The following is a 144179-nucleotide window of genomic DNA, read 5'->3' on the forward strand; positions in this document are numbered from 1 at the left end:
GAAATCTGTCTGTTATAACTAAAATAGTTCTGAAAATGTTAGAGTTAGGAAAACCAGTAACAAAATCCACAGTTAGTTGGGTCTATGGCCTAAAAAGAATGGGAAGTGGTTCAAGTAGCAGGGTGTTCTCTGTTTTTTTTATTGTTGTTTTTGTTCGTTTGTGTTTTTGTTTTGTTTTTTGGACTGCACACAGATGGTACAAGACTTGGCAAAGTTTGCAGCTGCTGAGAAACATATGAACCCACTGGGTAATGTCTGATCAGACATACTACGCGTTGTTTAGTAAGAGGGCATGCTGCTGGGGTTGGATACGTTCATGATGGCGTTCAAGCTTCATGATGTTGTGTCATTGGGTGCTGTAAGGACTGATGGGCGTAGAATTGAGACTTGGTGGGTAGGAGCATGTGAAGGGTTATAACTCCTGGAGAGGGCATCTGTTTTGCTATTCTTACTGCCAAGTCGATATGTGACTGTGAACTGAGAACTTGTAAAGAATAATGACCATCATTCTTGCCAGGGGTTCAGATGTTTGGCACTCTATTTATGTGCTTTAAATTGTGATTCATTATGGCCTAGAATGGGTAAGCTGCTCTCTTCAGCCAGTGTCTCCACTCATCTAATGCCACTTTGATGAAGAGAAGCTCCTTGTTGCCCACATCATATTTAATCATAAAGAAAGCATGTGGATGCATTGTGCCTGGTATGCCATGCCTCTACTCTATTCACAGGCAGAAGCATCCATTTCTGTAACGAATGGGATATTAGAGTCAGGGTGTTTGAGAACGGGAGTTATGGTAAACTTGGTTTTGAGCATTTTGAGTGCTGTTTGTGGCAGTTCTGTCTACTGCAACTTAGGTTGTGCTATATTTTCTTCAAAGTTTGTAAAGTTGTTTGTAATTGTCTGATTGTTCTGGGATATGACCATTCTCTTACCACAGATGTCACGGAAGATTTATTTATGACTTGAATACAGCTGGTGCTTTGGCAAAACCATATGGCATATGGTGTGTATCTCTATTTGATTCACATGAGGATGTGCCAGGAAGTATACATTGAACAGGGTTTAAATTAATCCAGACTCTATAACAGGACCTGGTTGATACCACATTATCTTATTGAAAAGCACAAACAGGGAGAATTCGTAGGAAATTGATGGGGCTGCATTTGTAGTGCCAGAAGAACACCATTGCAGTCATCCTCTAGACTAGAGTAGGGCTACATAGACAGGAGAAAAAATGGATGCTGTGGATGTGCTGGTAGTGACAGACCTGCCCTGTGCCCTGTTACTTCCTGACAAATTGCTTCAGCATGTTTTAGTAATGGATCAGGCCAATCTGGATACATTTTTGCCATTGGTCTTGTCTCTGGTCAGGAAATATACAATAAACAGGGATTAAATTAATCCAGACAAAACTTAATTGGAACATAGGGCAGGACTAGGAGAAAAAAAGATGGATTTTAGTCATTGTTTGATTTACAGGAGGCAAAGAGTTTAGAGGAGCACACACCTCAGCAACTGGACCAGCAGGAAATAATAACCGGTAAATATCTTCAGGAACAGACAAGGAGTACCAGGAATTCTCACAGGGATATGGGGAGATCAGGTATGAGAGTCTTTTCTTGTTTAGGGCCAGGTGTGTGCTTAAATAGTGTACTGATGAAGGTGTAATCGCTGATAGGTGCAGGCGGTTAATATTTGGTTGATTGGGAGCACTGGGCAGTGGAAGTGTGAGAGCCTAGCAGATCTGTGACAATATGCTCTTCTGAGGAAGGGACTAATGGCAATGGTCATCATTAAATGGATGAAAGCTGTTATGGCAGTGATGCCAGATATATCTAATACTTTGCTGGTTTATGCTGGTCCTTTTGCTGGTTTATGCTGGTCCTTGACCAGCACATGACCAGCTAAGGACCAGCATAAACCAGCAAAGGACCAGCTTAAACCAGCATCAAAACTACCTAACCAGTATATGCTGTTTTTTTCACCAGGGACAGTACATCTTAACTGATCTCCACATGCTTGACATATGCTTGAATATGCACCAATTATCTTTCAGTTTCAGCAGTTATTACATTCTACTACAGTCACAGCGGTGTGAATTATATTTAAGAGCTGTGGAAGAGGGAAAGATTTTCAGCAAGTTCACATTTGTGTGGAATAATTTTCTGGGGCATTTTTGCAACTTTTGGTTTACTGGAACAGGGTGACCATCTAATCTAAATATTGGCTGGAGCTGGGTGGATATGGTGATCTCAGAATAAGAATGAAACAAATTTTAGCATAGATGCCATTCTTCAAACAATGTAACGTGTACATCGGGGGTTTAGGGAAGTGTTCCCAGTTCCGGTCTACCTAATTATTGCAGCCTAACAATCCTTTAATGGATTTGTATTATATAAATGTGTTAATGTATTAAGTGTAGGCCGGGTTAAAGAGATGGGTCTTTAATCTAGATTTAAACTGACAGTGTCTGCCTCCCAAACAATGTTGGGTAGATTGTTCCAGAGTTTGGCTGACAAATAGAAATAGGATCTGTCGCCCACAGTTGATTTTGATATTCTCTAGGTATTATCAAATGGCCAGAGTTTTGAGATTGTAGTGGACATGAAGGACTTTAATGTGATAAGTACTGACTGAAGTACTGAGGAGCTATAAGTAATTAGCAAGATTTTAAAATCTACATGATGGTTTATAGCGAGTCAGTGCAGTGTTGATAGAACCGGGCTAATATGGTCATACTTCCTGGTTCTAGTAAGAACTCTATAGCTGCTGCAATTTGAACCAGCTGGAGTTTGTTTATTCATTTTTTTTTATTATTATTAATGTTTCTGCATTTGACATTGCGAGCATAGGTGTTACCATCCCAGCCTGTTGTCTTGTGTTTGTGGACTCTTATTTTGTGTTTCGGTTCCTTATTGTTTCATTGCTCCCTGTTTCCCTTGTTACATTTGTTCCCCTGTTTGTTCCCATGGTCACCCCTTGTTTGTTGTCATTGTTCAATAACTCCTCCCCTTGTTAGCCTCCCTATGTAAGCCTGTTTACTCAGTCACTCTTTGAGAATTCTTGTATGTGCTGCCATTTTGAGCGTTTTCCTGTTTTTCTGTCTTCTGTTTCCTGATTTCCCGATGTCCTGGATTTTTCATTCCTGTCTTGGCCCTCCCTGGATCTGTATGTTTGTTTGGACTGATTACCTGTGCTCTGACCTACTTCATGGACTGTGACTTTGGATTGTGCTCTCAGTAAAAGCTGCATTTTAATCCTCAATCTCCATGTTCATGTGCACTTCAGTTTTTACAAATGATTATCAAAGATTGTTATCAAATAGCACACCTAGGTTCCTGACTGATGTCAAAGAATTGTGAAAAGTGTTAGACAAGGTTGTAGGTTATTACTTGCAGAGGTTTTAAGTCCAATAATTAACACCTCTGGTTTTTCTTTAGAATTTGGCAGTAGGAAAATACTAGTCTTACTAGTTTTCTATATAATATATGCATTCTATTAGTTTTGCAAATTGGTATGTTTCATCTGGCCACAAAGAAATATAGAGCTGAGTATCATCAGCATAACAGTGAAAGCTAACACCATGTTTCCTGATGATATCTTCCATTAGTACCATGTAAAGCGTGAAATGCAATGGTTCTAGTACTGAGCCTTGAGGCACTCCTTACTACACGTGTGATCAACACAATACCTCTTAATCTTACTCATTACTTATTTATGAACACATAAGTAACAAGCTAAAGTCATCTGTCATTAAGAATGTTAATTAAAAAAAATACATTTGTTAATAAGCTGAGCATTTATAAAATCATCTGATACAGTATATAAAGGAATGTAAAGTAAAAAAGAGCTGTAAATGTTTCGTTTTTAGTTGTTTAAGATAGTTTTGATTTGATTTGAAACACATTTAAATCCAATAATATCTCTTGTAATTTATTCAATGCACACCAAACTTTAAAATTAACATATTAGCCTTTAAACTAATATATTTAACTTTTACAGTTCTCCCTGCGTGTGTTTCCTGTATCTGTGTGTAGGACTCTTTGTTTGTAATTTAGTGTTTCATTGCTGCCTTGTCCTCCTCCTCCTGCTGCTGCTGCTGTGTTCCCCTTGTTTGTTGTCATGGTTATTCATTGGACCTTCTTGTTCATTTCTGTGGTTACTCATCAGTTCTTTGGTTCTACTCTGCTTTTATAGCCCTCGTGTTTCTCTTGTGTTCCGTCAGTCGTTAGACGTTACGGTGTTCTGTCCCCCGTGCTTCCTGTGTCTGTGTTTGCAGCTTTGTTTTGTTCCACTCTGCATCATTACACCCCTGTCACAATGACAGAAAAAGACCACAGAGAGGTGACATACAACTATGACTTTATTCTCAGGAATGTCAGAAATACAAGCAATGTAAGCAGGCGAGTAAATGAGTAGAATAAGAAGAATGACTTGAGACACTTAGCTGGGTAAATAATTGTCAATGAGATAGAGAAGACTGATGGAAATTGAAAACAGGATGATGACAGTATTTCAGGGTGAGAATCAGGGAAGTAGCTCTGTAGGGAACAACAGACCAGGCTATAGGCTTATATGTGTGTCGATGAGGTGATGATCAACGGCAGGTGTGCTGATGCTGACTGATGCAGGTGGGAGTTAAAACATGCACTAATTAAACAAGGATGAACTTCTGCAATTAAACTACTGTACCAAACTGCTGTTACGATCCGCTGGAGCACATTACACATGTACTGTAACTATTTATGAGTAATTATTCATGATATGAATGATATGGCTTGGCTATTTATTTTCATAAAAAACATTGCAGTGTATAGCATTCAGTGACTGTTCAGCGTGACCAAAACAAGTGGTGTTCATTACATTTGTTTAAAACAGTGTCATCCTATGCAAACATTCAGACCATTCAAATGTCCAAAATAATGCAGGTGTAAAATAAAAACATTTGGTTTGTTTGGCTGGCGTCACCAAAGACATGAGGGTTTTTGTTTTATTTGAATAATATGAGCTGTTGGCAATGTTTGGCTATTGGTTAATACCAAAACAAAAGTGATTTAGTCATTGTTTGAGTCTACCATCATGCTGTAAGGGGGATTTACATTTGGTCTGTTCATGCACAGTTTACAGTCTCTTCAAAACCAACATAATCTAATCTTCAGTTCCTTGTAGTATGTCAGTCCTGGTGGATAAACCCAAGTCAGCACCCACCCAACATTTTAGTTAAAAAACATGTTTCACTGGCATCCTCTCAGTTGGTCAGTATCTGTGAAGCAGTTTGCAACATTGGTGATGGATGTACTTCAACATTGAAAACTCACACATAAGGTACAGTCATCAGAGCACTGGCTCTCTCTGTCAAATACTCCCGCCTCCGCTCCAAGACCAAACAGGGTTTGTCGGTCGCTCTCAACAACACCTGCGCCGAATATGAGAACCAGGGCACTGACTGCTAGTTAAAGTGGCGCTAACGAGGCGAGTTGACGAAATGTTTAGCGGACACCGTCTGCGTGACGATGATGTATTAATTGAAAAAATTGTCTTCTCTGCAGACCCTGCAGAGCTAAAACTGGAAAACATCAGCCACACTTAGCCTTGTTTCCACACAAACTATTCCAGGATGGTTCTCAAGCTTCACAAAGTCTACAGAGAGTTTAACTCTCCAAATTACTCCAAATCCACTAAAAACAAAATATCTTTAGCACACACGAGTGATAAAATCCAATATCAGATTTACTTCCATGTCTTTGACAAATAAAAGTGTCCAGTCAATTTTTGTCCTGTGCAGTACAGAACAGTACGTCCTGAAGCACGTTTAACATAAAAGTAAGAGTACTGTGCAAAATATAAACAGGGAGTTATTTTCTTTAGTAAGACGCAAACAGACAGGACTGTCACAGTGTTTCCACTCATCACCTGCCGACGGCTTCGTTTGACAGGGATTCAGAAAAGTACACTGAGCATCTCAAGGCCACCATTGAAAAACTGACCTTTTCTGTCCGTCTGTAGGTGGAAATAAGCATCGTCACACTGACTGACGTCAGACATATATAAAAATGCTGCCATTGAGAAAACTGTCGATTGTGTGTTTTACGTGTGGAGCTTCTGTGGGAGTGAGTCTGGGTAAGTTGCTAATGATGCCCGAGTGAACAATAGAAACTGAGCTTTGATGGAAAGCTCAATAAACAGGGGATGATAAGAATGTGACTGTGTGACACATGCAATGATATAATTGGGTCAAAGTGAGAATGAGAAAGACATAAAACAGAGCTTTTGATTTTGCTATATGTCACTTTCGTGCATCATTTGTGTAAATGTAAGTATTTGATATTAGCGCAAAATAATGCATGCTTGAAAACCCCTCATGTGCTATGCCTTTCAATCAAGTATTTGTTATTTTGCTCACACAGCTGCAATTTAAGAGGAACATCTAAATGTTGAAAGATGTTTCTGTCCTAAAGCAAAGTGAGATGTAATCAGGAACGTGTGTTCGTGTGCGCCTCGCCGAAGACGCCTGGTAAAGTCAATGCGCAAATCACTTTTAAAAAGGCCGAGCAACAGAGAAATAGCCAGAGATGAGTTCAAGGACATAAAACATTCAGGCTGGTCATTCAAAATATCTAAAAAATCAGATGTTTTCCATCGAAATGATCCGCCCAGCGGGGACCTGTAAAGCACATAGAATTACATCAGAGAGAAGCTGAGGGGGAAGTGAGGAGAGGAGAGAGAGGAAAAATTCTTCAAGTATGAGGAAATTTTACTGCTCTCCTCCCTCTCTTTCTCTCTCTCTCTCTCTCTCTCTCTCTCTCTCTCTTCTGCCCCCTCGATCTCTCTTCCCAGTCAATCAGGAGTGTTCAGAGCAGTGTTCAGAGCAGCCAGTGACCGACTGACTGACGGGAGGAGAGTGAAGCAGCATCCAGCATCAGTGGCTCTGCAGGTAAGACTGACACCTCTCTCTGTGATCAGTTCATGATTGTTTGATATTAACTCTCTGATGAGTGACTTCTTAAATTCAGAAAACTTCAGAATCTTCAGCATCTTTTACTTTTTCAAGAGAATTGCATGTCTGTCCATTGCAAAAAAAAAAAAAAAACATAGTGCATACACAAAATTAGTCTACATTAAACATGTTGAATTTATGCTCTGATGGAAAAAAAATATATTCTAAATACCTGTTCACTGTCACTGTGTTGAGAAGTGTCCTCTTTTAAAATTTGGACTGAAGAAGTTCTGCTTACAATCTCAATAACAGCATGAGTTTTCATCTTGTCAGGGAACATTGGTCACGTGATCTCCGGCTATAACATTTTTATTATCAGAATGTGCAGTATTACACTCGTCTGTCTGTCTGGCCTGTTTATTATGGTAAATTTTAGGGTTTCTAAAAGGACTGACACAGAAGAGTTTCTGTGAGTTTAGACAGGGGTCATTTGTGTGAGGGTAATGTGATGATGATGACATTTGTTAATAAAGAGAAATGATGAGATGGGAAGGAAAAATCATCAGGAGTGGGCTGAGGAATATTCAACAGTCAAGTTTAATGTGTAGTTCATAATGCATATTGTTCCAAAGCAGCTTTACAGTAATTGAACCATAAAAATGTCTAGTAAACAGGCCTAAGGCAACTAATATTTTTAATTTATTTAAAGCTGCAGTCTGTAAGTTTTGCCTCTTTGTCACTATTTCTGTTTGAAACCTGTTATTTGCAGAGTTATCTTCTATATGTGGGTTGTCAGTCACCGCACTGGTGTAGTGTGGATACTGTACTTAGGAATCACTTTTACCAGAGATCATGTCTGCCACTTTTGTTCTGACCAACTGAGGAAAAAAAGCATTAGCATAAATTGCACAACCAATGGTGAATAAATCTAACGATCGGTTGGCTCATATCTCATCTAACCATGCAAATTATAATTATTGTTATACTTTGTTTTCGAGTTGTTAACAACATCAGCATTGCCTAACTATGTGTATATAGCAAATTAATGTTTCTTAGAACTGCTTCTCTTTGAAATACAAATACTGTGTAATCCCACAAATCTGTATGCACATTTAATATTGGAATAGAACCTAATTTCAGTCATTTACATGTATTTCATTAACACTTTTTTTTTTTTCTAGACTACAATCCACCATCAAAATAAGTTTAATCATGCCAGCTGCTGTGAGAAAAGGCCACCTGCAGCATCCTCACATGCAATATAGCATACTAGCTGGTACTCCTCCTTTATGTTTACAGACGTGATGTAATGATGCAAAGACAAACGGCGGCATGCTTGTATTTTCAGCGAGTACCAGTACCACTCAAATTAGAAAACATTATTTCAAGCTTACTGTTGTAAATCAGACTAAAGTAAGGAGATAGTTTTGAACACTGGCTGGTTATGTCCATGTTAAAAAATTAATTTTGGATGATTCTTAAACAAAAAAGTTATGGACTGCAGTTTTAATTGTGGTTAAGCATTGCTAGCTCAAACACTAGAGCATAGCACTAGCAACACCTTTCCCCTTAAATGCTGTTTTACTTTGGATAAAAGCACCTACAAAATACAACACTGTTACACAAATAAAGTAAAGACACATTTTACTGATTTATCAATCGCCTTTATTTATTTATACAGTGCTTTTAACAATACGGGTTGTGTCAAAGCAACTTTACAGTATTAAATAGGACAATAGTGTCAATAGTGCAAAAGTTCCATGTTGCAGCAAAGTCAGATTTGCAAGGGACTCATCTGGTTCCTGTGGTCTTGTGCAAACGGCCGTCTAGGTGAGGAGTTCTAGGTGCTGATCCACCATCTGAGCTGGATACGGACTGGATCTGGTGGCTACAGTGACCTCAGAATAAGAACAAAACAGACTAATATTCGTGTAGATGCATTTCTTCATACGATGCAACGAGTGCATCAGGTGTTATGGGAAGTGTTCCCGGTTCTGATTGACCTAATTAATGCAGCCTAACAATCCTTTAATGGATTTGGATTATAGGAATGTGTTAATGTTTTAAGTGTAAGCCAGGTTAAAGAGATGTGTCTTTAATCTAGATTTAAACTGACAGAGTGTGTCTGCCTCCCGAACAGTGTTTGGTAGATTGTTCCAGAGTTTAGGCGCTAGATAAGAAAATGATCTGCCGCCCACAGTTGATTTTGATATTCTAGGTATTATCAAATGTCCAGAGTTTTGAGAGCGCAGCGGACGTGAGGGACTATAATGCGATAAGAGCTCACTCAAGTACTGAGGAGCTAAACCATTGAGGGCTTTATAAGTAATTAGCAAGATTTTAAAATCTATACGATGTTTTATAGGGAGCCAGTGCAGTGCTGACAGAACCGGGCTAATATGGTCATACTTTCTGGTTCTAGTAAGAACTCTAGCTGCTGCATTTTGGACCAGCTGGAGTTTGTTTATTAAGCGTGCAGAACAACCACCCAATAAAGCATTACAATAATCTATCCTTGAGGTCATGAACGCATGAATTAATGTTTCAAGAGCATAGGTCGTAATTTCAATATATTTTTGAGATGGAAAAATGTGGTTTTGCAAATGCTAGAAATGTGGCTTTCGAAGGAGAGATTGCTATCGAATAGCACACCTAGGTTCCTGACTGATGACGTAGAATTGACAAAGCAGCCATTGAGTATTTCGAGGTTTTAGGTCCAATAATGAACACCTCTGTTTTTCCAGAATTTAGCATTAAGAATTTACTACCAATTTTTTATTTCAACTATGCATTCCGTTAGTTTTTCAAATTGGTATGTTTCGCCGGGCCGTGAAGAAATATAGAGCTGAGTATCATCAGCGTAACAGTGAAAGCTAACACCATGTTTCCTGATGATATCTCCCAAGAGTAACATGTAAAGCGTAAAAAGTAATGGCCCTAGTACTGAGCCTTGAGGTACTCCATACTGCACTTGCGATTGATAGGCTTACTTCCCTTAACTGTCACCCCCATTTTCTAAAATAGGCATGAAAGTGCACTATCCAAACTTAAATTGTTGTAATTTATGAACACTTTAGAATACAGATTGAAGGTAGGTCTCTTTATAAAGAAAACAATCAGCAGATTATTGCAGAAGTGGAATAAAAAAAAATAAATATAAAAAATAAAGTATTAACAAATTACAGAAGTTTAAATTTACTGTAAAGAAAATACACTGTACAATTTTTACTATATTTTATATAAAATACATATTTTACATAACAGGTTTTATGCTAAAGTTGATATCAATTTGAAGCCTTACATCTAAATAAGTTATTCCAAATTTGAAGTTGATATGAAAAAAAAGAGGTTCCTGTGAAAGCTTGTTTAGGGGGTTATAAAATACAAAATAACCATATACAATTCATACACTACATGGTGCAAAGTGCATTAGTGCATAAGTACATAGTGAATAAGTGCAGAGTGTATAGTGCGTCAGTTGGGATGCAGCTCATGTTTGCCAAAGAAGACATCTTTACCCTCACCAGTCAGCCCTACTACAAAGTATTCAAAGCTGTTGTGTAAACACATGAATAAATAATTTACAAATCTTTCTGCATCCCCTAATCTAAAGTGTAAACTACTCATCAGTTGTAAATGTTTTACAAACCTGCCGGTTCCAGGTTGTGTGGGTATCAGGTGGGTATACACACTGGGTGAAAGACCTTTGGATAATGAGTAAAACATTTACAACTGATGAATTGTTTACACTTTAGATTAGGGGATGCAGAAAGATTTGTAAATGATTTATTCATGATGCGATCTTCAGCGAAGGATAAACATTTAAATGATTGATATTTTAATTATTTTTAAGTGACAAACAATATATTAGCTAGTAACGTATTAACCACTTACGAAGAATCTGTTTTTTTTTTATTAACTTATGACAGATTTGAAAATTGTTAGCATATTACTTAATCATTTGTGAACGTATAATCATGTTTTGTAAATTATTAGTTCATCGTTATCTAATCACTTGTAAATGATTTATAACTTAATCTACAAAACATATATAAAAATACTAACATATCACTTATTAATAATTTATGAATGCATAGTCATGTTTTTTTTAAATGATTAGTCCATCATTAACTAATTACTTGTAAATAATTAACAAAACATACACAAATTGTTAGCATATCACTTATTAAACATTTATGAATGTTTTGCGAATTCTTATTTTATCATTAACTAACCACTTATAAATGACTTACAACTGAACGTTATTATAAAGTGTTACCGGGAGATTTGTAAAAAGCTCTACTAGCACATTTGTCTCTCTCTTGATGGAGTTCTCTTGTAAATCAAATCTCATTTAAAGCTGATGTAATGTTAGCTGTAGTATTTGTGCCTGTCCCAGCTTGAACCCTTATCGATCAGCTTGTCTGAGCATCCAGACATGGGGTGTGTTTCCTTCAAGCTCTGCAGCTGTGGTTAGAAGCAGAGGTTTTTGTTAGTAATGTATGACATGTGCACTTAAACAGATCCTGCTCTTGAGCAAAATAGCTTTTAATGACCAAAAATGTCTTTTAACGACATCAGTTGATGTTAAACCAATGTGGTTCAAATGATGAATATGCAACTAAGTTACTATGGTTTCAGGAAACACAGCATAGTTATTTCATGCATCAAATTCTGGCATTTAAGCACTAGAACTATTGTTCTGCTGATTTTTTATGAGAAAGCAGCACTGATTCAACCAATGGCATGAATTCGGGCCGGAGTATCTGGAGAGAGAGTTGTTTTTGTAATAGCTGTACAGATACGTGTTTCTCTGTTTCAAATGCTGAGGACCCTTTCTGTGCTAATTCCTTTATTTTCAATAAGCGCATGCCTCTAGAGAAAAGTACTTCCATAGTATGTTGATGTGCATGTCCAGAACACAGGACATCAAAACTCAGGTAAAGGAACTGAGAGCAGAACTGTTCTCACCTGCCAGTGCTGACTAGAACTAAATGAATTTCATTAAATCTTAGTCTGAAAGGATGTTTGCTCTCTGGTTTGATCTGGCAGACAGACATTGGAGCCTCTGTGTCACAGCTTGTGGACACTACTGACACAGCTATTTAAAGTCAACTTATTTACAATATTAATACACACTCCTGCTCTCCTTATGTGTCGTTTATTCCAAAAAAGTTTCTTTTTAAAATCTTCCATCCAAATTAAATTGGCTCTGAAACTACTTTCAACAGCCCCTCTTATTTTTCACACTGTCGCCTCAAACCTGCCTGTTCCACCTTGAAACGTGGAAGTCAATTGGCTTGCAAAAGTTGTTTTTATGTTGATCTATCCTCTGTATGTTGAATGTCTAGTATGGAATTCTGCAAAACTGACTGGAATTCATATTTGATTGAAACAGGTTGGACAGACGCTTAAAGAGAAGAGGACACTGCACCGATTTACAGCACTCTGAATCTGAGAGCCAATCTGTGAAAAGTGAATTCACATGTTTTGAGTGCAGATCAGAGTGTCATAAAATACGTTCTCGTTTACAAAACAAAACAGCATCCGTTAGTCTGGGGGTGTTCCTCCCTTTAAACATGGCGTTCGTGTTGCCTTTCCTGCTTCTGCTTCTGCCAAGTCCTGCCCTCTCCAGCCAACATCTGCAGACAGGAACTCAACGCGTCTCCAGAGACATCAAATCCCAGCCTATTAAAGTTGTTATTTCGGACACATGTGCTCAAGATGGGGCCAAAGAGAGAGAGCTAGACTTGGATCCGGATTCTCCTCTGGTCTTGACCCATCGGATCCGTCTGGTGCCAGGGTCAGGTTCAGCTTGTGGTCAGTGCGAGCTGGACTTTTCAGCCCTGCGTGATCGCATTGAAAGACTGGAGAAGGAGGTGTCTGATCTGAGGGAGAAGTGTGGAGGTCCAGAAGGATGCTGCAACACCCAACAGAGCAAAGGTACTGTAAAGCCCTTCCTGATGGTCACCAGTTCTCGCAAGATTAACAAAACTACAATGTTGTCTAGGATGTCTAGAATCTCTGTCCTGACAAGTAAGGGTTTCCTTACAAGAAGTCAAATGAGATTCTACTGTTATAGTAGTATTCTACTACTATTTAATTCTCAGGGGATTCATAGAACATCCTTATTTATCCCAATTGAATCCTTTAGCATTTGTTCCAGATCATCAAAATTCCATTAGAAATCTAGTGCGATCAGTTCCTCAAGCACAATCCTGCATATATTCAGGACTTCTACTACTACCACTACTACTAACAACAACAATGAGAATAGAATAGAATAGAATAGAATAGAATAGAATAGAATAGAATAGAATAGAATAGAAAAAAAGATCTATCCAGTAACCCTGGAAAAAAAATGTCATCATACATCATTTGTAGTTTTATGTGAACAGGCAGCTGTTTGTGAATTCTCTAAGGGAAAGCAACATTTGTTAAATCTTATCTAACATTTCACACTTGATTTCTAGTAAAATGTTGTAATGGATAATATCTTATAAGCAGAATAAAAACACACCCTGTGTGAATGGCTGCAGCTGCTCTAGAAAACACAACTATTTCAGATACAGTATAAGCATCGCTTTAATGATTCGTTATAAATTTGAACAAAGCAAAATATAACCAGACAAAATATTTATACATATACATATACATACATATACAAAATGAATGTAGCTTTTTTGCTGAATAAAAATGGAACTGAAGTACCATAAATTATAGTCTAGGGGAGAGTGGGGTAAGATGAGCCACATTTACTTATGTGGTCCTCAAGATAAGGGAAAATGAGGCAGAAGTACAATGAAAATATCTGAAGTAATTTCAGGATGTCTCCTATCATTTTAAAATGTATCTATGACAAAGGGTTTTTAAATATGGCTTCTTATAAAAAAAAGTGTTCCTGTGGCTCAATTGCCCCAGGTTAGGGGTAAGTTGACCCGAGTCAGTGGGTAAGATGAACCATCTGGGTGAAAACTGACCATCTGACTGAGTCCGATTTAAACCCATTTTACAAACAGTCATATTTCTCTTCTTAAAACCAACTTAAACAAAATAAAACCAATCAAATAAAGTTTAATTTTCAGTCTTTAATTGTTTGCATTTCTGAAACCTTCCCAAAAACAGAGTTTGTAGAGTGAAATAAAATACAAACTGAATTAGAATGAAGGAATTAATGTCACTGAAACTAATTAACATTTTAGTCAAAATATTCTTGGCATGGTAGCTTTTCTGCAATGTCAAACCAGCCATTCGGGACTACAGGTGGAAAGATATATTTGATTATAATGTGTTGGAAAGCATCTTCTGGTTCTCAAAGAAGGATCTGGTGCACTTGTACACTGTCTCTATTAAATTAACTACAAATAATATCTCTATATATGATATATATGGAACTTCAGTGCCTTATGGTGGGGTAAGATAAAGTGTTGGCTCAACTTACCCCACAGCATTTGGTTCACTTTGCCCCAAAGCTGGAATTTTGGGGGGGGAAAATAGCTAGGTATTGCTTTGCATGGTTTTATATGTTGCTAAATCACCTATATGCATCATAAATAATTTTAGACTTGGATAAATTTGCTTTCATGTAACAGCCATTACATCTGTTATGCTAAAGTTTTACTTTGACAAGCCAAAAACAGTTTTTAAAGTAAATGTGTGCCTTCCACTCCTCCCATGTACTTTTACCTTTCACAGTCTGGCAGAAATTATGTGTGATTCCAAAATACGTGGTCGCATGACAGTAAGGCTCAATCCCAATTCTACCCCTTACCCCTACACTTAGCCCTACCCCTCCGTTTGGCGCGTTCACGTGAAGGGGTAGGGGTGTCTCATTTCTCTTTTGGTTGGAGGGGTAGGGGTAAGGGGAAGGGCCAGATAGCCCTCCAAACGAAGATTTTTCAGGACCTCACTTCAAACGAAGGGCTAAGAGAAATTTCCAACATGGCTGCTCACTCGAGCAAGCAGACTCGTAAATATAAGTAATTTTTGCCTTTAATAAGGATTTTGATGACAATTTTTCATTATATGTATATTACCTTCAATCTTGTGTTTGTGTTTATGGTGTTGTTTTGTAAATAAACGTTTGCAAAAAAAATCGCTAAAGTTTGCTAGCAGACAGCACTGATTGCACGATATTACAAAATATATATTTTATGTCATATACACTTTGTAACAATCGGCCCTATTGGTCGAATTACATGGGTTTAAAATGGGGTCAGATTATACTGTGAGAGATTAATAAGTGTCATAAAAAGATGAGACAAACAACAAAAGTAGAATAAATAGTGTATTTACACAAGGAACTTAAAACAACACAATAAAACTAGAATAACTTAGGCTGTTAAAAGCAGATTGTCCATTTAAGTCATACCCTAAAACAGTCCTTAAGAATCCTAGTAGGTAGTAGTTCCAAGTTAAAAGTGTCCACCGGTGTATATACAGTCCATGAAAGTGATAATCCAAGAGGTGTGCAACTGGAATGGTAAATCCACGAAACAACTCCACAATCCAGTGTGTTTGGTCAAGGAACTCTATTGTTTGGCATGCTGCCTCCTTTATACTGTTAAGCTTCCTGATTCCTGTCATGTGACTGATCACATGACAGGCAGACCCATACTCATTTAAAGACATACACACATTAAAAATAGTTAAGAGGATTAAAATGGCTAAGACAACATGTAAAACCATTAAAACTCAAATATATAGATATAAGACCATCTTAATATATATTGAGCGGTATAAAACATGTGTCCTTGTGTGACAGTGTCACATAGTCCCCCCCCTTAGCCTAAGTCTCCCAGGGGAAGGAACTAGTCCTTTACGGTCCTGTCAGCCATTGTCCCTGTGGTAGGTGTCCTCTTGAAAGTGTGATTTAAAATGTCTTTGTAATAAATAGGGTAAAACTAGGCCTTGCCACATTGGCACTAGTCTGCCGGAGGAATCTAGGCGAACACTACAGAGAGGTTGAGTCCAAAACCAGCCTGGGTGTCCCTGGGTGGGTGGCGCCGCTCCTCCCAGGATAACATTGCACCCAGCAGCGCTGGGCGGCCAGCCCCCCTGGCATTTCCTCCGTACCGGCTTAGGGGTCTCTTTGATGGATGCTGATGAACGGTGAGGTGGTTGGTGAATGTGCGGTGGTTTCTTGTTAGGGGCGATGACGACACCCTCCTCGGTCTCCACACCACACGACTTGCAGGTCTCGACGAACCTCCTGACGTCTCCACGGATCGAGGGCCACCAGGCAACATCCAGGATTCGTAGGAGGGTCTTTAGCCATCCGTGATGTTTATCCTGGTTCTTTAAATGGAAGTGCTGTATGGTTTGTTGTGCTAGGGACCTTGGGATGATGAGCTGTATCTTGAAGGTGTCCTCGTCCTTCTGGATCCGTCGATACAGCAACCCGTGTTGACCCTGCACGAAGATCCCGTTGGTCGGTGGTGTGGAGGGAGAGATGATAAGTCCTTGCAGAGTGTCATCATCACCCTGTGCACAGGTGAGTTCCTCTCTGGAGAAGGGAAAGATGGAGAACATGGCATTAAAGTCTGGCCCAGCTGGAGTGATGGCGCAGGATTCTCCATCAGTTGCTCTGTTGAGGGTTTGTGAGGTGGTTGAGGCAGTGGAAACGTTGGCCGTAGGAAAACCAGGAGTCAACGTGGAAGGTACTGGGCTGGTCGATGTAGCAGGAGGAGAGATGACAGATTCTGGATTCCTTAACTGTTCCAGTTGTTTTGCCCATTTGTTGTCCCTCCTCTTAAAACATTCAAAGACCTCTCTCTCCAGTGTTGCCACCGCGTCCTTAATGGATTCCTCCTTCTTAGCAAACTTAAAATCCACAGCCTCTCTAAAATACAGTTCACGATTTAGATTACTTTCAACAGAGTCTTTAAAATCCTTCTCCAGTTTTAAAACAAAGTTTTTAAGAACATCCACCTCAGTGCGAAGCTGTGCACATTCACACTGATGTAAAATCCATTCATCATTAAAACCAGCAGATGTATTAAAAGAAGCAGCATTATTTTGTTTGGTCGTCATCTTAAAACACTCTTCTCAACACAGCATTTAAAATCTTTTAACGTTCCCCGTACGGGCCACCATATGTAACGATCGACCGATAAGGCTGATCGTTACATATGGTGGCCCGTACGGGGAACGTTAAAAGATTTCGAAAGCTGTGTTGAGAAAAGTGTTTTAAGATGACGACAAACCACGTTAATGCTGCTTCTTTTAATACATCTGCTGTTTTTAATGATGAACGGATTTTACATCACTGTGAGTGTGTACAGCTTCGCGCTGAGGTGGTTGCTCTTAAAAACATTGTTTTAAAATTGGAGAAGGATTTTAAAGACTCTGTTGAAAGTAATATTAACCGTGAAGTGTGTTTTAGAGACTCTGTGGATTTTAAGTTTGCCAAAATGGAGGAATCTATTAAGGATGCCGTGGCGACACTAGAGAGAGAGGTCTTCGAATGTTTTAAGAGGAGAGACAAGAAATGGGCGAAACAACTGGAGCAACAAAAGGATCCAGAAGTCGCCATCTCTCCTCCCACTGCGACGACCAGCCCAGTGCCTCCCACGTCAACCCCTGGCTTTCCTCCGGCTAACCATCCCAGCACATCTACCACTTCACGGACTATCAACAGAGACATCGATGGAGAATTCTGTGCCACCACTCCAACCAGGTCAGACTTCGACACCATCTTCTCCATCCTCCCCTTCTCCAAAGAGCAACTCTGCAGCGCGCTGGGTGATGACGACACTCTCCAGGGACTTTCCATCTCTCCCTCCACTCCACCGACCAACGGGATTGAAGTGCTCGACCACCAGGGCTTGCTGTATCGGCGGTTCCAGAAGGGGGACGGCATCTACAAGATCCAACTAGTCGTCCCCAAGGCCCTGGTCCAGCAAACGGTACAGCATTTCCACCAGAGGACAGCAGAGAAACATCATCGACGTCTAAAGACCCTACTGCTGATCCTGGAAGTGGCCTGGTGGCCTTCGGTCCGCAGCGATGTCTGGGACTTCGTCGAGAGCTGCAAGTCATGTGGTGTGGAGGCCAAGGACTGTGCCGTCATCAACCCTACCAAAAACCCACCTCATCCACCTCAACCCCGTTCATCAGCACCTTCATCATCCATTAAAGAGACCCGCAAGCCGGACAGGAGGAAACGCCAGGGGGGCTGGCGGACCAGCGTGGCTGGGTGCAACAGTATCCTGGGAGGAGCGGCGCCACCTACCCTAGGACGCCCAGGCTGGTATCAGATTCCACCTCTCTCTAGTGTTTGCTTAGATTCCTCCGGCGGACTAGTGCCTGTGTGGGAGGGCCTAGTTTTATCCAACTTTTTACAAAGACATTTTAAGCCACACATTTTAGAGGATACCCACTACATAGACAATGGCTGACAGGACATATACGGGACTAGCCTCTTCCCCGGGAGCCGTAGGCTAAGGGGGGGGACTATGTGACACTGTCACACAGGACACATGTTTTAACCTGCTCGATATATTATGATTTTATGTATATTTGAGTTTTAATAGGTTTTCATGTTGTCTTAGCCATTTTATTCCTCTTAACCATTTTAATGTGTGTATGTCTTTAAATGAGTCTGGGTCTGCCTGTCATGTGATCAGTCACATGACAGGAATCAGGAACAAAACAGTATAAAGGAGGCAGCATGTCAAACAATCAGGGTCACTGACCAAACACTGGATTGTGGAGTTTCTTTTAAGGACTTACCATTCCAGCATCACTTTTATTGGACAACACTTCTTTGGATTGTATATACACCGTTGGACACCTTTTACTTGGAGCTTTCAACCAACTAGGATTCTTAAGGACTGTTTTAGGGTATGATTTGAATGGACAATCTGCTTTTAACAGCCTAAGTTATTCTGGTTTTACTGTGTTGTTTTAGTTCCTTGTGAATATTGTAAATACATTTATTTATTCACTTTACTTTTGTCGTTGTCTTATCTTTTTAAAACACTTATTTTACCTCACACAGCCTAATCTGACCCCTTTTAAATCTAAGTAACATCTACCAATAAGGCCGATCGTTACAACTTGACTGCATGTTAGAAACATGAAAGACCAGTGGCACGGCAATTTGCAACGGTGGTGTAGTGGAGGGTGTATGCAGGTATACGGTGTATACACACTTCCACTTTTTAAATCCCCTCTGATGCGCATTATTCAGTAGTGTCCTGCATTCGCCAAAATCATGGCAGTCCACCACATCCATTTTTACGATCAGAAATTTCTTAAACCAGTGAACCCCTGTAAACATTTTAGTCCAAGGATCCAGAAAACGAACGTGTTCAAATAGAAAGTTGAAAACGAAATTCACAAATGAAGCATATATACTTCTCCCGGCACCACTACACTGGTTAGCAATTTGCCGCGCATGTGATAACGCATTGTTTGTTTTGCTTACGGCCACATGTGAATGAACGGTGCGTACACCGTACATTTGTACTTTTTGCAACATGACAACATTTTGACATCTTGGAATGAGTGATAAACATCTGCGCATGTCCTCTGACGTAACATTAGGAACTAGCGACAACGTATGATGACGTATAACAGTGTTGTAGTGGTGTCCCATTTCTTAGGGGAAATATTTTAGCCCTTCCCCTTTACACTTTGTTTCAAGGGACAAGGGGAAGGGGCGAGGGGTAGGCGAAGGGGTAGAAAATAGAATTGGGATTGGGCCTAAGAGTGTACAATTGCCAAGATACAGGGGGAGGATCAACTTACCCACTGGCTCAACTTACCCCTACCAACACATACTGAAAGCTCAGAAACCTCGAAAGGGGATATTTCAGAACACTGAATATCCATATTATCTGAACAATGGCAATGAGAAACTTTAATAACCACTGAATGGGAATTCAGTGTTTTTGAAGTGAAGTGGTCCTCCATCTATTTTCCCATTGGATAAAAACTCTCACCTTAGCTTTGTTTTTGTTGAAAAACCTTTGATACACAGTTAACGCATTGGTGTGTGAAGTGACAGTGTAATGTGTTGTTATTGCTCCACAGGTGCGGTCTGTACCACCGTTCGCCCCACGACCGACGAGTGTCCGGATGACTGCAGTGACCAGGGTCGCTGTGTAGATGGGAAATGTGTGTGTTTCCCAGGATTCAGTGGGCCTGACTGCAGCGTGCCCGACTGCCCCGATGACTGCGGCGGCCGGGGCAGATGTGTGGACGGGCGGTGTGTGTGTGACCCGGGCTTTACCGGGCCAGACTGCTCCTCCGGCACGTGTCCCGATAACTGCAAAGACAGAGGCCGCTGCGTGAACGGCAGGTGCGTGTGCGATGCTGGCTTTTCCGGGCCTAACTGCGGGACACAGAGCTGTCCGGCTAACTGCAATAAGAGGGGCCGCTGTGTGAACGGCAGGTGCGTGTGCAATACTGGCTTCAGCGGGTCTGACTGCGGCACGCGGAGCTGTCCGAACGACTGTAACGACCGGGGCCGCTGTGTGAATGGAAAATGCGTGTGCGACTCAGGGTTCGCCGGTCAGGACTGCTCCGAGACGTCCTGCCCGGGGAACTGTAATGACAGGGGGCGTTGTGTGAACGGACAGTGCGTGTGCGATCCCGGCTTCTCTGGGCCGGACTGCTCTGCGAAAACATGTCCAGAGAACTGCAGCAATCGCGGACAGTGTGTAAACGGGAAGTGTGTGTGCGATGCTGGCTTTTCCGGGCCTAACTGCGGGACACAGAGCTGTCCGGCTAACTGCAATAAGAGGGGCCGCTGTGTGAACGGCAGGTGCGTGTGCAATACTGGCTTCAGCGGGTCTGACTGCGGCACGCGGAGCTGTCCGAACGACTGTAACGACCGGGGCCGCTGTGTGAATGGAAAATGCGTGTGCGACTCAGGGTTCGCCGGTCAGGACTGCTCCGAGACGTCCTGCCCGGGGAACTGTAATGACAGGGGGCGTTGTGTGAACGGACAGTGCGTGTGCGATCCCGGCTTCTCTGGGCCGGACTGCTCTGCGAAAACATGTCCAGAGAACTGCAGCAATCGCGGACAGTGTGTAAACGGGAAGTGTGTCTGCGAGAGCGGCTTTACGGGTCCCGACTGCTCTTCCAGACCTTGTCCCGAAAACTGCAGCAACCACGGCAGATGTGTGGACGGCCAGTGTGTGTGTGATAGTGGTTTTACTGGACCGGACTGTTCGTCCAAGACTTGTCCCAACGACTGCAATAACAAAGGCAGGTGTGTGAATGGGAAGTGTCTCTGTGAAGTTGGCTTCTCCGGTCAGGACTGCTCCACCAAAACCTGCCCCAACAACTGCAGTAACAAGGGCCGCTGCGTGAAGGGCCGCTGCGTGTGTCGTCGAGGTTTCACGGGGCCCGACTGCAGCGAATGTCAGTCTGGGTTCACAGGAGAAAACTGCGACACTGGTGAGTGATGACTTTGATGTATGACTGTATTAGTGAGTACTGCAATTTCACTTTTGAATTAATAATTGGGGATCAAGCACCAAACTCTAGTAATTGTATCAGGACCACAGAGCCATCCATAGGAAAGCACACAGACAGAGGACAGTTTGAGCATTAACCACACAAGATTTGGACTCTCGAACTCAAACACTCATGCTGAATCATATTCCTCTGATTCTTTGGCTTATGAAGAGCCAAAAAATAAAAATAAAACACTTTATTTTGATAGTCCATTTTAGACATTCTACTAAGTAAGTAACTTTGAAACTATATGTCTACTAGCAGTCATTGGAGTATTAGTAGACTGTCTGCTTAATATCTTCTAACACTTTATTTTGATGGGTCCTCAACATACTGACTATAAGAAACTTTGCAAGTATATGTCAACTTATTCTACTAACCCTAAACCTAACCTAAGAGTCTACTCTGAGAGTGAATAGACATGTAGGTGCAAATTAAGTAAGGGATAATGTACAGGCAGCCGGTAGTTATCGCAGAAATAAGCCCCGACAGTGTGATCAGGACCCGACGCGAAGCTTCCGCTTATTACACGGCTACTTGCCACATAAGGAAAAAAAAACTGGACATGAATATGAATTTGAAGCCTTTTATTGGCATATTTGTTTTAAATTAACATTTTTATCCTTCCGCGAAACGATATAGTACCACGTGACTAACATTCAAACTATGTACGTTAGTAAGACAATTTAAATAGATTAATGTCGAAATTTTCCATTGTTAATTGTGGTTGTCCAGTGTTTGTCACAAGATGGCGCCAAACGGTAATCTTTGTTGGCACGGAGGGATTTTAAACATACAAGTAGTACCGGCTATGCATTATTACTTTGGAGCGGTGATTATTTGAAAAGAACGAACCTGCAAATGTCTCAACTGACCAATCAGAATCAAGCATTCCAAAGAGCCGTGTAATAATGAGAATTAGTTGACATGTAGCTGCAAAGTTGCTTATAGTTAGTAGAATGTCTGAAGTGGACTATCAAAATAAAGTGTAACTGAAAACAAAAATGAATTAGACCAAGTTCAGACCATTTCAACAAAGATGTATGGACTTCCAGCTGATTAGTCAAGCTGTTCCTAAATAACACATTAGTTAACTCAACAAAGAGCATGTGAGGCTGCTTTAAGAACTTAAGGCTGACTTGCTGTGTGGTCCACTTTATGGACATCATGTGCAGTCATTTGTAACTTGAATGTGCAAGGCTTCTGGTGTCATCCGCAGTTATTTCAGCTGTAAAAAAAAAAAAAAAAGAATTAATTTGGCGTAAATCTGAATTTGGTGTGGCATATTGAGTGAAACTTTAATATCGGGCAATTTGGGTGTCTCTTGTTTTGAATTCTGGTGTAAAATGATACATACTGGCGTTTTAATTGCAGAAACTTAATATGTGGCACAATGACTGCAAAACTAATGAAATTGCAATTGAAAACAAAATGTTAATGTCTTTTGATTAGTTTTGCCTATTGTCATCAGGCAGGTCTTCGTGGATTCCTTGGGCCCTGCAGAGAACAGCAATAACATTTATGCAATTTTTGACTGAATTTGCCTACTTTTTTGCCTACTTTTTAACTTATCTTAGCTGTTTGTCTAATATTCACCAAATTTAATTTGAATCACCTTCAGACTAGCAAAAATATTTGATTTCATAGCGATTGACCGGACCATTATCAAAGAATTTGGTGGCATGTTGCCAAACTTGATGTGTGTCATTGTCACTTTACACTGAACACTCCACATCAATTTGGTCACAGTGCCACCTATTGGTCAAAAGTGTTTAGCAATTAAATCACATTACAATTGGCTGATTGGCTTTACTCATTTTTGCACTTGACACATTGCTGCCTTCAGCTACTGTATGATTACAATTATTTTCATCTTCGTTTATATGAAGCACATACATTATGATAACATCTCAAAAGTATGTTTTAGTCATGACCCTTCAAGCCATATTTTGGAAGCTATTCATGGAAAGTGACAAATCCATATCAGATTTTTACCGCTTCTGACTGTGTCCACTTTTTCCACTGGGTAGGATCAGATGGTGGAACAGCTTTACAGACACAGACACTTTAAACAGCACCTTTGTATTCCATTTGGAGGTGTTTAAATAATCTACACATATGGTAACACTCCAGCAGTATAGTTTGCATGGCCCTGAGTGTTCGCCGTGTCTTTACGAGCGCTCTCAGCGAGTGAATACAGCAGCGGGTCAGCAGTAATCAAACGTACAGCACTGCAGTTACTGTTTCAAGTGGAAACAGGTGGGTTTAAACAGGAGAGTGCACTTCAGTCTGTCTCGTCTTCTGTTCAGCGCTGGCGGGCGTCTCGCGTCTCAGCACCAGGAACGTCACGGAGTCATCCGTCAGTCTGTTCTGGACTCAACCTGCCATGGAGTACGACACCTACCACATCACCTTCACCAGCAGGGCAAGTACAGCTCTCCGCACGCACAACATCACAAATATACATTCATTTTAATACACTGTATGATAAGCCATAGTGAGCACTGATTTCATTGTCAGCTCTTCCAAAGGACAAATGGGTGAATAATACACAGCAAAAAATCCAGTGTGAAATGAACTCTCCTGGGAGTACATGTGAGACCACACTCAAGAGAGTGAAAGTGTTAAATTAACACTGAAGCGGAGTTAAAGTTATTGAGGTAATTAAGTGAATAATTGAGTGATGATTGATCATTATTGAAGACACCTGATGTTAACAAGCAGAATCACCAAAGACGAAAATCACCATATTTATGTCACCATTATAGTGGCCAGCATCTGCTTTAGTTGGGCTCTTGATTCTTACTTCTTTAAAGCTAGATTTTGCTTGGCTAATACACCTGGGTTATAACAAACATACAAGCAAAGAGGGAGAAAACGATTTCTATCGGAAATTCACTTGAAGACTGGTTTCTTGAGTTGGACCTGTATTGTTGATTGATTATGGCAGCCCTGAGAATCTTAAGTATGATGTTTTCAACACAATCAAAGATATTAAGTTGTTTGATTAAAAAAAAAAAAGAGTCAAAATATTGTCAATACATTTAGACACAAACATCAAGAATCAAGCTGTAAATCTCAACAATGGTGACAATGAAAAAAGCATGTTGCAGTGTATTCTGGGTGCCACCAATCAAAATCTGTTTTGTGAATATGCTGTATGTCACCGTTAATGAGATTCCTACACTGATTCTTGATGTATGAGTATGCCACCAAAAGGCAAATTTTTTGTTTAATTATCCCAGCAACTTTTACAAATCTTCTCAGTTAGTGAATGCTTCAGAGTCACAGGGCTGTTATAACAACACACCACAAAAAAAAAAAAAAACTAACTCTTTTAAGTTTAGGCTCTAAATGATTTTAGTGCCTCAGATCAAATGATCATTTTGTAAAAAAAAATAACCCACAGCACATGATCATTTTGCATGTCTGTCTGTTGTAACTTAGTTATAACAGCCAAACAAAATCTAATTTCAAAAATGTAAGGATCAAGAGCCTAACTAAAGCAAATGCTGACCACTAAAACGGTGACGTAAATATGGTGATTTTCGTCTTTGGTGATTCTGCTCATTAACATCAGGTGTCTTCAATAATGATCAATCATCACTTAATTAATTACTTAATTACCTCGATAACTTTAACTCTGCTTCAGTGTTAATTTAACACTCAGATTTTAACACTTTCACTCTCTTGAGTGTGGTCTCACATGTACTCCCAGGAGAGTTCATTTCACACTGGATTTTTTGCTGTGTAGCAGTAGATGTTCAACCCGGGAAAACATGAGGTCACTCCATGCTGCCCTGCCAGGACAATGACTTATCCTCATTTTGAGTAAATCTCATGAAAGCTGTCAGGAACATATTCCACCTCAAACAAAATGGACAAGTATAATTATATTTTGCATAAAAAAAATGAATCATATTTTTGATAATCATTACTGCACATTATCATTGATTTCTGCCTTTATTTGGACAGGGCAGTGTAGAGAAAGCAAAGTGGAGGAGAGAGAGATGAGGGACAGGGACGTGAAACAGACTCTCAGCTCCTGCGATTGCTTTCTTATTAACAGCGGCATGAGCTCAGACCCTTCAAACACTTCAGAGTATTTTACCCCTTTCAATAAATCCCTTTTGCATTTAACTAAGAAAATATACAACGGCAATATGCAATTTAAAATAATGGTGAATGTGAAAATGATAGATTTTTTAATAATTTAATAACTTTAAGGGTTTATACATCATAGTAACATTTGTTGAATAATCTCCAGTTTATGTTGATTTAAATAAAAAACAAAATCAATAAATGAGAATCGCCCACTTTTTTCCCTCTTCTGATATCAGATACAGAAAAGCATTAGACAACTCCGCCAAACTTAAATCTGGCCGAGTGTGTTTTCCAAAGGAAAAACAAATTAATTTTTACACAGACATAAAATGAGCCCAATCTGGCAGTGGAAAAACAAGCTATTTGCCTTGAATAGAAGCCTTGTTTTGATTTACCGCCCTCTGAATGTTCAGTGCCCATCTCTACCTCAGCAATCATCTCAACATTACTGAAACCATACACACCACTGATTATAGACGTGATTATGACACGCGGTACATGTCACCGTGACTGTCAGTAGTCCTGACCGTTACTGGAAAGTTTAATTCTGGACCAGGAAGAGGGAAGCTGAAGCTTAATGAGGTTAATTATTACAGTTTATGCCGTAGCACACGTTTGAGTTATGGGTGCCAGACCGTTAAGGGCATTGGAGAGACATTGTAGTTTTATTTTTTTAGTTTAGCTTTTATTTCATATTTGTATTTGGATAGCTTTTGATTATGTTTAGGCTTGGGTTTAGTGTAGACACTACGTTATTTTCACACATGAATGAGCAAGTTTATCTTTGCAGAAAATGTAATTTGCTGTGAAAATGCTGAGAAACATGCAAGAATGAAGGTATAAATATTGGCGCAGGCACATTTTTCCAATGAGTCTGAGTTGACCATTTTAGTGACCACTCTTACACTACAAACAGCACAGAACTGCCTACAGTTATGGTACTAAAAAAGAAAGTTCAACCTCCATCCATCACAATGCATGCCTAAACTGTTCAAATATACAAAACCGTGTTGGTAATATCGCTTCATATTAAACTATTACCGGTTCTGAATTGCAACAGCCTCTTTCCATTGAAAAGCCTACTTATAATTGTAATGAAATTACCATAGAGGTTTTCTTGATTTTTTGTTTGTTGCGACCAGCTGCTGAACTCCAGTGATGTTTGAGCTCAGTTTGATGTCAGCAATTGTTCATTAAGAAACATGTGCTATCAATCTGCTGTGAGGTGGGTGATGTAAGCTCTATGAATGAGAGACTGCAGCAGGCTCATCAGATGCTTCAGGAATGAAATGTGATGATGCTGTAATCTCTGAAATATCCCAACATGCTGAAACTCTTATTTTCGCATGCAACAGTATCTGAAGCACTTCAGTCTAATCCGCAGATCTCTGACAGCTTCCTACAAAGATTAAAAGTCCAAAAAGAGCACAAGAGGACAAGTCTAGTAATCATTTCTATAGTGGTTCAAAGTTCAGTTTTATAAACGTTCAGCATGATGAATGTCCTTCCCGTTAAAGTCACATTTCAGTCCCAGCTGGACCTGGCATGATGTGTTCATAGCTGACCGTAGGAATCTGTGCTGAGAGGACATATTATTGTCGTGGCCTTCACTTTAAGGACTGTGTTGTGGTCATTCCTGGGTACAGATCCAACATCTGATCATCTGGATACAAGCTGGATTCAGTTGACTACAGTAATGTTGGCATAAGAGTAAGACAGAGAGACTAACATTAGTGTACAGTAGTCAACATTTGAAGTGGATCAAAACTTTTCATCAAAGTTGTCCTAAAAACCAAATCCACATCAGTCTTTTAATAATGAATCCACAAGGAACACAAGAGAATCACTGGAACCAATGTGGCACAACATGTAGACAATCACGATCACTGGCACTGACTGAACAGAGTATAAACTAAAGAGTATAAACTAAACAAAAACAAGCGAGGGACTAATGACTTAATTACTAGAACGCAGGTGAACTGAATAACTAATTAAACGCAGAGGGAAAACTAGGTCAAATGACTAAGATGTAACTAAAGCAAAACAGACATACATGTGACAACATACTTCTATTAAAACATTATTTTAAGGGAATCATTAAGTATCATTGTCCTGTTAATCCGTTCCATAAGTGTAATGGCCACAGATGTGTGTCTTATTCTTTTATAACATACTTTATTCTTCATTTGAAAGCTTTTAAAACAGTTTCTTGTGGTTAAGTGTCATCTGTGAATTTAGTGCAAGAGCTAAGGTCAGAAACCAGAAACCGTCTAGGGTTACTCAAACACACCAGCTCGATTGGCTGAAGGCAGTCACATGACGGAGAATGACCTTGAAGACAATGCCATAGAAGGGTACATATGTCATTGGAATCCACAGATTCTAATGGTATGTTCACACTTGTGGTTCAGTTCATTTGGACCAAAAAGGAAAATGATACATTTGGTTCTGGTCCGTTTAGCGCTCACACTGGCATTTTTGATAGTGACCCTAAAGATACCAGACCTTAAGGCATAGTGATATACGTTCACAACCTGATTGGTCAGGATGAATGACGTATATTTAATGACGGAACTCACTGAACACTCCAAACTAACGGGAAAGGTATTTGATTATATTATTGTATTATATTTATTTGCGTGTATACGATTTTATTTTCAGCACCTGCAAACTCACAAACTTGCACGCAATTAAAGCTTGCCACAGCGCACTGGCAGATATAATAATTATGAATGTGTCAGGGAAAAACAGCTGCATTAACGTTTTAATAATTTATTGATAAACTTTTTTATTTTCATCTTAAGAGATGAAGTCGGTGACACTGACTTATCTTGGCAGTAGTGATGCACCTGCATGTTTCATACGGATTACATAATCTGAGAATATTGTTTTCTATTTGAATTAGTTTAATTAAAGATATACATATCACTCTCTACAGATATATCTGTAAGGCAAGTATACACAGAGTTTCAAAGTTTTGCAATCAAAGTTCACAGACACCGCATCATATTTGCTTTCATTATTTTACAAAAGCGCAAGGTTTAGTTGTTATTGTGAGTGCACACAAATAAATGTAGAGTCTGTTTTTGGTTTGTTTAGACGTATTTGGTCCGTGTTGCATTCGTATTTCATTTGAACAAAACCAGAGTTCGTTTGGAAGCGGACAGAGACCCATCTTTTTAGCTGTCTTGGTCTGCTTGTTAGAGGTTAAGAGGTTTCATTTTGAGGAAAGGGACACCATACTGACCAAATGCCTGCCCATCCATGCTGTGAAACTTAACATAGAGTTAGTGAGTCAAGAGAGACCTAGGTTCTTTCAATTCTTCTCATCAGGGACCATCTTAATCTTCACTGGTATCACTTTCCACCAGCATACAAGAGAATGTGAACTTGAGTGCCTAAACAGCCTGGATGAGAGACCAACATCTTTAATAATAATAATAATAATTAGTTACATTTATATAGCGCTTTTCTAGACACTCAAAGTGCTTTACAGTGTCAGGGGTGTCTCCTCATCCACCACCAGTGTGCAGCATCCACCTGGATGATGCGACGGCAGCCATAGTGCGCCAGAACGCCCACCACACACCAGCTTACTGGTGGAGAGGAGACAGAGTGATGAAGCCAATCAGAATATGGGGATGATTCGGAGGCCATGATGGTCAGAGGCCAATGGGCAAATTTGGCCAGGATGCCGAGGTCACACCTCTACTCTTTTCGAAAGACATCCTGGGATTTTTAATGACCACAGAGAGTCAGGACCTCGGTTTAACGTCTCATCCGAAGGACGGTGCTTTTTGGCAGTATAGTGTCCCCGTCACTATACTGGGGTGCTAGGACCCACACAGACCACAGGGTGAGCACCCCCTGCTGGCCTCACTAGCACCTCTTCCAGCAGCAACCTAGTTTTTCCCAGGAGGTCTCCCATCCAGGTACTGACCAGGCTCAACCCTGCTTAGCTTCAGTGGGTGACCAGTCTTGGGCTACAGGGTGAGGCAGGCTACCACTCATATAGTTTTGAATGGGGAAAAATGCAATGCTTATTATGGCCACAAAGTCTCGCCTTCTTAATGAAAGAGCCAATCGTTGATTAGTAAAGTCAGCGCGTCACTGCAGCTGCCGTTAGAAGTCCCGGTTGCTATAGAAACAATCGGCGCTCTAAGACGTGCGCTCAGTACTGGCTGATCTAGCCTGAAAAATAAGAATTTTTTAACGCCATTGGAGCACAAGGAACAATATTTATAAGGCAGTTCTTTTCATTGGTGATTTCAAATATGAAATTTAATCGTAAGCTTGGTGAACAGTTTTGGAGTTTCCCCATTCAAAGAGATAGGAGCTGCACTTGCAGGCGTTTTAAAGATGGCCGCCGAGTGACATGACTTGCCTTAAAGGGACTTTGTTTGCTTGCAGATCATGCTACAGTACATCGTGACTGCCTTCAGCCTCTAGTCGGCACACCTTTCCAATAGCATCATTGTCATAACGCAGTGAAAAATGATCTGTTTTATTATTTTCAATAATAATGGCAATTTCAGATTTATTTTTATATTTAGTTTTTAAGTTTCTGGTCAGCTGTTGGTCAGTTTTCTTTGGGGGGAACAGAACATTTTTGGGTTTAATCAGTTTAGGTTGCACTGTAAATTATTTCTAGACCAAGCAGAATGTAATTTTTACAATTTGACGAAATGCTAAAATATTTGTATTGTTCCCACTGTACTCTCCATATATACAGCTCAGTGTGTGTGTGTGCACGTATTATTATATTTTTGTTTGTTTGTTTGTTTTTTTACTAAAAGAAAAAAGCGTAGCTACTTTGTTTTGGAGCTTTGATTCCCATAGCAAAACTATGAGAAACTTCCACATCCTTGACCAAACAAAGATCAGTGACCACACCTACAACAATAAAACTGTGTTTGGAGGACTTTGGTCACTGGTCTCATGTTCACGTGTTATAACATACCAGACAGAAAGCAAAGGGAAATGCTGTTAAGAACAGATGTTTCAGCACTATACAGATGTTTGAAAACGAATGGCAGTTACACTGAAAAAGACACAGATGAGCCACTGAGACAATGAAAAGGGCAATTTTTTTCCTGCAAAACATGAATGAGTGGGTGTTGGAAAGATGGAGAGAACAAGATGGAAAGTAGGCAAAAACAACATACAGGAGTGTGACAGATAAATCAAAGAATTACAGAGGAAGACTATGACAATGGGCACAGAAAGTTCAGTCAGATTATTGGAGACAAGGGTGAGGAAATGCAGTGAAAGACAGAAATCCATCAGCAACCACAGAGAAAGGAAGCATTAGAGAGTAAGAGAGACAGATGTGGGATGCTTGTTGCTAGGAAAGGCGTAAACATGGTCAAAAACACACGGCAGCCAGAGAGATGACATCACAGAACAGCTGCTGTGACACACGCTGGAGACGGCAGGAGGACAACACCACTAACACAAGATATGCCATCGCTCCTCTTCGTCGATAAAGAACTAAAACAGGAAGAAAGATGCCAATAGAGAACACAGTTGCGATGTTTTCTTCAGATAAGTTGTAGAAAAACTGGCTCTCAGCTGGGCCCAATTAAATTTATTATAAGAAACAAAAACTCAAGAAGACTGGAGAACACCGCCCAATTGGCATAGTGAATTTAGGGCTAATAAAGTGCTGGAGAGCGGCTTTTCCAACATATGAGATAAATGGCCCTCAAGTTTTCAAATCTGTAATCTGTAAAATATTGCCTGTCTGCTAATGAATGTATTACTGAAACAGAAGTCAGGAATTACCACCAGGAAACTCATTACTCTCTTCAAGCCATGACTTTCCGGTATGGGATTGTGTCAGTTACAGGCAAAACCACTACGGTGAAAGGATTTGTCATTGTTCATAAGAAGTTGCAATTGTGAATGTTGGCAGTACAATTTAGCTGAGAGATATTTTGGATAGTGTTGATAAAGAACAGTAGTAAACTGTTCATTTAACTGATTTTATAGACTTCACCTGCAACCAAACAATCACCTAACCATTCCCTAGCAACCATCCACAACACCATAACAACTGCAAAGCAATGGCCTGGCAACCGCTCATAACAGCCTAAGAGCAAACTAGTTCTGAACTGGTAAAAACCAGACACATTTTATTCAGAAAATTAATTTGCAGTCAGTCTAGCCATGCTTATATGTGTAGATTCAAAAGACAGCATAAGTCAATAAAAGTTCAATATCATTCCTTTCCAAATCATCAGTGTCAATACGGTATAAACTATACACACGTTAACTATCACAATTTATTTTGATAGTCTACTTTAGACATTCTACTGTTTGATTAATATCTGCTAACACTTTACTTTGATGGACACGCATTCTACTAACTATAAATAAGTTTATGCCAACTTATGTCAGGGTTCTGTCACCTCTGTCTAGTTTATTCATGGTTTTGTGACACTCCCGTCATGTCTTTGTTTTAATGCGAGCATGTGGCTTTGAGTGTGTTGTTCCCTGTTTCCTTTTTTTCACGCTGGAGTGTAGTGTTCGGATCCCGGCTCTGATGTCTTGTTGAGTTTTAGTTTCGTGTTGGGGTTTGGACACTGGCGCTCCATGTTCTGTCTGCGTTTGTGGTGGACAATGACTGCACACCGCTTGTGTTGTTCGTTGGCTGCGTGCTATCATGTTGTCATGTCTTGTGTGAACACACAGCTTCTGAGTATTCTCGTCAGCTGCATGTTCGTGTCTTGTTTTGCACATGGCTGGTGATTTTATTTTGCTGGCCATGTGCTCATGTTTTTGTTTTGTGTGAGCGCATGGCTTTTATCTTGTTTCCATGTGCTCCCATGTCCATTGTCTTGACCCTGCTCATCTTGTTACCTGATTATTGGTTTCATTTGTTCCACCTGTCCTCCCTTGTTTGCTCCCTATTTATTCTCCTTGTGTTTGCAGTCCTGTGCCAGTTTCTTAGTCAAATTTACCCTGGTTGTGTTCTGTCGTGCCTTGTCCTTGTCTTGCCAACCCTGTTGAAAAAAACAGCATATACTGATTAGGTATGTTTTGATGCTGCACAGCAAAAAATCTAGTGTGAAATAAACTCTCCTGGGAATACATGTGAGACCACACTCAGTGTTAAAATCAGAGTGTTAAATTAACACTGAAGCAGGGTTAAAGTTAATGAGGTAATTAAGTGATTAATTGAGTGATGATTGGCCATTACTAAAGACACCTGATGTTAATTAACAGAATCACCAAAAATGAAAATCACAATTTTTATGTCACCATTACAGTGGTCAACATTTGCTTTAGTTGGGCTCTTGATCCTTACATTCTTAAAGTTAGATTTTGTTTGGCTGTTATAACTTATTTATAACAGACTGACAGGCAAATGGAGAAAAATGGTCATGTGGTATTTGTTATGTTTTTACAAAATGATCATGTGACCTTATGAGCTTTTTTTAGAGCCTACACCTAAAAGAGTTAGATTTTTTACTCTTGTTGGTAAAAGCCCTGTGATCCTAAAGAATTCACTAAAATTGTTTCTTGAAAGTTGTTTGTATAATAGAACAAAAAAAATGCTTCTTTGAGGCACACACATACATCAAGAATCAGTGTAGGAATCTCAGCAATGGTGAGCATATTCAGAAAACAGATTTTGATTGGTGGCCAGAATGCACTGCAACATGTTTTTTGATTTTCACCGTTGTTGAGATTCACAGGTTGATTCTTGTCTAATTTTTTAGCTTTTTTTTTTTTTAAATCAAACAACTTTTAATAAATTCCTCAGATTGTATTGAAAATGTTATGCTGAAGAATCACAGGGCTGCTATAATCAACAAGATAGACCCAACTCAAGAGATCAGGCTCTAATTGAGTTTCAGTCTTTGAAACGCAAATGAGTCTCTATTTGATTGTCTGTCTGTTATAACTCAGTTATATCAGCCAAGCAAAAACTAACTTTAAAAATGTAGGGGTCAAGAGCCCAACTAAAGTAAACGCTGGCCACTATAATGGTGACATAAAAATGGTGATTCTGCTCATTAACATCAGGTGTCTTCAATAATGATCAATCATCACTCAATTAATCACTTAATTACATCAATAACTTTAACTCTGCTTCAGTGTTAATTTAACACTCTGATTTAACACTTTCACACTCTTGAGTGTGGTCTCACATGTACTCCCAGGAGTTAATTTCACACTGGATTTTTGCTGTGTGGAATGCTGGTTTTAGCTGGTTTATGCTGGTCTTTGACCAGCAACATGACCAGCTAAGGACCATCTTAAACCAGCATACCAGCATCAAAACCTTTTTTTTTTCAACAGGGAAGCCTGGTTGCCTGCCTGTTTTCCCCCTCAGGGTAGATTGGTTGTTGTTGTTTTGTTTATTTTTACCATTAATAAAAGCCCATCATCTGCACTACAGATTCCTTGCGTACTCTTCACGTACTAACCCTAAACCTAACCCAACAGTCTACTAATGCTCTAATGAGGTTAATCAGGTTGAAATAGAATATAAATGAAGTGCCTCTAATGGCTACTCACAGCAGTAAATAAACAGAAACCAAATGAAAATGAATGTCTACATTTAGTATGTCCAAATAAAACCATTTGGGTGCACTGATTTTTACCGTATTCTCTCCACAGAAAGAAACAGATCAGAAAATAAGCTCCAAAATCAATGGCAGACTGAGCACTTACACTCAGATCGGACTGGCCGCCGGACAGGAGTATACGGTCAGCGTCACCGGAGAGAAAGATGGCATGATGGGAACAGAGAGCTCAGCCGAATTCACCACACGTGAGTCCATTCCAACAGGACCAGCAGTTTTGTAGATTCCTAGCATGCTTTTAACAAGTGATTCATTCCTGGATTCATTTTTGGACAGTGATCTCTGGCCCAAAAGACTTGCAAGTTGTGAAGACGACCACTACATCAGTCATTGTCCAGTGGGAGAAGGCACAGGGGGAGATTGACAGGTACGTCCTCTCCGTTGCACCCAATCAGACAGATGGATCAAGCAGACTTCCGGAGATGAACCTGCCGCCGGAGAGAGATTCAGCCCAGATCGACGGCTTGGAGCCGGGCCGCTTGTATGACATCTCATTAGTGGCGGAGAAAGACATCGTCCGGAGCCTGCCAGCAACAGTACAGGCAACTCCTGGTGAGTTCTCCTGAAGATGAATTACAGCATGCAACCAAACAGAAATTCTTATTAACAGCTCACAAATGATGTGGAACGTGGCTTTAAGTTTGTTACAGTTAAAAGCAAAATGTGTTCTGCTGTCACTGGAACAAGCACGAGTAGGCCTGTTTGCCTCTGACAAGACCATTGTTGCTAGGGGCAATACTATTTTCCTTTTCACAGCCTTGATATTTTAAAGAAAAGCAATCTTGAAATCCCTTGAGGAGGTCGTTTAATAGAAATGCAAGCAAATAACGTAATTTCTCTGAGTTTCTGCTAAGTACTTTTGGTGTCAGGGAATAATAAAATTTACCAGACAAAATGGAAAATATCCGGTCATCTCCTTTCACTGTTTAGTTTGCACAGTAACCAGTGTTATGAATAATTGGCAGATCAACATGGGAATTAAAAGGTTTTGCAACCGATACTGATCATACAAATTGAGCTTTCCTGTAGTCTACAACAGCGTTACTAAACGGTGATGGACCCGGCCTATAGGAGAGTGTGTTATTCCTGCATTCAGAGTGACATTTTGGATGGAGTTCTCTTGTACTGCCCTCTGGCTTATTACCGTGTGTCATTCAGGCTGACATAGCAAACACTCACATTAGTCATACAATGGATTTGCACGCGTCAGTTATCGTCCGTTCTCTTTTTTGGAGTGCAACTGATAATTGGTGATGTAAGCGCGTTGTGAAGCTCACGAGAGAAGAGGCGGTCCTCTGTGCTTCTCTGTGTACAAGCTTCACGTGTTTACATCACTCTTCACGGCGTGCTGACCACGGTTGTTTTCTTCTGGAGGCTAAAAATCTTCATCTGCATCCATCTGAAGAAAGAAAGCCATAAACATCTGGGAGCCAGAAAAGATGAGAGAATTACATGCAGAAGATGATATACATTGATAACAAAAAGCAAGTTGTGAACCGTTATGAACATACTCTGTCTACTGTACGCCTGCTATATGTTAATATTTTCACCAGACAGTATCTGGCAATTTATCTATTTATTTTTCATTTTATCAAACACTGCAATTTGTTCACAATCAAAAACTAGTATTATTAGGTAGGATTTAAATTTAGGCCCCTTTGAATGCTAAGCATAAGTGCGTACAGCAAGACTGACACATCTGGATGCATTAGGTAATGAGAGTAAGGAATAGTCATCATCATAGTAAGTCAATTAACATATTTATAGCCACCAGATGATGGGAATTTAGGTGAGGCTCATGCTGATTGTGAATAGCCCAGTCAATCTGTCATATTTACAATCCAGTGACCTCACTGTTGAAATGGACAGGCTACTGTGATTGAGTTTTATATCTGGTGAGGGAGCGAGTTTTGTTAAAAAGGGAAGAGTCTCATTTAAATGTGCATGATTGGATAATTTTTGCTTCTGTTTTTTTCTTGTGAAAAATAAAACACACACACAGTATGATAACTCTAACCAACAATGTCACATTTTCCATTTCTTCAGGAATATTTTACCTTTCTTTTTTCTTTCAGATAATGTAAACCTCTCCAGTTTTCTATAGGACTAAAAGGGGACCAAAACCTACTGATGCCATGAGGATAGTGGCCACCTCAATGCCAGAATTGTTTGGATAACTGACTTAACCTGTTGCATTAACACAACATTTTTATTAACAGGATTTCCTCCTCCAGCTTAACTGTCATAGAGAAGTTCATTTTAAATCCAATTTTTAAACTTCATTCGTGCCTTTAGGGAATGTCTCAGTGCCTGAGACCAGGACGACCATGGAGATAGATGAGGCTGGCGACAACAAAGAAAAGACACCAAAGTTTACAAATACAACACTCTTTCTGAGAAAGCAAGGACTGAGCAAAGGGGGCCAAGTGGCAAAAGGAAATGTTGAAAATTCTGAAAGAATAGGGAATATGGGCCCACCCAAACCTGGTATACTTGTTAGACCTGGAATAAAAAGACCACATGGGATGCTTCCCAAACCTGGAACACAACCCATAAGAAGACCTAACAGTCCTGAAATAAAACATTTCAATTCTTCCCAGATAGGAGCAAATAGGGTTGTGCCTTCTTCAAATAAATCAAGAACACGGTATCCTATGAGACCAAGAAACCCTCAAATGGACACTGTCTCTGGTGGTAAACCACTGGCACTGACAATAAAAGAGGCAAGATCTCAGGGGGGAAACACTAAAAATAACTTTAGAAGAGAATCCGTCGAGACACCCGGACACACCAGCCCAAGCTCCGCTTTTCAGAGACACATAGCCGTCCCATCTGCCACCCCACTGCCTTTTATGAGCGTCACCGAGTCGACCGAAGAGCCAACAATTACAACAGAAAAAAACATAACAGCCTACATAAATGGGACAAAATGTGTTCGAAAGGTTTTGGTTGGGTATAGAAAGATACATGGAAACATATCAGATGGCAATGAGCTGACAAAAAACCTAACAGTTATAGTTGGCCATTTAAATGGAAACGATCTCTTACACAAACTTCTAACAGACAAATCAGTCAATGAAATGAGGGATACAGCGCTGGATGAGGCTCAGTCTGAAGCTGAGACTTCTGAAGCCAGAAGGAGTGTGAAAGAGCAAGAAAGAGATGAGGAAACTGCTGAAGACACAATGGGAAAGAATGCAAATGTAATGAATGGCGCTCCCTCTTCAACGAGACAACCTGAGACAACACTTTACCAGCCCCTCACCACCACATCTCCTCCGTACCTGAACAATCCTCACCTCCCTACGCCACGATCTATTGCACAACCTGGGAGAGCGGATCAACGTACTGTAAGAAATCAGTCAACAGCAGAAAGACCATCTAGGAAAAGCAGTCTCCAGGCATCTTCATTAACCATTCCCAGACAGCCAACTAGACCAAAACCCCCAAGTTTAGCTTCTCCACCAGTAGTAGGTAGACCACGTTTTAAATCAAATTTCTCTTCCTCATCTTCAGAGACACAAAAAGACAAGCGTCCATCTTGGCCTAGTCCTGTCTCCTCTCGTTTAGCAAAAGAACCGCTTGTTGAGAAGGAAGGGCTAAATTCAATTCCAACCACAGGACAATTCCAAGATTCAACTCCTGAACTTGCTAGCAAGTCCAGCACTGAGACAACTCCATTGCCAGCCAAACTCCCGCTGAAAAAAGACACTCTAATAAAAAACAAAGGCGTTGAAGCACCTGATTTGATTCCGTATCGGCAGACGCCGTTTAGGGGTTCCTATCCTCGACGGCCCAATGTCAGTCCTTTTCAGAACCGTACGAGGCCAATTCTAGAGTCACCCGTAAGACGACCTCTCATCAGAAACAACAGGACTTCCAACCAAGGCGCTCCTATCCAACCAGTAAAAGCTCCTTTAACCCCTGCAAAAGAAAATGGCACTAGTATTAAGATTAGACCGAACGTAATTCCCAACAGGACCAACGGATCAGCCAATAGACAGGCAGCCAGTAGACATTCCCAAACAAAACACGGCGGTACCACTCGAGAGGGCCCAAACATCATTCAGTATGGAAAAGGAAACTCTGACAGTTCTTTTTCCACAGACCATCCCATGGAAAATGATAATAGCGCCCAGGAATATGTTTTGAGCGAAACAGACGGCTCCATTGAGCATGTGGGGGTCAACAATGTGACATCAACTGGGTTTGTACTAATATGGGGTGCACCGAAAGGAAAGTTCAAACACTTCATAATCACTCAAACCGAGCTGGGACCAGAAAACAAAGTCAAGGATGAGGAGAATGAGGAAAAAGATGAAGACCCAGATGAAAGAAAACATGAGAAAGAAGTTGATGATGAGAAGGGACTTAAGGCGACAGCACCAAAGAAAAGTAGTATAAAGGGCAAAAGTGTAGTCTATGAACTCGTACCTAATGTACAGGGTACAAAGATGAACAAGAGTGGAGAAAACATGACAAGCTTTACCACAGTTCTCCCCGGAACAGCCCGCTCACATCAAATGGCGAATCTCACGCCTCAGACCAGGTACTCTGTGTCCGTCTTTGGCAAAGGACCAACGTTTCGCTCCAAAACTCACAACCTCATCGTACATACAGGTACCCAAAACCAAAAGTCAGTGTTGCTAATCCTATATCTGTCGATACACTTCTGTAAAGTAGGAAATGTCTTTGAATGTCTTGAGTTTTACTGCTTAGTCTGTCAGCACTGTTGCTTTCCATTCTGTTCAGTGTACAGTGAACCCTTGACCTAGCAAGGGCTTTTTAATCAAAGCAAAGTCAACTTCTTTGATTAAAATCCATGTGTAAATGTCAATAAATGTGTGAGCATAACATCTTTGTTCTCTAACCTTGTGCATTTGGTCATTTGTGGACAATGTGTGGCCTACATACTGAGCAGTAAATTAAGAAACCAGCAGCAACCAGGTTGTCACTGGATATGACAATGGTTGCATCCGGTGTAGACATGGGGCCTCATTTATAAAATGTTGTGCAGAAACCATCTTTGATTGATCTTACAATCTTACAATTTGATCTTACAATCATCAAATCTGCGTACGTGTAATTCATAGGCATGTATGCCTCTCTTTCAGATGTAAAATCTATGAATGATCTCGCAAATGATCTTGAACTTGCGCACAACTGAAACCATTCTCAGAATACTGAGTTTAATCCAAAATTTTGTGTTCATTTCTGATATATTAGAATAAATTGCTAATGGAGTCAATTTGAATGCAAAGACTCACACCCCTACCTGTCATAAATGACACATCTGTGGAAGAACAGTATGTAATTTGTGTCTTTTAGTCTTCCTTCCTTTGCCTGTCAGTATGTCCACACTGTCCCATCATGCAAATGTGTCTTGAATATCAACGGGGGGGGAAACAGTTTGATTAATAGTTTCACCTTAACATCGTATCCATTCATATAGTAATAACTAACTGTTCATAACTAATATTAACATCGGATTATACAAATACATTTTTACTATAATGGCCACTACTCAATACATGTGTAGTGTATTTGTTGATCAATTTAGCTGAATTAATTTAACATTTTTATTATTATTATTATTATTATTATTATTATTATTTTGATATGAGAGTTACCACTGATTAATGCAACAATTTATTTTGTCAATTTATTCTTGGTTAAAAGCAGCATCTGTGGCATGCTATTGATTAACACAGAAAATAATTTCAGCTTGTCCTTCTGTGTGTAAAAATGAAGAAAAGTCTAATGAAATGAATTGCATTTTGTAATAGTTACGTAAAATCAATATAAACAGCCTGATGCCATGATGATTCTGTCTTGAGTTTGAGCTAATGGTATTTGATTCTGATTGTTTTACTGTTTACTCAGATCATTGAGTACTGGAATCACGCTAACTCACCTTTTATTGTAAATTAATACAAGCTCCACGTTTCTGCTTTTAACCCATGGGAAATGCTTCCATTGTCAGTGCATTACTGCAAATATGTTTTTGTTCTTCTATACAAACTGAGGGATCAGTCAGAATGATTTTCTGTGGAAATCGACAACATGCTACAGATGCTGAACGTTTGATGGGGTTTTACGTGACCAATTCTGAGAATATTGACCTGCGGTATTCCTTTTGATGACTAATCAGGAGATATTAATGAAGAGCAAAATAGATTTCTGGTACAAACAGTGAGACAGTTTCATGCTCATCACCATTTATCGCTGCTCTGATCTTCTCTCATCCAGGGTAAGATTACAGTCAGCCACCTTCATGTCTCCCCTCATCACTCACCCTCAGTCCAGGGTAAGACCACGGTCGGCCCCTCCATTTCAAACGAACAGCAGTGGTTGAGTCTCGTGTAAAATAACTTGTTTCATGTTGGCCAACAAAACACACGTTGTGCTGTTTTTAATGAAACAACTTCACGGCCGCTCACAACGTTTTCTCCTCAGTGTCTTCACTTCCTCACTCATCTCTTCTTTGCATTTTTCTTCTCCTCTCCAGGTTCAAAAGAGCAGCATCAGCATCATAATACCATGCTTGTATTTTCTTGCTCCTGTGCAGGACTTCATGTCAGTCATTAACAGTGACGTTTCTGTGGGGCTCTGTATAGGCGGTGGCCTATATACTGTATATATGTTTCGACTGCACATATATACACTTGTGTTTTCACTCAAATAACCAATAGCCAGCCTTATTTCTCAAACACGAACGTCAGGGTCATCACAGAGACCAGAGAATTGTGAATGCTAGTAAACAAGTACTGCTTAACAATGTTTTATTCTGTTTTTGTATTCACCCTTACCTCTTCTTTATGTCAAATTTCTTCTGATTCTGACTTATTGTTTATCTTTCGGCTTACTTCTTCTTCTGCCTTTCTCTTTCTGGTCTTGACCTGTGTTTAATGTTCTGTACCCAGGCCCTGAGCCTCCATCCAATCTTGCCTTCAGCGATGTGACCGACAGCTCTGTCATGGTGTCCTGGACCAAACCCAAGAGCAAGGTGTCTGGATTCAAGATCGTGTACACTCATGTGCAAGAAGGTAACAGTAAACCTCAGAAAAAAAAAAAAACATTCAGAAACAGTAAAACCTTCATGAAACTAGCTCAAAGTAATAAGTCCTTTCTATAAAGAGTCTACTCTTTTAACCCTCTTATTGTTGCATGAACAATCTGATGGTTAATGCATTCGTTACATTATTGAGAGAGAATGAATGATGGTTAAATTGACATTCTTTGCTTTGTTAGCGCATATTGCTAGTCTTCTTGGTAATCTTTCATCAAAATCTCAAAAATTTGCTCTGGAATGCCATTCCTTCTCTAATAACACCAGATTGATGGCTTGGGCAGAATATCTTTAACCAATCCTTAGAGGAGCAGCAACAAGATAAAACCCGGCCTCTATTCAGTATTTATTTCGTTGGAAAGATATCACAGTAAGGAAGTAAAGTAGGAAGCAACTTCTAGCTCATGCAGACTTCAGGGGTTTGAAATGGGAAGTGAAGCTGACACTTGAATGTTTTTAGCTTTCGGCAACGCAGACAGCGCGCTGGTGAATCGATTGTTCAATATGTCGCTGACTTAAGAGGGCTGGCACAACCGTGCCGTTTTGGTACTTTATCAGATGAGATGATACGATATCAGTTAATTGAGAAAACAAACAATGCACTCGTTCAGGAATCACTTTAGAGAAAGCTGTAGTTGTGGCCTCTCAAATCAAGTCTGAATTAAGCACAGCACGTGAATCAAGTGTAAGCAGTAGGGACAAGAATGCACTCAAGTTCATTGGGGAAGGGGCAGATATGTCTTTGAGTGTGACATACATTATGTTCAGCACCGATGTGAAAATTGTAGCTCCACTAGACACTCTTCTTGTGCCCTTGACTGTCCAGCATGGGGACAAACATGTCGACATTGTCAAAAGCTGAACCACTTTGCAGAATTGTGGCATCTGTGAATGAAATCCACATGCTAACATTACAACCCTCGCTGTACTCCAGTTCAGTAAGTTTTCCTACATGCACTGTTAATATAGTGGACACTTGTATTCCTCTGCTATTGGAAACAGGGGCTAAAGTCTCAATACTTAATATGACGACCTATGAACATTTCCTGCCATATTTGCCCCTCAGCTGCCCCCTCTAAATATGTTTGGATATGGAAGTTGTGCAGTCTAAGTTATTGATCTTATACACGCACCTGTCCAGGATGGAAACGAGTCTCTGTTCAACTTGCGATTTCACATTACACACATGGCAGCAATATCAGTCGTTGTACCTCTGGATAATTTGTTTACTCGTTTTTTGTTTTTTTTTCTTCAAAATGGAAAAACAAAGAAACTGTTTATTTATCACATATTCTATCCTTCTCAGGAGTGTAAAAAAAACTCTTATGTCATTTTGCATATTTTAATTTTTGTTTTCATCACACTCTGTTCTAATGCACCAAATGGATATACAGTAAAACCAAAGTGGATCAACAACTGAAAATTTCACTCTTATGTAGGCAGAAAGGAAAAATCCCTTTCTGCTTATTAGTCAGCCAAACATCAAACCATGCCGTCATCAGTTTTTCCTCTGTTCCGTGCAGCAAAATTACAGTCATCCACTGCATAGTTGTATGTAATCTTATAGCGTTTATTGCAACTACATTTAATCTCTTTCTCTTTAAACAACCCGATTAATGAATGTATATGCGTTTACAAAGCAATTACAATTATGAAATCAATGCTTTTAACATAATATTTTGAATAGAGAAATAGGAAATCAATGAAATGATACTTAGATTGCAAGTCATTGTGTAAATGAATGAGTCATTTATTTAACCGATTTGTTAAAAAAAATCAATTAATTTAGGTGTGAAATTGTCTATATTAATGGTGCATTGAATCACTCACTCTACCGATTTGTTCATAGACTCATTCAGATTCATTCAGAAATAAAACATAACACTGTGCACCAATGCTGGGAATCAGCCACACAATGACTAGGGCTCTAGGCACAGTATGATTTGTGTCAAGCCATTCATTAGTCTGGTTGTTTGATGAGAAAGAGATTAAATGCAGTTGCAAAAAAATAAGAATCCATACTATGCAGCGAATTATTCTGCTGCACGGAACTGATGAAGAACTGATGTTTGATGTTTGGCTGACCAATCAGCAGAAAGGTACGTTTATTCTCACTCACAAGCTGTTTATCCACTTTGGTTTTATTGTATATTCATTTGGTGCATTAGAACAAAGTGTGACAAAAACGAAAATAAAAATAAGAAAAATGACATGAGTTTTTTCATGTTCATGAAGGATTGAATATGCAATAAACAAACAGTTTCATAGTTTTTCCGTTTTGAAGACAAAAAAGAGTAAACAAATTATCCGAAGGCACACAGACCGATGTTCTCGGTCTGAACCCGTTTATGAGGTTATTTTTCCGCTAGACAACAAAGGGGCTCAAACTCTGACTGTCAGTTGTCCCTGCCACAAGAATGGCCAGCACTGTTTGATGGCCTTGGGTGCTTAGTTGCATTCAGACACCAGCCTCTCTTGGATCCCACAGTAAAAAACAATAAGTCACTTTTCAGCATTTCACTAGCATTGCATGAGGAAGTCACAGAACAGGGCAAACTGCAAACAGAGGGCATATCATTAAACCCGCCAACAAGAAAAAACCTGGGTGAAAGTTTGTGTGGACAATCATCTAAGCAGTAATCCCAACTTCCTACCCTCTGGCAACAATCGAAGAGCTCACTGCACACTTTTAACAATTTTTATACAGCAAGGTTATCTCCAGGTTCCCCTCTATCCAGACAGAAGAAATATTACTGCATTCATTGATGTATTCCATTACACGAGAATGCCTTTTGGACACAGTTCAGCCCCTAGCTATTTCCAAAACATTATGTCCACCATCCTGGCTTTGCTGTCTACCTTGATGTTATTGTCATTCCTCTACATGTGTGGACATACAGTGTGTGTTTTGCAGGACCACAGTGCTACATAAATAAACAAATATAACCATACAACACTAGAAATAAGAATAATTCAAAAAAACTTTACATAACTAACTTACTAAAAAGCGTTAATCTAAATATATATAACTATAAATAGTTGACTATACATACACATAGCCTAAGACAGACTATACAAGTACTTTACATGATAACTGTGCATGATATTGTGCAAAGGATGTATTTAAGGTTAAGAAGCATATAGTGCAATATGATTCGTGGTGCATTCACAAGTAAAAACATTTGTTAAGTTCTTATTAAATTCTTGTGACATGGAGTGTTCATGAGAAAGTGTCTGGTGCATTTAGAGAGAGAATAGTGTGTTTTCACAAGTGGTTTGTCCAGCCCACTCACTTGTGTAAAGCACACTCATACTTGCACAATGGTTTTCCTTTTGTCACGGAGTGTTTATAAGAAAGTGTCCAGTGCATATAGAGAGAAAAGAGTTTTATTTTTACAGATGGTTTGTCCAGCCCACTCACCTGTGTGTAGCACACTCAGAATTGCACAATGTTTTTGAGGTTTTCAATGTTTCACATGTGGTGCATGTGATGTGGTGGGTGGGGGGGTCCTGGTTTCAGTAGGAAGGGTTGTGGATGAAGGTTCAGAGGGGGATGAGGTGGTTGAAACCGTCTTCCTGATGGCAAGAGCTGGAAAACACTGTGGGAGGCATGGGTGGGATCCTTCACGATACTGGTGGCTTTACTAGAGCATTGTGCAAGAAAAATGTCCAGAATGGAGGGGAGAGGGGCAGCGATAATCTTTGCAGCAGTCAGTGGCTCTGCAGTTCCCGTACCAGACTGTGATGCAGCTGGTCAGCACACTCTCAATGATGCCCCTGTAGAACGTGGTGAGGATGTGTGGAGGGAGACTTGCCCCTTTAAGTCGGCGTAGGAAGTGGAGCTACTGTTGCACCTTCTTTGAGAGTGTACTGTTGGTGGTTATTTAGTGCTGCGGACTCTCTTCACAGATGTCGATGTCGATGGTCAGCAGGGGGTGGTCAACAGAGGTTCTCCCAATGTCAGTCACAACCTCCTTGTTCTTACTCACATTGAGGGACAGGTTGTTTGCACCACACCATTCAACCAGTTGGGCCACTTCCTCTCTGTAGGGTGTTTCATCATCGTTGCTGATGAGACCTACCACCGTTGTGTCATCAGCTAACTTGATGATGTGGTTGGAGCTGAACTTGGCAGTGCAGTCGTGGGTCAGCAGCGTGAAGAGCAGCGACCATACAGCCTTGTGGGGCACCTCTGCTCAGTGTGGTAGTGCTGGAGGTTTTGCGGCCGACACGGACTGACTGAGGTCTTCTAGTTAGAAAGTCCAAGATCCAATTACAAAAGGAGGTGTTAAGGCCCAGCAGGTTTAGTTTAGTAATGTCTTACAAACAGTGCTTAAGGGCCACTTTTGCTGCACTCAGTCAACAAAATCTGACACTTAATGTGAAGAAATGCTTATTTGTGGCACAAGATATTGACTGTTGGCTTTCAGCCGAGGGCTTTTTTCCATTCACCATTTTACTCCAATGTAGAGACCAGTGCCAGGTGCCAGAGCCTTCATCTGCTGTTCAAGTTACATCATTTCTGAGGATGACAGCATACTATATGTGTTACCTAACCTCAGCATTTCACTAGTGTGTGGCCTGTGGACACTGTGCCATTATCCCTGCTAAACTCAGAGGACAAAGGGGTTGGACAAAGACATTGAGCAGCTTGTTTAGGACAGTACTCCATGTCTTGTAAGTGGAAAAACTGGGCCACCACCACTGGGGTCTTCGACCTGGCCAACTAAACCTTGGGACCACATTCAGCTATATATCCGCAGTGAACTCCATGACATGCCCCATCATTTGCGTTTCCTTGTGGTAGTTTATGATCTACACTCAAAATGGCCAGAGCGTACACCTGTGGCTCTGTCACATCCAGGTCCATTATTGATTTTCTGGAGTTGCTCTTTGCCTGCTGGGGCCTGCCAAGGACCCTGGTGACAGACAGTGGCCCTTAACTAGAGCCTGTTGAGTTTGCCAGTTACATCCAAAGCAAAGGGATTCCACATATACAAACAGCTTACTATCATCCACAGTCCAATGGAGATGCAGAGAGATTTAATCAGTGGCTAAGAAGTAATCTGAGAGGTTACTTGGCTGAAGGATGCTCTTTCATAGAGGCCATGTCTCAAACTTCTCTACACTACAGAGCAGCTCAGCATGACACTGCTGAGGTGTCACCAGCAAAATTGCTGTAGTTACCCTTACACAGACTTCACCCTCCTATTTTTTTTATAGTGGAAACCCTGTGGTGAAAGTCAGGGTGCATGGATAACAGCTCAAACCACAAGGCAGATACAATGCAAAGTGGCTTAGGAAAGTACTGTGTTTATTCCGGTGTGCGTCAGACTTGGGCAGGAGCTTGTTGTTACGCACTGTAAGAATTAGGTGATTCTTAAATTTCTTCAAACTTATGACTCACACTGCTCAAAAACATTCTTTATCTAAGAAAACATCAAAACAAAACAACAAACGAACATATTAATTTTACTTGCATAAACCTTTTACATTCAGATGAAAAAAAAAAAGATCAACAGCCTGAATCTGCAATGTGTCATCAACAGGTATCACCCATTTGGACTGTAGATTGTTAGACCCACAGACTTGCATTATTTGGAGCTGAATAAATTGTACATATCATTAAAAAGCACCTCCTTTTATTGACCCTGCTGAAAAGAACATTTGTAAACATTTGAGACCCCAATTTGTTCGCTGTTGACTGAAAGAGTCAAATATGTGTGTTCTGTTTGTTGTGTGGTATATATGTTTCTTGTTCATGTAATGGCAGGTGAGCCGATCTCTGTTAGCGCGGACTCGGAAACGGTCCGTCTGGCACTCTCGCCCCTGACTCCTGGCTCCACCTATGAGGTCCGTGTGATATCTGTACTGGGACAAGATGAAAGTGACTCCATCCAGGATACTGTAACCACTTGTAAGTTACCCATCATTCTAGAAGGAGTAATATAGGGAACCAGTGATTAAAGATCAAGGCTGATAACTAAAACTTTGCAGGGTTGATTGATCTCCATTAGGCATTAAACCTCATGATACTCCAAGAGGACTAAACATGTCACAGGATTTGTCCACTACTAGGAAAGGAAAGGAAAGGAAAGGAAGTGAGGTGAGGCCAAGTATGGTGACCCATACTAGGAATTTGTGCTCTGCATTTAACCCATCCAAGTGCACACACACAGTAGTGAACACACACACACCGTGAACACACACCCGGAGCAGTGGGCAGCCATTGCTGCGGCGCCCGGGGAGCAGTTGGGGGATCGGTGCCTTGCTCAAGGGACTCACCTCAGCCGTGGTATTGAGGGTGGAGAGAGTGCTGTACATTCACTCCCCCCACCTACAATCCCTGCCGGACCTGAGAATCGAACCTGCAACCTTTGGATTACAAGTCCAACTCTCTAACCATTAGGCCACGGCTGCCCAACTACTACTAGTTTTATGAAGTTTAGCTTGAGATTTTCATCATCAGTGAGTTTGAATTTGATCTTACATAAAGGCGTCATAAAATGGGGAATCAGAATGTTCTTGATATTTACACATATGAGAGGTTACTCTACTATAAAAACATACTGTTTAGAAGTTTAGAAACTCAAAACTAACTGAAATTGGAAGAATTGTGACATCACAATTTCCCTTCAACACGCTGCCAGTTTTTGTAAAAAAATTTTTTAAAGATACAGCAAAGCTAAGCAGAGTTTGTAACAAACATTAAACCAGTGTTTCACTCTAAACACAAAGTGTATCATTGTCTGAGTGTTGATAATAAAATCAGTACATATCCACACATATTTTACAATACTACAAGTGATAATAGTAGTTATATAACAATATAGTTAAAATTAAGCAAGCAGGACCAGTCCTCCTGCTGAAAGAGACTGTTGCACTTGCTGTGGTTGCATTGTTACAGTTTCTTCTGCATTGAGCGCAAACATATACAGCTCTAACACAGCGCTTGCCATCTCGAGTATCCAAACACAGATGACATGCTGTAAAGTCGGCTGTGGCTATGGTATGATAGAGTTAGCCAATATCAGTAGACATTTACTGCCATTTCTGTAAGAGGAAATGCCCCTTTAAAATTGAGTGTTTTTTACAGAAAGTGAAAATGAGAAAAAAAAAAAAAAACTTTTCAGACTAACACAAACTAACATTTAGAAACATAATTTTAGGACCCCTTTAACATTTAAGTTACAGTACATTAAAGTTGTACCTGTAGAAGCAGTTAGTTTATTTGAAATGCGTGACTTAACAACACTGGAAATATAGGATGGCCTGTTGTACCTGTTTGCCAGTATCAGACAAACAATGAGGGTTTAAAAAGAATGTGTGATTTGCTATTAAAGGCAGTAGCTGTGCGGTAATTTTAATCGATTGTGTATCTCTCAGTGCCTGACCCACCCACAGACCTGAGGGCCATAAACATCACAGACAGTAAAGCGCTGCTGTTGTGGAGACCGGCCTTGGCAGCCGTCGACCATTATGTCATTGTGTATAGTTCTGATTCAGGTAAGCCAAGTCTGCAACTATTGCCACGTAATAGAGTTTAAATGGTCCATCTTAAATAGGCTACTCTCAGTATTGTTGTATAGACAATTTAAGATGGGACATTTCTTCAGTGATACTACTACTTATCCTTTGTCGGAAAGGAAAAGACTTGACACACTTCTCAATAATTCTGAAAAATGACACTCATGTGTTTTTCCTCGCATAAGCACCTGGGTCTGGAATAACCATCAAAGTGTCTGGCAACACAGCAGAAGGGCAGCTGCAGTCTCTGCAATCCTCCACACAGTACAGCGTGAGCGTTCACAGCCAGCTGGGAGACCTGAGCAGCTCCAGAGCAACCACAACATTCACAACATCCAGCGGTGAGCATCACTGTCTCCTGTTTGATTAGCAATTATCAGCTCAGCTGCCTTCAGTATGAGTCAGAGGTTATACACTTTTCAGAGACATTTTTACTCAATGAGTGGTAATTAACTTTAGCGATTTTTAGCGGATGCATGAAGTCATTTCTCAAGTTCCCATAGGTATAGTTCATCACAGTGACTATGACCATAGTTTTTTGAAAACCTCACAGACTTCTTTTGTAAAATGTTGCTTAAGAAGCATGCTTGTGCCGTTGTCTTTTGTTTCTTTATTCTAATAGCACCCGTTTAAGGCGGACGTTTTTCTTTTATGTTGCAGGTAAAAAAGTGGATGGTCCTCGTGATCTCAATGCCAGTCAGGTTACGCCTCGTACCGCAGTGCTGTCTTGGAAGCCACCCGCATCGGCCGTCAGCGGTTACAAGCTGAGCTACTACACGGACGGCCAGGACATTAAGGTCAGGCTTTCACATCAGTTGAACAAAGCTGAGCGTACATCTACAGTATATCAGAAGTACAGAGTTATGACAGCAATGCCAGATTGTCCATAAAAAGCTTCTTGACTGAGCAGTAAGCATATCAACTGACTGTCTAGAGTAAATATTAGTTTCTTTCACACAGGAAGTGATTCTTGACCCCACAGTCAGTGAGTTCAAGCTGACCAGACTGTACCCGACGTCAACATACACAGCTCAACTGCAGGCCGAGCGGGACGGTCTGTACATGAGCCCCATCTCTACAGACTTCACCACCGGTACTGACCGACAATTCAATACTCCTCCTAGTGTATTCATCAGATTGAACTCAAAAGGCCTGTCAAAAACATGTCAAGCTCACATTTCACCATACAATCTAAAGAAAAATCAAAGAGAACTATATATAGCAAATAAAACAAGGCCTTACACTGCAAAAAATGCTTTTCTTACTTAGATTTATTGTCTTGTTTCCAGCCAAAATATCTAAAAATTCTTGAATCAGGAAGGATTTTCTAGACAAGTAAAAATTATTGTCTTGTTTTTAGTAAAACGAGTCAAAATTAAGTAATTTTTGCTTAAAACAAGCAAAATAATCTGCCAATGGGGTAAGAAAAAAAATCTTATTTCAAGCAGACAACTAGATTATTTTTCTTACCCCATTGGCAGATTATTTAGCTTGTTTTAGTAATTTTGACTTGTTTTTACTAAAGTGTTTTACTAGTAGTGCTGTCAGTTTAGCACATTAACTAAGTGTGCTTAATTATTTGTGGAAAAATAAGATCCATGTGATTAGTCATAATGAACAAATGTTTTTGTTGTTTGACATAAAGATGAAAGTGTGAAAAGTGAAAGTGCCTGAATTCATCTGACATTATTTCTAATTCATACATCATAATGAGTGGCATATTTGTAGCACTGGCTTTTGATTTTTGCTGATTTAAATTTAAATTTATTGAGAATGTATTGTTAAATTTGTCAGGATGCACTGGATTAATTTTCTTTATATATAAAAAAATCTAATTTAAAAAATAATATTTTCACTTCACTTGTGATCCTGAGGTGGAATGTGACCTGGACCTTTAACGAGGTTTATCCTGCTCTTTCTCAGGGAATCTCCATTTCCCGTTTCCCACTGACTGTTCGCAGGAGAAGCAGAACGGAGTGCTGGAGTCTGGCGTCGTGGAGGTGTTTCCACAGGGCCGCGAGGGAAAGCCGCTGATGGTTTACTGTGACATGGAGACTGACGGAGGAGGCTGGATGGTATGGATCAATGAGTCACATCACATATTTACTAGGGGTAATTCATTCACCAGGTCAGGACGAGTTGAAAAAGGTGGAAGCCTTCACTGATGTCCAAAATAACCACAATTGTCGACAGCGTGGGGCGAGTTGCTTGATAGCAGTTTGTTCAGATCTCTAAACATCCGTATGAGCAACAGTAATAGTCATGTTTGCTCAAAAGTAACAACTAATAATATTTCACAATACTCCGTGAAGAGATCTCAGTCAGCCGTTCCCGGTCGGAGTGGCATCATCTGTGTGTTTCTGTGTGCAGGTCTTTCAGCGAAGAAAGGATGGGAAGACAAACTTCTTTAGGAACTGGCGTGAATACAGCAATGGATTTGGAGCGCTGGATGGGGAATTCTGGCTCGGTGAGAAATGCTGTTCTCGCACTGAATTAGTTTCCTCTGTGAAGTCCCATGTCATCGTGCGGGACCACACTCCGTCCTGCTGACACGAAGAGAGTGCGTCATTTCTCTGAAACAGCACAAATACGGGAAAAGGAATGGACACTCTATTATTACAATCTGGTCGTTTTCCACCGCTTTAGAAACATTTGTGTAACAGGCACCTGCTACACAGTCAAGTGTGAAACAACAGTCAGGAAGGTTTGTGGTGCCCTCTAGAGGATGACATGCTGTCTTCTCCCCGCTTTAGGAAACGAGCAGCTTCATAACCTCACCAAGATGAGTCCGATGACCCTGAGAGTCGACCTCAGAAATGGAGACGAGTCGGTTTACGCACGCTATTCCTCGTTCTCTGTAGACGACGTGAAGAAACACTACACCATCAGAGTGTCTGGGTATTCTGGCACAGCCGGTGAGTCCATCATGAACTGCACAGATTCTACATGTTTGTGTAGGTAGGACGAGGCTGTCAAACTCTGCACGTATTTATGTCCAGGTGACTCGCTGTCGTACCACAACGGGCGGCCGTTCTCCACGCGGGACAGGGACCCTCAGCCGTTCATCACGCGCTGCGCCATGTCCTATAGAGGCGGTTGGTGGTATAAGAACTGCCACGAGGCCAATCTCAACGGCCTCTATAACACAAACACCAGCCACCAGGTACTGACTTCACCCAATACATATACTGTATATATAGATCTTCATGTTTCAAATCCATTCGCGTGCACCAGTTGTAAGGTCTGTGTTTGGTTTCTCTCAGGGAGTGATCTGGACCGAGTGGAAGGGCAAAGATTTCTCCATCCCCTTCACTGAGATGAAATTCCGGCCAGCCTCATTCAGGCCCTGAACACGAGGATAAACGCATTCGCACAGGAGAGAGCCCTGCTGTTATGGACATAAACCTAAACACACCGTCATTCAAAAGCAAGTAATCATTATTGCACGTATAACCGCACAAACAAACTACATAACTACATCTACACACATACTCCAAGTGAAATATGTCAAGGCCAAAAGGCTGTTTATCTGTAGTCTATATGTAGTAGTGTACAGTGTTTGGATTCTCTGTGGTCTGTGCATTGTGACGCCCCGCAGCAGCTGGAGGAAATATTATGCACTGCCTTCTTCTCTACGATGAAACTGTGGACTAGGCGTCACGTATATCAGCTTGAACTATCAAGAGTCTGATGTTTGTATTCATATTGCTTTGTATGTACCATATTTCAGTGTCTTTCAGAGAGATTTCATAAAATAAAGAAGCTGTAAGTTGGTATATATTAGTGTTTTTAACAATCTGTGGTTCTATAAAAAATATATATATATATTTGATATAAAAAAAACGTGCTAACATGATCGTTTTGTGTACGTTTTTTCTCACATTTCAAACTATCTAGATTTGTAAGCAATAAAAGAAATTACTCTTTCAAGTGTTCATACACACAATCAGTGTAATTGTGTGCTCCATTGTTGCATACTAACGGGGGCAGATACAAACAAATGCCATTTGCGTGCTTTACATCAACGTGACTCTATCACACCTGCTGCGATCACTTAGATAAATAAGGCTGCCTTTATAGCCCAGGGGCCTCATTTATAAAATGTTGTGCAGAAACCATCCTAAATTTGATCTTACAATCATTTCTCAAATATACACAGCTGTGATTCAAAGAATGAGCATACGTACAGAAAACGCACACATGCGTCTCTTTCAGATGTCAAATCTATGACTCACAAATGATCTTGAACTTGCATGCAACTGTATGGTTTTAGCTCTCTGCCTTGTAAACGACTCCCAATTAATGTCATTACCATATAAAAGATAGCCAGCATCGTCTAAATCCTTTATTTAGAACAGCAAGCTGCAAGAAGACAAAAACCGACAGTACTGCGACAAGAGATCTCGGACCCTGACGTGACGGCAAGCACCTTTCCATGTCAAAGCCAGTTTTAATGAGCATAAAAACAAGTATCAAAGATCTAAGATCAAATCTGAGCGCACACATGCTTTATAAATGAGGCCCCAGGAGTACCAAATACAGTGCACAAGTTCATCAATAACACTACATTTTCCCAATACACCACATTACCTCCTCCCTTTAGCTTAAACACCATATTCTATAAATATTAAAACAAATCACCAATAAGTGTCCTTAAGTAATATTTTAAGTCTGTAAAACATGGTGGTAATTATTAAATGGTCTGTTTTGTGCCCACTGGACTTGTAGCACGGGTCTCTAGGCTCATGTGATCAGCTAGCATCTGATCTTGATCCCTAGTCTCAGCAGCAGAATGGTCCCTTTTTCACACCGCTGCTGTCAAATATCGGAAAAGGCAGGTCTATAACTTCCTTGGTCACCTGGAGCAACAGAAGAGGAGAACTGTGCTCTTAAAGGGGTATGAGAAATCAAAACTGCCTTGATCTTTTGGCATATAAGAGGTCTTTATACTATTAAACACAAGCTCCAGAAACGGCTCGTTTGTATCCGAGGGGACAGCGTGATGTCAGGAGCCCCAGTCATTTGCATAAACTCTGCCTCCAAGAGCAAGACACCAACATAGGCCCCGCTCACTGCGGTTTAGTCACTAACGGCTGACTTGATCACCCTGAATGAGAGTGTTGCGTTGCACATCAAAAGCAAATAGAAATTAAAAAATACTGCAGCTATCTTGTCTACACTGGATACGGTAAACAGATGCACGTTTACTTTCTGACACAGTCCACGCACTTGAGTCTGTCGTTAGAACAAATGGAGCGAAAAAACGTTTGCTTTGACGTGTTTGGTTTAAACAGCTCGTTTGCGTCTTTGCACAGATATCAGAAGGATCCCAGCGTATGGAACAAGAGCATAGTGTTTTTTTTAATGTCTTAGATTTGTCTAATAAAGTCTTGTCTTGAAAGAAAACTGCCGATCTTGTTACTGTGCTAATGAATAGTGGTTTTAATGTCCTTCAGAGTGTATAGCTCATCCTTCATAAAAAAAAAAAAAATTGCTGTACTTTTGAAGTACGTTATGAAGAGACCTAGGCTGATTAATCTGGTGGATCAGTTTTCAATTCAAATTGATATTCTGTTGCTGGTTTCCACCACAAACCTTAATCTTCATACACTACCATAGCTACAAACTACCCCAACACTGGAATATCTCCCCCCAGAATAAATCTTTAATTTCACTCGTGCCCCCTCTAATGGCAGATGAGAGAATGACTATACAATTAGCTATAACGCTTACAGCAGCTCCTGTGTCAATTTCCATGGTTATATCTTGCTGGTTCACTTTAAAATCCACTTTAAATGCCTGTTTGCCAGTGTCACTACACACAAGTTCAGTTCAGTTCAGTTCAGTTGTTTAGCAACATCAGTATTTAACGGTGACTGTCCTCTAACTCTGCATGCAATGAGTTTTTAAAATTGCAGTCTTGACCCTGCTGAAAAAAACAGCATATGCTGCTTAGGTATGTTTTGGTGCTGGGATGCTGGTTTTAGCTGGTTTATGCTGGTCCTTTGCTGGTTTATGCTGGACCTTTGCTGGTTTATTCTGGTCCTTTGCTGGTTTATGCTGGTCCTTTGCTGGTCCTTGACCAGCAACATGACCATCATAAACCAGCAAAGGACCAGCTTAAACCAGCTAAAACCAGCATCCCAGCACCAAAACATACCTAACCAGCACATGCTGTTTTTTTCAGCAGGGGAGCAATGTGATTCTTGTCTTTATGATGGTAACATAATGGCTTCTCTTGATGAAAAGTTCTCTTTTTTACCCGATGCACAATCGCTGCTGAATCATCTGCCTTGCTCAGCTGTTGGGTGTCGTGATCAGCTGTTTCTATACTGAGAGTAATTTGAAATGCTTGTGCAAATGTAAGTCTGTCATCCGAAAGCAATCTTCACTGACAAGCTTCACTCTGAATTGCGCAGTTCAGTAAGAGTAACAGAACGCTTAACCGCATTTAGGCATAAAGGCCAGATAAGGCCTGAGAAAAAACTTATGTTCACCGAGAGAGAACACTAATAACTGACCCGTTTGGCTAAAGCCAAGGCCAAGAGCTACGCTGTCTCAAAAGACAGAAGCCCTAGAGTTATTTCCTAAAGGCTCAAAAGGCTGGTGAGACAACGCCTCCAGCACCATGGAGAGGTCCCTTTCTCATTCTGGAACTGCTCCTCTAGTGACTGGAAGAGAGCGGTCTTCGTAAATCTATGAGTAACGGGGTGTTTTCCACCATAGTGCCACCAAACCCAACATGACATGCAGAAATAGAGTAGACCTTAATAGTAGATCAGTTGTCTACATATGTCAGGATCTTGAGACCTGCTATTCTTGAGAGAGTTAAGCCTGTCTCCGCACACAGACAAAACAGTGAGAGCCTGAAAGGAAGAACTGAGAATTCATAAAACACACGCCTTGGTAGGCAAAACGAAGGAATTTTATGTGCAAAGGATAAATGCTTATGTGGGAATAAAGCATATTTCAGATCAGTCGATTATTCCTTTTTACAGAACGTAGAAGAGAGTCGTGTGTTAACATTCTAAAATGTTATTTCCTCAGATGTTTGTTCAACACTCTCAGATCCTGGATAGGATGAAGAGACATGTCCTTCTTTAGAACGAGAAAATAATGAGAATCAAACCCCTGACTGTTTAAATGCAGGGGTATCACTCTAACTGCACTCTTCTCATGAGGACAGGCGATTTCACATTGACCCCGCCAACAGATTCTGGAGTGGAGGAATATGAAGGGCAGAACTGGTGTCGGGAGGGACGGCCATCCGAGAACATGGACCTCTTACATTTATGGTCAGAGGGATAAGGGTTACCAGCAGATGTCAGCTGGGGAAGGGTAAGGGTCATTGGGTACACGCTCCTGTCTGTCAAACTAGACTTGGTGCACTTGGATGCTTCTGCAGAGGTCTAGTGCAGAATCCCATCGGTGGATCTCAAACACAAGATGATGATAGAGAACACACTTTGTGTAGCACATTGTTTAAGCTCCGCCACATTGTGAGATGCTGTCTCATGGGGCTTTTGAACACAGTGTTGAAAACAGTCTGCAATTACCTCTCCAACCCTCAGAATATTCACATTCTGTTCAAACTTTTTATCTTTAGACTTGGCAAATTCTCCATCAATCCATATGCTGCTGCTTCTATCACACTAAGCAAAGTTTTAACTTGCTTTGTATCATCCACTTCATTGGCCATGATGTACAATTCCACACTGACCACGATTCATTTTCAGTTTTATACTCAACCAATCTTCCAGTCTGCACCATGCTTTGTCATGTAGCTTAAATGTTTTCCTCGTTGCCAATCTTTGTCATATTATAATGAGGCAGACAAGTGCCATTTGCACAGTTATATATCAAAAAAAAAAAAAAAAACTGGGAGTTCATACATCTTTAACACCAGATTTTACCACTGTTTGTATTTTATCTCGATATATTAATCGCTAGTGTAATAAATTGACATAATACAGTAATCGGGGTTGAGAGGTTCACTGAGAATTAACTGCCAAGAGATAGTGCCTGATAATTTGTAGTTACATGGTTATTTTCTATGCAACATTTTATAAAACAAACTTTTCTGTAAATGGTGCCATGACTAAACCGATAGCAAAGATCTCAGTTTAGAGACTTTTCATGGATAACCTCAAACATGGATCAACCTTCTGAGCCATCACTGAAAACGATCAAATGATCTTCCAGTTGATTTGTGATGACATTAAAAGGATCCTGACAAGAGAATTCAGATTTCAGCTTTTGACTCCAGAAAAACTCATCTTCACTGCAAAAACAGCATGCATGGACACCAAGCTGCCAAAATGGCTTGTTTTCTGTTTACTGCACATTGTGAGGTTACACTTTATTTTGATGGTCTTCTTTAGTCCCTTCCACTAGCTAGAAGTATCTTTTCAACTACCTCTCCTTAAAGTATTAGTTTTAGGGTTAGGGTTACTAGAATTAGTTAACACACTTGCAAAGTTGCCATATTATTGTAATGTATTATCTTAATTATGAGCACACTGGTTTGTAGTGCAAACAGTGTGACCATTTACTGCATGTTGTTATTCGTCTAATGACCCATAGGCTTCCTTCCATGTTCAAGTATAAGGTGGCTAGTCAGTAGAATGTCTGCTGGGGCTCCATCAAAAAAAAGAATATTAGACGACTGTCTGCTTATCTTCTAATAGTTAGTATAATGTCTAAAATGAACTCAAAGTGTTACCAATTGCACTGTCACACTGCAGAGGACATTTCAAATACACAAATATACAGCGACGGAAACTATTATTTGATCCCCTGCCGATTTTGTACATTTGCCCACTGACAAAGAAATGATCAGTCTATAATCTTAATGGTAGGTTTATTTGAACAATGAGAGACAGAATAACAACCAAGAAAATACAAAAAAAAACACATTTAAAAAAAGTTATAAATTGATTTGCATTTTATTGAGGGAAATAGGTATTTCATCCCCTATCAATCAAGATTTCAAAATTGTAACAGATGTACAGTTATTCTCACAGTTATGTGGCAAAGGTTTATTGAACTGAAATCAGAGGAACTGACGAGGTACTACATGAGTTTAGTCGGAGAGCCCATGAGCTGTTCGCTGTGTGGTTCTTCATCTCTAGAAGTCAGTATAATGAAGAAGCCTAGAGACAAACAAGAACAACATGCTTAGAAAACCTCTGGATGACAGTAGCATATCAAGAACATCCGTATAATAGAGGTGGAACAATTCACTTGTCTTCTAGACATATTCATGTAAAGTCCTGATGAGTAAACGCATCACTCATGAAACTGAACAGTGTGTGGTATCGACAGAGCAGCGGCCAATGACCAACGTGAACTATTAGTGAACTCATTAGTGAACTCATTAGTGAACTCATTAGATCATCAACTCGTTTAGGGCTGCAAGACAATTAGTTGCTATTAAATCAATTCAAAATAAAAGTCTGTTTACATACTATTTGTGTGGACTGTGTATATTTATTATGTGTATGTATGTATACAGAGGTCAACATTCGAAGTGGATCAAAAAAGTTAATCAAAGTTGTCCTAAGATAAGAACAAGTATTCCTTTTGGTTTTAGGACAAATTTGATGAAAGGTTTTGATCCACTTCGAATGTTGACTACTGTGTACACACACACACACACACACACACACACACTTCAAAATATAAATTTGTATGTATTGTATGTAAACACTTGTATATAATTTGTATTGTATAAAAATATAAACATTTTACCTATAAATCTAACTTTTTCTTAACATATACATGTGTGTGTGTATTTATATATACACGAGTCAAAGACTAAAAAGTGTTTAAAATGTCATTCAGTATAACAATCTTGTCAGGCATATTTGCGACAAAAATCAATTTATGACATTGAAAGATGAATTAGTTTCATCCCAAATACTAATTAGTTGTAATTCTCCATTTTTCAAATTTGCCACTATCCTAGGTTTTGTCCATTTGGCGGCAAGAAGCGTTCACTCATTTAAAACGCAATAAAATGTAATATGCTCCCTTATTCTTGTACATATTTTAATATTGTTAAAAATATGTTTTTTACATAAATATTGTATTACACTGAATGACAATGTAACATTTCGACATCTTATTCTTCAAAAACGTATTTGAAACCTTAAAAGTAGACACCTTACTGACATTTAATGTGTTTCTATGGGCAATTCACTTCTGTAAATGTGGACATCTTTCACGTCTTTGACCCACATTAAAAATATACACAATACACACACACACAGTATATAAACAAACTTTTATTCTGAATCGATTAATCGTGACTAATTGTTTCGCAGCCTTAAACTTCCCAATCTCTGCTCACCTGAGGAAACCAAACGCAGTTTGTTCTGTGCCTGTATGTTCATGCTTGTGCTTTCCAGTTACATTTAGTGAATTAGTCAATCTAAAGTAGTTTGTCCTTTTCTTTCCTAAAATTTATGGATCCAAAATTTGCATTTAAAGAAACCTGGAAAAACAGTGTCGTATATGCTGAACCTGTGAATCATAAATGAAATGTAGCAAAAACAAAAGACACAGCACCAACATGTGATGTTATTTTTGTGCTCACCTGAAGAGCAGAGCTTTGCCTTTATTATTGGCCACCGAGTAGAATCCACTCCGTGGGGAGAAATCCAGGCAACGGGTTTTATATATAGTTTTCTTTTGGAATTGTGGGAAATTGGAGAACACTGTCAAACTTGGAAGATGGACCTTAGAAAGGGGGAAAAATATCAAATTATTTTGCGACTAAAATTCCCAACGACCCCATTATTGTGCATAATGTTTGTCTGTGTGTCAGGGTTTCTGCAGATATGAACAAGTGAAATTTAAGACTTTAAGACCTTTTTAATACCACCTTATATGAAATTTAAGACCGAAACCTGTAATGGAAATAGATATTATATTACATGCATATATGTAATATTTAATGTGTTTAATGTAAAAAGTAAACACAATTTCATGGCTGTCATAAATTAAATTTATTACTACGATATACAGTGAACTTTTCATATCAGCAGATACTATTCCACACAAAATATCCCCATAAAAGTACCACTAGAAATATCTGATGTAAAAAAAAAAAAATTAGCTTTTACATCGTAAATCTGCATATTTGATTTACCTTTATAAATGCCTTTTTTTTTTTTACTTTTGAAATGTATGCATTACCTTTGAAATTTATTTTATGAGTTTATCAATAAATTCTAAATGGCTGTTAGCAGTCAGATTACATAATTTACACTGCAAAATTAAAAGTGAGATTAATGTTTTAAATACATTTATTGATTTATAAATATATACATTAGAAATGTTGGGTGTGGAGGCATACTTTTAAACACTAAACTACCAGCAGGTGGCGGTAAGTCACTTCATGAGCGAGTTATTTCAACTGATTCCAGCAAAACGCTGAATCATAGCAGAACGTTGCTAGGAGAATGCTTCTGCTAATGTTGCATATTGTCTAATATGTAAGTAACTACTTGACTAACTACTTTTTTATTGAGCTAAAACTAATGTAACATTTGTAATTGTGAGAATTTTTAGCAAAAAGCTCACTTGGTATATTACTGAACTATATCATGTTATAAATAAACTATACATTTTAAATTTTTACCTCAGTGTGTTTCTTTAGAGTGCTGTTACATTCATTTGTTTAAAGTATGTCACAAATAGACCAGAAATACACTATCCATTATCAATTTCTGTTTACGTTTAATGTATTAAAATATGAATCTTTATTGCCTTTGGATGCTTCACTAGTTGTTTTTGTCACTTCAGTTTTAATCAGGCGGTTTGTTCGGTCGGGCAAGTAAAAAAAAACATTTTAAAAGTATCTCAAATGCTGGCGGTCAGCTAGCTCGACCTATATTCCTTATTATTATTGATAACATTATATACAGAAAAAGGTAGTTTGACCTGTATTCTGCTGCTGAGATTCTGAAGACGCAGTAACTTCCACAGAGGGAGAAAAAAAATCTAATTGTTAGCAACTGGCCTTAGCCAAGCCCTATATTCAGTTTTTTCAAGCTAAGTATTGCTAAACTTGCACTTCCCCAAAGCTAAAAAGTTAAATCCATTTGACTTCTGCGGTACAATCCGAGAGAGACTCGCGCCAATAACAGAAAGCTGATTGGCTATTGCATGCTGGTCTCATTTGTAGTTTAAATACAGCAAATTATATTTGGAATAGTGAAATAAAGAACTACAACACCACGGAAACAACAAAAAGAGAATTTAAATGAGCATTAGAGGTAGCGTTACATGGACATCGGAAAAATAAGACCTGTGTAAAATTATTTAAGACCTAGAACAGCGAATTTAAGACTTTTTAAGGCCTAAAATTTTGATTTTTAAATTTTAGACTTTTTAAGACCCCGCGGAAACCCTGGTGTGTACACACATTGCTGAGGATATTTATTTTACTATTAAATCACTATTAGAATTCCAAGAGCTGTGTCTCACCAGTCGGTTGGCCTCATTCTCTGCTTTCGAGCCAATGGCCAGAATCTCGGAGGTGCTGTTGAAGCACAGAGACGTGGCCGCCGTCACCAGGTTCATGATGGCCTTCAGAGGTCTGGGTTCCTGCTTGTGCAGGCAGTCGTTCTGTGAGTAGATGTTCACCACACCGCTCTGAGATCTGCAAACCAAACAGACATTTCATCATCCTGCTCCTCAATCAGATCCAGAGTAAGTCTTGACTACTCCACTAGGAGTACAGCTGTGTCCAATGAAGACTAACACGGTTTCCTCTACTTCCGTAACTGCTAGTATCTGAGTAGGCCACAGTTTCCACTGAATACAGGCTGAGCTGTCAGTAAATGCTGAATCCTGGCACTGACTGATGTTTGATGACGGGACACTGCTATCAGCACAGGTTTTGCTTTCAGTACGTGACAAACCAATGTGACTCACCCACAGGCCACATACTGGCCATCTCTGGACAGAGCGAGAGACGTTCCGTGAACACAGCCGTCATCCGCAAACTTCTTCAGACATTTACTGCTCTGCACGTCCCAGATAAACACCTCACCGTCCTCTGTGACACACACACACACACACAGATGGAAATCAATGTTCATTACACACACAGCGCCGACAGCAGGACATTTCACATTTTCTAAGCACATTGGACAGGAAGCAGAATCTCAAGACGCCGCTGCTGATGCATCTTAAGAGCAGTAGGGGGCGCTCCAGCCCTGTCCTCACAGACACATCAACTAACATTGAAAGCACAGCTTAAACAAGTCCAACTAGAAAAACTGAACTGAACTGTCACACAATGCGTTTTTGCCACAACAGATGAAGATCAAACAGTTGTAAGGCAAATATACTTTCATGCCACTCTTGACGCATTTCAGTTTTGTAGTAACTGACTGATCATGTTTTACAGTTTCTCCAGTGCAGGGACACTGACTGAGCTATGATTACAACATTTTGACCTGACTAAAGTATCTTGAGACTACTACTGAACCCATACTACAATAAAAACAGTATGACAGCTAAAGTAATTAAACAACAGATGATCCAAACTGAGCCTACCGTTATTTCATCCATCTAAAATCCCTCTTTAAAAAATTATAAAATAATAAAAAAATCACATACCAGTGTCGCTACACAGGACCATAGTCATTGTTAAGAGCTAAAAGGATAAAGCCAAATCTTTTTTCATTTCACAGTAACCATTTATATCATGATATAGTCAATTTCTGTTATTTTATCTTTGTTAATGACAAGAACATAGACGCAAGTAACTGAAGGACATATACAAAAAAAGAAAGACACAAATGAAATAAATAGGGCCCTATGAAACTTGTTTTATTTTGTTTTTTCCAAACTCATTTGAATTTTTCTAGACTCTATTTTAATGGTTACATTCAAAAATATTAATCAAAAAAGCACGTCCAATTAACTGACATCATGAAACATACACGATCTAACAGCAATTTCTTAAAAGTTTAATAAAAATTACATTAAGATGCTAGAAAATGGGTTTTGTTTTTCTCAAGTTCTGTTTTATTTTGATCAAATTCTGTAAATCAGTTTTCTATTCATAATGGTTTCGTTAAACTTTAAGAATCAACGCATGTCTAATTAATTCATAAAGATGAATTAGATATTATAAAGAATTAATTTCTTTTTTTCAGAAATACTGTCTTGTGTATTTACAATTTTCTGGTATACAAATTCTGGTAAATAATTTTACTGGTAAATATTGTTTTAATAATATTTTTATTAGTAGTAGTATCATTACATTAAGTAATATTTCTGTCAAGTTAAACCAGACTTTTATTTTGACAGGTCGCTGCCTTTATGTTTCTGTTTGTATGTGATATGAGAATGTTTTTTCTCTAAAGTAAGGGTGAAATGCTGATGATCTGACTGTGAGAGATGATGTTTGTGTGTTCGTGTTCTCATATATTGAGGCTGAAACCATGGCGAGTGTTGCGTGTGCTTCAGTGTGTGTGTGTGTGTGGTAAACTGAGTGTCCATTCATTCATACAGCGGTGCACAGAATGTGCAGGATTCATTTTTAATTTGGCTACAACTGGATCCTGTGATTCCATCCACATTTTCAACTGCGCTTCAATCATAAGACCCTAAATAAACACTGTTAATACAGCTCTTATCAAAATGCTTTCTTAAAGTTTTTTTAAAGCAGGGTCTCGCTGTACCCATTTATTAGCGGCATATCGTGCAACACTCCCACTGACTGACGCTCCTTTGACAAGATCTCAACTGAACCTTTAAAATGCATCAGTTCCCAATGTAATAACTGACCAATTACGATGACTAGAACAGCAGCCACTGCTTTAACAGGCCATCTGTGATTATACACACACTCCGAATAACACTGCGATAAACGCTTCCCAGGGTCAAAGTTACAGTAAACTTGCACAACATTCGTGAATTAATCATTCATTAGATGCATGATAGAGTTTTATTGTAGGGACATCGACTTCACATCTGCATGCCCCTTAAAGGAGTAGTTCACTTTCAGAACAACAATTTACAGATACATTACTTGGATACCCCCTTGTGATCCAAGATGTTTGTCTTTTTTTCTTCAGTCGTCAAGAAATTATGTTTTTTGAGATAAACATTTCTGGAAATCTCTCCACATAATGGACTTAAACGGTGCTCCTTTAATGTGACGCTGAACAAAACTGTGACTGGCTGCTTTACGTGTCAGTCAGACGGCAGCCCTGTTATAAAGTCCAGCCCTTCAGACTGACCAGACTGTGACTGGGTAAGGGTTTATTTCATAATAATGACTAGCTGAACCAGCCTAACACTGCAATAATGCAGTAATATTATTATCAATGTCATACAGGTTTGAAACGACAACTATACGCTCTGGACAAACTGTTTTAATGTGACATTTGAGCATGAGAAACAGTGTCGGTTGTGACTTACCCGAGTTGGCGAAGATCTTGCTGCTGTCTGTGGTGAAAGCTGTGGAGCACACATTCCCATTCATCTTCATGCTCCGGATCACTTCTCTAGTCTGGAAAACACACAAGCCACATTTCAGACAGCATTAACCTGCAAAGTTTCCTTTCTGAACTACATCATTGTAGGGCATTATACAGTTTTTCCGTGTAGCATTATCCATCTATATTTTAAGATATTGTATTGAAATCAGAATCTAAATGTAATGCAGACTGCAGATATGACGAGCAGATGTAACGTGATGCTGTACTGCACCTTTGTGGTCATGAGATGGAGGTATCCTGAGTAACCAGAGAGGAGAAGATACTTTCCGTCTGGAGAAACCTGAAAGTCTGACACCTTCTGCTCATTCAGCCCTAACACAAAACACATCACATTCTACTGAGTGCTTCATCACTTGCGCTAAAAACGATAAAGGCCATTGCAGATAGACGCAAGAGCAGAGATGAAACTCTCCTGCGACTGCAGATCTACAGACGGCTCCAGATCTCACCTCGGACACTACAGACAGGGACAACTTTGCCTTCCATCATATCGTAGATGTAGAAGAGCTTGTTCCTCAATCCAGTGGCCACTATCTGTTCCCCGTCGGCGCTAAACGAAGCCTTATTCACTGGGAAATTCTCCAGATGGATGGTCTGGATCTTTGGGTTGCTCTTGCCATCAACCTGTTCAGAAGAATCAAGGTCAAGGTTATTTGGTGCAGTGAAGGTCATTTACAGTGGATTTTGACCTTACGTCAAGTGTCAGGTGTGCAAACTCGTCAGGGGTAAAAAACGTGACAAGCTAAACTACTTTTACTACTAAACTTTTTTTAAATGCTTAAGCAGCATCTCATTTTCTCTTTGCATTTCACATAGTGGCCACAAGGAGGAGCTCTGGTTACATATGGTTCTCTCCTGATGTGCAAAATGAAAGTAAAAGTACCACACCTGACTATTCGATTTTTAAAAATCCTCGATTACATTTTGCCCGCATCGACTAACCGGCAAAATTCACGAAACGTTATTAGACTGTTTTCCAGGGCTGCATTATATATTCAACCCACTTAAAATCATATGTGCGTTAAGTACATGCGTGCAGGTCACATCGGTGCGTCTCACAGCAGCTCCGGTCATCATTTACAGGTGGAGCGTCTCAAACTGTATCTCTGCATGTTGCTGTGAGTTTGGGTTTATTATAATGTTTATCTAGGAAGGCAACATGTGCAATTTCATCAGATTTGTAAGGTAAATCACTTGTAAACCTATGCAAACTCAGGAGAATACATCAACATCTTTCTCATTATGCTAAGTGTTCATCACGATTTCAAGATAACAGTTAAAACCCTTCACTCTGAGTTCACATGCTTTTGATGTCCACATATTCTTTCAATTACTGTGGCTATAGCATTTATATGGCCAAATATTAACGATTAAGTGGACATTTGACGTAAATGTTGTTAGTCAATATCGAGCAGTGACGTGTAAAAACAATCAGCAGGCCTTGTTGTAACGCGTAATTAGCTCTATTGTTTATGTATTTGATGTTTAGTGCAATAAAACCATATGATTTCCTGCTTTTGATTCTTTATTTGAACTCGTTAATATAGTCTCATTGCTATTATTTTATTACTACAAAAAGCCTAATTATAATTAGAAGGCCCTATGAAATCTGCTTTGCTTGCAAATTCAGTTTTTCCCATTTTAATTTTTCTATACTTTTCTATTTCGTTTAAATGATTCAATTAAATTTCTTTCATCAAAAAGCCTGTGTAAACCAGTTTTATTTTTTAACAAATTATTTTCCATTACTTCTCTGGATACCGTTTTATTGGTTCCATTAAGATGTAATAAATCAAAAACATCTCTAATTAATTTATTTTATTAAAAATAAAATGTTCTTAGTTAAAACGGTCATTTTTTTTGTGGAAAATTAGTCGTTTAGATTAATCGATTAATTATTCGATACATGAATCAATATAAAAACAGTAATTAGTGGCAGCTCTATAGGTTTCATTTAAAAATACCTTAATTTGTTTCTCAACAAAGAACCAAAATCTTATGGAGGACATGAAGCCAAATAAAAAAAATTAAGTCAACTATCTGTTCAAGACTCCACTGATGAAATTATAACTCTGATATCAATCGTGGTAAATGATATTGTGCACATAAGTAAAGTACACACAGAACAGACTGATGTGAGGAGTACGAGTCTCTCATATGTGACCCTGGAGCACAAAACCAGTCTTAAGTCGCTGGGGTATATTTGTAGCAATAGCCAAAAATACATTGCATGGGTCAAAATTATTGATTTTTCTTTTATGCCAAAAATCATTAGGAAAATAAGTAAAGATCATGTTCCATGAAGATTTTTTGTAAAATTCCTACTGTAAACATATCAAAATGTAATTTTTGATTAGTAATATGCATTGTTAAGAACCTAATTTGGACAACTTTAAAGGTGATTTTCTCAGTCTTTTAGATTTTTTTACATCCTCAGATTTCTGATTTCAAATAGATGTATCTCAGCCAAATATTGTCCTATCCTAACAAACCATACATCAATAGAAAGCTTATTTATTGAGCTTTCATATGATGTATAAATCTCAGTTTTGTCAAATTTAACCTTATGACTGGTTTTGTGGTCCAGGGTCACATATAATGCACTATATAGGGACTAGTGAAGGATTGGAGACACAGCCACTAACTGACCATCTCCACTGTGAGGATATGAACATGAAACTTCACCTGAAAGAGTGATAGGGAGTGATCCAGACCTGCGGTCATCACGATCTGAGCAGACGGGTGGAACTGCACTGAGGTCAGCTGATCGCCGCCCGGACTCTCATTATTGGCATTCAAGCACTTCTTTATCTGACGACCAAACACAAACAGCCGTTTACATACTTACCACACATTATTGTTTCACCTGTTACCCTTACACTGCAAAACAACAGAGCAATAGTAATAGCCATTAAACTCTTGCTGTCACTTACACGCAACAACGAAAGCCTGTTTTTCATCACCTACCTTAATAGTTCCCTTGGGCAGGCTCTCAGATGAGCCGACGAAGTTACCGGTCCTTCGCAGCAAATCTTGACTTTCGTCCTCATCCTCACTCTCATGTTCTCCTTTAGGAAACACATAAACATTTAGGATGATCACAACAGGGAAGCAACATCTCAGAGGTCTCCGTAAGGCAAGACAACATTCAACTTAATTAACAGACCGCGTAAAACATTGTTACTGCAGCTTAAATGGACAGAGACACTCGTGCCACTGCTGATCAAGAACACACCGTTCTTCTGTCTCTTCCTGGTGGTCACTTCTGCCCAGCTGGGTGTGCCGCCCATGGCTTTCTCAAACCTGTCAAACAAATCGGACGCATTTTACTTCCAAGTTGTTTCTGTTTTGGTTTTAGACAAACTGATTTATTTCGCTGTGACTTACTGCTCCTTTAAGCGTCGCTGTAGCCCCCGTTTTGTCATTTTATTTTCTGCGTCACTTTTTTTCAAGTCTCTGCGGAACCGATGCGTCATGTCAATCCTGAAAACGACAAATAAATAAAATAAGTTGTGAAATGGAACGCATAGACACAATGGAAGCATATAGGCAGGAGGTCTGAAGTGTTGTTAGCGTGTGGTGCACATGTCAACTACTCAATGAATCCCGCATTAAGAGAGTGAATATGCCTCACTCTTCACACTGCTCATCGTCCTCATCCTCCCAGACGGCGCTCCTGGCCACGGGCCGCGCCTGACTCTCTGAGACGCCGTCCTCCGAGCAAACGCTGCTGTCGTCATCATCATCATCCTCCAGTAACCGGCCGCTGTCCTGCTCCAAACACAGCCTTTACTTCAGCAGGACTCTACAGTGCATTTGCAGCTGAGAACCACTATGCTATGAACAAATATCCAGGAGCAGCAGTGCGACTGACCCCATCAGCATCCCTGTGTTTGAGCTTACGTGTTTTTGCAACATTGAGTAATGTATCACAGACATACCTCACCAATAGTTTCATAAACAAAGTGTAAATAAGAGACTGACTGTGCAGTGTAAAGAGCTTTCTTGATTATAATGGAACTTTGTGAGACCGCCTTGAACTAAGATGAGTGACAGCTTTTAGTGATATTTAAAGGAGTTTGTAAACGTAGTCATTGATTTAATACAATAAAAGTTAAATAAACAAGAAGTTAATATTAGGTGACTTACAGCGTCTGACTATAACACCGTTGCCTGATTTTGCTCTATTTCATTGTCAAAACTAGCCTGAAACAAGTCACAGCTGAGCCGCTGTACGTCTCCATTCAAACACAGCGGCGTTTCGTATATAAATGAATGTTTGTTTTTAATTGAATCTAGTGAGTCAATGATTTAATTTCCCATTCATAAAGACAGTCACTTGCTTTGTTCCTGAATGAATCAGCCGTTCGAACAAATCAAATGAATGAATGATTCAGTAATTAAATCAGTGACTGCTGCCACCTGCTGGCAGATTTAGTTTCATTTTTAAAGTTCCGGTTATTTAAATCATTTAATATTTCTGGATTCAAAATTGTATATTTAAAACATTAATCTCAACATGAATTTTTATTGCACGCACGCCACCTGAGCCTCATTAAACTAGAAAATACACCTACGAACCATTGTTGTGTTCTTCTGTGCCACCTCTGTAGTACAAATTAATTTTGTTAATACTGATTTCATTTGATTGGTAACACACATATACATATATATATATATATATGTGACCCTGGAGCACAAAACCAGTCTTAAGTCGCTGGGGTATATTTGTAGCAATAGCCAAAAATACATTGCATGGGTCAAAATTTTTGATTTTTCTTTTGTGTCAAAAATCATTAGGAAATTAAGTAAAGATCATGTTCCATGAAGATTTTTTGTAAAATTCCTACTGTAAATATATCAAAATGTAATTTTTGATTAGTAATATGCATTGTTAAGAACTTAATTTGGACAACTTTATGGTGGTTTTCTCAGTATTTTGATTTTTTTGCACCCTCACATTCCAGATTTTCAAATAGATGTGTCTCAGCCAAATATTGTCCTATCATAACAAACCATACATCAATAGAAAGCTTATTTATTGAGCTTTCATATGATGAATATATCTCAGTTTTGTAAAATGTAACCTTATGACTGGTTTTGTGGTCCAGGGTCACATATTTATATATATATTAAAAACTGACATAAAAGATGACATAGTTTTAATAAAGAAAAAACAACAATAACAAAATTCCCCTGTAAATCACTTTAAGGAGTCAAATATCAGCTTGTAATGGGAAGGCTAATTTTTGCCCTGTTCAGGTGCTGTCACTGGTCTTGAAGTCATAGTTTAGGTGTTATCGTCGAGTTTCTGGAACACTTTAGTTTAAAGGGAGCAATTGTCACTATTACAGTGAGACATTTCAGTCACATCTGCCACAGAAAATATAATGTTGATGCAGTGCGACTGACCTGATCAGACCCCAAACTAATGACCGCATGTAGGCCAAAGATCTCATTTGATCGAAAGCTTATTCTTTCTGATTGTGTCTTATTATTCTGACTGAATATATTGTTTTAAATATTTTTGAAAAGTTTATAAATGTATGAATCTGACATATGATGACATACATTTAATGAGGTTAGATGAGGAAAAAAAAGCACTTATGTCCCTGCAAATCACTTTAAGGAGTCAAATTTCTGCCATTGATTAGAAGGTGCTCCTAAAAATAAATGCAAGCATAGTGCCCAGTAACTAGTTGCTTATCAGCATGCATATTACTAGCATTTGGCTGTTTATTAGTATTTATAAAGCATAAATTACTGTCTTATTCTGCATGGCGACATTTTAGAACTCTTTATCCAATCCTTACCATAACTAAACTTAACAACTACCTTACTAGCTATTAATAATCAGCAAATTAGGAGTTTATTGAGGCAAAAGTCGTAGTTAACATGTAAGTGACAACTGGTCCCCAAGCGTGTGAATGTTTGAAAGCATGCTTTGATGTAGTAACTAACGTTATATATCTTGTGGTTATTCATAAGGATAAGAGCTATCAGAGCTGGGTCGCTGTCTGAGGACATGTGTACCTGCTCCAGTCTCTCTCTGAGCTGCTCCTCAGCGCCGAACACCAGATCCTCCAGCAGCCGGACAGACTCGTCCTCCGCGCCCAGAGTCACGCACTGCACCGCGTTAGTCGTCTTCATAAAGCGCTCCTCCAATGAGCTCGACAGGCCCAGATCCTCACTCAGCGGCCTTTTCTTAGCCATTCTTGGTTTCGTACCGGAGGAATCCATTATGACAATACGTACAACTAATACCACTGGTTTACCCGTTAGATTTTGCTCTAAACCACACCATGAGTTAGTCCCAAACACGAGCCTAAACTCCCCACATGCGAGCACAGATCTGTCTTCTTCTTCTTCTTCTTCTTCTTCTATGACGTGCGCGCTCACGCTGCGTTTGCGCCACCTACTGACGTGGAGCGAGAAGCAATGACGCACTGCAAAACCTGCTTTTCTTACTTAGATTTTTTGTCTTGTTTCCAGCCAAAATATCTAAAAATTCTTAAATCAAGAAGGATTTTCTAGACGAGTAAAAAGGAAAAAAAAAGTTAAAATTGAGTGAGTTTTAATCTGCTAACGGGGTAAGAAAAATAATCTTGTTTTCTGTTTCCTGAGTTTGCATAGGTTTTTTTTTTTTTTTTGCTTACCCCATTGGCTTAGCCTTACCCTATTAATTTAGCTTGTTAAGCAAAAACTCACTTCATTTTGATTTGTTTTTTTCTGAAAACAGGAAAATAATTTTTACTTGTCTAGAAAAACCTTCTTGATTTAAGAATATTTAAATATTTTGGCTGGAAACAAGACAAAACATCCAAGTAAGAAAAGCATTTTTTGCAGTACAGGGGCCCTATTAATAAGTTAAAGGGGCTATTTGTTATTTTCTGAAATTGAAACTCACGACTGACACCTGTGGCCAAAAAACGGAACTGCTCTTCCTTTCTGCTCGCTCTGGCAGCGCGCGCTCGTACGTGCACACTTCACTAGTCATCCGCTGCAAAGAAGTCAACATTATGTTTACAGAGGTAAGAACAATCAAATACATATATTGTTTGAGAAACTAAGTTTGTTTGCAATATATATGACTAGCGGTGGTGGCAGAGTGATCTGAAACGTTTAACATGAACGCGTTTGACGTCACATCCGCAGACAGCGCGCGAAAAATCCGACCCGACAGAAAATAGGAAAAATAGGATACAGGCTTATAGGTGCGCCCACTGTGAACTGACAAGGTGTCAGTATGCTCATCAGGAGACGTTTGAGTCATAAATGGTCAAATAAAAAGTCTATTGTTACGTTTATTTTGGGGAAAAAGTTACATAGCCCCTTTAATAGAGCTTTGTATACCTCTTTTATTACCTTGAATTATTTAGCATAATCCTAACAGTATTCAATTCAATTCAAGTTTATTTGTATAGTGCTTTTCACGATACAAATCGTTGCAAAGCAGCTGTACAGCAATTTTAGGTTACAACGATAACCTAATAGTACATCTTTACTGGCGGATGTCAAACCAGCTCAAAATGAATGCATTGTTTTTTCATGTTTTTTTTTTCTTTCTTTTTAGTGAATCACATAATGTTAAACTGGCCATGATCTGGGGCTGTTTCATAAAACAAGTTTTATGCCAGGTTATAAAAAGCTTGGTTTTGTCAACTCTATGGCTGATGATACACGGGGCAACTTTTTGAGCAATTTTATCGGGCACCTTTTTTTTTGCAATATTGTTAGGGCACTTTCCCATTGAAAATGGGTAACAGATTTCTATCTGGATAATTTAGATCAATCGTGGGCCCTGTATCTCACCTGGTTGCCCATTGACCGCAACATTTGCCAAAGTTGCCCAGCAACATTGCTCAAAAAGTTGCCCAGTGTATCATCAGCCTAAACCTACTCTGAAACTCTAAATTAGTTGAGTTAGCTTCATGAAACAGACACAGGAGGCACATCAAACCCAGGAAGACAGCTTGAGTCAAGCCCATTTCTGAAAGAGAGATTGCTTACTATGCTAACCATAACTTGGTCAGGAATCTCCTCAGTGTTTAAATACCTCATTGTGCACATTTCACAAGATTCTTTACTGTTTCTTTTCTAGTTTCATCATCCTCATTATCCTGTGAAGATGTGCATTTGATTCAGTACACCCCACAATATACTGGTCATCATTTCTGGTGTATTGAGTAGGCTGTTCACCACTGCCTGGGGTTCTGTTGTGACAGGAGGCTCCACAAGACAGACATTACCACCAGAATCTTATAGGACCAACCCAAAGTAAAAATACATGCTAATATAAAAAAATAGCCTAGGTAAAAAAAGAAAGGAAAGTAGGGTAGGCCTCGTTCATGTTCTGAAGGCACTGGTCTCGTGGGCTGTGGCTGGCTCTGATGAACTCTTCTTCAGGGTTCAGCCTCATCTCCGTCTCCTCTGCTTCTGTCAGGTGCCTCTGATCTCTTTCTGTTGGCTGAGCAGACATCACATGTTCATTTAAGAAATGTAATAGGTTAGATGAGAGAACATTTCATTGTGTAAAACATTATATTTATGTGGAAAAAGCTGCTGCACACTGAAATAGGCATTGAATGAAATTTATTTCACGTCACGTTTGTAAAGTCCAGTAGCCTGAAACCATGTTAAACCTTACCTGATTGGATTAAGTTTTTAGATTTAATTTTTAGCTGCTGCCATGTTCGTGGGATTGTCATATTATAACAGTGATTAGGAATTGAACTTATGAACTGACTCCAGGAGCAATTGTTATCCCACACCATCTGTCTGTCCCTTGCTGCTGCTGTGTTGCTTTTTCCTACAAATGTTCCTAGTCGCTACACGCTCTTAGTAGAAAAGGTTCGCTGGGAAAAGAATGCTGACCTCTTTTCCCGGGTGCGGTCATCATGGTGAATCGATGCTCCATTGATCATGGCTGTTTATAGTCTCAGTGTGTCAGAATGCTAACTCAAACTAACTCAAAGCAGCTGTTCTCAAACTGAGAACTCAGAGTTTCCCATCCCAGGGTAAATCAACAGAGAGAACACATTTGAAGTCAGAGTTAGTTGAACCTTCTTATTGAAACGGGCCCCAGAGTCCAAGACCACAATCTTCATCTTATTACTTTGGGCTGGCTCTCTCCTGAAGCATTTGTGTTTTCTGTCTGTTTTCCTCAGTTTCAGTCCAGTGTCGGTTTCTCTCTGGTGAAAGTGTGTTAGTAGTGCTGGGCTGGAGATGAGAAATGTCCTGTGCTCTGCTTCTCTCGTTGTCAGCTCTGTGATGAACACATAGGCTGGAAAGGAGCAGCTAGAAGTGTTCCAGGAGGCCGCACCCCTGCAGAGTTTAGTTCCAACCCTGCTCCAACACACATGTCATGCTGTTTTCAAATAAGCCTGAAGGACGTGATTAGCTGAATCAGGTGTGTTTAATTAGGGTTGAATCTAAACGGTGCAGAGCTAAGGTCCTGCGGGAGCTGAGTTGGACAGCCCTGTGCTAGATCATAACAGCAGGGAAATGAATCCTCCACTAATGTGGCCATCACACACATGCATATTCTAGAGTCTTGTCCTGAAATGAGCTGACGAAGCACCACTTACAGATGCATGAGTGAGCTTTAGTGAGGAACAATAGACTAAGGTTGCTGGGATGTTGAGTGTTTATTGTTTTCATAATAACCAAGACAGCGTAATAAACTCTTACTCTGGTGGCAGGAAAATATATCTAGATATCAGTGATTTCATTTGATTTATAACAACATCAAAAACATTTTCAAATAAATTGTCTCTCTCTTGTTTCATAACAAGTGTTTTATGCATTGAATGCATAATATTTTCATGTTTTGTACAATTTGACAGAATTACAACTTGGCTAAACATGAAACAATAGAAATGTACCTTGATTGTCTTCAAACATCATCCATGCTCCAAACCGTTTGTCCTGTAGGCTCCCGTAGTCATTGGTTTTGATTGTTTTGAAGCAGGGGTGTTAAACTCTGCAGAGTTCAGGGGTCTGTTCTTCGTACCTCGCTTACTACATCCAAGATCAAATCATCGCGCTAACTATGAGCTTGCTATTCCGGTTCTCCGAACGCACCTGTTGTTGATGATTAGTGTAGCTGGATGAAGTCATTTGAGATCACTGGGTGGTTGAAAAGGGGCTACGTATCGATAGTAGAAACATTGATCGGCAACTCTTTGATTGGTCGGCGAACATGACGAAGGAGCGCGCTCAGTATTTTTCTGCAGCAGAGCAAGAACTCTTGATTGAGGGATTTCAGGAGTTTCAGAGTTTGATTAAAATGCAAGGGAACAATGCAAAGGCTGGAAAAGCAAGGAGAGAGGGCTGGCAAAAAGTTGTGAACACATTAAATGCGTCAGTGCTGCCCATGTTACATGTTTTTTCCTTGATATGTTATTTTATTTATATTTTTATTTTTTTATACACTACCGTTCAAAAGTTTGGGGTCAGTAAGACTGGTAATAGTCTTTAAAGAAGTCTCTTATACTCATCAAGGCTGCATTTATTTGATTAAAAATACAGAAAAAAACAGTAATATTGCAAAATGTTTTTACAATATAAAATAATGTTTTTTTTATTTGAACATACTTTAAAATAGAATTTATTCCTGTGATGAAACACTGGATTTTTATCAGCTGTTACTCTAGTCTTCAGTGTCACATGATCCTTCAGAAATCATTCTAATATGCTGATTTATTATTAGAATGATCAATGTTGGATGATATCAACAGTTGTGCTGACAAATATTTTTTGGAACCTGTGATTTTTTTCCCCAGGATTCTTTCATGAATAACAAGTTTAAAAAGTACAGTGTTTATTCCAAATATGTATTTTTTATAACAATGTAAATTATTTATTATTAACTTTTAATACATTTTTAATTATTAACTTAATACATCCTTGGTGAATAAAAGTATTAATTTCTTAAAAAAAAAAACAATAAAAATGTACTGACCCCAAAATTTTGAACGGTAGTGTATAGATAGATAGATAGATAGATAGATAGATAGATAGATAGATAGATAGATAGATAGATAATGTGTGTCTGTAGCTGTGGTCATCATTTGTGTGTGAATCGTCGTAATTATTTTCTACACTTTCTTGCAAGATACTTTTCCCACGTGAGTCAGTCCGCGTCAGTCGTGATCTTTAACCAATCAGATGTGACTTCGCCATTTCAACCAATCATAACCCGCCAGGAGCGCAGCCTAAATCCTGTTTACATGAAATAAACCTGCTCCAGAGCTGGTTTAAGTTTACGGACCTGTTGCTATGACACCAAGTCCGAGATGCGCATCGCAGAACGAAACAATCCAAGATCAGGACAAATCCACAACAATCCAATCCAGCTCACTGAGTTAGCGACGTACGAAGAACGAGCCCCAGTTCACCACAGATATCATGTTGTTGTCAAATAAGCCTGAAGGACTTGATCAGCTGGTTCAGGTGTGTTTAACTGCGGTTGAAGATACACTCTACAGGGCTGTGCCTCCAGGAACTCAGTTTGATAATAATTCAATAAACTTTGCTCTCATTTGTGAAATTGCACCCTGTCACCACGTCACATCAGTCACTCATTTGACTGTCTCCTTGTCTCCTGCTTCTGCTTCTTGGTTGTTTATATCAAAATATAAGAACTGTTGTTCATTCAGATGCAGTCTGTCCATATTCAATTAAACTATTTTTGCAAAATTCACTATTTTCCCTGTCTTCGTATTAAAGAAATCCTCTGCTTACACCTATATCTTGATTGTCATTACAACAAAATTTGGCAAATATAGTTCATTTTTTATTAAATATTAGTTCACGTTATGTTATGTTATGTTATGTTATGTTATGTTATGTTATGTTATGTTATGTTATGTTATGTTATGTTATGGTATATATAAGAATTAATGTGTTTTGCAGTGAAGTTTCCTTGAGTTAATATTTTGTAGTTTTCTTGTCTTTCATAGTTTGCTTCATTTAAGAGTGTGATATTAGGTTCTGTATGGGAATGTTTTGTCTGTCTGTTTCAGGGTTATCTGTCGGCAGGAAACCAGTTGAGTGCGGCTGCACTATCTTCCTCTCTTCCTTATAGTTACCCTGGATCATCTGTAATTTTCCTTCCCATATGTAGAAGTATTTGCTTAAATGATATGTGAACCCCCGCCTACATGAAGGCTTGTAAGGGTGCTGTATAAAAGATGGGACTGCCCCATCTTCTTTGGTAGATAACAATAAACCAACTTGTATTAGACTTTGGTGTGTTGTTGTCTATCCCAAGCGCTTGTTGCTGATCCACTCGACAGACCTGAGAAACTGCAGTGACCCAGAAACGAGGTTCTAACAATTTGGTGACCCCTTCGTGATGTCTCTGATCAGGTAAGATGAAGTATAGTTTGTCTACCTGATTAGTTACATTATTGTTCGTTATGAATGGACACGATGAAGTAGTTTGTCTGTCTAAATAGATACGATGAAGTAGTTTGTCTATCTAGATATTGCGCACAAATGAATAGACACGATGAAGTAGTTTGTCTGTCTAAGTAGATACGATGAAGTAGTTTGTCTATCTAGATATTGCGCAGACCAGATACGATGAAGTATAGTTTGTCTATCTGAAGGCTGCCGCAAATACATTGTGAGGACCAGATACGATGAAGTATTGTTTGTCTATCTGAAGGCCGCCGCAATATTCTCAGCAAAACTGAGAGAGCGCGCTCAAATAAATTAAAAGCAAAAGTGTGGGTCACGAGTTTGGGTCTGTCCCGTGGTGAGGTGAATATCTGTATATATTATCTGTATATATTATCTGTATATCTATCATGGGAGCCACCTATCCTAAACCAAATCCTGGCGAAACACCAAATGATTGGATGAATAGATGTAGTTGGGGTTTTTACACAAATTTATGGGTGAATAATTTAGCGGGTTGGACCGAAGCCAATGGGATGTATCCTACATATCTGCGAATGGGTTCTTTTGACCCAAATCATATGGCACAAGCTTTTCGATTGACATATAAAGGCGAAGGTGACCCTGAATGGGACCAAAAATATATGAAAGACGGGTATGATGTTTGGTTAAAAATGCAAACTGTATGGAATGATAAACAGGGTATTTCACTGCCAAAATCTGTCAGGAATGTGGTACCGAAAAAGCCGACAGGAAAAAAAAGAGAAACAATTATTAGCTGAGGCTGAGTCGAAGTTACAGAAAACCAAATTAGAGAAAGCAGCTAAACTCTATCCAGAAGTACCGTCTACTTCTTCACTCCCGCCGTGCACGCCGCCACACTATCCGGCGCCCGCGCCTAATGTGCACGCGCCTAACATACCTGCGCGCAGCGCGCCCCCACTAGCGCCCGTCGAGAAAATAAATGAAGCTCATTTATGGATAACAAAATGACAGGGCCACATAGAGATAACTCCGCCGTCCGTCTCGACTTTGAAAGACATTTTGAGCATGTTATCAGAAGTGGACAAACCATTACACTTCGTGGAAATATTGATAAAATTGTCGTGGCACAGCCATTTCACTGGCGCAGATTATAAGTTCATAATAATGTCAAAAATGTGTAATAAGTCTGATGAGACGCGTCTGTTCCCTGCCTAAAACCAGAAAATGATCGACCTAAATGTGTGTGTGTCCAACACACTGATAAAGAGTCTTGCCTGGCTAAGACAACCTTGAAGATAGATAAAGCCTCTATGTGTGTGTGTGTGTGTGTCAGTCTCTATCTGCACTCAGTCGCTGTCTGCACTCCATCGAGAGTGTTGAAGCTGACTTCTGATGAAACTGCAAACTATTTTCTTCAGTAAACAACAGCATCTTGTTGAAACACACTGAGGCCTCTTGTCTACCTTGCTCGTTAGCTATAGTAAAAACAAAGGGTCACTCGAATTTATACACAGATGAGGCTAAGGGTAACTCATTGGCTGACCTAAATGCAAAAACGGCTGCTCAAGAGGGGCCTCCAAGCCCATGTTAATGTAGCTCTAGTGTCAACCTCAAAAATGACGTAATCACTAATTCCAGATGTTGACCTTGTCGCTGTCCAGAAAGCAGCAAGTGAATCTGACCGTCAATTCTGGTCAGTTTTTTCTGCATCTCAGGGACCTGATGACCTCTGGCGTGACAAAGAGGGTCGACTGTGTTTACCTACGTCTGTTTTACCGTTTCTCGTCCGCGAATTTCATGGTATCACTCATCGCGGCCGAAGAGGGGTACTAGATACAATGCGAGGTCTATTTTGCGTCGACCAATTACCGCAAACGGTTAATGACATTCTTGACAGATGTTTAATTTGCGCTAAAAATAATATAAGCTAACCTCCAGCAAAACATCAATACCTGCCGAGGCCTAACCAACCATTTACTGAATGGCAGGTTGATTTTACACACATGCCCAAGAGGGGACCTTTTAAATACCTCTTGGTGCTTCTGGACAAATTTTCTAAGTGGGTAGAGGCCTTTCCATGTGCCAAAGAAAACGCCAATATGGTCGTGCAGTTTTTAACCAAAGAAATCATACCCAGATATGGTATCCCGGTATCAATAGATTCCGATAAGGGCACACCTTTCACATCAAAAGTATCTTTACAAAAGATAAGAAAAGCAATGATTAGTATGAATACATCCGATTGGACAAGGGTACTTCCAATTGTCTTAGCAGACCTAAGAATGATGCCTCAGCCAAATTTAGACAACTTATCACCCTTTGACATGGTGATGGGCCGACCTTTCCCCATCCCTTGGCGCCACGGAATGGTAGGGATAGGTGTGGTGTTAACTGATCATATGTCTGAGTACTCTGTGGGCCTAATAGAAAAATTAACTGAGTTCTGGGAAAGGGTTAAAATGAAACACCCTGAGATCCCTAAAGCTAACTCACACCCCTTTGAAGTGGGCAATCAAGTATTGATAAAGAAACTAAAAACCGGGGGCCTTAATGACTCTCTGTATGATGGGCCTACAGAGATACTAGCTGTGACCAGAACTGCTATTTTAACTGATCTTTTTCCACAGTGGATTCATGCAACCAGAGTGAAACCCTTGAAATGAAAAACAATGTATTACATGTACTAACTGTTTTTGTTTTCCAGAGCAATAATGTGTATTGTCCTAGCTGGACTCATGGTACCCAACGCTTCAAAGGAAGAGGCCAAAAGAAACCTCTTCTGGCAGTATGCCAACTGGACAGCGCGTCAACTGACCAATGAATCATGTGTGGTGTGTCAAGAATTATTCCGCACCATAATAACTGTATCCTTGAAACCATTTGTCTATAACTGTGAACCCCCCAATTTTACTGTGTTCTGTACATATTATACAGGGAAAATGTATGTATGGTCTCCTAGGTGTGTAAAGAGGGTAACAACACCCTATACTGATGAAACTAAACGGTATAATTACTGTTGTATGAATGAAACGTGCAAGAAAGAAGGTAGTGCATCAAGTAAAAATGAAACTGAAACTGTTGATGTAAAAGTTAGCCTTGTGTTACCAGAAGGTTTTATGTTTCCTTATTGTTTTAATGGGACATCAGGTGAAAGCGTGACAGGTATAAGTGCTACAAATTGTAAACAAATAATAAACCAAGGGCAGGGTATAGACATGTGGCTGCAAAGCCACTGTCCAAGGTTCGAGAGGGGCTCATGTGAGAAGAACACCGCAGCATGTGCTAAGGGAAATAATACAACTGTTTGTTACACCTCCACGAACACTGCCTGTGTATCACTACTAATGTACTGTGAGTCCCCCTGGCCAGCCAAAGGTGCAGTGCTGGCTGATGACTGGTACTGGTACTGTGGTGAGGACACTGTAAACAACACATACAGGATGAACTGGACAGGCCTCTGTGCACCAGTGCAGCTGCAACATCGTGTGACTGTTATGCATACACAACGTGATTTGTCTTTCAGGAGCAAACGATCAGTGGACAACGAGGACGTCCCTGATGAACATCAGATGAGGTCACACTGGACTCGGTTCTGGAAGTCTATGGTACCTCAGTTTGGTGTCTCTGACCTACTGAGACAACAGAACATCATGCATTATCGACTGGCATCATTTGTTAACAGCACCACAGCTGCACTGGTAGGGGTACAAAGCGAGCTGCGTGCACTGAGACAGGTGGTCATGCAGAACAGGTTGGCACTGGACATGCTTCTTGCCCAGCAGGGAGGGGTTTGTTCTGTTGTAGGTGACAAATGCTGCACATATATACCTGCAAATGATGAGCCCGAGGGATCAATTGGCACTGCTGTAGCTACTATGAAGCAGATCTCATCCCAGATATATGAGGATGAGCTAAAGTCTAGAACTAATAATTGGAATTGGGGTATTCTCTCTAGCCTATTTGGCACGTTTGCACCTTATGTCTCAATGTTAATACCGGTATTACTTATTTTGTTTTTATTGTGTATTTTTGGTCCATGCATTGTGAAATGTTTTACACAACGTATGTATACTATGGTGTCTGCTATCTCTGCAGGATATCGCCCACTGCCACAGAAGGATACTGGAGAATCCAGACTCTAGAGAGAGTCTGGAAGAGGGGATTATAAGAATTAATGTGTTTTGCAGTGAAGTTTCCTTGAGTTAATATTTTGTAGTTTTCTTGTCTTTCATAGTTTGCCTCATTTAAGAGTGTGATATTAGGTTCTGTATGGGAATGTTTTGTCTGTCTGTTTCAGGGTTATCTGTCGGCAGGAAACCAGTTGAGTGCGGCTGCACTATCTTCCTCTCTTCCTTATAGTTGCCCTGGATCATCTGTAATTTTCCTTCCCATATGTAGAAGTATTTGCTTAAATGATATGTGAACCCCCGCCTACATGAAGGCTTGTAAGGGTGCTGTATAAAAGATGGGACTGCCCCATCTTCTTTGGTAGATAACAATAAACCAACTTGTATTAGACTTTGGTGTGTTGTTGTCTATCCCAAGCGCTTGTTGCTGATCCACTCGACAGACCTGAGAAACTGCAGTGACCCAGAAACGAGGTTCTAAAGGTGTCGTCAACTGCCTTTTTATTATTTTGTACAGTTCTCTGAGGTGCACTTATAATGTTATCAAGATCCAAAACGATCATCATTTAGAGGTAACAGCTGTGTATGTTTGACAGCCTACATTCCTCACAGATGAATGCTGATGTGGTTAAAAATGCATTCATACTCATATCAAATGATTTATAATAACAGACAAAACAATAGTGACCACATAATGGAAACAGTTACTCACTCTTACAATATAGTCAACACAGCATCATCTTTTAGTTTCAATCTTTCTGAAAATCCTGTCAAACTGTGCCTTGTTTTGTAAACTTGTTTGTTCTCAATGAGGTGGATCTGGATCTTTTGGAGTGATCTTTATTGTTGTGTTTCTGCTTTATTTAGGCTATTCATGTGAATCAGTGGACTAAACAGGCAGCGCTGTAGAAGCAGGTGTTGATGATCTTCTGTGGAGGCGGTGTTTAGTCACACTTTAGCATCAGAGTGGCACATTCATCAGCCTGTCGTTTTGGCAGACTGGCTTCAATATAAGCTGTTTTTAGACTAACGAGCAAGTTTTGAGTTCTGAAGTTTGAGTTTGTGCCGCTAAAATAAACATTGCATCTAATTCTCTTCCTTAGAAATAAACAAGCAGGGTGTTTTATAGCCTATTTTACACGGAGCTCCTGCAGATTTACACTGCACTTACAGTGTATAAATAATATTATGAGATTAATAATAATTATAAAACAGAAATTAGAACAGAAACATGAAATTACAGAAAAAAAAATACAATGACACTTTTGAATGTGAGACTAAATTGGCAATAGATGACAGCATGCTCCTGTTTTAATGAGTGAGTCGTGAGTCATTTATTCAATGGAGGTATTAAACACGGCTGATTCAATCTGGAAGGAAGAACTGTTTTTATGAATGGGTCAGTGAATCACAAATAGAACCGGTTTGTAGTCCAAATCGCCTCAACCTGGTGCTATATGTGCTGTGTAACGACTTAACTTATTTATTCCCTTCATGAGGAAAGTATAAAATCCGTGGAGGAGACGTGACCCCAAGCAAACCTTTCTCCATACATCTGGTATACGTACCTGTCACGCTGTTTTTTACTATTTGCTGTTCTCCCCTCTTTAACTATAAAGTTTAGTAGATATGTGCTTCATATTGTCAGATAATGCATTTCTTAATGTTTGCTTTTTTTAATAATCTCCAATGCACTGTGATCTTACATCTTACCTGCAATGTACTGTACTGCAGCTTCTGTGGCTGTACTAATACTGTAAAAGGACTGATGCTGGATTTTGTCCAATAAAAATGGGGGACAAAAATATAATTGTGTATTGTCTTAAGTATTCTGAATACTTTTAACAGTCAGTAGACATTTAAAGTGTTTCTGGCCCCTTAAAAACATTTATTTACCTTAGCACTGCATAGTGGGAAAACAAAACATGAAAAAAACGTCTGGCTGAGGAACAAGGTAAGCATGTGCTCTTAGATTTTTTTTTTTTTTTTAATTTCATTTAAAATTAAACATACTTAAAAGCATGTGTGCGGCACAATACTGTTTACAGGACACTTTAAATACAATACATGTCAAGAAAGTCAAAATACATTTTTATTAATTTTGCAAATCAAGAAAATGTGCATGTCCTAATTATCCTCCACTGGTCACATTAATAATGGTATAACATTTTAGGCCATGACATAAAAACAGCTTATATGCGCAGCAATGCACATTTTATGGCAATAAAAGCATGTAATCGATCCTGCTTTTCATGAATTAAAATAGGTTTTGGCCTAACTCATTTGGCATTACATGAAAAATAATCCCTGTTTTAATCAGATGCCAAGAAAACCGGCCTGTGAAAATGATGACATTATCAAAGTCATCAGTGCTGCAAAGGAACAGATTATTACAGGAAAGAATATAGCAGTCCCCTCAGAAAAGGTGTGGGCAGATTTAAGACAACAACTGAACAACAAAGTTTCAGCAAAGAATCTTTATACTTTTGTCAAGACAAACGGGCACAATGTCTGGCAAATCCTTGAACTAAGCACAATTGACACAAATGTCCAAGATCAAGATCCAAACACTGAGAGCTCACAAGAAAGCTCAGCTGATTTTCAATCACCAGGGTCAAAGGCAGACACACATCAGCAAAGGCAGTGTTATGATATTGAGTTTGAGGTCTGTCTCCCTCAACAGAGATGGACAGAAATCTGGCCTGAAAAAGTCACTTACAATGACAAATCACTCAACACATGTAAAAGGGAATACACCATCCTGAAACATGGAGCATGGGCACATGTATTGTACGACGAGATATGGAAAAATATCAAAACCTCGTGCACTCTTAGATTCAGGAGAGCAAAGATTTTTCCAAATGTTCCATCCCACTACATTGACATAATTGGGCACTGCACAGAATTATGACAGCTAAGTTGCCAGCAGCTAACGAACCAGTTGTGCTTAAAGTGCCCCTATTATGCCATGTTAAAGGTAGTTAATATTGTTGTAATAGTCTCTTAAAACAGGTTTACATGTATGCAAGTTCAAAAAACACTTCAGTTTTCTCAAAAATTAGATTTAATTTTACCCCGTTTCTAAATGATTCGTAAACGACTCGTGTGAAGCAGTTCGAAGAATCAGTCTCTCTAAACCCCTCCTTTCAGTGAGCCCTCACCGCTGTGATTGGTCAGATGGTGCAGTCCTTTTGGATTGGTCTACCGCTTCAGCGCAAAACGAAACGCCCATTGGCATAACTGAACGACAGCTGTGGAGACCTGTTAATGCATAGAAAAGATAGCCTCGATTTTACCCTATCAATTCGAGCCGGAGTCTGACGATGAAACGGTTGAAGTGGCACATCGACAAGAAACTGTTTTGCAAGCACGACTGGAGCAGGACGTTTCTCAGTGGGTGTCATATTATAACTGTGGAAAGTGCTTGCAATTTGCTTTTGTAAGCGAACCAGGCACACCTCTACGTTGTGAACTTCAACACTGTAACGTACAACCCATAACACTGCGTTAAGCCATCGTTTATCATTATCATTACTTAAACTAATAAGGCAGACAGACAGTCAAGCTGCATCAATCACAATTTTTAGACTACATTGCACTCACAGCTGAACAACAGAACTACAGAAACGCAAGTTAGCCGCTTACCAAGACATGTGCGGGGTTGTTACACACCATAACTTACACAAAGACGTATTTTGAACGATCGCTAGAAAATACAATCATCAATTATTAATCATACTTACAGGTAGAAGTTCAGAGGAGCAAGCCGGTCCAAATAAACTGGGCACTGATCCATTTTTTAAAACCAAGTGTTTGGTGAATCTCGCGTTGTAACGTTACTCCCCAAGATTGGAAAAACAGTCATCAGTAAAATGACGCGAACACAACACAAGATTGGCATTGGACTGCTGAGGTGTTGAAAAAATTAATGTTAACCACTCATTCTTGGTAGTTTCATCTTTCGGAAGGGCATATAAAACAAATTCACTCTCACAGCGCAGGGCGTCTTCTTGACATGATGTAACGTTAATCCACGTGAAAATGGTAGGCCTACTGTTTGTGGGCGGGCAAGTTGTTTGCGAAATTGAACGTGGGCGGACATTACGCAAATGTGTAGCTCGTGACGTGTGGCCGTTACAGAAAAAAGATTCGAATTGCTGACGACTCGTTTAGGCGAATGTGAGCCGACTCTTTTTTTTGTTAGACAAAAACTTCATTTATAGTGCACTGTCGGCGTCACAACTTTGCAGATAGTTTATGTTCACATACAGCTACATGACACACTACATGAAATATCATATTTGAAAAGGCATAATAGGGGCACTTTAAATGTAAAATCCACAATGTTGCCGAAAGCCTCCATTCTTGCAAAGCAAAACGCAAGTTATCAGGAGATCTGAGAACACGTGTATCTAAAGAACTCTGGGAAGGTCGAAAACAAGCACACGTATGGCGAGCAGCTAAGGCTTACAAAATGATGGATGTTGGTGATCCAGAGCCTAGCCACCTGCCAAATCTGGCAACATTAAGAAAAGCCAAACAAGAGATGGGTGACAAAGAGCTTGGAGACAAAGACCCAATCATGTCATTGCATCTACTAAACTACAGCGTACCCCACAATGGAAGCATTCATGACATTGGCCTTGATAGGTTTTTTTGCCATTACTGGGCCCCATCCCAGATGCAAGTTTATCAAATGAAATCCAAGTACCCTGGTTCCATTGTGAGTTTTGATGCAACAGGTTCAATTGTTAAAAGATTGGGAAGACCCTGTGGCAATTCTGAGCATGTCTTCCTATATCAAGGAGTTCTGTGTTCACAGGGAGATCATATGCCAGTAGTGCAAATGCTAACGGAGAATCACACCATCAATTCTATTGCCAACTGGCTCAATGAATGGCAACGTGCAGGTGCTGCTGCGCCCAAAGAAGCAGTCTGTGATTTCTCCTTGGCCTTGCTTGGAGGAATGGTAAAGGCCTTCACTCCTTACCCAGACCTGAAAACCTACATCAATCAGTGCTTTGGAGTGCTGGCGAGGAAGCCTGAAGACATACAGCTACCACCTTGCTTCATCAGGGTAGATGTGGCACACTGCATCAAGCTCATCAGCCGGTGGGAATGCTTAAAACGAAGAGGAAACAGAGTTAGAGAATTCTATCTACGAGCTATGGCACAACTTTTACAATCTGATTCACTGGAAGAAGCAAGGGAGCTCATCCATTCAATTTCGGTTGTTGCCCTCAGCGAATCAGAAGGAAATGATGACAAAGGTTTACCTGTTGTCTCAGAAACTCGCAAAGCTCAACTAAAGAGACGATTTGCAGAGGGAGAAACAAGTGCAGATACAAACCATCCACTGTCTGAAATCCCTGTGAGCATGGAGATGGACAACCGTTTGTTCACTCTGAGAGGGGTCGTCGCATTCACTCCAGGACCTACAAGGGAATCTCTTGGACATTACGTGGCTTACTGCAGAAGAACCTCTCTTGGCTGGGAGAAATATGATGACCTCTGTGACCGTGTCACAACAGTCTCTGCAAAAACCAAAACACAACCCCATGTCATACTGTTCACTAAGGAGGACTAAAATCTTTGGATAATGAATATCTTGGACTGGTCTCCAAAGAAATTAGTTCATATTTCGAGAATAGTCCATAGCAAAACATTTCTTTACAACTTATGCCTATTTTAGCAGTTCCATGATTTATTAAACACAAGTTCTTTTAGATTAGTAATTGTTATTTGTACATAGTACTTTTTTTTTTTTACATGAACACAACAGTTTTTTCTCAGTCTAGTTGATCTGTTCTTTAATTGACATACTGTATCAGTTTAAACACTAACATTATTCTTTGAAATCAATATATTTTGATGTGTAATTCATTTGTACATTTTCGTTAGTAATTGTTTTGTTATTGATGTTATACATTTTTCATCTTTGCACTTAAAAGGAAACAAACTTTGGAGAGATGTGTTCTGTTCTTTTTCCAAGCTATATTCTGCTTGATACCTCCAATACTGTTAATGTGTTGGAATTTACAAATGCATAACATATTTTGACACTGATCATTTTTCAGATTGTTTAACCCCATGACTATCTTAAACAACAAACCAGCACAAACGTTCATTTTTGCGGCACAAATCAGCACAAACGAATGGCATAGTTTTGGTCATTATTTCTTTTTATGGGGTGACAACTTCACGGAGGTAGGATGTTCTCATAGCATTAATATTTAACTTGTTTAATTTTATATATAACTTATAAAGTATTTAAATAATTTATAGTCTGTTTGTGTCTGAGCTTATTTATTTATTTATTTTGATGACTTTCTGCACTTTTCTGCGCTATACTATATATTTAGGTGCATGTAAAAGTACTACAATTTATTATACTAGTAATTTTATAATAAATCGAAAAGCAAGACGTCTTGTAAAAACTAGGGAGTTGAAATGGCAGCCAATGATTGATCCTTTGCTGCCATCTTCTGGTTATATGGGTCATTTCATCTCATTTTCATCTTAAAAACATATTTTCTGTAAAAAAAAACTTTTTCCATGTCTTCTTTGTGAATGAAAAGTAAATCTTTGAAGTGAATTTATTGCACAGCTGTAGCGTTGAAAAATAAAGAAAGGCTTTAAAATATTACAAGATTTTAAAAATGTGTTCATGACTATGAAGGCAAGTTACTGATGATCAAGAATACGATTAAAGAGAAGCATCGTTAGCTAGCTAACGTTAGCCTAAACGTGTTATGATGCTGTTTAGCTGTTAGCATTTAAATGTACAACTATGCAGGTTCTCTCCTGGGATTTAAATGATATGTTGTTAAATAATATGAACTTGAATGTTCATTATTTACTATGTTGCACTTGTTGTCAGTTTCTGATGAGAAGGAGGCAGTAGAGGAGTCTCAAGAGTGTCCACCTATATATAGCACATATAAAATCAGCTTCAGCCGAAGTTTAGCAGCTGGCTTATCATTATGCGGAACACTCAATTTTAGTTTCTCAGTTCCTCTTTAAAATAGTGACTTTCAATCTGTAGTCCAGATGGGTTTTTTATGCATAAATGTCTTAAATCTGTGCATTCAGAAACCATACTAAAGCTGAGCTGTGATTGTGAGATATAAATATAATGTTGGAGCCACTCCCCCAATGGAGAGCCTTTATATGTGAGCTGCAGAGGGAGCTCTGTCTTCTCTCTTCCGTTCGTCTGTCCTCAGGATCCGGCTCCACAGCACCGTCTCATCTGTAAGGTGTGTGTCTGACACTGTCTCATCCATTCATACATATATATATATATATGGATATATAGAGGTGCGTGTCTGATTTATACATATAGAAAGGTGTGTGTTTAGGTGCCAGTATTGCGCCGTTTTGTTCATCGCAAGTTCCGTGTTTGCCGTCAGTATGCAGACTAGCACTTTCTCATTTGAAGCAGTCATGAAGCATTGCTAGTGTGCATATATGTGCGTGTGACAGTCTTTGTTTTAAGTAGTGAACACTTGTTTTGTTGTTTGAGCGCTATCGCTTTATTCAGCAGATGTGAGAACAGCACACACACAGAGACAGCCATCTCCGGCTTAGATCGCGACAGAATCCCGTTAAACCGTCGAAATGCAGTGGCTGCATGAGTGCGGCGGCGGCGTGGAGCGCGTTCATGAGCAGCATGTGGGGAATATGGCTGCCGCGGGGCTCTTCCTGGCTCTCAGCTGCTCGCGTCTCTCATTGTGTTTCACTCGCTTCGATCTGAACTTGAACTTGAACTTGTGAAGTGTGGCTGATTGCGAGCTGTGCGTGTATTATGTGCTGAATATGGGCACGGCTATGGGCGTGTTCGCACCAAATGCGACTGCTCTGCGCAAAGCCAAGTTTTGAGCAGAAACTGGGCTTTCTACTATAACTGGGCGAGAACATTTACATACCGACGATTTCAATGGCATCTAGCGGGATCGCGCATGCACGCCATCTGCAGGTTGGCATCTTTGACCGTGCAACTTTTTTCCGGAATAGGGGCCACGTGACCCACTTGACACGTCAGGAGAGTGACGTCGTCTTTGAGCACATACCCATGCATTGAATGCAGCCGTGCAGTTTGACACTAGAGGTGTGTGTGTGTGTGTGTGTGTGTGTGTGTGTGTGTGTGTGTGTGTGTGTGTGTGAGTGTGTGAGTGTGTGAGTGTGTGTGTGAGTGTGTGTGAGATGAGGAATGCTACTAAAGGCTGCACACGACAGCAACTTAATAAATTTACATGTTAAAAAATGTTTATTTTAGAATTGTTACATAAAAGAAGTTATTGGCATATTAATAAATTGACAGTTATTCATCACAAGTTCCTTATTTTGCATAACATTTTATTTATTCCTCCAGGCTATTTTTGCCATTTTGGTTACACAATAAACCGTATGTAGCATTTGAATGACAGAGAAACTGAGAATGTTATTTAACACATTCTGCTTGTGGTTTTTATTAGTATTGGCTCAGTCTTTTTATTGCCTTTAAATCTTATATCAGCAAACTTCAGTATTGATGGGCCTCTGCTTTGTGTATTGATATAAGAACATGATCAATGTCGAAATTAGTTTAACGCATGTGTTGAGTGCGTTACCCTGTTCTGCAACTGAATGTGCTGTGGTGTGTTCGTGAAGTAAAGTTCAGATTCCTGGTTTATTTGGAGATTGCATGTGTTTGTTCCATAAGGGCACGCTGTAGTTTTGTTTGTGCAGGTCTTCAAATCCTAATTGTTCTCTTAAACCTGTGCATTAATGTTGCTCTGGTGTTTGCATGCGGCAATGTCAGTGTTCTGAAGATTAATAGCTATTTTGAAAACCTCCTTTTACTTCAGTGCAGAAGACATCTTTTAAACGGTTGATGGAAACCTAATTTGTATAATCAGTATAATGACAGAAGTGTTTTCTTGTGTCTGTCAGAACCATGGCTGCCAAAACAGAGCGCACCTTCATCGCCGTGAAACCCGACGGAGTCCAGAGAGGCCTGATCGGAGAAGTCATGAAGCGCTTCGAACAGAAGGGTTTCAAACTGGTGGGAATGAAGTTTCTTCAGGTTAGTTGACATCTGAATGAACTTCACATGTTCTCCTCATATTCCACTTGATGTTTTTCTGCGATCAGCTGTGCTGTGTTTGGTGCGTTTCATCAGAAACCTGCCAGACTTTATGTAGTGTAATCTGTAATGCTAGATCGCTATACACATTAATTTAAACTATTTACTTTTGATTTAAACATGGTAAATAACATGCATAACCGTTTCTGCAGTTACATGTAGTACACAACATATCTACAGGCTAGATCTTAAGAAATGCTCCTTAAAGTCAAATCATTCAGAGTTCTCCAGTGAGAGTTGAACACGGTGGTTTTTTTATCAATAACACGGAGGTAACGGCTGGAGTCACCAGCGTTTGCAAAGGTTATGGAATTAAATGTGTATTAGATATTCAAAGACTCGATGTGAAGGCTTTTGTGACACTTTTTAGTTAGTTTCTTTGTGAATCATTTGTAAATGGTACATTGTAGAGCAGGTGGTCCTGACTGAACTGTAGATGTCAATCCTCATTTAGTGATATTCCACTCCGCTAAAGCAGGATCTGATGCAGGGTTTCCAGTGTAATTGGAAAACTGAGAGTTGAGTATGGTGATGGGGATATTGTGTCAGCTGCTGTTTTACAGCTGGGTTGCGTTACTTACGGTATGTTTTATAACATGAATATTTTTCTGGTTTGTGGCGTTTGCACATCTAACTGGTTCTTATGTTCCGTAAAATGCATTTGGAGAGATTTTTGGACTCTAAGTCTTCCATGATTCCTAATGCTATAACATCTGGTTGCACCAAAAATAGTTGAAAGTGGAGCTGGTAGATTGTGAGCCAGGCCAGAGTGTTCAAGTCTTTTCTTTTTAAAATATTCCAGAATTGATGAATAAAGAGCCTTTTCAAGTTGTAGTCTAAGAGGTTAAATTCTGCTGAGATAATGCAGACATCTAACAGTTTCTCTCCGGTTGTGATGTGACAGGCGTCTGAGGACTTGTTGAAGCAGCATTACATTGACCTGAAGGACAGGCCTTTCTATCCCGGACTGGTCAAGTACATGGGCTCTGGGCCGGTTGCTGCCATGGTGAGTGCTCTTCATCAGCTGAACTAAAGGTAAACCGTGAAGCACGCAGGTGGAATTGAGTTTTAAAGTCAGAAATACTCTTTCTCGTTAGGTATGGGAGGGTCTGAATGTCGTGAAGACCGGAAGAGTGATGCTCGGAGAGACCAATCCTGCCGACTCCAAACCCGGCACCATCAGAGGAGACTTCTGCATTGAAGTGGGCAGGTGAGTCTGTGCTGTGTTTCTGTAAACCCAGTTCAGTTTGCACCGACCCTGACATCATCCCGCTCAGGCCCTGTGTCTCGTACTGCCGTATTTCCATCCTCAGCCAGATGTACACTGTCCACCGTGTTCTCCACCTTTGGGCCACTGTAGTGACAATGTCTGTAAGCAATGCAGGCATTTTGTAGTTGGATGTAAAAGTATAATATGAACTACTTATTGCTACTAGCATCTGTTTTTCTTTGCTGGTCTGGAAAGCATGTTGTTTAGACTTCAGTTACTGCCCAAAATGACACCATTTATTTTTTCCTCTTTTTCCAGGAACATCATCCACGGCAGTGACTCAGTGGACAGTGCAAATAAAGAGATCAACTTGTGGTTCAAGCCTGAGGAGCTGGTGAACTACAAGAGCTGTGCACAAGACTGGATCTACGAGTAAACCGCAGACAAACCACCAAAACCCTGAACCGATGCCTTCTTTCCTGGACCAGTTATCAGTAATGGACTTGAGTTTGTTTGTTTGTTTGTTCCATCTTGTAGTTTCTGAAGCACTTGTTCAAATAAATCAAAGTCTCGTATTTGTTTTGGAGTCGTTTTAATATTCACTTTATTCTTAAAAATAACCAAGCTAGCATGGACATTCACTCTTATGTACTACTACTTCAGCCTTGCATGCTAACAGGGTTCATTTGGTTTCAAACATTGACAATATTCTATACCAAGTGAACTGGGGGGTGTTCCATAAAACAAGTTTACCAAATAAGCCAGGCTTATTTCAGTTAGTCTGACTTATTTTGAGCCAAATCAAGTGACAAAATGTCAGACTAACTGAATTAAGCCTGACTTATTTGGTAAACTTGTTTTATGGAACACCCCCCTGGTTACATGAAGAGAAATTTCCTAATGTGAGCTTGCTAAAACTCCCTGTTGCTTTTTTTTTTTTTTTTTTTTTTTTTTTTTTTTTTTTTTTTTTGTCAGTCCCATCCCTAAATTACAAAATGTGTCAAATCTGTGTCTTTATGGAATCATTTTATAAATATATAATTATATATCTTGACTTATATATGTATAATATTTTTTTTTTTTTTTGCAATTTTCAAAATGTTTCATAATTCTGAGCTTTTTTTTCCTCACAGTGCTAAGTTTACGTTGTAACACAATTGTAATGCGTAAGTTAATGCAAGTAATGGCGCTAAACCACTGACAGCTGTGTTTAAAAACCATTTTAAAACTGATATGAAATCTGGCAACCAATGAAGTGGAGGGGGGAAAAAGGCTGATATGCTTGTTTCTCAGTTCTAGTAATCACTCCAGCTGCTGTGTTTTTGAACACATCTCGTGTTTTTGAACACATCTCGTGTCTTTAGCAACATTTCAAAAGTGGAAAAAGGCTGTTCCGCAAACACTGGTTTATGATTAACACAGCACAAAAATAACACTCTCAAATGTAGAAAACCACGTAACGATAATGTATCTAAAGACTGTGATAATCATCTTACATTTATGCACTGGGCCTGCAAAAACGACTGCAAAGATAATTGTGTATTTTCTGCTGTTTTTCCTTCCATTGAAATTGAAATCAAGTCCCAGGGAATGGGTAGACGGTTTTAACCCATGATTTAAAAAACAACCCACAGCAACAGTGTAAAAGTAGCCCAACATTTGGCAGCACTGCCTGGAAAAGCGTCACCCCTGAATGGACATCATGTGTCTCATTGATGGGAATATCTAATCTGAATGCATGCAAGAACATAAGACTGAGTTCTGTGGCACTCCGTACTCGATTTGTGAACTGATACCTCATCCTTACTACAAACATAGTAGCAACTGGGTTATAGGCCATGCTAATGTCTGTCTATGAATGTCAACATAATTCTCGAGCCTATTCCAGAGAATGTCGTGGTCTGTATTAGTGTCAATTTAATAGTCCTAGAAGAGAGAAACAGTCATGGTCAGATTATGCAAGTCATTTGTAACTCTGAATCAGACAGGATGCTCAACAGGACACAGTCAACCAAAACACCAGCCCACACCCTGGAATCTTAAACTGTTAGCAGGTACAGGATTGAGAATACATGTAGTTGGTTTTGATGCTTTAAAGGGACAGTTCACCCATAAATTAAAATTCTGTCATTAATTACTCACCCTCATGTTGTCTCAAACTCATAAGACCTTTGTTTAATTTAATTACGGACAGAATTTTCATTTTTGGGTGAACTGTCCCTTTAAAGCAGTAGTTCCCAGCCATGTTCCTGACAGCCCCCCAACACTGCATGTTTTCCATGACTGTATCCGAAATCGCCCCCTATACCCTCAAATAGTGCCCTATTTGAGGGTACAGACATTTTTAGTGGTGTTCAAAACCACTGTGGTCATTCAATCCCACAATGCACCGCAAAAACGAGTGTACAACCGATATACACTCAACAGCTGGAGATAACCCATAGTTAGAGTCGCGACTGAATGAATTCCCGGGTCTCGCCAGAAGATGGCGCCTGCAGCTGAATCATCCATCCATTCATTTTACAACACACTCGTCCACGGCGTAATACAGCACACAACACGGGTACAAATTCATTGTAAATTGATTATTAAATCGTTTAACTAGGGTTTATACGTACTTTCCGTGACAGAGTTCCAGATAAATCATTTAATCTTACTACTGGAACTGCCAGTTTTAAATGATTATTAGGGGTGAGCGGGGCACAACCTAACGCAGGGTTAATTGTAACACGCCTGTTTTAAATATTTCCACACATGCTAGCATAACCAAATTTACGGCGTTTACTAGTTGCCATAGCAACACTATGCAGAGAAAAAAAGAGCGCCAGAATTCAAAAGCCTTTTGAAGATATCGCTGAATATTTATTTTACCATAGTAAAAGTACATTTCTGGCTGAAGTAAACTTTTCATTTCTGTTTTTAGTATTCATTTAAAGTTAGACAAAACTGATATTATTTTAATCTCCAATTTGTCATTTATCATTTTAGATAGTTTATTAATGCTTCGCAAACCAGCAGAAGACACTAACCTGTTTTAAACTCCAATCGCGCAGCTGGGGAAAGATGTAACACTGAGTTACAATATTCCCCGCTGTTATTAAACTATGCTATACTGTGACATTAGCGGTGCAGTTTACACGATTTACTTCTAAGGATTTTGATAAAAATACCTCAAGAAACAGGTGAATAAAGGCTGACAATCAGTGTTTATTGTTCAGATGTTATTATTTCAAGTAATGTAAAGCATTTTGGCTGGTTTATGTGTGTCGTGTTCTATGAGAGCTGTGTGTGGAGGAGTGGAGTGTTCTTCTGAATGTCTAAATGTGTTTCATCTATCTGTCCACATTGTTTTGAACTACTGTACAGCTGTGTGTTGCGATCAGGGCTGTTCAAAGCATTGTTGCGATGTGTTCATTTTCAAACTCCGAAATTCGATTATTTTTTTTATTTTTTTTAAACGTCATTACTTCATTTGAAAAAGTTAACACATGTATTTTACTGACAAAATATTTTAGTTTGTTGTGTATATTTATTTCATTCGATCAGATAACAATTTAAGCTGTCATATGGTCGTGTTACAACGTGCCCCTCAGATGTTACAATGTACCCCACCTACGGGGCATGTTGTCACGTTTCACTTCCTTTCTATTGAGGCAAATAACGAAAAACGTATACACTGTAAATATGAAACAAAGCGATATATTTGTACTAGACAAGTGTGAAAATAACGTGGATAAAAAAGTTTACTCTGAACCCCACGTGGATTTACATAAACCGCGAAATTCAAAAAGTGTTAGGTTGTGCCCCGCTCTCCCCTACACAGCAAGCAAACTATGCAAAAGCGTCCGTCCTTCCGGTGCACTTAGTGTCCGAATTCACTCACTCGTTTTCATTCACTGCTTTAAGTAAGTAAACCGTATGAGTGGACTAATGTAGGGAATAGTGAATGAGGGTATAGGGGGCCATTTCGGATACAGCCTATGTCTCCTTAATCAAACACACCTGATTCAGATGATCAACCCATTAGAAGTGACTCCAAGACAGTCGCTGCGTTCGAAACCGCATACTTCCATACTATATAGTAGGCAAAAAGCAGTAGGCGAGTGAATAAGTATGTTTGAATCTTCAGTATTCATAAAAGAGTAGGCGAGAATCAGTAGGCGAGTGCACTAATTCTCGCGAGATTCGGACGAACGTCTACTTAAAGTGCGTCCGAATATGCCTACTTACCTACTATATAGTATGAAAAAAGAGTACGTGAAGAAAGAAGTACGTCCGAAACCTCAGTATTCATAAAAGAGTAGGCGAGAAATCCCCGGATGTCCTACTGCTTCAGCCCAGATCCTGAAGTGTTCATCTGATGCACACTTTTCAATCACAGGAGGCCAAAACATCATCATCGAACGTGATTGAGAACCACAACGAGAGTGTTTAGAAATGTGAGTATTACAAACCAAAACACGGTTCCCTTTCTTAAAATTGTATTTGTTGAGCTACTGTATCGTAAACTGCTGATTTGCATTAGGTGTCAAGACATTAGACAGTAAGTATGTAGAATTCTCTGTTGTCAACACTGCTTTAGATGAATGTAATGTAAATAAACATATAGTTAGTAAACAAGTAAACATGAGTTATCTATTTCATTTGTCTAATAGTACTGTTGATAAATTCAGGCGCATTTGTATTGGATAAAAAGCCAATTAACACAACAGCTACCTCATAAATGTAGTATTGAGCACACGAATCAGAGGGAGCTGAATCTTGTTGGATGTTACAGGGACAGATGAGACAAGTATGCTTGTCTGGTGAAGAGTGATTGATGAAGCAGTGCTGCCATCAAAGGCTTTGAGTGAGTACACTACAGACATCAAGAAAACATTTTAAACCTTAAGTTGCAGTTTATTAATAATATTTAATAATAATAAAAAATAACTTTAAGCAGAGCCATTATAGCACTTTTCTGATTCTTGATTTCTGTGCCTTTGTTGCAGATATTTTGTGGTAGAGCAGGACCTGAAAGGAAAGGGGACAGCAGCATTTGTGGGGGGAAAAAAAAGTAAAATCTGAAACTTAATATAAAGTTAGGTAATTTTGTCACTATTTTGTTTTGTTACTAATAGTCAAGTCAAGTCAAGATTATTTATACAGCGCTTTTTACAAGACAAGTTGTGTCAAAGCAACCTTACAGTATTAAAATAATAAAGTAAAATGTCAATAATAATGCAAGAGTTCCATATTGCAGCAAAGTCAAATTGGGGAGGACTCATCTGGTTCCCATGGCCTTGTGCCGGTGGCCGTTTAGGGTAGGAGTTCTTTCTTGATGATCTGTCTCTGGGGCTCATCTAGTTGACACGGTATCCGCTGACATTCGGCTGTAGGTGTTGATCCACCATCTGCTCTTGCTGCTAATACAGAGATCTAATGACATTGTGCTGTTAAAAGGACAGCTTTTGTATTGCATTTGTGCATCTTTGTATGATCTGAAATATCTGCTGCAGACTGGTGTGTGCAGTGAGAAAAGAGAAATCCACAGCAGCATCCTGGAAATGGTCAAGTGCCATGGATGAGATCCTCCATCACTCCACCTGCTCTTGGTCTCATCTGGACCAGATGTTGCTGTGGTCTCTTCATCCTCAGAGACCAAAGAGCCAGCGAGAGCATCTAGAGAAAGACTAAAATACCAATATGTCTGAATAAAGCTTTGATTCATGTGTCTTTATTTATGTTCATGGTTACTTTAATTTATTAATTTACTCATTTATCCATGTTGTTGTCTGTAAATAAAATATAAGATTCATTAACATATGCATTAATTAATTACTTGATTGTAAAAAAAAAAAAAAAAAAAAACATGCTTGCTTTACTAAAAATATAATTAATTATAGGTCAGCCATTGTCTTCTTAACAACTGTCTTCTCCAAATACAAGATCTTCGAGCAGCTGATCCACGTCTCCTTTGTGCAGATATTGCAAACATAGAGGAAGATGTACTAGGGTCATTGTGTTACTGATGCTATGAGGTGTTTGAGCACCTGTTGTGCTTATTTTCTTTTTATTATTAATACTACCTAACTTACAATTACAAGCTCAGGGAAAGGCGGTATTGATCTTTAACAATGAACAATCATGATAAAAACTAAAAACATAACCATTAGGCTCGCTTACATCATAGTATGCAATTATATACACGGGGAAATATGATTAAATATCTCTGAATAATCAAAATATTCACATCATCGTTTATCAAAAATTGGATTTGTTTTTGTTACAGATAAGCCTCAGGGATGAAAAAGGATTAAATTCAACAAGAATTTAAGATAGCTTTGCGTGTGGATAAACAATTTTGAATATAAAACAAAAAAAATAACTTATTCAAAAAATAAAGAATTTGGGTTTTCGTAACAAAAATTATTTCTTTGAGAATTAAAAAAATACAAAAATCTTAGTGAGCCCAAAACGTATCTGTTATACTACAATCACAATAAAAGAACAGCTGTTTCTTCAACATGACCACAAAATGAACAAATTTTTATCAATATCAAAATATTTATAGAAAGATGAATTAAACCTGTCGCTATATGCTATATTAAGTTGTTGCACTTGTTATAACGTCGTTGGTCACATGATAACGTCAACATGGCGGAAGACGTGCAGATCACATCCATACTCAACGAGATTTGGCTGTAGAGTACGTACTCTTTTAGCGCTCGTTAAGTAAGTACTTATTGAAATTAAGTACCTACTCATTGAGTATGCGGTTTCGAACGCAGCCAGTGTTTCTCAACCCTGGTCCTGGGTGCCCCCCAACACTGCACATTTTGTATGTCTTCCTTATCTGACACACCCATTTCAGGCCTTGGAGATGTTTCCTAATGAGCTGATGAGTGCAATCAGGTGTGTTTGATTAGGGGGCGCCCAGGACCAGGGTTGAGAAACACTGCTCCAAGACCTGAAATGGGTGTGTCAGACAAAGGAGAGATGCACTCTGGTCACAGACAAGGGAACAGAAGTTAACAGTATCTCAAAATAAAAGAGCAGTTTGGGGAGAGGTGGAATCAGTCCTGTCAACTAGCTTTCAACATGATCATTGAACAACTCACCTCTGCTCCTGTTTTGGGATTTGCAGATCCAAAGCTTCCTTACATTCTGCGTGCATGGTGCGTTTGAGATCTCTCTTTTCTTCGTGAGCTTGAGATGTGAGCAGATGCCTGTCGCTGCTCAGAGAGATTCAGTGCTCCAGAACTGGATGTAAAACGTAAGAGCCATAGGCACCAATCCCGTGCACCTATGGAAATGATCAAGCACCCACAGGAAAACACGAGATATTCTTGGCCTTGTTTCCCCAAGGACAGTTTTTTTCTTGAAGTTCTGTTGATGTTCAGCTGTTGAATGTGGTCTGCTCTTGAGTGAAGTGTGAACCATTCCTGGATTGTGGACTGTCTGAACTCTCTTCTGTGTGGGTAACTCTGTAATTGGACTGGCGAGCTGCCCACTAAGTGGATCTTTTGAACTTCCAGTTTCGAGAGGACACAGAAACGGAACTTATTCATCTTTAAATTTCATATCACTCTTCCTATTTTGCCATAGACTTTAGAGCAGGGGTGCTCAAACCCAGTGCCTGGAGGGCCGGTGTCCTGCAGAGTTTAACAATTAAACAATTAAACATGTTGCTATAGACTGCATACACTGAGAGAACCCAAAGTAAATTGAACTGTATAGTATATATAATGCAGTGCCTTATATGTCCAGTAGGTGGCAGGTCAAAAACACACATAGACATGCAACAGCACAAAATGCATTATTTGAGAAATGAATGGCCTACTGGTGTTGTGGAATGGTGTCTCCTCATCCTTACCATGTCAAGAATATATGATATTATTTCCCCAATTTACAGTCTCTACACTGGCTACCTATTAGTTCCGTATCAGTTACAAAATATTGCTACTTTCTTAGAAGGCCCTAAATGATTTAGCTTCTGTGTGTCTTCTATCAGACTGGGTTCAGACCAGCTCTCTCTGTTTAAATCTTGTTTAAAGATCTCTTTAACCATGTATTTACATAATGTAACTAATAACTTTGTACTCTAGTTATATCTGAATGAATGAATGATGCATTTGTATAGCGCTTTCATGTGTATTTCCGTACACCCAAAGCGCTTTACAATCATATGGGGGATCTCTCCTCAACCACCACCAGTGTGCAGCATCCACTTGGATGATGCGTCGGCAGCCACAGTACAACGGCGCCAGTGCGCTCACCACACACCAGCTACAGGTGGAGAGGAGAGAGTGATATAGCCAATTTAATGGAAGGGGATTATTAGGAGGCCATGATTGACTAGGGCCAGTGGAGGGAATTTGGCCAGGACACCGGGGTTACACCCCTACTCTTTACGAGAAGTGCCATGGGATTTTTTGTGACCACAGAGAGTCAGGACCTCGGTTTAACGTCTCATCCGAAGGACGGTGCTTTTTTACAGTATAGTGTCCCCATCACATATACTGGGGCATTAGGACCCACATAGACCACAGGGTGAGCACCCCCTGCTGGCCTCACTAACACCTCTTCCAACAGCAACCTAGTTTTCCCAGGAGGTCTCCCATCCAGGTACTGACCAGGCTCAGCCCTGCTTAGCTTCAGTGAGCAACCGATCTTGGGCTGCAGGGTGATATGGCTGTGGCTCAGCCATATCTGATCAAATGCACATTATCATTCTTTGCTTGAAATGTTTTGAACAGCAGCTATGCTGTTATTATTCTCTGTATGCTTTTCTGTTTCTGCCACAGGATGGGCATCCCATGCTAACTAGAAATTACACAAACTTCATTCTGGGTCCGGCCTCTAAGGATGACCCAACACCTGAGAAGAGATGATGCCTACCCCTCCGAGGACCTCAGGTGACACCAACCCTGAACCAACATACAAAACTAAACTAAATTACCCTTACATTGCTGTAAGTTTGATCACAGCATATAGTCTGTTTGAATACATGTCATTAACTAACTGCATGAGTGGACTCTGTTGTGAAAGAGCTTTGTGTGAAATCACATTGGCATTAGGAACCACACCACATTAACACATAATCTGATTACTGAAGGTTTTCAAATATACAACAAATATTATTGCAAGTCAAACAACAGTGCCATTTAAGGAAGAAAAAAAAACAGATCTATCCAGATACTGCAGTGGTGATGCAATGGCACGTGGCAGAAAGACGTATTATCAGGCCAAAGTCAGCATGACTCAGATGCTATACACACAATACACAAGCATTATTAAATTAAGCTTAAACATAAAACTGCATTATAGACCTAAATTGAACGGTTTCAAATCGATTTTCTCACCCAAGATGTATGCGTCTTGCTTTCTTTAGCAGAACAGGAATTTCTTAAAACTAAGTTTCTAAACTGGGAAGGTCATTTTAATGGAAATCCTCAAGCACTCCCTGCAACTGGTGGTGATACGTGCTAGTTGTCACATTGTAAGATTGTCCCATATCTTGTAATATCATGTTTAGTTCTTTTCTGTGTTGTCTTTTACTTGTTCTCTTTTATCTTGTTTATAAAAACTCTTTGATAAACTTCTTCCTTGTGTGCTTAATTTGGATTGTTCTACTCCAAACCATTACAACATCTGCCTGAACAATTTTAACATATTTTTCAGAGATTTTCAGCACAGGCTAAAACAGTAGAATAACACGGAGCTATGTTTCAATCACACACATGATAAAGAAAAACTTTACCTTCTGCCAGATTGTTTTCAAGGATAAAATCCAGCCCATCCACAGGGAGTTTGATGATAACCTCTACCTTCACTAAATCCAAAACTAGGTCTGAGTTTAGTTTATGGAAAGAACTATAGCTCTACTGCATCTGATCATGTGTGAGCTTCAGCTGAGAGGCAGTAGTTCCTGCAGTAGTTCCTGCTTTTATCCCACAAAATCAATATTTTTCAAATATTTTTCTTTTGAAGTATAATAAGATTTTTTTGGGTTGGCATTAAGTATGCAATTCTGAAACTGATCTTTAGTTGTCAGAGAGCTTCTGTAAAGCTTACCTGTTAGTGGCTGCCTGAATCAAACAAAGATTATTAGATTATTGAATGTAATTATCAACGTGATGGTTGCGCTTCACTGGCAATTATTGCTTAAAGTTTGAATTTATGTACACAAAAGGTGTAGATCCTGCCAATTCTGTGGTGGCTTTATTGCAGTATTTGCACAGTGTAACATTTTTATCTTGTTTGTATACTATAGCCAGGGAAAAGCTTCTAGTTGTCGATTTCAATACTTGTACTGCAGGACTCTTCAACCCCTGGAGGGCCAGTACTAAATGAGCTTCATTAACTCACTGCCTGTGATTTGTAGGTAATTCCCTTCTGAACTGCCCATGAGTTTTTCAGTCCTGCAGAAAGACGTTGCCACCATCATCCTTCACAGTGGGAATGGTATTCTTAAAGGGGTCATCGGATGCCCATTTTCCACAATTTCATATGATTCTTTAGGGTCTTAATGAAAAGTCTATAATATACTATGGTTAAAATTTCTCAATAGTAGTGTAAAAAAAAAGTCCTTTTACCTTGTCAAAATCAGCTCTGCAAAATATCAGCTCATTTTATCGCATGGGCCCTTTAAATGCAAATGAGATCTGCTCGCCCCGCCCCTCTCTGCTGAAGGATTACGAGCTGTAATGTTTACTTTATCTGCATTTAGCCGCGTTTATTGGCGAAACTTGCCAACAAGCACATTATTAAGAAAGGCCATTTGCAAAGATGCATAAAAAACCCTTATACTCACTTCCGCTGTGGGTGAAGCTGCATCAGGAATGATCCACACGAACATAGACGCATATGTAGATCAGGATCGGTGCTTTCCATTTAAAAACGAAAGTAACGTTAATCCTCTGCGTCTTCAGCGGCTCAGATGTCGGGAGTAAATGACGACTGCTATGTTCATGATTATATCCAACAACAGAACACCTCAATCGCTCAAATAGAGTCTTCCTCTGCACCTGAGTCACACAATGAGGATCGTATTCGGACTGTTTCAGCTCGGTGAGGGCGGGGCTAAGGTAAGGCGCTCATGTCAATCAACTGTGTGTCGTCACAACGACAAGAAGCTGAGAATGAGCTGATTTTAAAATGATTAAAACAATACCACTGGGTGGATTTTTATCATTGTAGGGTGGTTGTGTACACAAACGACCAACACACATCAATGTTCAAACAACATGGAAAAGTTAGTTTTGCATCCGATGACCCCATTAAGCCGATAGGAAGTGTTCACCAAACATCGCATAGCGTTTCCCATGATTTTCAGAAATTTTCAGTTTTAATCTCATCTGACCTACTACTGAAACTACTTCATATAGTTTTTCTATATATATTTGTTGCTTCTTCTCTGCACATAGGATCTACAATTAACCAGTCATGTATAATATCAGTGTCACTTATGCCTCCAAAAGTAATTACCACAATTTCATTATTCTATATTATACAAGTACAAGTTGAGGAGCCAAGATCAAAGTTTAATTTTTTATTAGTTTCATTATGTAGCCTACATTAGGTAGTCATTGTGAGTGTGCTGCATCTGGTTAGGACATGTAAAGACACTGTTCCAGACACGAGAAGCGTGTTCAATGTGGAATGCAAGTATTGCCAGAGTAACCAACAACAATACCTGTTTGTGACAACAACTAAAAATATCCCACTTATGAATGAGGCTATCACTGAATACTGAGAGTAAAAGAGGAAAATCAGCATGACCCGTTTTAAAGACACACACACACACACACACACACACACACACACTTTCTCCGAATTTCACTGCTCTGACAATCCACTGCATTTATGGTTAAAATGTGTAAATGTATTTACTTTTTTCAGTTTCATTAAAAATGTACGGTTAAAATAAATAAATTAAATGAAAAGTGACATTGCTTTCTTTATTGTGTAGTAAAATTTATCACATAGCGCCACCTATAGTGTCCATAGCAAATAGTGCAGGGGGCAGTGGTGGAGAGGATTTCAGTAAATGTACTGGATTACTTGAGTATCTTTTTGGCTACTTTGTAATTGGATGGAATATCAATGATATTAGCAACATTTACACTTAGCCTGACTGCATTTATTAATAAATACATGGACTGTTTAGAGTGCACTAGTGCCCGCACACTTTTTTGTCTTAAAGAGCATTACTGAGACTTGATTTATTGAGAAGTTCAATTTCATTTTTTTGAAAATGAAAACTCAAGTATTCCTCACAAATCAACTTTTTTTTTAGATTATGAGAACTACGGCATCTTTGAGCCTACAATCTAAAGACTAGTTAACCCTAATCTGAATCTGAATGCAACCCTTCTGTAATTTGATGCATTATTCGGTGGATTCAGTGGATTGGTAATGTCACATCTATCCATGCTTCAAAGGGTAATTTTCCTTCTCTGACACATATCTGTTCCTCTCACATATTTCCTCTTCTGTCTGATACGCACTAGCCTAGCCTGTCAGACTTACTCGACTACTTTTGGGAGCCGTGGCCAATCCCTGCGTGTGTCAAAGGAAACATGTTGAACTGGACAGGCTCACACAGACATACACCACACACCATGAACAGAGAGACCGGCTCTGTCAAGATAAAACCATTCACTGCACACAAATAAAAGAAGAGGCATAATTCAACATTCAACAAGACATCAGAAGCAAATCAGAGGTAAGTGAGCTATATGAGCGGTGTGAATGATATGTGAATATTCTGACGGTGCTGCTGGGAATCTGTCATATTAATAAAGACTGCTTTGCATTCAGCATAGAAACAATTGAGGTTGATGTTACTTACCATGAAACCATGAAATCAACGAAAACCATTTAATTGCTGAAATAAGTATCGATTGATTAAGCATCTCATATTAGTGTTCAGGTCCAAGTGTTTTCTTAACACGTACAATTGGACTGTAAAGTTTGTGTTTGTGTTTTTGCCTGCGGTCACAGTGTTGGAGTCTACACTTCATCAGATCCATCAACTACCAGCACCGCTCTCTTAAATCAGACACTGACTGTACTTAAAAAGAGAGCCGTGCAATTATCTATAAATAATTAATTAATTCATTTATTCAATAATTAATTAATTTTAAGTTGCACTGAATACTAAATAAATAACGTCATGCTTTAACGAACTGGACCATCGAAGATGCAGGACTCATTGCAGCATGGTAAATAACATTAGATGCAGTCTATGCGCTGTATGTTGGAGAAGTTTTTAGCAACCTCAGTGAAGGAACTCAACCAGACGTGGTTAAACCTGATTTTCAGCATTTTACAGAAGGTTTGTGCGCATGACCTTTGTTCTGAGATGTGTCTTCACATCTAATGCTGCATGATTTAGCATTTCATAACCAGCCTCCTCCCTGTGAAAAGACCAGCTTAAAGTGTTGTTTCTCTAATTAAGGTGTGATGCAGTCCTACTGTAGTTCATCTATATCACAGTAAGCAGGAACAGTTGCACACTCTAAATAAGAAACGATATTCACGCTTAGGTAGTTTGAACTGTAGGACTGTAAGGGAGACCTATGTAAATATGGACAGTGTTTACTTATTGAAATCAGAACTCATATTAAAGGGGAGACACTGCAGGCAAAAACACAGTTTTTTCATGCACCTGTCAAGTTTGAGTTTTTGGGATTTTCAGTGTTTTCTAGTGGAAAGAAAACACCCCAAAGACACTGTTAAGTGTTTCTTTTATAGCACTTTATCTATTTGTGTCAATAGATTTCAACTACAATATATATTTTTAAAGATCATGAGTTTTTTCTCCTACACTGAGCCATAAATCTCCACTTCAGTAGGACTTACACACACCACACTTTACATTTTTATTCCTGTCTATATGCTGAAGGTTTTTAAAGAGGGTTTTGTTCATATATAATTTGCTTGATTTTATAAAACATTTTATTCCCTAAAAAATAGAATTTTTTATTCCCAGTGTTTAGATTTCTGTACTAGAAAAATGTATGCAAATTAGCGCATATTTCATTAAACAATGCCTAATTTGCGTATTAAAACCTAACATTTTAGAAAACTTGTAATTGTCACGGATTAGGCAGGAACACACGAACAACGACGTAATAAAAAGACGTATATTTAATAAATCCAACGGAATACAGGTAGACACAGGAACACCAGGGGAAAACATCCATATAACATCAAAGACCGACAAGAGTACAGGGGAAAACACACACCTTAAATAGACAGACTAATTACACACACAGGTGCAGACAATGAGGGAGAAACCAAAAACACTCAGAACTGCGGGGGAAAATGGGAGAAACCAACAAGAAAGTCCGGGGGTGTGACAGTAATACAAAAAATGTTGCAATTATCAATGTAATCAATCCATTGAATAAAGTGATAACTATTAGTTTTTTTTTTTTACCCTATTCACCTGCAGCGTCTCGCCTTAAGAGGTTTTGAGAACTGTATGTCATTCAATTAAAAAAACGAAGAAATATAATTTTAGTTTACATGATTTTACTTGCTGATTACTTGATTTTATTTTATTTTTACATCCAGCATTTAATGTCAATTAGAGTTAGGTTAGATTATTTAAATCAATAATACTTGATTTAATACTAAGTCATATTGCGGCCTTCTGATTATTTTTGTATATGTTGTATGTTTTGTAGGCTGTCAAAGAAGCAGAAGATGGCTCAGCTGGACAGTGATCTTTCCTCTGAGCAGGAGCTGACCTGCTCCATCTGTCTGGAGATCTTCAGCGAACCCGTCTCCACGCCGTGCGGCCACAACTTCTGCCAGGGCTGCATCGGTGGCTACTGGGCGTCTAGCTCCGTCTGCACCTGCCCACTGTGCAAACGGGTATTTGAAGAGCGTCCTAAGCTGAGCATAAACCGTGTGATCGCACACATCGCCCAGAAATATAAAGAGATGTACTACGCTGGACCTCCTCAGCCGAAGCCAAGGCAAAAAGCACCTGTTACCGGAGCTTCGCTGGCTGAGGTCGAGCAGATCCTGTGTGACGTCTGTACTGGAAAGAAAAAGAAAGCTGTCAGCACCTGTCTGACGTGCACCGCGGCGTACTGCGAGATTCACGTGCTGCCACATCAGCAGACGGCATTCTACGCTTCCCATCAGCTGCTGGATCCTCACGAGGCCCTGCGCGGCCGAACCTGTCAGGAGCACCACCGCCTGCTGGAGGTTTACTGTCGGACCGATCAAAAGTGTATTTGTGCCATCTGTGTTCTGGAGGAACACCGCACTCACCTCACCGTCTCAGTGCAGACAGAACGAGCCAGCAAACAGGTAACCTTCCTCTTTTTAAGAATAAAGCTAATGTGGAAATATGTTTTCACTGCTGCTCAAAACTACAATGACAAGAGACAAGAGAGGATAGATCATCCAAATATTATAATTCTGCCGGCTTTTTTTACTCACCCTGAAGTTGTTCCAAATCTGTATGAGTTTCTTTTTTCTGTTGAACAGAATAATATTTAATTTTCTATTCAGATATAAAAAATATATAATAATACTATGTAAGTCTATGGCTAGCATCAAGAGTTTGGTTACCAACATTCTTCAAAATATCTTCTTTTGTCTTCAATAAAAGACAAAATGAATGACCTGAGGTTGAATAAATGATTTATCACTTTAACATTTCTAGTGTATAGAGAGGAGCAGAGCAGTAAAGCTGCTAAAACACATATTGTTTTTCCTAGTGTTCTTTTAATCATTGTATTTGTTGTTGTTCTTCTTAGTGGCACTTCTTGTAGCAAAGCACCACTGATATTATCTTCTTATTCTTCTTCTGCACAAAACCTTGAGCTATGATTATCCTGGTAACCAACCACATTCCCAGCTAGAAATGTTATTGTTCTAATTTTCAGAGAAAATTATGCTATGTTCTGGTAATGTTTTCAGTTTTATTTTAGTTCCCAGAATATCCCCCTAAAAAGTACATTCTACAAATGTTTTTTGATAACATTATTAGAACATTATTGTCTAACATTCTTCTCTTTGGACATTGGATGTGGACTCAAATGTTGCTCAGATGTTTGTTTGATGAAGCACCAACTTCATTAAATAACTCCAAAAACAGCATTACTAGCTTCACTTATTATAAACCAGATTGACTTTATTTTTGTCATACATTTACACTAGGTATTATTGAAATTAACAGAGGTTTAGATGTTGATGTCTGATTGAAAGTAATAGTTTAGTTTGATGTCACCATTATGGTGAGAACAGTTTGCTTAAGTTGGACAATTTATGTATGTTTGTTTTGGCAAACGTGATCAGATGATGTGGTTTGCTTGCTGATGATGATGTTAAGTGTAATTATTCATTATAGGCAATGTAATGATTCTACAGACTGAGATCTGACTGAATTTTGATCAGATCATTTCAAGAATTAAAATAAACACACACACAACCTTCTTTGTCACAAACATCAGGAATCAGTGTATAATTCTAAATAATGGTGACATGCTTCATGCTCCAAATTATTCTGGGTGCATCATACAAAACTCATCCAGAGCTCCCAGAATTCATTGTGGCACGAAGAAGCATGTCACCATTGTTGAGATTGATGCAACTACTGATGCACTCAGTAGTTTAAAGTGGTTTGTGAACAATGTGTTTTAAAAATTACAGGTAGAATTAAAGCTGCAAGCAGCGATGATAGGGCCCTCGCACCCGGGCTCACCGCCAACCGGTGGCTTTAGGAAAACAGCGAACGATGGGCAGTATGCTTTTAATACAGTAAATATGGAGAAATATGTCAAAGTCATTTATATATGCCAAACTTCCTGCTGCCAGCTGGTGGCGCTATGCCTATAACTGATTATTGGCATGTAGATGTGTTCAGGACAGCACTTTAATCAAACATATGAGGTTTGGTGCAGATTGACCTTGGTATGTTTGAGTTAGTGAAAGATATGATATATCCTGCTGCCAACAGGTGGCGCTATTATAATATCTGAATATTGGCCTTTAGGTGTCTTCAGGCCAGGACTCTTACCAAACCTGAGAAGTTGTTATAACTCAGCCATAAAATGTCCGATCTACCTCAATCTTCAATGTCCATGGCGAAACATCAAATGCCACGGACACGCCCTTTAACGAAAAACTCAAGATCTTCACAATTTAACATCTCTAAGGCCTCTAGATCAGACTGACCAAATATAATGTTGATATCATTAAATCTCTAGGAGGAGTTTGATACAAGTCATTTCCTGTTGCCAACAGGTGGCGCTGTGATTATAATAGAATATTGGCCTTCAGATGTGTTCAGGCCAGGACTCTTATCGAACATGTGAAGTTTTAGGCAAATCGGACATTTTATGGCTGAGTTATAACAAGTTTTATATCCATGGGGAGACCTCGAAATTTGTCAGGCCGCCACGGACACGCCCTTCAACGAAAACTCAAGATCTTCGCAATTTAACATCACTAAAGCCTTTATATTAGACTGACCGATTTTGGTGTTGATCTGTATAAATCTCTAGGAGGAGTTTGTTGCATAGTGCAGCATGACACTTCCTGTTGCCAGCAGGTGGCGCTATGACTATAACTGAATATGGGCATGTAGATGTCATCAGGTCAGGAGTGTTATCACACATGTGAAGTTTGGGACAGATCGGACATTGTATGCCTGAGTTATAGCAACTTCCTTTTTCATGGCGAAACATCGAAATTTGTCAAGCCGCCACGGACACGCCCTCTGATGAAAACTCTAATCCTTCGCAATTTAATGTCACAAAGGGCTTTAGATTAGATTCACCAAATTTGGCGTTGATCGGAATAAATCTCTAGGAGGAGTTCGTTCAAATACGAGGCCTGAAAATGGCAAAAAATTTGCTGAAAAAAATATTAATAACCGACTTCCTGTTGGGTTTCGGATTTTGCTCCAAGAGGCTTTTTTGTAGGTATTGGTGTGTTACATGTGTGTTCTGATTTTTGTGCATGTACGTGAATCACAGCTGAAAGTGCACACCGCGGAATGTGTAAAGGTGGTGCTGTCGAGCCATTTTGCCACACCCACTTCTGAAACCCATATCAAACATAAATTTTCGCCAGGTTTGATGTGTGTGCAAAGTTTCATGAGTTTTCGGGTATGTTTAGGCCCTCAAAAATGCAATTCATTTTTGAGAAGAAGAAGAATGATTAAAGCTGCAAGCAGCGATGACCGGGCCCTCGCCGTCTGTGCAGTCACCATCCCGATAGCATCAGGAAAACGGTGCCCAGTTGGCACATGCATTCACAGTAACCCTTTGGACTAACCCTAACTGTCTCTCCTCCTCTCTGACTCTTTCTCTTACCACCCATCCCCCCTCCTTACACTCAACCACTTACCACACAAACACACACATAGAGTGCAGAGCAGAGTGAGATCAGATATGTTTTTTTTATTTTCTTTCATTCGTGGAGTTTTGTATAATTATGAAATGTACTGTGTTTGATCAGAATGAATCGTTATTTTTTTTGAAAAAAGTTTCAAAGAGTTAGGATGCTGCACTTTAAATATATAATAAATCATTGAAAATTGAAAATGGAAAATTAAATTCTAAGCACGCTATCTGCCTCAAAAACACAGGAAACAAATATTTGAATTTATTTTTTGTTTTATTTATTTGCCATGGTAACAGCATTTGATACATCAGGGACGCCTTTACAGACTCTCATCGGCAGTGTTTTTACATTATTCTGATGAAGTTTGAAGAAAATCGATTACAAATATATTGTTCGTTGTTCGTTCGTGTTTGTTAGTTCATTAACCATTGTTAACAAAAGAGACCCTATTTAAATAGTTACCATGTTTTATGGTCTACAAGCATTTTTAAATAGTATTTTAATAATCTATAAGCATCTGTGAAATAATTATAAACAAATATATTAAAAATAAATACATATTAACTTAGTTGATTTGTTTGGCCTTTTTGTATTTGTTTCTCATTCTAATTAAGTGAACTGAGCAGTATAGTGTCATACTTATAAAATATTTTGTTCTATCAGTGAGAGTCTATATATATAAATCATATAATTTTTCCTTAAAAGATTAAAAGAAGATTTTAATGCTCTTTAAGCACCTATACAAAACAATTATGTAAAAGTGCACTGACAGTACAGTACATATCAACTGATTCTATGGATTATTGTCATTCTTATACACTGACAATGAGCTAAATAGCATTAGAGGTCAAACGATTCCTTATCTTATGAGGACCTCTAGTGTTCATCCCTGGTATTAGAGCTTTAATCTGACAAATTTATATGACACTTTTAATGTTTTGGGGGCCTCTGAGCATGATAACATTTTGAAACTATTCGTATTTCCTAAGAATTTCTTGTTCTTTATATATAAAAAGTTTTGATGAATTAGAATAATGCAATTTAAAGATATATGGAAATAACTCATCTTCAGTATTTTGGCATCATGTTGACAAAGTTTGGTGTGAACTGTCTGATTCTGCTATGAGTGATATGAATTTATTCACAGCTATATTTTTCCAAAAATCCACATTCAAATCTAAATAGCCAACTTCCTGTTGGTCGTAGCTAATGGGTGTAAATTAGAAAGTTGTCCGGCTTGATGAGACCAATATACCAACCAAGTTTGATGTCTGTAGCTACAACTAACCCTCCAACTTTTGTCAAAAGGTGGCGCTATAGAGTGTCTCCAACAAATCACCACATCAACACCGTTCAAGATATCCCAAAGCCGTTCACAATATAGGGAACATTTTCCCTATATTCTGATGATGATGATAAGAACATGTAATTCATGATGATAACAAAATGTTATTATTGCTTGCTTTACGTCCACCACTTCTGCTTAAATGTCATCGTTACCTATCTGTTCAATTTGTGTGTGGATATTGCTTTGCAGGTGACTCCTGTTATAAGACATAACTTTTAAGCGCTACATAACTAAGAAAGAATCAATTAGGAAAACGGTGCCCAGTTGGCACATGCATTCACAGTAACCCTCTGCCAGTTTGGATTTAAAGTTTACTGAATTGAAAGGGTTACACTTTAAAATCAACACACAGACACATACACACAATATATAAAAATTTTGCCATCCAGTTAGTTAACATGAACAATAATTAAATAGCATGTATTAATGTTAATTAATATTAAGCAAAAATAAGAATTCATACATTATTAAAATGTAAATTTGTATCTTTTAACATTAGTTTATGTACTGTGAATTAACATGATCATACAAGAGTCAAAATGCCTAACTAAAGCAAACCCTTCTCACCATAATGGTGACATCAAACCAAACTATTACCAAACTATCAACATCTAAACCTCTGTTAATCTCAGTAAGAACTTGTGTAAATGTACGACAGAAATAAAGTCAGTCTGGTTTATAATAAGTGAAGCTTTAATGCTGTTTCTGGAGATATTTAATGACACCGGAGTTTGACATCAAACAAAGGTTGGGTTTTCACTCTCAACCAAAATTTGACATCTGAGCAATGTAAGTCCACATCTAGTGTGATGGGAAGCATTATTAGAATGTTAGAGGATAATGTCCAAATAATGTTATCAATAAACATGTTTAGAATGTTTTATAGAGAATGTTCTTCTCTATCTTTTAGCAGAACATTCTAGGAACTAAAATTCTGGGAACAAAAACTTGTGGCTAAAAGCATTCCCAGAACATGAAACATTTCTAGCTGGGTAGACTTACACTGAAAAAAATCATCAGAGGAATATCTGCGGATCAGAACATTGTAAAAACATAGATGGGCTCTTTTGACCACCATGTAATATTGAAGTAGCACCCAATCATCAAGAGAAAATGCTTGCAAATATATAGAAAAATGACCCAGCCGTATCTCTGCCCCCTTTGAGCCCTTTTAGGCCTTATTTCAACAGCAGAACATCATAGAGATATGGGGACTTTATAATATATGATTAATATTTAGTCTTACACAAAAGACAGAAAGAGAGATTTTAGATGTAAGTTTAAAAAATGTTTTCCCACCTCATAGAGACTCTTGGGAAAAACAGAACTGGACCTTCAGACCTGTATCGACAAAAGGAATGCCCAGCTGACTGAACTGAAGAGCAAACTACACGCTTTGCAGGTATTTTACAACTCTAGTCAAGCTGTATCATCATTACACATCTCTACAATTCACTCTGAAAAACAGTCAAATGTTTTTTACAGTGATGGTCTCCACATATTTGCTAAAAATCATTCTTATAATAAACATCTGTATTGCTATCCAGGAATATTTTGAACTGTGCATTTGAATGGAGCTGATAAGGTTTGCAGGTTAGTGACATCCAGTGTGTGTTTGTCAGAGCTACGCTCAGGCGGAGCTGTCAGAGGTGGAGCAGCTGCTGTCTGATGTCACACACTCCGTGGACCGCATCCGCAGCGAGTTGGTGGGCGGGATCCAGGAGAAGAGAGAGGCTGTGGTTGGACGAGGACAGGCCATTGTCACCCAGCTGGAGACAAAGTTGGCAGAGCTGCAGGAGCGCAGAGGTCGACTAGAGGCTCAGGCTGTTTCAGATGACCATATTGGATTCCTTCAGGTACAAAGATGCAGACTTATAACAAACACCCCAGATACTCTCTGTGTGTTTTAATCACAGATTTAACCGCATTCATTGCTTCATGCTTTTATTGCAACCTGTTCTCACTCCAAAGTCATTATACATGTGCTTTGCATCTATTTCGACACTAGGTTTCACTACATCCACAAACTAAGAACATACAATATCTTCATGTGAGAAACTTCAAGTGAAATTTAAAGGTGCCATAGAATGGAAAACTGTATTTACCTTGGCATAGTTGAATAATAACAGTTCTGTACGTGGTCATGACATACCGTGAGTCTCAAACACCATTGTTTCCTCCTTCTTATATAAATCTGGTGTTTGCAAAAGAAAAATAAGCCAATCCTAACATAACAGCGACTATTACGTCATAGTCGCGATCGTTGATAGTTACGCCCCCAACATTTGCATCGCCCAATCATCAGACGATCTTCAGATAGGCTGTTGTGAAAAAACAAAGCAAGGGCAATACCGGAAATGGCAGATCACAGGAATAAATGTTATGTTCCAGGTTGTGCAGGAGATGTTTGGTGTCTGTACTCAGAAAGGCACAGAAAACAAAAAATGCGTTCTAATAAAATAAGGTGAGCAACTGAAATGACACGGTTAGCTTCTTGCTAGCGCTAGCCTGTTACATTGCAGTACATAAGATTTCACTTACCACATAAACGGAGTAAGGAGAGATGACTGCGTGGAGGATGGCGAATGATTTACAGATCTTGATCACCGCTGACAGCATCTAAACTTGTCAAATGTGTAAGTATTGCCGCTGTAGTATAACACGTGCGATCGCCGATCTCAAAAGTGAAACTAAAAAGTTATCGTGCATTCAAAACGGCAGTTTCAATAAACCGCATATTAATAGCAGCTCGAGCTCCGTAATTAAATATATATTTTCCTCCATGTTGTAACGCCACACCAGCAGAGGAAGCCCTCACCCATGCACTGACTGTTCTCGCTCCCTCTGCTGCTTCATGGGTAACATCCATGAACATCCATGGGTAACAACAGGCCCCGCAAAGCATTGTTTTGCTGTAGCGGACTCTACTAAGCATTATCCTGGTTCATTGTTGTAACGCCAGGCCAGCAGAGGGAGTCTTTACTCACTCTGACTGTTGCTGCTGCCTCGTTGGTTACTTCCTGTTTGGTGGCAAGGCAAGGAAATCGGAAAAACGCTTAGTAGAGTTTACTATGCTGTGTTAAATAAAGCTCGCATCTGGATCTTACACGCTTCCCAGAGTCCTCGTTACAGAATACTTCGCCTACCAAAGATCCAGCGGCTTTTAGTACACAGATCATCATGGATCCAGCATCACGCCTCTTCTGCCTCCACCAAGGTAACCGGTTTATTGAAGATTATGTTATGGACTTTTGCGGACTGTGTTATTTGGTGGCATTTAATGACGTTGCACTTAAGGACATTTTTCGTCAAGGGTTAGATGAACCCATTCGCTCCCAGTTACCTGGGGGGAAAATTCACTGGACTTTAGAGCAGTATATTCAAGTTTTTCAATTCAATTCAAGTTTATTTGTATAGCGCTTTTCACAATACGAATCGTTGCAAAGCAGCTGTACAAAAGTTTAGGCTACTACAATATATTTAGTAGCTTATTAGTGGTGAATACTGTATGTCAAGTCGATGTACATATGATATAAATGTTAAAATCAGTAACTGTGTAATCAAACAGATGATGAACACTAATTGCAATGATTATGTGCTGTGATCAAACTTGTAGGAAAATTATGTAGTGCTGTATGTTGTTTCAAGGCTGGCATCATCTGCGGTCCTCTGAGGGGTTGGCATCATCTCTTCTTCTGAATCCAGACTGAATCTTGTGTAAATCCTAGTTTCCACGGGATGGAAATCCCGTGGCAGAGACAGAGAAACAAATAGAGAAATAATTAGCGTAGCTGCTGTTCCAACTTCCAACCAAACAAAAATGATGTGTTTAGCCCAAGCTGAAGAATATATATTGACTATGCTTTGTTGCTGGCTGGATCAGCATTTACTGTGGGGACTGCTAATGATGAGCCCTGCTATCCCCCAGTATCTCCCAACTTTTCTGTCATGTCTGGAATAGTCAACATCATGCCAGAGACTTCTCATGCCAAGCCTTCCAAACCACAGCTTGCTCATGTCACGTCTACCAAGCCAAAGCCTACTCACGTCACGTCTGCTGTTACAAGGCCTTCTCACGTCATATCTGCTGCTTCAAGGCCCGCTCCAGGGCCTGCTCACGTCATGGCTGCCGTCCCTAAGCCTGTTCACAAGATGGCCGCCGTCCCTAAGCCTGTTCACAAGATGGCCGCCGTCCCAAAGCCTGTTCACAAGATGGCCGCCATTCCAGAGTCTGTTCACAAGATGGCCGCCTTTCCAGAGCCACTACACAAGATGGCCGCCACACCAGAGCCTGTCGACAAGATGGCCGCCGTCCCAAAGCCTGTTCACCAGATGGCCGCTACATCCACGCTTCATCATGTCAACCCAGTTTCAAGATGGTTGGCCTCCAGAATAGAGGACCCACCACTGCTGTCGGTGCGAGCAGCTGGTCTCCCTAAACTCACGTCAGTCCAGCCAGCACCGGCTAGCTTCATGTCAACCAAGCCAAGTCACGTTACAGCTGCTGTTCTTGCCAAGCCAAGTCACATCACAGCTGCTGTTCCTGCCAAGCCAAGTCACATCACAGCTGCTGTTCCTGCAAAGTCAAGTCAAGACACAGCAGCACTTCCTGAATCAAGTCAAGACACAGCTTCACATCCTGAGTCAAGCCAAGACACAGCTTTACATTCTGAGGCAAGTCAAGACAAAGTTTCACACCCTAAGTCAAGTCAAGACACACCAACACTTCCAAAGGCTAAGCAAGATACGGCAGCACCCCTTGAATCACATAAAGTCGCAACTGCTCCAGATAAGTCAAGCCAAGCCACAGTGGTTCCATCAAAGCCAAGTCAAGTCACATCTGTTCCCTCAAAGCCAAGTCAAGTTACAGCTGCTCACTCTAAGCCAATTCAAGCCACAGCTGCTCGTCCAACATTAAGTCAAGTCACAGCCATCCCTTCAAAGCCAAGTCAAGTCACAACCGTTCCTCCGACATCAAGCCAAGTGATGCCTGATCCTCCAGTATCAAGTCAAGTCAGGGCTACACTTTCCACGAGTCTGCTCCAGAGGCCTCGTCTGTCCACGAGTCTGCTCCAGAGGCCTTGTCTGTTCATGAGTCTGTCCACGAGTCTGCTCCGGAGGCCTCGTCTGTCCACATGTCCGCTGCGCCAATGCCTCTTATGGAGGCGGCGTCCACGGCGGAACCCCCTGAGGAGGCAGCTCCCGCTGCAGATCCTCAAAAGGGCGTACCACCCATTGATGAACTCACTGTGTGCTCAAGCTGCTCTGCCATGGATACCCAAGCTACCTGCTTCGCCATGGCCTCCTGCTCTGCCTGCAACGCCAAGGCTTCCTGCTCTGCCTGCATTGCCAAAGCTTCCTGCTCTGCCTTCACCGCCATGGCTCCCTGCTCTACCTGCACCGCCATGGCTTCCCGCTCTGCCTGCAACGCCAAGGCTTCCCGCTCTGCCTGCAATGCCAAAGCTTCCTGCTCTGCCTGCTCCACCATGGCTTCCTGCTCTGCCTGCACCGCCTAGGCTTCCTGCTCTGCCGGCCCCGCCATGTCTTCCACTGTTTCACAGCCTGCCACTGCTTCATGGCCCAGGTCCTCCAAGTTTCCACTGTCTGCCACTGTTCCACGGCCCAGGACCTCCATTGCTTCACTGTCTGCCACTGCTTCACGGCCCAGGTCCTCCAGTGCTCCACTGTCTGCCTCTGCTCCAAGGTCCAGGCCCTGACTCTGAACCTGTTCCACTGCATGGACCTGGCCCTCCGTCCCACCCCCTGTTGTAGACTATTGTTTGAGTGCCGGGAGTCGCTCCTGGGGGGGGGGGGGTTTGGTTCTGTAACGCCAGGCCAGCAGAGGGAGTCTTTACTCACTCTGACTGTTGCTGCTCCCTCTGCTGCCTCGTTGGTTACTTCCTGTTTGGTGGGCATAAAAGGCAGCCATTTCCAAACAGACATTGCGAAGTATTGTTTTGCTGATTGATTGACTCTACTAAGCGTTTTTCCGATTTCCTTGCCTTGTTTTGTTATTTTCATGGTTTTGTTTCATAGTCATAGTTTTGTTTCATTGTCATAGTCACAGTTATTTTGCCATAGTTTGTCTTAGTTTCATAGCCTTGTTTATTTGTTACTTTAGGACTGCTCACTGGATTTTGACGTTCTGCCTGATTACTGGATTACGCTTTTGTCTTGCCTTCGTGTTTCTGTTTGTTTGGAGATCGACCCTGCCTGTCTTGACTACGCTGTGTTAAATAAAGCTCGCATCTGGATCTTACACACTTCCCAGAGTCCTCGTTACAATTGCCTTGTTCTTGCCACGGTTTCGTTTCCTAGTCATAGTTTTGTTTCATGGTCATAGTTTTTCCCTGTTTCGTTGTTTTATTTACTACTTTGGACTGCTCATTTGGATTCTGATCCATTGCCTTTATTTTGGATTACGCCTTGTCTTGTCCACGTTATATCTGTTTACTGGAGTTTGACCCTGCCTGTTTGACAACAATCTGTTTAATAAAGCCAGCAGTTAGATCTTACACGCTTCCTAGAAGTCATCATGTTACACATGTGTTTCCTTCCTGCTGTGTGAAAGCCAGCTGCTCTGTGAAACAGCCAATCAGAGCAGAGCTCCTCATTATTATTCAGGAACCTTCCAAATAAGGTAATAATAGACCATTTTATTCTAGGGACAAATCCTAGGGTTGTAAATGGACCTGTAAAACCGTTTCTGGAGAATTTTTGCCCTTACCTAAGACATATACCTTCTAAGTAAATATCAGAGAACAATTTAAAATATTGTATCAATGCATTCTATGGCACCTTTAAGGTTTTAACTGCTGAAAATGTTCATGGAGTTTTTCGATAGAGGGTAGTAAGGGTAGGCGCACCCATAAAGTGCGTTTTGCTGGTAAAAAGTGTAATAATGAAAGACAGAAGCTATATTTGTGCATAGTAAGATCTGCAGAAACCACAGATTGCGGATGAGAAGCAGGTTCTTTAATGAGCCTGAAGAACAAAGGCTAATGAAGGAGATAGTCGCTCAGTCTCATTAGTGCCCTTGTTATGATGACAGAGTTTTGAAGCAGCCAACAGCCCCTTGCAGGACTCAGATATGGACATGCGTGAGGTGGATGAGCTGACTCTACACTTCTCACTTGGGGACGTCAAAGCATCTTTAGGAGACATCCGTGAAAGACTGGACGACATACGCTTCGGGGAAGTGCATTACCGACACTCTGGTGAGAAACTGCCATCTGACAAATTCAGCAACACAACACCAGTTACATTAAACTGCATATAAACAACACAATGACAAACACTTTGGAATACTGTTCCATCATTAATAAATAATTACACAGCAACAGATAAGTAGCACAATATTAACAACACTCTATATGATTAATTATCAAGAAACTCTGATCAACAGATTAGTATTAGCATTCAGTTGAATAGAGTAGTTCACTGTTAGCTAATCAGTAACTTTATGCCACACAAAGAACTACTGAGAAACTATATACAGTTTTATAATTGATGTGAAACTAATTAAAAACGAATACGATAATTAACATTAATCTCTTACATAATTAGTAGGTAATAACAGGTTTTGACACTTTCTTTTTATTGTTTTTCTTTAGCATTGCTTAAACATTATACAACAACAATACAAACAAATAAAAATAAAATAAAATTAAAAATAAAATGTAAAAAAGAACAAGTTGGATCACCATGCATCTACAGTTTGATCATTTTCAATGACAATATGGTCCTTGTCCTGTCGTTTTTATGTATTCAGTCCATTTCTCCCACTTCCGGCAGTATTGATCCTCTTGAGTCCTTATTTTATAAGTCAGTTGTTCCATAATATGTATTTCGTCCATAACCTTCAACCAATCTTCCTGTGACGGTGGGTCTGTCTTGTACCATTTTCTTGTGATTGCCTTTTTACAGGCTACTAACATAATTTTCAATATGTATCTATCATCTTTCAACACAACATTTTCCGTAATGACACCAAGATATAATAATGTACAAGACTTGGATACATCATAACCCAAAATTCTGCCTATAGCCAAATGAACATCTTCCCAGAATTTTGTGATTTTAGGACAGAGCCAGAACACATGTGAATGGTTCACATTTACATCTCCACAGCTTCTCCAGCATGGCTGTGGTAATTTAGTATGTTTATTCCTAATTTTGGGTGTTATAAAAAATCGAATTAAATTTTTCCAGCAATGTAATCTCCAAACACGTGATGATGTTGTTGACTGCTGTGTTTTCCATATATGTGACCATTCATCATCAGATATGTTCACACCCAGCTCGTTCTGCCACTTCAGTTTAACATATGTCGTCGTATTCCCTCTTGCTTCCATTATATGCCCATAAATTGTAGAGATTATTCTGAATTTCTTTCCGTTGTAGGCCTCAGTTATGGTTTTGATTATTAAATTTTTGTCCAGATTTACACTATTTTTTATTTCTTTATTGAAAAAGTTCCTTATCTGCAAATACCTGAAATGATCTTGGTTACTTAAATCATATTTTTGTTTAATCTCCTGGAAGCTCATGAAATTCCCATTTTTGATTGCTGTACATATCGCTGTTAATCCATTAGGAATCCATTGTTTAAATCTTTGGTCAAGAGAACCAGGGGCAAAACCCTTGTCATAAAATATCCACCGAAGCAGTCCGAGCTCTTTCTCTAGTTTATACTTTCGTACCAGATTAAACCATAGTTTTAGCGTGAACTGAGTGACTGTATTCACCTGTTTAATTACACTCATTGTTTCTTCTCTGTCTCCAATAAGACTTTGAATTTCTCTTCCTTGTACCAGTTTTTCTAAATTCTTCCATTTGGCTACATATTCTTTGTCACACCAACAAATTACATGTCTAATTTGTGCAGCTTGAAAATATCCCTTGAGGTTTGGCAGTGCCAAACCCCCCTTATCCTTTCCAATCTGTAATGTTTCAAATTTGATTCTCGGTCTGTGACCATTCCATATAAACCTTGAAATGATTCTGTCCCACAATCTGAATTGTTTTTCGGGTATCTCAATGGGTAGTGACTGAAAGAGGTAAAGAAGTCGGGGTAGAACACTCATTTTTATGGTCTCTATTCGTGAACCAATGTCTAATGGAAGGATAGCCCACCTGTCCAAATCGCTCTTAATTTCCTTATCCAGTTTGGCATAATTAACTTCAAATAGATCATCAATGTTTTGTGTTAAAGTGACCCCAAGATAGGTAATAACAGGTTTATGATTTAAGTAAGCTGTTGATAATTAGTACATTTATCAGTCCCTCTGCTGAACTATTTGTTACTCTGTCTGTCTGTTTTCTGGGTCTCTGGGTTTTGGCTCTTCTAGTTTGCATTTGGTTTATTTTCTGTTTCCTTGTGCCAATTTGTAGTCAGCTTGTAGTTTTTCTGCAATCATAAGCTTATGATTGTTCCCAGGTATTCTAGGTTTCCTCTCATACCCTCATGTGTATATATGTACTCATGTATTTCCCTTTGTGTTTCAGCTGTTGTCAGTCAGATTTGTCTCGGTCCCATTTTTGTTTCTTCGTAGTGATCTGTTTCTTGCCCTATTGATTTTCTCTTTTCATTTAATACAACTTTGTGCAGGTGTGCCATGACCCTCTGTTTGCCTGCCTGCCCTGTTGTTTACTAACTATTTAAAAAATAAATAAAAGGATTTTAAAATACAGTTTTTATTATACTCATACAGTATTTTTGAGATCAGCCCCTGTGTATGTCCCTGATTCATTACCAAACTAAGAATGATGTTAGCTCACTAGTAAATATTACTGCCTTCATTCGTCTTTAGTATTCTAGTCAATATCATGGAAACCAGCTAACAATGACTCAAGTGTTACCAGAATTACAAAATTACTATCCATCCAGAACCTTACGAAACCCTCATAAACGTATGTGTCAGGAGTTGTTAGGTAGGGAAAGGTTACAGAATGAAGCACACTGAAATGTCCAGCCTTAGGATGACACCAGCCGATAGCAATGAGGGTTATGACCCCTGCTACACTTACAATGACTAAAGCCATTTAGAATAGGGTTACAGATAATTAGTAATTCCTTCTAAAGTGTTTGATAGTATACTTGAGTCATTTCTAGTGGGTTACCACAATCTGCATTTTAGAATTTTGCATATTGACATTTTCACACACTGGGAGGCATGAAAGAATAGTAGTTATTAATTAACTAATAGCAAAATACTGCAGTGCAGTTACTTACCTATGCTTTAATCAGAGTTTCTTACTAGAATGTCCTGCATAGTTATTCACTAATGATGGAAGAGTATTGGCACAGAATGCATGTGTGTCAGAAAGTCACTAATGAAGAGTGTGATATCTATGACAGTTTCAACATTAGCAGAGAGTGAGAGTATGATGAGCGTTCGATCGATGAGGAGGAAGGAGTGGTCACTGAAAGGTAAAGAAAAACACCTGAACACACTCTTAGAAAATACATCATTACATTATTGATCTTTCTCTAAAATCTTTCATTTGATGTTTTACAGATCTACGGAAATTAAAAATAGGTATGTGTTTTAAGATATCTATATATTTTTCAGTGTCCCAAGCAGCAGATATTTTTGATAGATGTTGGATTTTGAGGATGGAGGAGTGCTTTCTCTTTTCATTACATTACTTGATAACGAAGACATGTTTCGTGCTATGTGAACAATGTCTGCTTCCGGTCATTTTACACTATAAGGTTCACTGATAGATTAAAGAACGTGTGCATTGACCTCTACATTTCATCTAGACGCTTGTAGAGATATCCTCAAAACAAATTAGGTTCTTCAGTATTTAGTCTGGTTCTTGGGGTCTTTGCTGAGGATAATGTGAACATGAGTATCTGACAATATGTGAACAATCACAAGCACTAGCCCAGTATTTGAGCTCATTGACTGCTGATACAAAAAGAAAACAATCAGCTGCCCCAAGTAATGTCAAGTCAAGATTATTTATACAGCGCTTTTTACAAGACAAGTTGTGTCAAAGCAACCTTACAGTATTAAAATAATAAAATAAAATGTCAATAATAATGCAAGAGTTCCATATTGCAACAAAGTCAAATTGGGGAGGACTCATCTGGTTCCCATGGCCTTGTGCCGGTGGCCGTTTAGGGTAGGAGTTCTTTCTTGATGATCTGTCTCTGGGGCTCATCTAGTTGACACGGTATCCGCTGACATTCGGCTGTAGGTGTTGATCCACCATCTGGTCTAGGTTTGGACTGGATCCGGGGGACTGCAGTGACCATCTGATCTGGATACGGACTGGATCTGGTGGCTATGGTGACCTGGGAATAAGAAATAAACAGACTAATATTAATGTAGATGCAAGAGTTCCAAGTTGCCACAAAATCAGTTTGGAGAGGACTCATCTGGTTTTTGCTGTCTTGCGTCGATGGCCGTCTAGGTGATGAGGTCTTCACTGATGATCTGTCTTTGATGTGGTCTCTGCTGACATTCAGGGCTGTAGAGGATATCTCTGGGTGCTGATGGGCACGGACTAGATCCGGGGGACTGCAGTGACCGTCTGATCTGGATACAGGTGGCTACGGTGACCTCGGAATAAGAAGGAAAGATACTAATATTAGCGTAGATGCCATTCTTCTTCTGATGCAACGAGTACATCAGGTGTTATAGGAAGTGTCCCTGGTTCCGGTTGACCTAAATAATGAGGCCTAACAATACTTTAACGGATTTGGATTATGAAATGTATTAAGTGTAAGCCAGGTTAAAGAGATGGGTCTTTAATCTAGATTTAAACTGACAGAGTGTGTCTGCCTCTCGAACAGTGTTAGGTAGATTGTTCCAGAGTTTGGGCGCTAAATGTGAAAAAGATCTGCCACCCGCAGTTGATTTTGATATTCTAGGTACTATCAAATTGCCGGAATTTTGAGAACGCAGCGGACGTGAGGGACTATAATATGATAAGAGCTCGCTCAAGTACTGAGGAGCTAAACCATTGAGGGCTTTATAAGTAATTAGCAAGATTTTAAAATCTATACGATGTTTAATAGGGAGCCAATGCAGTGCTGACAGAACCGGGTGTCACAGCACAGAGGGAGGCAGAGACGGAGGTGAGAGTATAAGATAAAAGGTAAGTATATTGAAGCAGGTATTGAGGTGATAGTTCTTATCTGAGATGTCCAGCGTTCAGGTAAGTAAATCCAACTATGGAACCAGGAAACCATAGAGTCCACGGGAAGAGCATGCAGGGGTGTGATCGGTAGATCAGTCAACGAGGAATGATTCAGTCCGGGTATATAAAGGGGAGCTGATTGGATCCAGGTGAGTAATTAGTAATCAGGTGACAGTGAACGTGTGTGTGTGTCTTCAGGGGCGTGGCTGGTGGATCTTGCTGTGGTAGAACTCTGACATTACCCCCTCCTCCAGGGGCGGCTCCCGACGCCCCTCTCCGACATCGAGGACGACCTCGACCGCGAGGGGCAGGACGTTCTGGGTGGCTCTGGTGGAAGTCCGTCAGAAGTTGTGGATCGAGGATATCGTCTCTGGCCACTGTGGCGGGAGGGGCAAACGACAGACACAGTGGGTGTGGCGTCAGGCCTCGGAGAGGCTTTTATTAAACAGAAAATAAGGGGAAAGTGTCCATGAAGGGAAATAGTGTCCAAAATAAAAGGGGGATCTGGTGTCCTCGACGTGAAGGGGCAGCGTGACGGAAAGGTAGTGTTCGGAGGGGAAGGGTCCAGGAGAGGGGCGGAGTCCGGCGGCCGCTTCCCATACTGGCGCCGGGGTGCTAGGGCGGCGGCAGTATGGGAAGCGCCCGCGGCCGCCGGACTCCGCCCCTCTCCTGGACCCTTCCCCTCCGAACACTACCTTTCCGTCACGCTGCCCCTTCACGTCGAGGACACCAGATCCCCCTTTTATTTTGGACACTATTTCCCTTCATGTCGTTTGCCCCTCCCGCCACAGTGGTGGAGAATGCGGGCAAGGCGGGGCTTAGACAGCGCAGTGGGCAACACCTGATGACGTCATTCCCTCTCGCTCGCAAAAGTTCATGAAAACCCGGACAGGGACGGAGAAACGACGGAGACGGCCTCCCAGCCGCAAGAAGGGTAAGTGATGTTTCAGTTAGTCACTTATCCTGCGGTTGGTTGAGGCTGTCGACTAATACCGGTTTTTCTGTCCCTGTTCCGGTGTGCTGCGAGAGGGAGCGTTGCCTTGGAGAGGAATCCCCGCCCACTCCGACCGCTGGAGCCTGGATGAGGAAGGTAGCACTCCTGCGTGGGCGGCGACCTCATGACGGGGATGTCGCTTGGGGGGGGGGGAATGTGACGAGTCGGCTGCCTCCCCCCTAATTTTCATCACCACCCCGTCCCTTATTCGCCGCCCTTCTCCAGGCTCCCGACGGGAGTGGGTGTGTAGGGGAGAGGAGGGGCGAGTAATCGGCTCGGGCTGGCGGCGTGTGATGAGGACATGTGAAGGAAATGAAGCCTCATCACCGCCGCTGTTTAAATCCCGAGCGCGCCTCTCCTCAAGAGACCGGTCTCTCCCCCGTGCATGCACGCGGTCCGGCTGAAGCCGCCAGAGATGCCGCCGCCCCAGCACCGGACAGCTTGAGAGGGATGAAGCAGCCAGAGATGCCGCCGCCCCAGCACCCCGGTGCCAGCACGGGGAGCGCGTGCGGCCGCCGGACTCCGCCCCTTTCCTGGAGCCTTCCCTATCGAACACTGCCCATCCTTCACGAAACCCCAGCACTCGAGGACACCAGATCCCCCTTTTATTTTGGACACTATTTCCCTTTATGGACACTTTTCCCCATATTTTCTGTTTAATAAAAGCCTCTCCGAGGCCTGACGCCACACCCACTGTGTCTGTCGTTTGCCCCTCTCGCCACACCACCCATGATCTTTCCTCCGGTCCGTACCCCTCCCAGTCGATCAGATATTCCAGGCGGTTGCCCCGACGTCGGGAATCCAGGATCTCACTCACGGTGTAGATGGAAGGTTGATCCAGGATCTCCGGAGGAGGGGTATCAGCTTCAGCTCCAGGATTATCTGTGGCAGAGGGAAAGTACGGTTTAAGGAGTGACACATGAAAGGTGGGATGGATTCTGTACCTGGGTGGGAGCTGAAGCTGATATGTCACTTCGTTGATCTGCCTCAGGACCTCGAATGGACCGATGTAGCGGGGACTCAGCTTTTTGCACGGTAACCTCAGCCTGATGTCTCTCGTAGATAACCACACCTTGTCTCCAGGTTGGTATAATGGGGTGGGTCTTCTACGAACATCGGCGAATTCCTTGTGGCGTCGGATGGCTCGTTGTAGATGTTGATGAGTCCCACACTCTCTCGCTCTCTCGGAACCAGTAGTCTACAGCTGGAACATTCGTGGGTTCCTCCGTCCAGGGAAACAGCGGCGGCTGAAAACCGAGTATGCACTGGAAGGGAGTTAGTCCGGTGGTCTCTTGGCGTAGTGAGTTCTGTGCATACTCGGCCCACGGGAGGAACCTGCTCCAGCTGTGTTGGTCAGCGGAACAGTATGACCGGAGGTAACGTCCAAGCTCCTGGATCTTCCTCTCAGTCTGGCCGTTGGTCTGTGGGTGGTATCCTGATGAGAGATTAACAGAAACACCAAGTGACTTGAAGAATGGTTTCCATACATGCGAGAGGGTCCGTCTGCTACCTGGGTGTCCAGAGCCCGGAGACTGGTGAACTGTGTCCAGAAGGTGTTGACGCTGGGAGCTGGGTACGTAGATTTTACCTTCTGGACATTCCGGCGGAGCAGGCTCTTGGAGAGTGGCTTCGTGGATCCAGGTGTCAATGTCCCACTGGATGGGGCTAACGTTGAGATCAGTGGGAATGATGTTTTCAGGCTCAACCACGGCATCGTGGGAGAATTGTCTGGATAGAGCATCAGCAGGAATGTTCTTGGATCCGGGACGGTAGGTGATCTTGAACTGGAAACGTGTGAAGAATAATGCCCATCTGGCTTGGCGGGGGTTGAGTCGTTTGGCTTCTCGAAGGTATTGAAGGTTTTTATGGTCCGTGATGATGGTAAACGGATGGTTAGCCCCTTCCAGCCAATGACGCCACTCCTCCAAGGCGAGTTTGATGGCAAGTAACTCACGATTGCCTACATCGTAATTTTGCTCCGCCAGAGACAGTTTCTTGGAGTAGTAGGCACAGAGATGGAGGAGAGTGGAGTCACCAGCTGCTTGAGACAGCACTGCTCCGACGCCGATGGTGGATGCATCTACCTCAACTACGAACGGGAGATCGGGGTTGGGATGGTGTAGGAGAGGAGCAGTGCTGAAAATCTTCTTAAGTTGCTGGAATGCTTCGTGGGCAGAGGTGGTCCAGACCAGATGTTTGGGTCGACCACGTAGGAGGGAGGTCAGAGGTGCAGTGATGAGACTGTAATCCTTTATGAATCGGCGGTAGAAGTTGGAAAACCCCAGGAAGCGTTGAAGTTCCTTGACTGTACTGGGTTTGGGCCATTTCAGGATGGACTGCACCTTTTCCAGGTTCATTTGCACACCCTCGGGGCTGATGTTATAACCCAGGAACTGAATCTTAGTCTGGTGGAACTCACACTTCTCAAGCTTGAGGTACAGCTGATGTTGGCGCAAGACTTGAAGGACCTGACGGACGTGTTGGCGATGTTCGGCCTGGTTCCGGGAATAAATCAAAATGTCGTCAATATAGACGACCACAAACTTATGTAGAAATTCCTGGAACACCTCGTTCATAAACGTTTGGAAGACAGAGGGACTGATGGACAAACCGTAGGGCATAACCAGGTATTCATAGTGGCCATCAGGTGTTATGAATGCTGTTTTCCACTCGTCTCCCGCACGAATACGAACGAGGTTATAAGCACTCCGCAGGTCCAGCTTGGAGAAGATGTGAGCCCCACGGAGTTCCTCGAGGGTGGCAGGAACGAGTGGAAGAGGGTATGGTTGTTGGAGGATGTTGGCATTAAGTTGACGTAATCAACGCAGGGACGGAGACCTGCATCCTTCTTACCCACGAAGAAGAAGCTTGAGGCAGCTGGTGAGGTGGATGGTCGAATGAATCCTTGCTTCAAAGCTTCCTGGATGTACTCCTCCATCGCCTGGCGCTCCGGGTTGGACAAAGGGTAGACGCGTCCTTTAGGTAATTGAGCCCCAGGTAGCAGGTCGATGGAACAGTCCCATGGCCGGTGAGGAGGAAGTTGGGTGGCAGCTTGCTTGCTGAAGACGTCCTCGTAATCCTCATACTCCGCTGGGATCTCCACATTACTGTCAGTCTCAGGACTTTCAATCTTGGTTGATGCGACGGTCAGTGGAGCAGAAACTGGAGAGGGTAAACGGGTAAAACAGTTCTTCAGGCAATGTTTACTCCACCCGATGATATCACATGGATCCCAGCGGAGTTCTGGATGATGGCGATGGAGCCAAGGACGTCCCAGAATGATGTCTACCGTGGAGTTCTCCAGTACCAGAAACTTGATTTGTTCCTGATGAAATAAACCAACTTGCAGAGTGATGTATGGTGAAGAATACCGGATCCGCCCACGTCCGAGTGGTTTTCCTTGGATGGTCTTGACAGAAAGTGCAGGGCTATGGCGGTGACGTGGCAAGCGTAAGAGATCTATGCATTCTTGTGAGATGAAGTTTCCCGATGAGCCTGAGTCAAGGAGAGCAGAAACACAAAGATCTTGTTCAGCAGTACGCAGTGTCACAGGTATAAGAGTCAGGTGAGCAGTTTCAATGTCTGATTGAATAGTACTCACCACCGGACGTGGGGGTCTAACAGGACAGGTTCGTAGAAGATGACCAGGTTGTCCACAGTATAAGCAGAGTCTTTCCTTGATGCGGCGTTGACGTTCTGACCATGAGAGACGTGTTGAATCGATTTGCATGGGTTCTGGTACTGGAGAGCAAGCTGCCACCATAGCGGACTGAGGAGCGGTTTCAGGTGGCTGGCAGGCGGCTAGGCGCTGGGATACCCTCGTAGCTCGCTGTAGAAAGGTCTCCAACCCGATGTTGTCGTCATAGATGGCCATAGCGGCGCGAATATCCGGGTGGAGACCGTGACGATAGGCACCCAGCAGCGATGTCTCATTCCAGCCACTAGCCGCCGCCAGCGTCCGGAAATGAAGGGTGTACTCGTGGATGGAAGAAGAACCTTGTTGCAGTCGGAAGAGCTGATCAGAAACGGTGAGTACATCTGTGTTTGAACTGAAAACCTCAGAGAAATGACAGGTGAATTGCTCAAAAGACTGAATTATAGGAGTTTTAGCTTGCCATATTGACTTCGCCCATTGTAGAGCTTTTCCGGTGAGTAGGGAAATGAGAAACGCTACCTTCGATTCATCCGTAGAAAATTGCTGTGGTTGCATCTTGATGAATAGTTGGACTTGCAGTAGGAAACCGCTACACTCAGCCGCTTCACCCGAATATGTGTTTGGTAAAGCCATGGGACTTCCTGAGGCAGATGGTGGCGCAGGAGATGGTGTTAGCGCCGCTTTGAAGGCTTTGATGAGTTCGGTGAGTTGATCTGGTGCAGGTGTTTCCTCGTTGTCCATTATGTTGTTGGTCTGATCTTCTGTCACAGCACAGAGGGAGGCAGAGACGGAGGTGAGAGTATAAGATAAAAGGTAAGTATATTGAAGCAGGTATTGAGGTGATAGTTCTTATCTGAGATGTCCAGCGTTCAGGTAAGTAAATCCAACTATGGAACCAGGAAACCATAGAGTCCACGGGAAGAGCATGCAGGGGTGTGATCGGTAGATCAGACAACGAGGAATGATTCAGTCCGGGTATATAAAGGGGAGCTGATTGGATCCAGGTGAGTAATTAGTAATCAGGTGACAGTGAACGTGTGTGTGTGTCTTCAGGGGGCGTGGCTGGTGGATCTTGCTGTGGTAGAACTCTGACACCGGGCTAATATGGTCATACTTTCTGGTTCTAGTAAGAAGTCTAGCTGCTGCATTTTGGACCAGCTGGAGTTTGTTTATTAAGCGTGCAGAACAACCACCCAATAAAGCATTACAATAATCTATCCTTGAGGTCATGAACGCATGGATTAACGTTTCTGCATTTGACATCGTGAGCATAGGTCGTAATTTCGATATATTTTTTAGATGAAAAAATGCGGTTTTGCAAATGCTAGAAATGTGGCTTTCGAAGGAAAGATTGCTATCAAATAGCACACCTAGGTTCCTGACTGAAGACAACGAATTGACAGAGCAGTCTTTGAGTATTAGACTGTGTTTTAGGTTATTACATGCAGAGGTTTTAGGTCCAATAATTAACACCTCTGTTTTTTCAGAATTTAGCAGTAAAAATTTTCTTGCCATCCAATTTTTTATATCAACTATGCATTATGTTAGTTTTTCAAATTGGTATGTTTCGCCGGGCCGTGAAGAAATATAGAGCTGAGTATCATCAGCATAACAGTGAAAGCTAACACCATGTTTCCTGATGATATCTCCCAAGGGTAACATGTAAAGCGTAAAAAGTAATGGCCCTAGTACTGAGCCTTGAGGTACTCCATACTGCACTTGCGATTTAAATGATATTTTGCGAAGCAAAATAATCTGCCAGTGGGGTAAGAAAAATAGTCTTGTTTTCTGTTTGAAGTAAGATTTTTTTTCTTACCCCATTGGCAGATTATTTTGCTTGTTTCCAGCAAAAATGCACCTAATTGTGACTTATTTTTTCTGAAAACAATAAAATGTCTAGAAAATCCTTCTTGATTTAATAATTTTTTAGATATTTTGGCTGGAAACAAGACAAAAAATCTAAGTAAGAAAAGCATTTTTTGCAGTAAGAAAATTGCTACATTGTATTGTTTTACCTTCACTCATCATTACTATCAAAATTAGGTTTTATGTAGCATCCAATCTATGATTTAGACCAGCCCTTTAATATAGAATATTTTCTGTCTTTTAGGCCACAAAAAGGTTAAAAGCTTTCTTGGTAAGTATTCTTGACTCCTATTGCATTTCTTTACATTTTCTACATGTTATGTGCATGCAAAACAAAGTCTCTTTTTCTTTTTTCAATTCTTTTTAAAAACTATGAAACTTGATGAAAGAGCTGATGAAATGTCCATTTGATTTCAGAGGACGTAACGCTGAATCCAACGACAGCGTACCCGTTCCTCATCCTGTCAGAGGACCGCAAACAGCTGAAGCGCGGCGAGAAGCTGCAGTTCTACAGGAACAACTCTCAGCGCTTTGACGTCTGGTCCTGTGTGCTCGCCAAAGACGCCTATGAATCTGGAAGACACTACTGGGAGGTTGGTGCACACTAGTGCACACAAAAAGTCTGAATAAGTTATATCATTAGCACTGAATGTTACAAATGTCACACTTTCAGGTAAATGTTGGTGAAAATAAAGACTGGAAGCTGGGAGTGGTGCGTGAGTCGTCGCAGAGGAAGGGTCTGTTTGACATGACTCCAGCTGTGGGCTACTACGTGCTGTGGTGGAGCGGGAACCATTTACGCGCTCTGACCGCGCCGCCCCTCGCTAAGGTCAAGGTCACGGGTCACCTGAGGCGAATAGGCATCTATCTGGACTGTGAGGAGGGTCAGCTGGTCTTCTTCAATGCCAAGACCGGATCAGAGGTGTATTCGTTTACCGCAGTGTTCTCAGAGAAACTGTTCCCGCTGTTCGGCACGGGAGACAAAGACGTGCCGCTGATGCTGATGTCTCCGTTCCTCAGTGTCCCAGAATGAGAATGGCTCAATCTTGATGGAGAAGAGCAAGGAGGTAGGGCTGATCATCTTTGAAGACAATAGGCACAAAATGAGTTTAGAACAATGGAAAGAGAATGTAATAAAGCGGTTACCTGTGGGACAGGGTTTGGGGATTGCAGAAACTATGAAGAGAAATCAGCGGATCAGCCGCATGTAGTGTATTTGGCACAGGTGCGAACGATTCAATCGTTCAAAGGTTTGGAATCACTAGGACATTTTTGAATTGATGCTTTTGTCAATAATGTAGTATTAAACTAATTACAATCCATCTGTAAATTATTATTCTTGGCAAAAGACATATTGCCAAAATGTTTTCAGGGCCGTTTTTAGACAGATTTTCTAGGGCTAAAGACACTGAGCAAACATCTAAATATTATTTGTTTAATATATTGTGAAAAAATTAGTGAAATTAGTGTTGGGTTACCACTATGCACACACACAAAACATACTAAATTGTTTCATTCACATGTCAGTAATATACCTACATCTATACCATATGAAATAGTTTTATCACATCATTATCTTAATCAAATGCACCAATCACCATTTCAACTTCTATTACATCCAATCAGTGAATTCGATTTAAAAAAAAAAAGATTGTCATTAAAGCCTTTGTTTTGTTTACAGAATTATGGGGCAAGGTTTACCAAATTCACATTTGTGTACTGAAAAGGCATTATGTGATATTTCTGTTTATATTTGGTAATTAGTTGAATTGAGTCATTATTGTACAATGAATAAAATACTGTTGTATTATTTTTTATATGTGTTATATTTGCATTGTTTTGTTGATTTATTTTTCAATTAATACTAATGACTGTCAAAGTATGCCTATACCTAGATTTAGGGATATAGGGTGGCAATATATGGTGAAAAATGCAATGGTCATTTTTACTATGGTAATACCATAATAATTTTTTAAGATATTTGCTAAGTGGAGTTGGTCCAGTACTTATGGAAGCAGACTGGCAGTGTTGGGCAGTAGCGTCGCTACAAGTAGAGACGCTACTAGCTTAACTACATTTCTCAGTAGCGTGGCTGTTTTCTGAATCAAATAGCTTTTCAGTAGCTAAGCTATTATTTTGATCAAGTAGCGCGGTAGCGTCAACAAAAGCTACAAGCTATAAATTTTTCTATACTTTAAGCGTAAATATAACTGCTACGGATCCCTGATCCTGGGTCAGTAAGCGACGCCACCGCCACTAAACCTCGTGACACCATTGGCTCCTCAAACTGTCAGTCAAACCTCATTATTCCTCCCGCCTCTCTCGTGAATGAAGTGCGGCGCGCAGTTTGAGAGAGGGTGCTCGCTGCAGAGCCATATGGGAGGAGCTGGAGCTCCAGCTCCCCCTTGCTGGAGGTAATGGGTGGAGATAGACACCTAACCACACCCTAACCCTACCCCTTACCCTATCCCAAACCTTAACTCCACCCATTTGTTCACTCAGAGGTGGAGCTGGACATCAAGAGAGGTGGAGCTGGAGGCCATTTAGCTCTGCAGTGAGCAGTACTTGCAGTTTGAAGCGTCTCAGCGTGTTTGCAGACTTGAGGTAAATAAAGACGTGTTGATTGAAAAGTACATGTTTTCTGTATTTATAATACAGCACTGTATTTATAAAGGCTAATGTTTTTTTTTTTTGCATTCGAGGAGATGAGAAAAGTGTGTCTTAGTTTAGCATTTGTTGTTGACACAACCAAATTGCTAATGTGAAGCGCTGAATCTTTATATTTTAGCTAAATGTCAGAAAAAAACTGAGCGCCCACATAGCAACAGAAAACTGTATAATCTACAATGCCAAACGTAGTATTAGAACTAGTGATGGGCGCCTTGATTTTAGTCTTTGAAGCAGGCTAGTGCTCTGGGAAGATCTCAAACTCAGAAGTACGAGATGGGAGTGGGTTGGTGGGTGTGGGTGTCAAATTCATGGTGAAAGGCAAAATGTTTCAGTTCATTCTTAGCAAAAACAAACAAATTATAATAATCTTTGCTAATATTCTTGATACTTCAAACAGCTTTGGACTTTGCAGTATCGAATTATGTCTTTACTATGACCAAAATGACAGAGTATGCCATTCAGCTGTTGGATCGCGCCGGTGTCTTATTACGCGCACACTATCACTGCAGCTGTTCATTTAAAAAATAAAACACAGTCACCCAAAGGTTACACTAGTCAATTTAAATAGTGTGTATTACATGCAGTTCAGCGTGACCACCGGTCCTGTGGCACATTTTTGCTCATCATGATATTTTCCGTCGAAGTGCATGAAGTACAAAGCGTACCCAATGCATATGCCTAATAATTTAGCTTCAAATACATTGCAGAAATGGATCATTTGTATTTGTGGCAAGAGAGGTAGTCTACATAAGCCCAACTTTACTTTCAGTTTCGCATTTAATTTGTTTTGGATTGTTTATTTATTTATTTATTTCATCATTGTTCTGTTCTGAATAAGGTTAAAGTTAAAGGATTTGTTGTGGAGTGAGGGAAATAATGTCAAAATATTATAACATTACGCTGTAGGCCTGGTTATTTCAGAATATAATAAAATGTGACTTATAGGCCTAGCCGCTGTGACCTGTCGGTTTAATTTTTCCTCTCAAAGACTTACAATTTATGTTAATGTGTTTTACCTTCTGCAAACGAAAATAGCCGCTTGATTCGGTTATATATTCTTACTGTCAGTTAACAAATTTACAATAGAATTTAGCTTTGCTTCCCAGATAATAACAGAGTCTGGGCCAAATCTGGCTTACATTCCACACTTGTCTTTTATTCACAGTCTTGACTGCAAATGTTTGTGATTTGTTTTATTTTTGTATTTGTTATGTACTATAGATTCTGACAATTAAAAAAATCAGGCTCCTGTATTCATGAAATCAATCACTATCTTTGTTCAAAAACGGCAGTAAATTAAAGTGCTGTTTTTGTGTGTCATATTTTAGTAGCTATATACAGCAAATCTACAGCGCTTCCATTAGGCTATTTTTTACGAAGCTGTCAACACTGTAAACTCTGACGACATGCAATCAGTTGACGAACACCCATTCATATATAGACTTATGTTATTCAATAATATGAATAAAATAATTTTATTTACAAATTTCATGTTTTTCCTGTTTTATTCGTTTAATATTCTGAAACTGGTGCCATTTTTTATTTTATTTTATTTTTTTCAAGAAAGAATTCAACCCCCCAAAATATGAGATAAATCCAGCCCTGTACATAATACTGATTTTTGTTGCCAAATTGGTTTGGAAGAGTGGTTGAATAAACAATTAAACTGAACTTGTATGCCTGTATGACTGACAATTTAATTGATCACTGAGAGAGCATTGACTTGGTATGATGTTGGTTCAATAGAAAAATAAAATTTTTAAAAATAGCTTAGATGTAGTGAACTACTTTTGCCATGATGCTGTAGCTTAGCTTGCTACATTACCCAAGGCTGTAGCTTTAGTGTAGTTAAGCTTCATTTAATGAGGAGTAACTGTTAGCTTAGCTCACTACATTTTCCAAGTAGCTCGCCCATCACTGCAGACTGGGTCGTCTGGTACTGCTTCAGGTCGTCAGAGTCTGTGAAGCCAAGGTCCTGGATATTAGATCGGCTTCCTCTTAGTCCGATAATCGCTGAATTCTATCTGCCTTTCATTACACTTGCATTGTCAGAGTTGAAGCCAATGACGTTCTCTCATGGAATGCCTCTTTTTGCTATTGGAAAGAGGAAATCAAAACAATATGCGCACAATTACAATTAAACCTATTTGACAAGCGCTTTTATGTAAACTGTGATCACATGAAACTGAAATAAAAATGGTCTAGCTGTTATAATTTAATGCAAACTAGGTAAACACAATGCAGTTCTCTCATCTCAATGCTTCACACAGCTTTTCATGTAGGTTTTCTGCATCACCCACACTGCAGATGGACATTTCAAGGAACTTCATTGTGACCTCCAGATTGGAATCATCATAAATTCTTGCAAAGAATCTTTTTCTGTTGTTTGATTCATCATACAACAGTAAAGGGTTAAAATATACATATCCTGCTACGTCTTCATCAAGCTCCACAGCTATGGCACTGTGTGTTAAGCAAAAGTGTCCAGTTACTTTAGGCTACACCATGGGAACATTATCAAGGATACAATTAGACTGTACTATTTATTTTGAAGCAACAAACTTTTGAAGTCTATATCTTACCTTTTATGAGTTGCATGGCTTTCATATTTCTGCATGCTGCACAACTTCTTCTCCAGGTCTTTGTCATTTCTAGGCTGGACTACTGTTGTGCTCTTCTGGCTGGACTTCCATTGTGTGCAATCAAATCTCTAGAAATGATCCAGAATGCAGCGGCACGACTGGTCTTCATTGGATTCTTTGGATCAGGCCATTTTGTCAAAGATTGTGATGCCCTCAGTGCAGAGATTGAAGCGCTTAATGGACTTTCCTGAAGGACAGTCGTCCCAAAATATTTACCCAAATCTACTGAAGGTTGCAAAATTTGACTACTCAGAACTAAATAATTAAGTACCTGAATGTTTAAAGCCATTTTGATTTTCATCAACTTTACATTCTCAGAATCACTCAAATGTGTAATAATAAACTTTCCATAATAGTTTACTGATGACTTTGTTGAGTTGGTTTCATAAAATTGTTCTCTGCAGAAAAATGTCTTGCAGGTCAAGGGGGTAGAATAATTTTGATTGAAAATAAACACACACACAGAATGTTGTGATCCAGTCCTGGACCCTTTAGTATTTGCTTATTTAAATCCAAATGGTGACTTTATTTTTGGCCAGGGAGAGATTCATTAAAGGGGTCATCGGATGCCCATTTTCCACAAGTTCATATGATTCTTTAGGGTCTTAATGAAAAGTTTCTAATATACTTTGGTTAAAAATTCTCAATAGTAGTGTAAAAAAACAGCCTTTTACCTTGTCAAAATCAGCTCTGCATAAAATCAGCTCATTTTAAGACATGGCCGTGTAAATGCAAATGAGATCCGCTCGCCCCGCCCCTCTCTGGGATTATGTTTACTTTAGCCGCATTTAGCTGGATTTAGCCGTGTTTATCGGCGAAAATTGCCAACAAGCACATTATTAAGAAAGGCCATTTGCAAAAATGCATAAAAAACCCTTCTACTCACTTCTGCTGTGGGTGAAGCTGCATCACGAACGATTTGCACGAAGATAGACGCATATGTAGATCGGGATCGGTGCTTTCCATTTAAAAACGAAAGTAACGTTAATCCTCTGCGTCTTCAGCGGCTCAGATGTCGGGAGTAAATGACGACTGCTATGTTCATGATTATATCCAACAACAGAACACCTCGATCACTCAATTAGAGTCTTCCTCTGCACCTGAGTCACACAATGAGGATCGTATTCGGACTGTTTCAGCTCGGTGAGGGCGGGGCTAAGGTAAGGCGCTCATGTCAATCAACTGTGTTTCGTCACAACGACAAGAAGCTGAGAATGAGCTGATTTTAAAAAGGGGGTATTACTTTTAAAGATTAAAAAAATACCACTGGGTGGATTGTTATCATTGTAGGGTGGTTGTGTTCACAAACTGCCAACACACATTAATGTTCAGACAACATGAAAAAGTTAGTTTGGCATCCGATGACCCCTTTAAAGTTTTTGTTGATCTTGGAGTTTTTATGAAAAATACAGACTGGTTGCCTGCAGAGACATTCCTCTCACTCTATTTCAATAGAAGGCTAGAGGGTTGGTCGCTAGGGTGCTGTAGCTGGTTACTAGGGTGTAGCTAGGAGGTTGGTAGCTCATTACATATTGGCTCCTTGCCAGCCTGAGTCTAGTGAAGCCAACCCCAGCTTCTATGACACGAGTCCTCCATGGGACAAGGCTCTGTGGAAGAGACAGACACAGGACGGTGGTATGGTTTTTAAGGCAAAAGTGAAATAAAGTGTAGGTAAGTTCATAAATGATGAAGTTGATTTGGCGGACATTGAGAAAGGGGCCAATGTATTCGGGACTTAGCTTCTTGCAGTTTTTTTTTTTTTTTTTGCCTAGGTTAGTATCTTTGCATTTCATTGTGCAGGGCATCAGCATGACCCTTCTGGGGGGAGCATCCCAGGCCCTTTCACTCTCCTGGAACCAGTGGTCAACCTATGGTTCCCTGGACCATGACAAAAAAAGGCTGGATGCCAAATACACACTAGAAGAGCATGGTCCGTGATTGAAAATTATATGAGAAAATTACAGAAAATTTAATTCAAACATCAGTCCCTTAAGAGGAATTAGATGACAGGCTTTGTATATCTGGCTACAATCTATTTACAAGGAAGCAGATATAACCATCTGAGGGAGGCAGACTGGTAATGAAGTCCTCTCCAAGGTGTGACCAGGGGCACAGAGGAACAGGCAACAGGAGTGGACAAAGCACATTCTGAATATCCCTGAATGAACCTTCTCATGTCCTGGACACCAGAAGGGATCTTATAGCAGTGAGAGGGTTTGTTTGGGTGTGAACAGATCTGATCAGAGGGATGTAATGAGTTCTGGGCCCATAGCTATGACCTGCGGGACACTCCAACTTCAGAGGCTTCAGAGATTTGCTTATCAAGGGACCACTGAAGAGGACTTACGGCGAGACTGTCTGGAATGACTGGTTCAGGCTCCTCTGGAAGCTCATCAGACAGGAAAAAGTGCTATAACATTTTTGGATCATGATAGATGTTGAATTGGGTGAGAATCAAGGCACATCTGGCTTAAAGGAGAGGTCCGGTGTGATATTGACCTAAAGTGTATTGAATCATGATACCGAGTGTGAACGTACCTTGCATATCTCATCTCGTCTTGTCCACTGCAGTCCGAAATCTGGGGTCAGTTAGCCGATGCTCACAACAGGTTGTCAATGAGAGTCAATAGGGCATCGAAGTAGCCATGTAAATAAATCACTGTTTTACGCCATTTACGAGGCACAAAGTGCTCGACACTCGACTTGACTAAATTCAAGATGGCGGCGGCCGCTAAACTTCTTGCAGTTACTGTCTGTATAAATCTTCTCGTAAATAAACTACCGGTGCTTTTTCTGAGTTCTCAATGTCTCGTTTTAAATGTCAGGGCCCTTGGAAGTCTACCAATGAAGTGTGGACCTACTTTGTGCCTCGTAAATGGCGTAAAACAGTGATTTATTTACATGGCTACTTCGATGCCCTATTGACTCTCATTGACAACCTGTTGTGAGCATCGGCTAACTGACCCCAGATTTCGGACTGCAGTGGACAAGACGAGATGAGATATGCAAGGTACGTTCACACTCGGTATCATGATTCAATACACTTTAGGTCAATATCACACCGGACCTCTCCTTTAACGTGGATTTAGTCTCTTGGCTTTGTGAGGATACTTGAGGTTCTTATGGACTTTGAGTACAGTAAATGAACATTGGGCTCCCTCCAGCCAATGACTCCACTCCTGATGTTTTCCCCACCAGAGTGAGCTTTTCAGAGAAAGCAGCACATTGATGAAATTTTGATGGTGTCCCCCGCTGCTGAGACAGGATCACTCCAACACCTGCTGTAGAGGCATGACTTCAACCACAAAGAGTTTCATGGAGAGGAAATGCCTCTTTCTTCTAAAATGTAATTCTAGGCTGTTGCTACTGAAAGAAACTTGCACTGACTGATCTTAAAACACGTCAGTGCCTTTGTTTGGTCTCAAGATGCACACCAGTAATGTTTTTGTAAGGCATGTTTATAAAAATTACTCGAATTTTCTAATTGAATTATGGCCTGGCTTAGTTTAAACCCTGTCTGTGAAACCAGGTCTTTGAGTCATATTGCATGGCTTGGGCAGCAGCTCGAGTCCAGGACGCAGACTTGGGCCTGACTTTTAGGAGATTGGTGAGTGGAGGAGTAATGGAACCAACGTTATGAAGCATTGACAGAAATTGGCAAAACTAGGGAAACGTTGTACCTCTTTTACAGTTGTGGGAGTGGGCCTGGTGTGGACTGCCACAACCTTCCACCTCTCCATCCAAATGCCATCTTTACTGATGTGCTCATCTAGAAAGAGGTTTGTAAAGGTGTGTTTGATTAAGCAGTTGTGCAAATCATGCAGTGTTCGGGTACTCCAGGAATCTGGCTGGAAAACACTGCTCTAGATTACCTCAATGTTCTCTTGTTAAGTAGGTTGTGGTTTTGTCATAATGGATGGAGATAAGAAGGATCTGCATCTGGTGGACAAAGGGCCAGATGTTTTTTAAAACTAACGGGGCTCTTCAGGTTGTTAGGTTCAGCAAAGATGCAACCTCTGTAATGTTCTTTACATGGTGGCACATTGAACCATAAGGTGTGTTCGAGCTCATGCTGCGCTGCGCAGACCGATCGGCGAGATTAGCCGAAAGCAGTCGGGGAGGAGCTGAAAACGGAGCCGTGAAGTCGGACAAATTGGAGATCTCGTTGCTCCCTCAAACATGGCAGATCACGTGGCGTTTGCCTACTTTATTGCAGATTAACTGGAAGCTATAGAAATACCTTTTTTGTTGGAAGAAATGCAGCACATGCAAGTAAAGCAGCAACTACAGATTTCAGCATCAATCAATGTTGACCACATTAGATTAAATGTCTGTGACATTTTAGTTATTCCATAAAAAATATTACTTAAATATGCAGCTGAATACTATAAGTGGTCTGTATGAAAAAAGTACAATAATAAACTTATGCACAAATCCAATATAAAGAATTTAAGGGAAAAAATGTACTGCAGTCAAAAGATCGTAAACTATTTACGAAATGGCATGCAAATTGATTTGTTATGCATGAAACACGCGTGATCATCGTCATGTGGTGAATGTGGCCAATCGTGAGAAGCTGTGACGTCATCACAGCCTGGCGCAGTACCTTCTGAAATGCTGCGCTGGCTGAGCAAGCCGGCTGTTCTCGAAACGCTCTCGCGTTACTTTGATGCCACACGTGAACGTCACGTGGCGTCGGCGCCGGTTCAAGTCGGACAAAATTTCTAACCGGCATGCACTACTTCAAGTCAGCCGCCGATCGGTCTGCGCAGCGCTGCATGAAGTCGAACGCACCTATAGTTTCTGAATGAGACCACCTGTTGCTTCTGGCAATGGCACACCTACATTTCTAATCAGGTGAATGTCTGCAGGTGAGATCAGGGATGATGCTGCTAGTGTCCTTTCCAGTTTTGTGAACTGTTTTAACAGCATATTTTAAAACATTGTTGCATGGCCATATATCTCTATTTAATGTAAAAAAAAAAAAAAAGTTAGAGTAGGCTATTTATAAAAAGCTGTTGTATAAAACAATAGAACTCTATGAAATGTACCTATTTAGATAATTGTGTGAGAGAAATTTAAAAAAAGCATGGACATGGCATTTTATTCCGTGGTTAGATTTATGTGCTTGGTGGTTTGTTTATTTTGATGAACTGAAATTCTTGTCAAATAAGAAAGACCTCATGTGCTGTGGGTTCTCAGAACCAGGATTAAAAGCCCTTGCTGTAAGAGATAGTACTTTGAAAGTTGACATGTAGTAAATCAGTATATAAGCCAAGTCTGCAGCTGATGCCAAACTAATTCTGCTGAAATAAAATCGGACAACCCTGGCAACACTGTTTTCCACAAGTCTTGACCCCTTCACTAGGACTTACTGTCTTACTTGTACATATTCAAACTCTACAATCATGATTGGCATTAGGGACTTTTTATTCAGATGGTATATATTAAGTTCACACGGTGTGCCCAATTTATTCACTGCATCCGCAACAGTAGTTTTCTCTCGAAAACGCAAGTGAAATCTTCAGACTGTTGAGCCCTGAAAATGACATTTTTCTTTTCTTTTTTTTTTTTCAGTTGGCAGGACTCTCCAGTATTTCAGTAGTGTATGCAGCACATTGAGGAAAGAAAAGCAAAGCAAATAAAAACAACCCCCATTGTCTTTATTTAATTAGACATTTTACAGTAGTCACTCTTATAGTAGCTGCCTTGTTTTTCTTTTTCCCCATTGTTTCACATATTCTATCACATGGATCAATGCAAAGGAAGAAATATATTTATATATGAACGCCCAAAACAGGAAATTTTGGCAAGATATTATCATAACATGATTTCAGCCCTGCGCATTCAACAGGGCGAATGTTTGGTTCATACATGGCCATCGAGTTTAGCGGGCTGTGGATCTGCAACAAAAACATGGTCTGATGAAAGAGGAACCGTACTGAAAACATATTCAAGTTCTTCCGCTTGAATTCTTCGTGCCGATTCCGGAAAAACCGCAACCTGACGATCAACAACTCTGTGTTTGATATGTAACTGTAAAGCGCAAACGGGTTTCTCCCGACGCGCGAGAACATCTCTTAAATGCAAACCGCACTGAACGTGAATCTAAAAACAACAACAACATCAACAACAAAAAAAAAAAACATTGCAACTACATTGTCGAGGTCACTTTTAAGGGATGCTGTTTGTCTACTGCCATCAAACACTTTGAACTGCCATGTATTTGAGCCAATACTGAATAGAAGTGTGCAAGGAATACAGTCAGTGAAAGGTGTCGACATGCATCGTATTCTGGAAGGAAGCAGCTGCGGAGCTCACCCAAACATCGAAGAGAAGTTGTTTTCCAGGGGTCCCGGTAAGGGCCCGTTTAATCGTTCGACAGAGAAGATGGAACTGGTTTCAAATCGGAACAGACGGCCACATCGGTCCGTTAAAGTCACGACCGTTGAAGCCTAGCGAGAGCCTTCCCGCTCAGAGCAGCTCGTTCAGAGAAGCATTAAACAACCGTAATGGCAGGTTGGAAGTGACTCAGACTAGGAAGAATGCGTTTGCAGAATATGTGTGCGGTTAGTCTTTTGCGAGTGATAACACTGAATACAGCTGGAAACGCCAACCGCTTCAATCTCTAATACGTTTTCAAACTAATTGGCCACAAAGCATTTATCTTCAGAGAGACGTTTCTCCACTTCTAACGAGAGACATAATTGAGTTCGGACCGTTCTGGGTTTAAAGGCGAGCAGCTTTAACGGCCTGATCGAACGACAACCGATACGCGATCCGCTTCGCCTTCTGGATTAGCAGGAATCTACAGCAACACTCACCCTGCGACATTATATAAGATAGAGCCGAGCGGAGCGTGACGACACAGGAACGTACAGCAGCGACTCAAGCCTAGCTAAGTCTGCGAGGCTTTCGGAAGTCCTTCGGTGCCGCGGTTCGGTGAGCACCCATCGGGAGGAGAGCAGAAATGAAGAGCGGAAGGACAGAGGACGGTCAGAGTGTGGCACCGATACAACGAAGAGAAGAGAACACCGTCAGAGCCATCGCCAACCCAACGCTTAGACATTAACACTGTTCACACACACCTCCAGAAACTGATCCATCACAACGAGTGCATCTCAGGAAACACCTAAAACATGGCACCCCAAAACCAAAGTCAAGCCTGATTTTAGGACCAGAAAGATTTCTAGGCACTTTTCCTCCTGATTCCCATCACCTCACGATAATCACCAACAGCGAAGACTCGTTGAAGTAGGAGTTGAATGTGCCTACCGCTACTGAAATCATGTCAAAACGCAAAAAAGTCTTAATGGTCCCAAAGTGGGCTTTATTTTATTTATGCAAACTGACAAACAAATAAAAATCTCTTGATTTTGGGGTGTAGACGTCTCCTGAGATTCACCCAGACACACTCACACATGGCTGCGTTCGAGACGAGCTCCTCTCCGCGGCGGGACACGTCCGGTCTGGCGCGGCGGGACGTGGAGCTGAGCTGGGGTCAGGAGGGGCATTTACAGCAAACTACTAATTTGTACACACACTCATTACTGTTACGGAATATCTATGTGGACTTGATTTCTCCATTCACAAATGGTTGATCCAGAAATTAAAAAAACAAAAAAACAGCAAAGTGTCTCTGATTTACAAATGTTGTTTTGTTTGATGCTGTTGCGAGTCTGTTCCTGTAGTGTGGTCGGCGGCGGGCATCTTTAGCTGTTCTTGAGCACGAGTCTGTCTTCGGCGGAGGGGAAGCAGTGCAGCTGGCAGACGTCGGGCGCGAGGAGGCCGCAGGATCGCAGGTCCACGCTCTGCAGAGAGGCGCAGCGGCGCAACAGCGGCAGACACTGCTCCGTCACCTTCACGCAGCCTGAAACACAGCAGTTCACACTTACTGCCCACTGCAAACACACACTCAACTCGCTTTAACAACACTCCCATCTGAAAACTGTTTACCTTTCTAGTCAAATCAGTGTATTTTTTTTAGCTGATAATGAAACATTAAACCAGTGAAAATGGCTAATGGTGCATGGCTCCAAAGTGCAGGGAGTTGCTGAGGTTGACCACATTAATAACAGCTTGACGTTCACATCCTACACACAGATCTGGACTGTGGTGAAGTTCAGAGGGTTTTTCGTTTGATTAATTCAGTATTTCTGTTGACTTCATATTAAGAAGAAACACTTCAGGCAAACACTGTTTTTTCATGCACTTGTCAAGTTTGAGATTTTGGGATCTGAAACTTTTTTTTTTTCAGACTAGTAGAAAAAAACATCCAAAAGACACTTTTATAGCACTGGATCTATTAGTGTCAACAGACTTGAATTACAATCCATATTTTTAAGGCCGTTTTCTCAAAATGAGTTTTTCTCCTACACTGAGCCCTAAATCTCCACTTCAGCAGCACTTACACACACCACGCTTTACATATAAAAATATATGGTTTTCTGTCTAAGTATTTTCTGAATTATGGACTGACAGTATGAGATACCCAAAATCCCCTCTTTTAAAACATTTAACTCCAATGTAAAAAAAAAATAAGAATTTTGAAACTGACTTCATCCAGTGTTTAGATTTTTGTACTAGAAAGTTATTAGTGCTTATATCATTAAAAAAATGCCTAATTTGCATATTTAATAGTAACATTTTAGAAAATGTGTAATACAAAAAAGGTCTGCAATTATCGAAGTAATCAATCAATTACTTTTTTGAAAACTATGTGACACGTTTTGGGTTTAGCAGTCTGTCCTAGTGAGCCGAAGTCATCTTTAACTCTGTATGACTGCTGTAAAACTATAAAAACCTACATATTCTTCTTCTATCGGAACAACACTAAAGCATCAACATCACTCTGGAACTCTAAAACTAAACACGTTCACTTTCACAACCATGGAAAAGCACACTTTTTTTAGTAGCGATGGTTGATCAGCAGATGGCAGCAGAGTGAAATGTGGACTATTTGGCCTAACTACCGCTCGTTTGTGTAGTTCTGCCACTGATATTGGTCAGTGATGTATCCAGTCAAATGCCAGAATATTCACTAAACATATCATAGAGCAGGGTTTTCAAAACTTCTGCAGGTCTTGGAGTCTCTACTACTGAGATTATGAGCTGAATCAGGAGTGTTAGATGAGGGAGATGTGCAAAACAGCGGGACTGAAAGTACTACAAGCCACCGTTAACAATGTATGGTTTGAGAAGTTAAAGGAGACGACCGCTACAGGTGAAGTGTGTCTGTGAGGGTCCGTACCTGCCAGGCTGACGTGCGTGAGGCTCTCTCTGAGCGGCGATATGGGGGAGGTCAGCGTGTGGACGGTCTGGTCTGTGATATGGCAGCACTGACTGAGGTCCAGCTTGGTCAGGTGAGGAAGATAGCGCACTAACAGGCGCGACACGGCGTCCGTCACCTCCAGGCCCG

At 40.2% G+C, this 144179-nt stretch overlaps 5 protein-coding genes across 9 annotated transcripts in view; 3 read left to right on the forward strand and 2 right to left on the reverse strand.

Annotated features, from left to right (window-relative positions):
• Positions 1-6820: 6820 nt before the first annotated feature.
• Positions 6821-52554, forward strand: tnxbb (tenascin XBb). 2 transcript variants are annotated; one of them, XM_073843867.1, is made up of 18 exons: positions 6821-6935; positions 12337-12881; positions 19977-21347; positions 23717-23836; positions 34144-34293; positions 34382-34657; positions 36401-38725; positions 41029-41151; positions 46948-47091; positions 48561-48680; positions 48887-49042; positions 49362-49498; positions 49662-49794; positions 50625-50776; positions 51072-51168; positions 51455-51616; positions 51701-51864; positions 51965-52554. In XM_073843867.1, the coding sequence occupies exons 2-18, from the start codon at positions 12518-12520 to the stop codon at positions 52049-52051; spliced, it is 6081 nt and encodes a 2026-aa protein (XP_073699968.1). In that variant the 5' UTR covers positions 6821-6935; positions 12337-12517; the 3' UTR covers positions 52052-52554. The 2 variants fall into 2 exon arrangements, with proteins under 2 accessions (XP_073699968.1, XP_073699969.1); XM_073843868.1 differs by lacking the exon at positions 36401-38725.
• Positions 52555-57623: 5069 nt separating this feature from the next.
• On the reverse strand, positions 57624-70585 carry utp18 (UTP18 small subunit processome component). Its single transcript, XM_073844621.1, has 13 exons — positions 70259-70585; positions 67860-67996; positions 67613-67708; positions 67461-67528; positions 67193-67293; positions 66911-67036; positions 64675-64849; positions 64437-64537; positions 64146-64236; positions 61644-61767; positions 61194-61368; positions 59299-59441; positions 57624-57853 (listed from the first exon to the last, which is right to left on the reverse strand). The coding sequence occupies exons 1-13, from the start codon at positions 70463-70465 to the stop codon at positions 57829-57831; spliced, it is 1569 nt and encodes a 522-aa protein (XP_073700722.1). The 5' UTR covers positions 70466-70585; the 3' UTR covers positions 57624-57828.
• Positions 70586-87879: 17294 nt separating this feature from the next.
• Positions 87880-91651, forward strand: nme2b.1 (NME/NM23 nucleoside diphosphate kinase 2b, tandem duplicate 1). Of its 3 annotated transcripts, none has more exons than XM_073844261.1 (5): positions 87880-87998; positions 89674-89806; positions 90771-90872; positions 90964-91076; positions 91395-91651. In XM_073844261.1, the coding sequence occupies exons 2-5, from the start codon at positions 89678-89680 to the stop codon at positions 91510-91512; spliced, it is 462 nt and encodes a 153-aa protein (XP_073700362.1). In that variant the 5' UTR covers positions 87880-87998; positions 89674-89677; the 3' UTR covers positions 91513-91651. The 3 variants fall into 3 exon arrangements, with proteins under 3 accessions (XP_073700362.1, XP_073700364.1, XP_073700363.1); XM_073844263.1 differs by having other exon boundaries at positions 87975-87993; XM_073844262.1 differs by lacking the exon at positions 87880-87998 and adding an exon at positions 89114-89146.
• A 14122-nt stretch (positions 91652-105773) lies between these two features.
• btr30 (bloodthirsty-related gene family, member 30) lies at positions 105774-131266 on the forward strand. Its single transcript, XM_073844778.1, has 9 exons — positions 105774-106388; positions 112088-112183; positions 112404-112637; positions 117833-117998; positions 121142-121213; positions 121302-121322; positions 129694-129720; positions 129867-130042; positions 130123-131266. Exons 1-9 carry the CDS (start codon positions 105774-105776, stop codon positions 130480-130482), a joined length of 1767 nt encoding a protein of 588 aa, XP_073700879.1. The 3' UTR covers positions 130483-131266.
• Positions 131267-140173: 8907 nt separating this feature from the next.
• Positions 140174-144179, reverse strand: part of LOC141338739 (F-box/LRR-repeat protein 19) — a 21867-nt gene continuing 17861 nt past the window's right edge. For both annotated transcript variants that reach the window (XM_073844354.1, XM_073844353.1), the window contains exons 10-11: positions 144012-144179; positions 140174-142631 (exon numbers count right to left, since the gene is read on the reverse strand). The exon at positions 144012-144179 is cut by the window's right edge and continues 54 nt beyond it. In XM_073844354.1, the coding sequence (XP_073700455.1) occupies positions 142474-142631; positions 144012-144179 (326 nt within the window). In that variant the 3' untranslated portion in view covers positions 140174-142473. The remainder of the gene's footprint in view (positions 142632-144011) is intronic.

Source organism: Garra rufa, chromosome 7, assembly GCF_049309525.1.
Source record: "Garra rufa chromosome 7, GarRuf1.0, whole genome shotgun sequence".
Taxonomy (NCBI): domain Eukaryota; kingdom Metazoa; phylum Chordata; class Actinopteri; order Cypriniformes; family Cyprinidae; genus Garra; species Garra rufa.

What these genes read in the sequence shown, in the direction of transcription:
- tnxbb (XM_073843867.1), top strand. Translation starts at nt 12,518, where the DNA reads ATGGCGTTCGTGTTGCCTTTCCTGCTTCTGCTTCTGCCAAGTCCTGCC. An exon ending in CTGACGGAGGAGGCTGGATG is followed by an intron (nt 50,777 to 51,071) that starts GTATGGATCAAT and finishes TTCTGTGTGCAG; the next exon opens with GTCTTTCAGCGAAGAAAGGA. An exon ending in TGGGTATTCTGGCACAGCCG is followed by an intron (nt 51,617 to 51,700) that starts GTGAGTCCATCA and finishes ATTTATGTCCAG; the next exon opens with GTGACTCGCTGTCGTACCAC.
- utp18 (XM_073844621.1), bottom strand. Translation starts at nt 70,465, where the DNA reads ATGGATTCCTCCGGTACGAAACCAAGAATGGCTAAGAAAAGGCCGCTG. An exon ending in TGCCCAAGGGAACTATTAAG is followed by an intron (nt 67,037 to 67,192) that starts GTAGGTGATGAA and finishes TTTGGTCGTCAG; the next exon opens with ATAAAGAAGTGCTTGAATGC. An exon ending in CCCTGTCTGTAGTGTCCGAG is followed by an intron (nt 64,538 to 64,674) that starts GTGAGATCTGGA and finishes GTTTTGTGTTAG; the next exon opens with GGCTGAATGAGCAGAAGGTG.
- nme2b.1 (XM_073844261.1), top strand. Translation starts at nt 89,678, where the DNA reads ATGGCTGCCAAAACAGAGCGCACCTTCATCGCCGTGAAACCCGACGGA. An exon ending in TGGGAATGAAGTTTCTTCAG is followed by an intron (nt 89,807 to 90,770) that starts GTTAGTTGACAT and finishes GTGATGTGACAG; the next exon opens with GCGTCTGAGGACTTGTTGAA. An exon ending in TTCTGCATTGAAGTGGGCAG is followed by an intron (nt 91,077 to 91,394) that starts GTGAGTCTGTGC and finishes CTCTTTTTCCAG; the next exon opens with GAACATCATCCACGGCAGTG.
- btr30 (XM_073844778.1), top strand. Translation starts at nt 105,774, where the DNA reads ATGGCTCAGCTGGACAGTGATCTTTCCTCTGAGCAGGAGCTGACCTGC. An exon ending in GCAAACTACACGCTTTGCAG is followed by an intron (nt 112,184 to 112,403) that starts GTATTTTACAAC and finishes TGTGTTTGTCAG; the next exon opens with AGCTACGCTCAGGCGGAGCT. An exon ending in TCTACGGAAATTAAAAATAG is followed by an intron (nt 121,323 to 129,693) that starts GTATGTGTTTTA and finishes TCTGTCTTTTAG; the next exon opens with GCCACAAAAAGGTTAAAAGC.